We start from the raw sequence: 144,179 nt of genomic DNA, 5'->3' as shown, positions 1-144,179 counted from the left end.
ACTAGAAAACATAAGTTGCCTGCTTTTGGGCCTAGTTATTTGAGCCGCAGAAAAAGAGCTGATCTATAATTCTGCAGAAAGTCACGAGACGCCCATTCTGAATTAAAACGTTTATTGAAGCTGCATTCACAAAGCAAAAACTGATGAGCTGACATCATTCTGTCGGACATGGCCAAGGTCGAAAGTGAACTTTTTGTCAGTCCTTAACTTGGCATCTGCGGAAGTTGTACTGAAAGACTATGGAAGCTGCGAGGATGACTTAATACAAAGTTGCAATCGCAGGAAGCTTCTGGCTTCACGTGGAAGAGACAATGGTCTTTGTAAGACATGAATTTGTGGAACTTTTTAAGAATCGGGTGACATGTCACTTGTCACTCTTAGCCAATGGGACGTCGAGGATTTCTGAAAACTTTCCTTTGCTAGTTTGCGTAGAAAGGTATAAAAAGTCATGCCCTTAGGGTTGGGCTGGCTGCTGCTTTCTGACTTTCCGATGAGGGTGATGTGCTGCTGGACTTTGCGTGGAGCACGTAAGAATCCTCAAAGATCTTTACTTTAATTTCTGTCTATTTAGCTCAGTTAGGGAAATAGGTTTTAGAAATGCTAAACTTTATATAATTTCTTTAAAATTGATTCAAATTGCTTAAATTGTATTTTTCTCATATTTCTTACCATCATGCTTGCTTTATTGCAAATAAATTTCATTTATAAAACTTACAACATATATACCATAATTTAGAAAATAAAATCTTTTGACAAACAAGCTGGTCTTGATTATTTAGAAGTATAGGTTACCATTAGCTAGATCACGTCACCTATGGTGGTCGTTTAAATGGTTGGGTTTTATTCTAATGACAATATTCTTTTTGCAAATGTATAAATATGTATATAGTGTGTAGATAATGTGTATATAGATTTATTCTGACCACCTGATTCAGTAGGCCCAAAATATATCAGGTTCATAAATGGGTCCATATTTAGTATAGAATTTTGTTTATAGGTTATGAAGTTGGGTAGCGTAGTTTATGATATATTTTCTATAGCCCGCTGGATCAATTCTCTGGTAGCAGAAATTGATGGTTGCTAAGAGGTAACCAAGGTAATATGTTGGTTGCTAAGGGTTACGTCATGGTATGGAAATAGGATCGATGTTTTAACACATGTTAAGTTCGTTTTTCGTGCCTATCTGTAAGCTATACCGGTATAGATTGTGTGGCGAGAAATTAGTCACGCAAGCCATCTGTTCAGTTTGTAGTGATATCGCCGAGTATCACAAGAGGTATCGCCGTGTACCATAGTGTTGTCGCCGAGCAGCACAGTTTTAGGGCTAGGTCTGAATCTTGTATAGTGAGGATTTTCTAAGAAATCAAAGCAGCATGAGAATAGGGACAAAGCGCCTTCCATAAAACTCACTGTGATGAGAGTATTAGTTATATCCGAGCTTGAGTGAAGGGTAAAATTAACGTCGGTACATGATTATCTATAAACAGGTTAGAGTCCTGTACGGGTACATGTTTCATATCTATAAACAGGTGAGAGCCCTGTACGGATAACGTCGTTATTTTGCTAACGGTGCATGAATTCTATAAACAGGTGAGAGTCCTGTACGGATTTCATGTGTGTTTGAATTTAGGGAATTTTCCGTGTAAAAGTGCGAGTTTGAATTGTATTTTATGTTCAAGTGGAACTCTTAGAACTTTCACTTCGCGGTGGGTTCAGAGCAAAGCGAGTTCATAATTATACGTGTTAGAAGGGTGGGGTAAGGTTACTCTACTGACAATTGAATATTATCCTTAGTGTGAATAGCGCCGTCTATTCCGAAGTGTGGATACTTGAATGTATGTAAACTATCCTAATTAGTGAAACGAACAGATGTTGTCTTTATAGTCATTGTTAAGAATTAATTTACACTGAAAAGTGTCCTTAAAATGGCGCTGTGAAAAGATTTTGTGAAGGAGGGGTAAGCGCCAGGAGTGAGAAGCGAGAAACCGCAGCTGCTGTGTACGTCACAGAGCCGCGCTGGGATTGGGTGACTTACGTCACAAGCTGTATTCTGATTGGCTCCTGAGTCTCTGACGGCCTGTGAGCTGATTGGTCCTTCGGAAAATCTCCAAATTTATTGGTCGAGCTGAAAAGTGACGCAGCTCAACTGCCATTGGCCTGTTGGTGTGTTTCGCGCACGGATTGGTTGTTTTGCGGAACATCCCGGAAATATTTTACGAACGAATTTGTGAATTAAATTTAACTTTTAAAAATGAGTTATCATTTTAAACATGTTGAGAAAAAGACAACATTATTTCAGAAATTTAAGAATTTATTTTCACCTGACAAGAAAATCGAAACGCGAGGTGGTAAACTACTTCATAAGTATAAAACACCTGCAGCGTACATGGAAGGTGAATACGGATATCATACTGTCTTATGGTTCGACAGTTGGAAACGTTATACTAAAAACGACGGTGTTTTAGCTTGGCCTGATGATGGTTCATTTAATGTAAGAGTTTTAAGAAATTTACGAGAGAAAATGAATGCTCTTGTTCCAAAACCGAGACCAACTCAATTTGAAGCTTTAGTTGAGTGGGAAGACGAGATGTATCAGTTACAAAGAGAAGCTAGTGGAATTAAAAGACCTTCTAAAAATCCATCATGGAAAAGAGAAACTCATGAAGATAGATTGCGAATGTGGAGACAGGGAAACATGAGTGAAGGATTATATTTAATTCATGAAATGGTAATGGGTTCTCCTACAGGGAAATCTATGGAAAGTGAATCTGAGGATGCAGTTATGGAAGAAATATATACAACTGCTAGAAAGAAACAGCCTAATCAGCCTTTGAGACCTCCTAGATCATGGTCTACTCCGGTGGTTTCTACTGAAACTTCACCGAGTGCACCTCCAATTAGTGAAGCTCATAAACTTTATCCAAATAATAGTGAAATCACTGAAACTCCTAGAAGATCAGAATTCGAGAATGCTCGAAATGAAGGTAGACATTTTTCAATGACTCCAAGAGCAAGGGAACCTCCAAAAGATTATGCAAGAGAGACAAGAAATGTTGAGGATGTTGATTATAATGAATATTTAAGGTCTAAAGAAGAATTAATTAAAAGAATGACAAAAGGCATGGAAGCTGTCACAGTTCCAGTAACAATAGGTCCTGTTCAGCCTGTATTTGATCAAAGAGATACAAACAAAAATGGATTAACTATTCCTTTAAATACAGAAACTCAAAAGGCTACTGAAAAATTTTATTCAGACTTGACTGAATTAAACACTTCTAGATCGAGAATGCCTGATTTAACCTTTAATGAGGATTTATCTCCAAAAACACCAATGGGTGCTATGTCAGATGTAGGAAGTCCTGAAGTTAGGGTAACCACACCAAAACTTGATGTGGCCAAATTAAAAGCTAATATTGAAGAATTAATAATTGGAACAATTGGCCCAGATAGTTTAAATTACTATCGGGATGATGAACTACTATTCATTTGCAAAAGTATTCAGTGGAAAACGAAAAATAAATATGATCAATTAGAGGATCTAGCTGCAGAACTTGAAATCGATGTAAGTAAACAAAAGAATTTTGCAAAGCATTACAGATTAGATTTTTCAGAAAGTGACATTGAGAGTTTGAACTCAATGGGAAGAATAGTTCACATTAAAGATTTGATTGTCTATATCAAAAAGCTAGGAGAACTGAACAAATGGAGAGTGAAATGGACCAAAAGGAAGGAAGATGAAAGATTGGAAAAATTGTCAAAACAATTTCCAATGAGGGAAGTTGCAGGTGGAGGATATGTTCATGTCCCATGGTCAAGACAAGACATTCTGTTATTCACAAATGACTTTCCAAAATTGAGGGAGAAACCAGTTGAGTGGTACAGGCAAGTCGATAGATTTATCAAAGTGTCAAAAGTTCTGTGGATTGATTTAGATGGATTTTTTGACATTGTAGTTCCATCTGATCTTTGGACAGAATGTAAAATATCTATTAGTTGGCCAAAAGCAGAACCTGAACGAATCAAAGAAACAGGTGCCCCAAATCCACTTGTAATGGATTTCTATGAGAAAGTAATTGTTTGGATGAAAAACAAAATTCCACCCAAAGAAGTTGATTGGGTTAAAATAGAAAGAACAGAACAGGAAACAAAAGAATCAGTTCATTCTTTTTATGAAAGACTATTGTTAATCTTTAAACAATACAGTGGTTATGAAAAATTAGATGAAAAAGACATGAGTCATTTTATCTATAGATTTGTTTATGGACTAAAACCTGAAATTGGAGAAATGATCAGAACTAGTATTGTCGGATGGCAAGCACTATCTGTAGATGATATTCTAAGAAAAGCAAAATATTGTAGCGATGAATTAGAAGTAAAACAGAAGAAGCTGAAGGTGAAAGCCATGTGGGCTCAGGTAAAGGTGGCTGAGCAACAGATTGCCAGCATGGGAAATAAGAACACTAATTTTGTTCAAACTGGAAATACAAACCAGATACAAGGAAAGTTTAAAGGTAATAATTTCCCAAAGAAATTTAGCCCAAAGATAGAAGAGCTGAAACAAAGATTACCTTGTTTTAATTGTGGCGAAATTGGACATTGGAGGGACGAGTGTCCTCATCCTCCTAGAAACTCAAAGAATCCCTTATTGAATCCACAGATGCAGAATGGTGTTAACCTGCAGCAACAGCTACAGATGCAACAGGGGTTAAATGAATTTAATATTCAGCGACAGTTACAACAACAGCAACAACAACAGGTGAATAATCGTCAAGACCAGTTGCCACAACCACCTTTTCCGAATTGTGGGGGAGTTCAAAAATATAATCCAAACGTGGGATTTCAGGGATGTGAACAGGTAATAAAACCACAAAAACAGCAAAAGCAGCAAAAGGTTCAAATGCAAAATGCTTCACAACAATTTTTATTAACAGAAAGTCAAGACAGTGATTCTGATGATTATTGCTGACGGTGCCCGAGAGAGGAGGAAGAGTGTGTTGTTGGAGCCACTCTTGAGGTTGACCAGTCTGGTCCTTATGTAAACGGGAAAGTTAATGATGTAGACATCACTTTTCTAGTGGACACTGGTGCTACCCGTTCTACTGTTAGATCAGTGGAAATTGAAAACCTACCTCTCTCTGGGGATACCATCCAAGTTGTGGGAATAAGTAATCAGCAAATTAAAACAGACTTAACTGATCCAGTACCAGTTGAAATTGGAAATTACAGAGACAAACACAGATTTGTGGTTTGTAACAGTAGTCCAGTAAATCTATTAGGTAGAGACATCCTATGTAAAATGAATTGCAGAATATATTGTTCTCCTGAAGGAGTTGAATTACAAACAATGGAGGAAGATGGTTTGTACAGAATGACAATGATGATGATGGAAGCAGAAGAAACAAAATTGTTTCCTGCATTTGAAGAAAAGGATTTACCTGAAGAGCTAAAGGAAACAGTGAAATCTGAAATATGGGATTTTACTGGGAATGAGATGGGTCTGATGAAAAACGTAGATCCTGTAAAAATTGCATTGAAACAGGGAATAGAATTTCCAAACACTCCACAGTATAAAATGAAAACAGAGACAATTGAAGGTATTACACCTATAATTGAAAAGTTAATCAAGCAAGGTGTATTAAAGGAAATGAAGAGTAGTTCTTGTAATTCACCAATTATGGGAGTTAAAAAGTCTAACGGAACATTTAGGATCGTACAAGATTTGAGAAAGATTAATCAAATTGTCATTCCATGTTGTCCTGTGGTTCCAAATCCAGCAGTAATTCTATTTCAGATTCCACATGATGCTGAATGGTACACAGTTATTGACCTTTGCAATGCATTCTTTACTGTTCCCTTACACCCAGACAGTTATGAAATTTTTGCTTTCAGATTCCAAGGTAAGACCCTTGGATGGACAAGAATCCCTCAGGGCTATACAGAAAGTCCTTCAATCTTTAATGAATTGTTAAAAAGATCATTAGAAGATTTAGACTTACCAGGTAGGTCTACGCTGGTGCAGTATATTGATGATTTGTTAATAGCTGCAAAGACAAGAGAAAATTGTGTAACAGACACAATAATTCTGTTAAATCGCCTTGCAGAAGAAGGACATAAAGTGTCCCCAGCAAAACTACAGTTTTGCAAACAAGAAGTAAAATATCTTGGTCACAGAATTGCAAAAGGAAAAAGACAAGTAACAATAGAGAGAATAAAAATGATTCAAGCAATGTTACCGCCAAGAACACAAAGACAGGTCAGAATGTTCCTGGGAATGGTAGGTTACTGTCGACAATGGATAAGTGGATTTTCAGTAATTGCAAAACCACTACAAAGATTGACCAAATCAGATGTAAAAGATCCAATTATTCTCAATGATGCTGAGATGGAATCTTTTGAGAACCTGAAAAAGAGCTTATGCCAAGCTCCTGCTTTGGGTATGCCAAATTATGAGAAAGATTTTGAACTGTATTGCAGTGAGAGAGAAGGATGTGCATTATCTGTATTAATACAGAGACATGGAAATTTAAAGAAACCTATTGCATACTTCTCCGCAGTTCTTGATCCAATTGCAAAAGCATTACCAGGTTGTTTGAAAGCAGTTGCAGCTACTAGTATCAGCCTCGAACAAAGTGAAGGAATCATTATGGGATTTCCTGTGAAAGTTTTTGTGCCTCATTCAGTTGAAATATTACTGACAAGAGGTAAGACTCAACATTTAACAAGTAGCAGATTGACAAAGTATGAGAAAATAATACTGGGAGCAGATAATGTCTCGATTTCAAGATGTTTGAATCTGAATCCTTCTACATTGCTACCTGATTCTGAAATTGTTGATGATATTGAAACTGAACATGAATGTTTAGATGTCATGGAATTCTGCACAAAACCAAGAAAAGACATCAAAGACAGACCTTTGTCTGAATCGGATTTTGTCTACTTTGTAGATGGCTCATGCTTAAGATCCGAAGGAGGTGTCTTGAAAGCTTCATACTCAGTTTGTACAGTTGTAGATGTTGAAGAAGCATCATGTCTTGAAGGAGTTCGTTCAGCACAAGTGGCTGAATTGATTGCTTTAATTCGTGCATGTGAAATATCAAAAGATATAAGAGTTACCATCATTACTGATAGTCAGTATGGGTACGGAGTTGTGCATGATTATGGACAACTTTGGTCACAGAGAGGATACATGACATCAACAGGATCACCAATTAAAAATGCAGTTTTCATTAGAAGATTAATTGAAGCAATACAATTGCCAAAAGAAATTGCCATAGTCAAGTGTGCAGCGCACACTAGAGGAACTGATTATATTTCCAAGGGAAATGCCTTCGCAGACGAAACAGCAAAGTACTGCGCAAGGAAAAATTATTCATACAATCGGGAGAGGAGTAAAGAAACTGATTCAAATTCATTAATGCTAACAACTGTTGTAGAAACATGGCATGAGATTAGAGATTTACAAAACGAAGCAGATGATGAAGAAAAAGACCTATGGTTAAGATCAGATTGTAGACCACGTGAAGAAGATGGAGTGTGGGTTTACAAAGATGGCAGAATAGTCTTACCAAATTGCTTGATTGCTGACATGGCCAGATTATATCATGGTCCTGCACATTTAGGAAGAGATTCTATGGTCAGACTTTTTAGAGAAACATGGTTCAATACAAAATTTAGAACCATTGCAGAATCTTTTTGTCAAAGGTGTTTATCATGCCAACAAATGAATCCAAACAGAAAATCAGTGGTGGGGACAGGAATAATTGGTCGAGAAGGTGGTCCCTTTACCAGGTTACAAATAGATTTCATTGAAATGCCCTTACACAACTGTTTGAAATATGTACTTGTAATTGTATGCTTATTCTCAAGATGGGTAGAGGCTTTCCCTACACGACATTGTGATTCAATTACAGTAGCAAAACTAATGCTCAGAGAAATCATCCCAAGGTACGGTTTTCCAGTCACTATTGAGAGTGATGGAGGAAGCCATTTTGATAACAAACTGTTGAAGTTAATTTGTGAAGCTTTGAGCATTGAGCAGAAAATACACTGTGCATACAGACCAGAGGCATCAGGTGTAGTTGAACAAATAAATGGAACTATCAAAAACAGAATTGGAAAAATGTGTCTAGAGACAGGTGTTAAGTGGACTGATGCTCTTCCACTTGTTTTGATGTCATTAAGAAGTACACCAGATAAAAAGACAGGTCTGAGTCCTCATGAAATTTTAATGGGAAGAGTTATGAGGCAAGCTTTTGTACCTGTAGGTAAACTGTTGAGCATAAATGACAGTGCAATTTTGGATTACTGTAAAAGGTTATCTGATATGGTAACTTCTGTGTCTAATCAGGTGGGAACTGAAGCTCAATCAAATGAAAAAGTTTTGACTCATGATCTGAGACCTGGCGATTGGGTCAGAACGAAAGTACATCGGAGGAGGAATTGTCTATCTCCTAGATGGCAGAAACCTAGGCAGGTAATTTTGATCACTACTAATGCTGTAAAGTGCAGAGGATTGAAGCGCTGGATTCATCCAAGTCATACTATTCCAGTACCAACTCCTGAGAGTTCTGATGTTGAAAGTGATACCACAGATGATTCTGATTCTGAAGCAGAAGACAGAACAGAAGGTGAAGTAATTCCAAATTCTGAAGATCGACAAGAAAGTCGACATCTGGAAACTGTGCCAGTGAATGGAAATCTGACAAGAAAAGACTTAGAAATAATTGAAATAGATTCTGAAGGTGAAGAGAATCTGTTAAAAGGAAAGATAACTGAGGATTCAGTTGTCTCTATTGAAGACAAAGAAGCTGAACCAAAAGAAGTTTCAGACCAGGAGAGTACCGAAAGGCAGAGAACAAGCTCTGAAGTAAGGAACAGAAATCCGAAATCTGGGAAGCTAGAGGTAATTGAAGAAGAAGAGGAGAACGAATTACCGAGTACCAGTGATGGAAGACAAAGTGAAGTTCCTGAAGGAGTGAAATTGCCGAATAGAGAAGTTCCTGAGTCAATTGAAATTTCAGACTACGAAACTGAAGAAAGTGACGTGGAAGGTGGAAGTGAAAACGGAAAGAAAAGGACTTGGAAGTCAGAATCAAATAATTCTGAACCAAAGAAGAAGTACGTGAGAAAAGCAGACTACTGGCCTGGTGGAAGATTGAGAGTCAGATTGATCAAAAAGCCAATAGAACAAGTTGAAGAAATAAGTAGTGAAAAGAGTCCAGGAAAAGAAGTTGGAGTTGGAAGAAAAATTGAAGTGATATCGAGAAAAGGGAAGAGAATAATTAGACCAAACCAGAAATACAAGTCTCCTGAGTGGACTTACTTAGTAATTCCACCTGTTATTGACATATATGATAGTAGTGAAGAAGAAAACGAAATCCAAGAAATTAGTGACAATGATTGAAGTACAAAATTATTAATTTGGCAAAAGGCTGAAGAAATCCTGTTAGTTGACACAAGGTCGAAGAAAAACTGTTTAGTACAAGAAAACGTATGTATGACATAAGGTCGAAGAAATCTTGTTTAGGGTTATAAAAGAAAAATATATTTTAAAAGGAGGGTGTATATAAATTTTAAAATTTATTTTTATTTTTATTTTTGAGGCTAAAACTAACCTAAAAATGCCTTACGTTAAGGAGAGCACTTCAAAATGTTCTGTTTTTAAAAGATGCTGTAAGATGACTCTGGTATGTCTGCTCATTTTAGTTCTGCTCTGGTTGGTGCTAGCTGTGATTATACCTTTAGAAATGAATAGAGAATTACACAAAGTTAACTTAACAAGCAAAGCTCTGGTTAGCCAAACTAAACATAGTGCATCTGCAAAAGTAATTGATCATCAGCCTAACATTCATCAAGATAAATCAATAGGTGATTTTTCAAGCAATACATTCACAAAGCTTTTGAGTGAATATGTAAAGGTAATGGATGCAAAAGACTGTTATGTCTGTGTTAAGTTACCTGCTTCTGTTTCTGAGGGAGTAACTTATAATATGCTTCCTCTCACTTATGCTGTAACATGCAGTGTATTAACTAGTTTATTTTATCAAACTGGACGTTTAGAATATTACTATTCAAATTATGATGAGATTTTTGCTAATGTTAAGATTGATAATGCTTTAAATAAGCATAAGAAAGCAAAACAATTGAGAGAATATTTCCTTGTTACTAACGAACTCACTTATGAGTATGCTTATAAGAATAATCTAACATGTAAATTAAGTGCTGAAGGAAAGAAATTTTTGAATATGGTTGAGGAGAGAAGAGCAATTTATAAGAGAAATGAATTAGTCAAACAGACTAAGTCATCCTTCTGGCAAAAAGAGGATGAGAAATTAAATGGCAAAATGCTTGAAAATATTGCAATTCACATAGACAAACCTGTTAGTGGAAAGCTTTGCATTAGAAGAGATAATACACTTTTTGATAATTATTTTGTAGGTGCAAGCAACTGTGAAGATACTTATCAGATTATGGGAGGTTGGGGATTTAAAGGTGGAAAAGATCCTATCTTCCCTGGAATTTATTTTGTTTGTGGTGACAAAGCTTACTATAACCTTCCAGACCATTGGTATGGAACTTGTTATGTGGGAATTGTTTTTCCTAAAGTGTTTCATGTTGACAGAGATTCAGAAGGATTGTTTAAAATTCATAATTATGTAAATAGAGCTAAAAGAGAAACTTTTACTGAAGTTCTGGGAGATATTTTCCAAGCTGTAATACCTTTTGTTGGTATAACCCTAAATGCAGGGAGAATCAGAAAATTGTCCACTATAGTTGATAGATTATCAACTGACACTGCTGATGGGTTTCAATTAGTGAATGTTGAAGTTATTGCTATTAGATCCATGGTAATTCAAGATCGTCTTGCTTTAGACATACTCTTAGCAAAAGAGGGAGGAGTCTGTGGCATTTTACATGTCCAACATTGCTGTACATATATACCGGATGAAAGTAAGAATATTGAAATGTATATTAAGAATATTACACAAATGCATTCAGAGATAATTCCTTTAGAAGAAGAAGATTTTACAGGGAAACTTTCAAAAAGGTTTCAAGCAATTAAAAACTGGTTTCATAATATCGGAAGTTCAATTCTTGGCAAGATTCTGGCACCTTTGATTATAATAGTATTCATTTTTATTTTGACTAAAGTAGGTTGTTTGTTACATAAAAGAAAGAAACAGTTGAAGGAAAAGAAGAGAATCTATAAACTCAGAAAAGAAGAGGAAAGGGAGATCGAGTTACAGGAGTTACATAGAGAGCGTCATGTTAATTGCAAAGATTATGATGAAACAGACTTTTAGGTTTACTAATACAATTGAATTTGAATCGATTTCTTAAATTTTAATTTACCAAAATTTTGAGTGCTGGTGTGGTGATTTGTTAATCACCAGATGAGGGAGTTGATGGAGCGAGATAGAAAACAAAATTTTGTTTAAACTCGCAAAGTCACATTTCCATAACATGAATAAAATTATTAATGATTTGTGATATGTCGTACTAATACAACTTAGATTAAACTTTACAAGTGGGGGGACTAACATGTGTGCTCATAAACGTGCATATTTGTTGCATCTTTTTGTTAGTGCAAAATAATAAAATAATTTATTGTTTTCGTTTTTGTCATTACTAACTGCTGCAAACTTAAAAGAAGCATGTGCTTGTTTTGCTTTTCCTTGTCTGTGTGATGTCATTTCTACTATTCTAGGTGCTATGGGTCTCATAGAAAAACGGAGACTGGTAAATATAAACGCTGCTTTATTTGTTTGCATTAGCTAGGTAACATTTTGATTAATCGGGTGGGTTAATTAATTAGTAAACCATGGGGTGGATACAGAATATACTTTATTTCTTACATTAATACTTTTCTTGTGTTTGTTTTATACTAGAAAACATAAGTTGCCTGCTTTTGGGCCTAGTTATTTGAGCCGCAGAAAAAGAGCTGATCTATAATTCTGCAGAAAGTCACGAGACGCCCATTCTGAATTAAAACGTTTATTGAAGCTGCATTCACAAAGCAAAAACTGATGAGCTGACATCATTCTGTCGGACATGGCCAAGGTCGAAAGTGAACTTTTTGTCAGTCCTTAACTTGGCATCTGCGGAAGTTGTACTGAAAGACTATGGAAGCTGCGAGGATGACTTAATACAAAGTTGCAATCGCAGGAAGCTTCTGGCTTCACGTGGAAGAGACAATGGTCTTTGTAAGACATGAATTTGTGGAACTTTTTAAGAATCGGGTGACATGTCACTTGTCACTCTTAGCCAATGGGACGTCGAGGATTTCTGAAAACTTTCCTTTGCTAGTTTAGTTAGCGTAGAAAGGTATAAAAAGTCATGCCCTTAGGGTTGGGCTGGCTGCTGCTTTCTGACTTTCCGATGAGGGTGATGTGCTGCTGGACTTTGCGTGGAGCACGTAAGAATCCTCAAAGATCTTTACTTTAATTTCTGTCTATTTAGCTCAGTTAGGGAAATAGGTTTTAGAAATGCTAAACTTTATATAATTTCTTTAAAATTGATTCAAATTGCTTAAATTGTATTTTTCTCATATTTCTTACCATCATGCTTGCTTTATTGCAAATAAATTTCATTTATAAAACTTACAACATATATACCATAATTTAGAAAATAAAATCTTACTTTTGACAAACAAGCTGGTCTTGATTATTTAGAAGTATAGGTTACCATTAGCTAGATCACGTCACCTATGGTGGTCGTTTAAATGGTTGGGTTTTATTCTAATGACAATATTCTTTTTGCAAATGTATAAATATGTATATAGTGTGTAGATAATGTGTATATAGATTTATTCTGACCACCTGATTCAGTAGGCCCAAAATATATCAGGTTCATAAATGGGTCCATATTTAGTATAGAATTTTGTTTATAGGTTATGAAGTTGGGTAGCGTAGTTTATGATATATTTTCTATAGCCCGCTGGATCAACAGCGACATAGGACCACACTCGAAGAGATATGACTCATGGAAAGAGTAATTGGACTACTCTCCGAGCCATACTATCACTGGATAAGCTAGCAGCCATCTTGGAATGGCTAATTTCTCAACTTTTTACAACATAACCTGCGCCTGACTTCATCTTAAGTTTATTCAATCTACAAAAGCATTGGAAATAGCGCTTCATACTCTATTTAGACAACCCGTAGCTCCCGCTATCCCTATGGGTTTTGGATTCTGGGCCTCCGCACCCGATAATACAAATGGGGATAATATGCACTGATCATTGGATAGCCTTATTCTAATCTGATTTTTAACTCCAATTTAACTCCGTTTTGCATCCATCTCTCTGAGGTCCATTTAAGTCATAACACATCCTCTCAACACTTCCTCTGAGTTGACCTATTGCATCGTACAGACACACTGAGGTTGCTACCCCCATATTTCACTTACCCTAACAGACCTCCTGGGCAGGAGCTCTCCCCTAGCCATTTATCATGGCAATGCCCGGTCTGACCCCCACGGGCGACAACTACTACATCGTTGATTATCCTCCTAAGATCTCCAAAACCGCCAAGAAATCTCTCAAACACTCAATCCTAAAAAGGCACCCTGAGACCCTGGTCTCCAACCTGCGCTTCATCGCAGACAAGGGCACAGTCATCAATGATCTCATCTTCTACTCCAGAAAAACGTCCCTTTGGCATAAAGCCTTCTCGAGCCTCCTTAAGGTACTCGAAGCCAGAAACATTCCATACGGCAGCAAACTCACAACCATTCCATCCACAAACCTGCATGCCTACCTCACCATCACCCTCTACAAAAATGGCATCATCCTTATACAAGCTCCTCCTAGAGACCTCACTAAATTACTTTACCTGTCTTAAACAATACGTGCATGACCCTCCGTGGCCCACGCCCCCCCCCTGCAACACCCCTCGCCAAGGCGGCCAAGGGTGCCTAGCCTCTCTCTAACCCTCCACCACCACGCCACCAGCGCATACTAACAACTGTGTCCATCTTACACCCATCGCAGGCCTGCTAACTCCGCCCCTCCTCTGGCTCCCACCTCTCCCTTAACCACTCCTCCGCCCCCTACGACTCACGCCTCTAGCAATCTTAGTCCCACTACCATGCTACCAGCACATACCAACAGAAACATTCCTTATCCCACAACCTCCGGCCGGCAAAATCTTCCCCCTTTTGACTTTTGAAACCCCTGCCAGGACCCACAACACTGACGATCGTCTTATTCACACCTCTAAGCTACCCGCGCACCCCATCAGAATCACTCCTATCCCATCGGCACCCTGCCCACATGTGATTCCTTCCTATATGGATGTTGATACTCTCCAACGCAGAGCCACTAAACTAACCCTGAGCATCCACAACGCCATCCTGGATCTAAAGAAACTCTTGCACCTCACCGAACTCTCTTGCTCGAATCTCAAGCTCTTACAGAGCTCTATCCTCCCCCCTTACTCCTCCCCCCTCCTTCAACCATTACCGCTATCCCTAAGACACCTGCACCCCCACAAGCAGCCCTGCCACCTATCGGAGGACGAACACCCGGCCCTCCCCCTCTCCTACAATTCTACTCCTAGCGCGCCTAGCCCTCTAGACCTCACAGAGGACGAAGTTGCAGCCCTCCTCTCTAGCTACGAATCTGTCCTGCCAACGCCTCACCCCTTAGACCCTAATGACGAACTCCCCATCCGCACGGTTACAGCCAACCCCAACAGACCCTCTAGTATTTGCCTCAGAGGAGTGGTCAATAGCAACCTTGCGATAGTACCCATCTCTGCCCCTACCCATGACACACATTCTGACCCCCATCTATCTGGGCTCCTAATTAACTGCCGTTCTGCAGTAAAGCATGCCTCGGACGTCGCTGATCTCATCCTGAGCCATAACTCGGACTTAGCCATCTTGACAGAATCTCGGCTCACTGAATCCTCATCGCCCTGCTTAGACCTCTTAGTCCCAACCAATTATAAAATCATAAGACTAGACAGGCAAAAAAAAAAAGGAGTTGACATTGCCTGCATTTATCGCTCTTCACTCCTTGCCCAGGTCTTATGGGTGATCCCATTGACTCCTTTGAATACCTTGCACTCTCCATTAGCAACAACAACACCCAAATGTGTAGACTTCATATTTTTTACCACCCCCAGGCAAAAATGACACCTTCACTGACCATCTTATGGAAATCATCACAACCAAGGCTTCCCCCAACTTCAATGACATTTTCCTTGGAGACTTCAACTTGCACTGGAACGACCTAAAAGACCTGCAGGTCAATGCCATCAGAGACTTCCTGACCGTCCAAGCCCTTACCCAAGCCTGCACACTCCCTACTCACACAAAGGGCGTCACTCTAGACTGGATCATCGCCAAGGAATCAGCAGTCAAACTTATCTCTATTGACCCTTGTGACTGGTCCAACCACCAGGCTATTTCCTTCCTGCTGCCTGGCACCCACAAGACATGGACACCTCAACCCGTAATCCCCAAACGATGGGTTAGAGACACCAAAAACCTAGACCACGGACAATTGGCTGCGCGCTGTGTGACTGACCTCCCCCCCCCATCTCTCCTCGGTCCACAGCCTCACTGAACATTACTCCTCTACCATTGCCAGCATTCTCGATGACCTCGCTCCGCTAAAACTTAAAAGAACTCAGACCAAAGACCGGAATCCCTGGTTCGATGAATCCCTCAACAAGGAGAGGAGATCCCTTCAGCAGACGGAATATAACTGGAAACAACACCCGTCAGGAACCCACCTAAAGCTTCTCCGACAGGCCAGAAATGCCTACAATAGGAAAATACTAAATTCAAAAAAGAATTCTTCAGAACAGAACTAGATAACGCCAAAAATAGGCCTCAGAAGCTATTCGACTTGGTCAAACACCAATCCAACAAACAAATATCTTGCGAAGAATTCTCCTCCTACTTCTGCAACAAAATCTCTGCCTTAGGAATCGAATTTGAATCTGCAACTCTCTCCCTAACTCCGTTGGATCCCTCCACGTTGCCCTCCCAGACATCACCCAAAAACCATGCCCATTAATCCAGCTTCAAAATTTATGACGACCACTCCGTCTCGAAAATTCTTTCCTCCCTTAACCCGAACAATCACTTCAATGACCCTCTCCCCTCTAACTGCCTAGCTGCCAACTCTCAGGCTATCATCCCTTCCTGGAATGCAATAATCAATGCCTCCCTCCTACAGGGATCGATACCGGATTCTCTCAAAGCTGGCCAAGTCGCCCCCATTTTAAAAAAACCTACACTGGATCCCTCCTCCCTTGAAAACTATAGACCTATTTCCAACATCCCACTCCTAGCCAAAGTTCTTGAAAAATGTGTGCAACAGCAACTGAGCCTTCACATCACTTACTTCCACTTACTGGATGCCTAGCAATCTAGATTCAGACCTGGACACAGCACCGAAACCACCCACCTCCACATTGTGGATGACGCCCTTCAAGCCCTAGTCCAAGGCAGTACCTGTCTCCTTATCCTCCTAGATGTATCCTCGGCCTTCGATATGGTCACCCATGAAACACTCCTTGAACGCCTCAAACTGAGGATGGGTCTAGAGGGCACCGTTCTTGAATGGTTTAGGTCCTTCCTCAAGAATCGCTCACAGAGAATCCTAACTAACGGCAACCTGTCCGCCCCCTCCCCGATCATGGTGGGAGTCCCTCAAGGCTCAACCCTGTCCCCTACTCTTTTCAATCTTTACCTGGAACCTCTCGCAGAGATGCTACGCACCACCAATATCGCCTACCACATGTATGCTGACGACACACAGATTTATATAAAAATCTCTTCTACTAAGGACATTCTCGCACTGAATGAGGCCTTGAAACTGGCTGTCCACTGGATCACCTCTAACCAGCTCAAACTTAATGCAAAAAAAAAACGAGTTTCTTCTCATCTCTCCACCCAAAACCAATCCTGACATCCAAGAATGTATCAAGGCCGTCACAGCGCTCAACTGCTCTCCTACCATTGTGGACTCTGCAAAATTTCTGGGAATAACCCTAGACGGCAGTCTGAACATGCGTGGCCACATCAATTCGATGGTAAAAGCTGCCAGATTTAATCTGAATTACCTAAGAAACTTGAAACCCTTCCTCGACCCTCCCAACCTAAAGATGGCAACCCAGGCCCTAGTCATTACTAGACTTGAATACGGTTGCTCTACTCTTGCAGGTCTGCCCAAAAACCCCACTGAAAGCCTGCCTCAACACTGCCGCCAGACTCCTAACCGGTTCAAGGAAATTCAACCACATCTCTCCACACCTGCAATCCCTGAATTGGCTCCCTCTCGAGGCCAGAATCCAACTTAAGATGGCCTGCATCACTCACAAGGCTCTATACTCTAACTCCCCTGCCTTCCTTGCCCAGAAACTCGTACTATCCGGTGGAGCCAGAAACTCCTGGTCTGCCAGAGACCTCCTGCTCCAACCAGCTCATTTCCGGAAAAAGAAAACCTACAATCTGACCTTCTCTGGGGCCGCTCCAAGAATATGGAACTCTCTCCCGCCTACCATCAGAAGACTGTCTTCTTTTGCACGCTTCAAAAAGGAGACCAAAATGTTACTCATGGGCAAATTCCTTGCCTAATGACCACACTATAATCTCCTCTACGACCTTGTAACGCCCGCCATGATGGCTTTATCCTTGACTTTCCCGGATGATACCTCCCGGCCCGCTGGGCTTCCCAGCCGGGAGCTGGGACCTCCTATCCTCTTGTATATTAACTCTACCTGTTTTTTTTTCCTATATAATGTACAAAACCCTTGTTTCGCTTGATATCCTCCCTTCCTATGCCCTTTGTATTTCACCCCATCAATCATGTAAAGCGCTCTGATACCCTCACAGTTCTGGTTCGCGCTATATAAAACCTCAAAATAAATAAATAAATAAATACACTCACGAAATCATATACAACAAAGGACCTGTTCGATAGGTGAATCAACTGTTCAGTGATCCATCCCTCCATGCGTCGGAAGTCGCTCAACTTTGTGTGACGAAAACAGCGGTCCTATTTATACCGTCTATGTCTTGGGGAACCTGAATCACCTGGTTTTCTTAACAAAATTGATGTATCTGGGGGCTCTGTGTCCCCTAGTCTGTACCACCCAATAGTGTGAGTGACCAAACATGAAAAGGAAAAATAGTGAGGGAGGTAGGCAGTGCCTCACAGGAGTAACACCATGGGAGTATGCAGACTGGTTCTCACCAGCATCCCCAAGTTCTCGTCATCAGCGACTGTCAACCCAAAAGAAAAGTGTGGTAAAGTGAGAAAAAGAAAAAGAACAAAATGCTTAGTGTGGTATCACGTGTTGCCAGTGCACCAGGTAACTTATCCAGGCATGTGGCAGTGTCAACCCTGTAGGGAATAGCGGGGTCTGGACTGGGGTGCCGCTATCCCTAATCTAAAAACAAGCTAGCGATCCACTGGCTATATAACTTTATTCCGTGCTGTGGGTCTGCTCACTTAAAAACCAACATGTTTCATTGCCAGGGATAATTTACGACAATTTCATCAGGGTAAGGGTCAACTTTCCACACTGCACCAATTTGTATCTGTTTTTTATATCTGTGGGAAACAGAGACAACACGGTATGACAAATCAACCATTGGCATCAATCGTAACGTATACTTTCATTCATATGGGAGCCAGCTTAATTTTGTGAACATATTTACCTGGACATACCTGCAACCCCCCTTAGTAGTGAATGTGTGCTGGTCCACACTCACCCTGTCCGTCACTATTACTGATGTACGTCAGTCTGTGAAGAAATAAATGAAGTGTTAAAATTATGCTATCCCCATAAATGTTTTAAGAAATTAGGGCACACTTCTGTTTTTCAAGTTACACTTTTCAGAAATTTCACTTTGAAAACATGCTAATAAAGGAAGGGGGGTTTGGTGTAAGTTCCCTTTGAGCCTCACACACTTGAGCAGTAATAGTGGCGGACAGGGTGAGTGTGGACCATGAAGGGCAACTACCCGGTAAATATGTTCAGACCTGCTGGGGACCCTGCCCACCTTTAGCTGAGTCTCTTCCCCAAACGCTTTCTTTGGGACCCTGGTACTCACCCAGCGGTCCACCTCCATAGCAAGCTTCCGGGGGTCAGTCAACTTACTATCAACTAGGTGCTGGCGCAGATCTGCAAAACATAAAGAAGACAAGTGCTTCCATGCAATCAAATTGTAGAGCCCCTGAAAATCTGTCACATTACTGCCCTTCACTCAGCCATCCAGTGACCTGCAAAACGAATTTACACATTCCAAACAAGTGCTGGCATCAACTTCTTACTGGACACAATTTGATCTCTGTACTTTTCAGGGGTGAGACCATACTTAGTGAGCAGGTTCTCCTTCATATCAGCATAGGTGATGTTACCCCCCTTTACCCAAAGCTATCAAAGTATCCCTTGCTTCTTCTGGAAAAAGAGGCCACAATCCTGCGCCCCCAATTCTTCTCAGGGACCCCATTCATGTGTATTGCTGCCTCATAACCCTGAAACCACCTTTGTATGTCATCCCCTTTCTTGAATTCCTTGCCCACATTCTTAGGGAAGTGCACGATTCTGGTCCTGATGGGTTGCAGCCACCATCTGAGCCGGATCTACTCCTCTGATCCAGCTCCTTTATCCTGATCTCATGGTCTAACATCACCCTTTTCTCCTCTATGGCTAACTTAAGCTTCTCTAGCTCTACTGCAACTCTCCTTTCTTCCCACCTGTCCTCCAGCTCCTCTGGGGGCAAACTGCTGCTGTCTGGTTGGGAGGGTGCACCCCCTCCCAAAAGCACATCCACCCTTGGAATAGGCTCCTCTGCCTCCAGGTTAAGATCCCCAGACTGCCCACTGGCATGTCTGGCTGCTACCCAGGCCCTCAGCGCCTGTTGTAGCTCCTCTTAACTTATGAGGCCCCTGATTTGGACTTTGAGGCTTGTGCAGATAGCCTTCAATTCCTTCACATTGTAGGTTTCTAACCTCTCCTCCTCAGAGGCCACTTCTAAGGATGCAACAGATGATACAATTGATTAAGGCATGTTGTACTGGAAAGTTCAAGTTCTAAACCAATGGAAAGGCAAAAATAGACAAAGAAACAGTATGTGGTACGTAATGGTCTGTGATATGGTAGTAGCACACACCAATCACTGTAAGTCAAGTGCAAACACAAATCTATCCTCACCACTGACAACCAATGTTAGAAATGGGGTCTCTAGTTGGCAGAGGTAGGTACCTTTGCCCAAATAGGGACCCTTCTTCCTAGTCAGGATAAGGGAGTTACACTCCTAAAATAACCCCTGCTCACCCCCTTGGTTGCTTGTCATGAGAAGTCAGGCATATCTTAGAGGAATTGTGAAAAGCCTTTGCAGTTATACAGTGTAAGCTCTACAAAAGGACACCACACCAGTTTACAAAAATATCGAATATTTTTATATACTCAAGACGAGACGAAAAACTGTAAAAATCCACAATACATTACTTAGAAATCTTCAGTTATCAAAATAACCTTGAAAAACAGTTCCTTGAAGTCGATAGCTCCCTCTGGGGCTATCACTGCGCCATGAAAAAATAATTCCAAACAGTTCTGAGTGACAGCGGCGTCGCAGGCCAGCTGCGGTGTCGGGAAAGCCCGCAAAACAGTACCTTTAGAAATGCAGGATGTCGGCGACCTCTCGTTGTGCTTCTGAAAGCATGGTGTCAGCAGGAGTCGGTTCCACAGGTCGGTGCAGGAGTCGTTGGGGCCCTCGAAGTCAAATGTGTTGCAGATTGAACTCCCTGCGATTGAAGTCAGGAGCGCTGGCGTCAGCAAGTGTGGGGGGCTGCGGTGCGGAGTGCAGCGGTGTGGCATGCGATGCCCTCAGGTTGCGGTGCGAGCAGGGGCTCGGTGGCAGCACCAAATGACATTGTTGGTGAGACCAGGGTCACGGTGTGAAGTGATGTGGTGCTCGTCGCGGTGCTGGCAGGTCACGGTGCAGGCAGCGGCATCGTCATTGTTGAAGCTCTGTCATCGGCTGACGAACTGGAGTCGATGGCACCGGCGTCCGTAGGCCAAGGTTGCGGTGCAGGATGTTGGCGGTACATTGTGTAGCTTTACGAGCGTTGCCCTCGAACCATGGTGTAAGCAGCGGCATCGATTTTGGTATGGAGCAATGGCGGCGGGGATACCAAGGCGGCATCATGAAGTGAGGCGAAGCGGAGTGCGGTGCCCACAGGTCACAGTGCGAGCAGCAGCTCAGTGGCGGTATAAGCAGGCGTCATCGGTGTGACGAGGTTCACAGTGCTGCATTGCTGCGGTGCCTCTGCAGTACTTTCAGGACACGGAGTGGGCAGCGGCGTCGTAGACGGCATTGGGTTGATTTTTTTTCTGTTGCAGCACAAAACACACAGGCCCACTGCTGAGGGCAGACGAACTTGAAGTCTTTGCTGTTCCTGAGACTTCTTGAACACGGGGAAAGCTCTACCTCAAACCCCTGGAGAAACTCACAATAGTAGATTGCAGAAAGTTCAGTCCAGTCCTTTCACTGCCCAAGAGAGAAGCAGCCACTGCAGGCCAAAACATCAAAGCACTCAGCAAAGTGGTAGTTCCTCCTCACAGCGTCTACAGCTCTTCTTCTTGGCAGTCTTCTTGCTCCAAAAGAGTTCTAAAATTCAAGGGTTTGGACTCCACTTTTTATAGCCCAAAATCCTTTGTCCTCTCAGACAGAGAGTGCCTGTGCCCAGCTAGAACTAGCTCTGCCCTCTCTGGTGTGGCTTCGTGGTAGGAGGTGGAGGCGGCATTGTCAGAGGCAGACCAGGCCCATTCAGGTGCAAGGAAATCTCCTCCCCCTACTCGAAATGCAGCCCAGGTTTATTCAGCCCCATTCCGACCTACCTAGACTATCTGGAGCCTCTGCTGCTCCCCAGCCCCTGCCATCCAAAACCCAGACAGTCAATCCACAAATCCAGAAGAGGCCTGCTGAATGGCTGAGCAAGAAAGTACCTACTTTCTAAAAGTGATATTTTCAAACCCAGAATGTAAAAATCACCTTCGCTAAAGATTGCATCTTTAGATTCTTAGTTCAGGCATACTAAACTTTATTTTACTACCTAGTTCTCCGGGACAGTTATGTTTATAAGATGTTATAAACAAGCTCCCCATTCTTTCCTACGGGGAACAGGTAGCCTTGCAATAGTGAAAAACGAAATTGGCAGTAATTCCCTATTAGGACATGCCACCACCAGGGCATGTCCTTCCTTTCACATACACTGCACTCTGCCCACAGGGGTACCTTGGGCCTACCTTAGGGGTGACTGACATGTAAGAAAATGGAAGGTTTAGGGCCTGGCAAGTGGGTGCCCTTGCCAGGTCAACATGGCAGTTACAAACTGCGCGCAGACTTTGCAGTGGCAGGTCCGAGTTACCTTTTTATCGACTACTTCTGTGGATGGCACAGCCCGTGCTGCAAGCCCACAGTAGCATTGTATTTACAGGCCCTGGCCCTCTCAGTGCACTTTACTATGGACTTACTAGTAAATCCAATATGCCAATCATGGAAACACCAATCCATAACACAATTTAAAACAGGAGCCCTTGCACTTAAACTCTGAACAGCATTGAGAAAGTGCGCAGATACACTAAACCCGCAAAAACAGAGTCAAAACCAGGTCAGAAAGCACAAAGACAGGGGAAACACGCCAAAAAATGTCAAGTCTAACAATCTTTGTGACTGAAGTGGGCTCATCCAGTTGCTCCCGCTCCATAGGGGGTATAATTTGCTGCTGAGTCTGTCTATGTGTAGGTTGCGGTATATAACTCATCGTAGTAGGAGTCAAGTGCATGCAGTTTGTAGTCTTTGGTAATTTGTGTCTTCCCTATATCCCTTACTTCCCCAATATAGCTCTGTGGTTGCATCACTTGGTGCTTGTTTGTCAACAGATTGCCTTCCTTGTTGCCTCCTTTTTGTAAGCAAACTCCACCTCTAGCAAGAATGTAGTTGGCTTTATCATATTTAATGGAGCGTAGCTGTCTCCTTCTGGAAGTCAACTGTCTCCCACTTTTTTTAGAGGGTTCACTTTATATTTCTGTTCCAGGGTTATCAATTCTTCCCGAAGATAGACCAGTGTGGTTTCTCCCATGCAGAGATGATTAGCTCCTCAATAAGAATCACCCTCACAACTGCTTTTTGGGCATACGGGGAAGTTTTAACCATCATGGACAGTGTTGTAAGAGGTACGGAATATTTGGGTAAGAGGCGAGTGTTTTCGCATGTGTGTGTGCTTTGGAGTGTGTAGATCAGGTAGTAGTGTCAATTGCCCCACTCCTTCCCCAAATCAGCAACATCAACTTTAAGAATACAACTCTACAACAACATAGTAAGTGTGTAAATGGGATATATTGGCATGATTGAGATCCTGGGAACTATTCTTCCCTATTTCAACTCATACTCCCAAACCTGCAATGTGCTAAATCCCTAAGGGATGTAACAACCCCTAAAGATCACAGCAGACACAATAATCTTTTTCCCACCACAACACTTTAACTCTACATTTCATCAGCAATAGCTCATAGCACATATGTATATGGAGGTGGGTCCTACCATGTTAAGAATTGGACACATTGAATTATATTCTCGTATTCCTAAAGGTGCACTGTATGACATAATAACTATGTTGTTGGCATCCCATCGGAGAGATCTTAGATCTGAAGGTCTTTCACTATCACCTTGAAGGCTTCTTTGTTAATTCCAATCACAAGTAGTATCTGGGGAATCTGAATTGCCCAGATTCTTGTGAAGTGCTCTGCTATCCCATCATGTGTGTTATCATATGAAAATAACATAACATATGTATTTGTAAAGCCCAGTTACTGATGTGTCATGTTACCCAACTCAATTGTACTTATTTTATCGACTTTGTAGAATAAAAGGCTGAGTGGACTCTCCAGTATTCAAATCTGTGTCCATGAGGCTTTCACAGACCTGTGGAGTGGATGGATTAATCCACTGAACCACTAGACCTGCCTCAATGTGAGTGGTATGCATTGTATGTGCACTGTGATGCACCTTTGTAAACCTACCTTCCCGTTCAGGAGAGGCCGCGTATGGTGCTCCCGTAAAGTGAGCACAGACCGTCTCCAAGCTTACTGACCAATAGCAGTGCAGCAATATAAACTATAAGGTGGAATCGAAACAGGACACGTGTAAAACACAGTTCACTTTGCAATGTCAGATTTATCATTTTACAATGCGTTTAAATGTCTTCATACAGTTATATATGTAATTGCAGTATCAAATAATAACAACACAATGTGCCTTAGAAGAATAGTTAAAGCAGTATTTCAATATGCAAAATGATTAAGAACAAAGCCAATTTGTATCCCCCGAAAACATTAATGACGTCTACTATTTTTTACCTGCCACCTTAAGGAACCCCTTTTGTTTTAGCCCTAGTTAATGTTGCGCCACTTAAGGGGGGACCACAGAAAACTTTGCTCAGCTGATGAACAAAATCGTGCTTCGGATTTATGGGTGAATTAGGGGTGGTCTCCTCCTTTCCAACATACCAAGATTGTTAGGGAGGTGGCCATGGTCGGAAGGGATCCCAAAACGTTTGAGAGAGACAGCATTGTTGTAAGTTTTGAGCAGACCAACTTGGCAGGCCGACTGCAGTTACACTGGTAACCATGGCAATAGATTGTAGCCCTTGTGCATCATGATGATTGGCTGGATGCCATCCCTAAATCGAAACTAGTTTCTATTATGGATACTAATAAAATGAGGGCATTATCTACTAAATCGTTGGATACCGTGAGCTGGAAAATAGCGGGCAAGTAGAGCAGAGCAAGAAAGATGGCATTGGCGGGCTTAGATTTATGAAGATTTTTAAAATCGTTTGCCTACAAGAAACCTGGACTGGTTCAAAATGATTCTTTTTTGATGGTTACAGTTCAACCTTTGTCCCAACCATCCCTGTGGATTTTGGAAGAGCGAAGGGCGGTTTACTATCTTGGTGGCCCTTTGTCTGAATTGTAAAGTTAAAGAAATAGACACGAGTTCACTTAATTTCACTGCTGTGGGGGTATTGTTCGCCAATTCCAGTAGGTTGTTAATTATTCATTTTTATAGCTCTAACTGCTCGCCGCTGAATTCTGAACATGTGCACTCTGAGACTTCAGTTGGAAGGACACAGAGCACAGTACCACACATATATTCCTGCAGTGCTGATGAGCGATTTTAATTTACACCTTTGTACTATGCATTTTTCATAAATGACAGCTCCTTGGAGAGTGTTTCAGATAACGGATTACATTTTAAATATTCTGAACTAAAGAAAATGTTGATTACATTTTTGTATTAGCCTTACTTTCCCAGCCACTAACAGACTATAAGGTAGTTTGAAATGATCATAGTGACAACAACCCACTCACTGTCTCACTCTCCTGGGGTAATAAACCCAACTCTGTTATTCATCCATCAAAGGTGGAGACCCCTCACGATCAGGGACGTAGATTGAGGTGGTCTAAAGTGATCCTGGTTGTTTATTTATAGTACCATACTTACAAAATGTCTTTCTGATTTTATAGGTTGTTCGGATGAACTTTCAACGCTCGAGATGATCTTTGGTTCTTTTAGGTCAATCTGTGCAAATCTAAAGATAGTTTCCAACACTCCAGAGAAATGATCTCATATAACTTCTTTCAGGTGGGTTGACCATTCTTGCTCTAAGGACCACCATGAATTGATCATGGAGTTAAAAAATAATTCCAGGGGCAAGTCTGAAGTCGCTGCCTGCCGTGCAAGATTGAAGTTAGTGATCAAAAAATAGAAACAAGCCTTGCGAAATAACGCTTAAAATGTGCATGAAGTCTTAAAAAAGTGCAATCAGTATTTGGGAGATTGTGAATCTACAAGCACTGCTTTATGATGATAATACGGTTCTCCATGGAAGAATAGCATTAGGCCTCTAACGACTACTGGGCTCCTTTGTGACATTTATGGACTCTCTTGACTTTAGTACCAACCTCAGAAAGGTTTTGACTCTGTGTCTCAGAGTGGAACGATCTCTCCTGTGCACAGCTGAGCGGGGAGGCTTGACCAGCGTGCTTAAAGCACACTATCGACCCCGCAGCACAGGACGCTTTCACCTGCACAACTGAGTGCTTTTTATGACAGCTTCTGCATTTTAGATTCAGCAGTGTTTAGAATTTAGAATATGGTAATGGTAGTGACCGCCTTTAATGAACAAGCACACCCTTTTTGCATAACGATCCCGTTTCTATGTAAACAAATGGAGGCCCACTAGCAACCACCATAGAATAGTACTTCTTCACTTTCCATCATCCAGCCAATTAGTATGCAACGCGCCCGACCCGCGTTTCACTTCCTGGTTACGGGAGCTGCATTCGGCCGGAGCAACGAGCCCTCCTTAGAATCGAACAACCGTGTTTGAACGGGTAAGAAGCACTAGCGTTTCACGCTCAGCACATTATTTGCTCTTAAGTGCTCATATGAGTGCTGACTGGGTTCCCCTTATTATTCATTTTTTGCAGATCAGGTTAGCTGTAACAATCATTCTTCGGCATCCCCGCCTAAGTAACAGGTAACCACTGTGCATGTGGTGAGACTATCACTCATTTTGATGACGCGGGTGTACATGCCGCGCTACGAACTGACTCGCATGCAATTTTTGCATTTTCTTTCTCTCTCGCCCCCTCAGATTGCCCACGGGATAATGACTACATTTTTTGACGCATCAGGTACCTCCTGACCTACTAATTGTGGCAGGTAATATTTCCCTAATTTCAATTTTCCCTTTCTAGTCCTCAGTGTATTTTAACCCTTTCTAGCTTACCGAGTGGCTTATCCGCTTTGGATTGTTTGTATGTGGGACTCTATCTGAGACCACTTCGATTAAAAATAGTTCTTCTTCTTAACCCTAGGAGTTCTAGCCCTCCCCACACCCATCCCCTGCACGTCCTGATGAAGACCCGCGATTTAAGGGTTACTCATCCTACTTACCCCTGACCGTCATTTACCTTATCAACTCCTACCATTAGCATGATATGTACAGCCGTTAGGAGCTTGATTCATGAAATGTTTGGTGATTTATGCATAAATATATGTGGCCCTTCTCAGGTGGGGACCATTTGACAGTAGTACATATACATGAAGTTAAATGTATGTTGTTTATGTCACGAAGTAAAGAAGTGAATCACAACTATCTTTAATCTATACCCTGCACCCCCCTCCTCTTTCCTATATGGGCACATTGACTTGTGAAAATATGGAATGTTTCCTTTTTTATATATATCGTATAACCATAAAATGGTAAAACAAGTGTGGTGAAAATAAAAACACTACACTTTCTGGATTTGTTGTTTGAACTATATTGAATATCTGAATAATTGTACTTTTTGAAACTACTTTCTTTAGTCCGGGACCCCCTTGCTCTCAACGACTACTCACCCAGGTCCTTTGGATATATGGGTTCAACCCAGTTGTTTGTAACACACAACTGAGGGGGAGGCGTGCCAACACGCCTAAAGCCCAGCCTTGACTCCAAGGGACGCTCGCAGGCCAAGGGCGGGTCTGTCCATGCCCGTCAGAGCCTGATAGAGACTGGGCTGGGCCACCCCTCGAAGTTCTTCAAACCGGGACATCAAGGTATTGTTGAGACTCACAATTTTGTGATTAGTAGAAGGAGGCAGCCTCTCCCAGCCACATTGTGAATTGCATCTGACATAGTTTGTGTAAACCCTTTTGTTAACAACATAGGATGGGTAAAAGAAAAGTGGCAGAAGGCGGAGGGGCAACAAAGAAAGGGAAAAAAAGCCCCAAAAAAACCCTACCATGCTGGTAGCAACTGCATGTTTGATCCCATTGATAGTCTCTTGGTTGAATGCAAAGGCATCCTAGATTCTCAAACTGTGACCTCTCCCACTACTCCGAGTCGCTCTGTGTCTACAGAAATACAAGCCCTAGCACCACGCCAGTCATTCATAAAATGTAAAAAAAAATAAGTTGAGCAAGAGTCCTGTAACATGCGTCCATATAGCAGAAAAACAAAGGGAGGGGGTATTATCCTCACCATTCAAGCAAGGCTCCTTAAGTGCGCCCGATACAGTGCTTCCTTGTAGCAACAGATTTGCTCTCCTCCTTGATTTGACCTATACATTCCAGGATGCCTCCACGCCATCAATAATAGTGACCATAGGATCACCAACATTACATCCCCAGCCCCCGGAAACAATGCTTACCGGCTTATTAGAGACCTAAGCGCCGAAGTAGGGGCTCTGAGGTCTATGATAAGTGATCTCACAGGGATTATGAAACAGTTCTTGGCAAATAATTGTAGTCCCTGCACACATAGCGAGACCGTCCCAAACTTGGTCAGTCAATTAATTCAAGGGCCACATAATTCATTGACGCCCTCTAAATGCAGAAAGGTCTTCCCTACACACACAAGATCTGAGTTTCCCCTCACAAACAAGGGCCTGGCTCATTGGGAACTCGATAGGAGTATTCCCAAAGAAAACACCATATTGAACCTGAGGTCAAGTAGAGGCAATACTGTGGTGACTAGCTATAATCAGTGGAAGGGGGTCATGCCAAGAATCACAGATAGCCCTACCACAAGAGTCTTTAATGCCACCTCTCTCCAAGAAAATGTGTATGACAAATGTACCAAAATAAGCAACCCAGAGAGGGCTCAAGGGGAGGAATCACTAAAAAACAAAGCAACACACTGGATTCACCATGTTAGAGGGAGTCGTTCTCTCATAAGAGATGACGTTCTAAGAGTAAGGTATTATAAATATATTATTCTTCTCCTGACTGTATAGAATTATTGCTAAAAAGTGAAGACCTGGTTGAAAACCTGTTAGCCCTTGACATTAGAATTTGTCCACCTGATCCGTCTCATATAAAATTTAAGCACTGCATACCTACAGGCCAGACAAATGCAATTCCTTCAGACATACTAGATCGCCTAGGCCCAGCCAGATTCAACCCTACAGGCAACTGACTGACTACCAGATGTGGTTCCCCTAACATGCTCGGCTTATGCATTGCCTAGATCGAAGTGGTAAAACCAATTTGCAAACAAATGGGCACAGGTGATCCCCAGGTGGCTATGAAAGTTCTCAAATCAGACACAAGATCATGGTTCGCCTGTGCTGTCGCTAAGTGTCTCGGTCTTATGTGTCGCATCAGAAAAAGAGCCCAAGGCGGAAGGCTCTGAAGTTGTATTAACTCAGAAGATTTTATTGAAATCGACCCATCGAATTAGCTGTAATGCTGTTGTGCCAATGTATGATACATTTTATATCGTATTTTAAACATACAGATGCTCCCATTGCATATCATTTTAATGTTGCTATTTATTTAATCAGTGCGATTTTTAAAAAATCATCAATTTGTGATGATTGTGGAAACTTGTATGGCATGCAGCCAAAATAAAGTATTTGACTGACTGACTGACTTCAGAAAGTCCCTTAATATGTTTGTAGGACCAGAACTTCCAAAAAGAACAGCATCATTAGCAAGGTTGACTCATTTACCTATTTAGTGGTGCTGTTTTAGCCCTCTAATACTCAGGAGCCATTAGGATCACAGGCGGATTGCCACCGCCCACCTGCCACCCATTTCCCCTGCCATATTACAATGGCGGGGGGACCGCAGCGGACGGAAAAAACGTCCGCCGCTTTTCCGCCTGCTCAACGAGTTGACCGGGTGGAAAAGGGTTTAATATGGTGGCGGTGTCTGTTAGACACCGCCAGCCATATTAAGATGGGTGCGGAAAGATGCCTTTCTGGGGTGGCATTGCCACCACGGAAAGGCATGCGGGAATTGACCGCGGGGCCCGTTGCGGGTCCCTAGGTACTCTGGGGGGTTGGGGGAGGGGGGTGCACATGGGGGGTACCGATAGTCCTGAACAAAGTATCACTTTAAACAAAGAACCATTTGTCATTTTTGATATTAAAAGCAATGACAAAAGATTAATAATATTTGGAACTGCAACTGTCAGACCTCGTTCTAAATCTATCTCCTTGGTTTGTAAGGGTTTGGGTAGACTTGCTGCTCCCACCGTTTTAGCCCTTTGGAGCTGGCGGCAGCGTCTGGCCAAATCATGGTCATATTAGAATAGATGGTTCCTGGATGTTCCATTAGCGCAGTCAGTTAGCGCTCTAGCAGTTATCGGTAAACCGCCATTTTGCGTGCGCGAGAATTCTTCTCTGCGCACTTCAACTGTTGTTTTCCGGCGGCAGGTCGCGCTTCTCTGGCGTGCCTATAAGCCCGCGTTTCTGACAGGGTATTATTATGCCCTTTTGTTTCCTGAGCACCTCGGTCCTGTAAGAGGTAATTCCTCGTCTTTGAGGTTAAATTCTGTGATTTCAAGTCTCCGCTATTCGAATCTGTAGCGGCCTCTGGAAGTTACTCAGCAGCCGCTCCTTCATCGCTTCCAGTTCTGTTTCCTGAGTTGGAGGAAGAAATTCTTGTTTCCAGTGTCCAGAGGTCTAGTGGGATGCGGTAGGAAGGTTTCCTACTTTGACTGAGTTCCTGTATTCCCGAAGACCACTGGTAGGAGAATTCAGTATTATATGAGAGTTATTTCGTTTAACCAAGTCAGGTATCTATCTGCCAGATTCCATTCCCTCTGCTCTGTACATTCGCTGGAACCTTGAGAGACATTGTTTGGAACACTACTGTGTCCTGATTTACAGACTACAGAATACACTTTCCATGAACCTACTGAACCTTACAAGTCATAAGGATTGTGTAATCACCGAACTAAGTTATCATCCAGAGAGTGAGTCCATTCAGCAGAGTTCTTACCCAGGCTACTGGTCTACAAGTATATAGGGGTACTTAATGATATGCATATGATTGATACCAATGTATACCATCTTTAAAATCATCTATAAACTTCATTGACTACTTCCAAGGCTTATCAAGTCAGGGTCAAGCAGCTCACTCTTTCTCATTGGATACTATTTACAGAGAGCAGCTAAACCCACACAGTTTTCAGGTAGGATTCTGGATAGGAGGAATTAGTTCTGGGCCACAGTAATATTATGAACTGTATTAATGTTGTGCTCAATCTTGTAGGTGAGACCAGACCAGAAATACAGAAGAGTCTTGGTGACACCCGTGTGGCAGTCTCTCTTTTTCATTCCACTTCCCCTTTCCCTTACTCTTCTGGGCTTAGAGAAATCTGGGTCTAGGAGAGTGGGGGAGTTGGGAAACATTCAGGTGGGAACTTCTCCTTCACGCCATCTGCTTCTACGGAAATTCAAGGAATTCAGGTACACTTTGTGACAGATTGAAGTGCCCTGTAATTCTTCCGTCCGAGCAAGATGGCTGAAGGCCTTGATGTGAAGGCGTTAGCGTCTGTACTTGAGGGGTTACAGAAGCAATTGAGTGAAACCAGGGAAGAGGTTAGGAAATCCAATTTAGAGGCAGGCTATCTTCGTCAGAGATTAGATCAGCTGTCTGTGAGTCCCAGTCAGAATTTTGGGGGGTTAAAAGCTCCAACCTTTGATCCTTCCCCTACCTCATCCTCAAGATTAACTACACAGGTGGTACATGCCATGTCTCCGACCATTCCGTTGGCGGCCCCAGAGAGGTTCCAGGGAGATCCCCATAAGGCGCAGGTATTTATGACCCAGTGGTCTTTGCATTTCCTTTGCAAGCCAATTCTATTTAAGGAGGACCAGTCCAAGGTGGCTTTCGTACTTTCTTACCTGAGTGGTGACGCAGCTGCATGGTCCATGCCCTTGGTAACTTCGAACAGTCCAGTCTTGTATAAATTCGAAGACTTTAAAGCGAAATTTTTGCGAATCTTCGATAGAAGAACCATTTCCCAGACCACCGACAATGAACTCTTAGATTTGAAACAGGGGAGTAAAGAATTGGTGGCCTATCTGGCGCAGTTCAATAAATTAATTGTAGAGACTAATTGGCCAGCAGAAAAAAGGGCAGCAATCTTCTACAGAGGACTTAAGGATGAGCTGAAGGATGGTCTAGCTCAAATTCCCAAGAGACCTACGGATATTTCTGAACTCATAGATTTTGTGCTCCAGATCGACCAAAGGCAATCAGAGCGGCGGAGTGAGAAGCGCAAGGATTTCAAACCATTTCCTCCTCGTCTGGATCGGGTGCGAACAGAACCTGTCAAGATGGGGAAGGCATCACTGGAGAAGAGCCCATGCAAATAGGAACTGTGAGGGGCCCTCTCACGTTGGAGGAAAGAGAGAAACGCCGAATAGGAAAACTTTGCATGTATTTCGGTCAGTCTGGTCATTTTGTCAGGGAATGTCCAAAGAGATCAAAGTCTAAGCAATGGGTAAAAGACAAATCCCACCAGTAGATGGAGTTGCTCTGGTGGGAGTTTCGCAAGAGACAACTCCCAAATCTCAATCTTTAGCAAACACACTGCAGTCTGCGGCACCTCACTTGATTTTGTCCTGTAAGATCCAATTTGGGAATTCTTCGGAGGATGACGTCGCAATTATGTTGGACTCTGGGGCAACCGGAAACTTCTGTGATATCCGTTTTGCGAAATCTCTGGGAATCCAATTCGAGAAAAAACCCCGCCCAGAGCCGGTGCGGGCAGTCGATGGAACTAATCTATCTTCGGGACCCATCGTTTTTGACACAGAGAAGATCACCGTTTTGGGACCTGGAGAGCATCGAAGTTATGTTCATTTCAATTTAATTGACGCTCCACAGTTTCAGATGATTTTGGGATTACCGTGGCTCACCGAGCACAATCCTCACATTGATTGGGCGAGTCGCACGGTGGAAATGAATTCCCTTTTTTGTTCGGAGCATTGTTTTCATTCACCATCTGGAAAGATTCAGGCTTCCATGCCATTGGGATTCGTTGATCATGCTCAAATGATTTGTGCGGTAGAGATGCCTGAGATTCCCACCGAATACCAAGACTTAAGAGAGGTGTTCAATGAAAAGGAGGCGAATAAATTGCCACCCCATAGAGAATACGACTGTCGGATCGAGTTGGAGCCTGGAGCCTCCTTACCATGTAGTCGGATCTATGCTTTATCTGAACCAGAAAATCTCCATTTGAAAGAGTACATTGAGCAAAATTTGGCATGTGGTTTCATTCGACCATCTCAGTCACCAGTGTCTTCTCCGCTCTTCTTCATTCCAAAGAAGGATGGCTCTCTGAGGACTTGCATAGATTATAGAGCCTTGAATCTGGTTACTAAGAAGAACCGTTATCCATTGCCCCTCATCTCAGAACTTCTAGATCAAGTGAAGGATGCTCGCATCTACACCAAGTTGGATTTGAGGGGGGCTTACCACCTAGTTCGTATGGCCGAAGGAGAGGAGTGGAAGACGGCTTTCCGAACTCGGCTAGGGTTATTCGAATACCAAGTAATGCCATTTGGTTTATGCAATGCCCCCGCAGCCTTTCAACATTTTGTAAATGATATCCTGCGAGAATTCTTGGATCAATTTGCAGTGGTATACATTGATGATATCCTCATTTTTTCTGACAATCAAGAAGATCATGTGGGTCATGTTCGAGCAATTTTGGAACGACTACTGGAACACCATCTGTTTGTGAAATTGGAAAAATGTGTTTTTCATTCCACCAAGGTGGAATTTCTGGGGTTTATCCTTTCTCCAGAAGGTGTATACATGGATGATTCTAAGCTACAAGCAATTCGTTCCTGGCCAGCTCCTAAGACAGTAAAAGAAATCCAGAGTTTTTTGGGATTTGCAAATTTTTATCGAAGGTTTATTCAAAATTTTTCTGAAAAGGTGAGTCCCATTACTAAATTGTTAAAGAAAAATGCCAGTTTTGATTGGAAGGAGGACTCGGAAGAAGCTTTTCAATCCTTAAAAGCAGCCTTTGTCTCCGCACCAATTTTGCAACATCCCGATATAAAGGAACCTTTTCTCATTGAAGGCGATGCTTCCAATCTGGCCATTGGGGGAATTTTGTCTCAACGCCATAAACAGACAGGTCAGCTGCATCCAGTGGCATATTACTCAAGAAAATTATCTTCCGCAGAAATAAATTACTCAATTGCTGACAAGGAGCTGTTGGCCGTGAAGGATGCGTTTCAGGTCTGGAGACATTATCTATTGGGAGCAAAGCACGTTGTGACAGTTTTCACGGATCATCGAAATCTGCAATTTTTGAAATCGGCACGAACCCTTACACCCCGTCAGTTACGTTGGTCGCTTTTCTTTGCAGATTTTGATTTTGTGTTGACTTATAAACCTGGATCTGCTAATGGAAAAGCTGATGCTCTTTCTCGTCTCAGCACTGAAGGAGAGGCGGAAAGGACCACAGAGGGCTATATCATTCCTCAAGACAGAGTGGTGGCAATTTTGGAAATTGGAGATTTGATCAGAGAAGAATTCTGCAAAGAGGAATTTTCTAATTGGATCATGGAAGGTCAGGATCGGGAGGTACGAGATGGGAAGCCATTTGTACAAGGAAAAATGTTTGTTCCAAGTGAAACCCTGCAAAAGGAAGTCATTCAACAGCTCCATGATCATCCCCTGGCTGGACATAAGGGTGCAGACAAGACTTTGGAACTTGTAAAGAGGACCTTTTTTTGGCCAGGGATGGACACTCAGGTGAGACAGTACGTAGCCACTTGTGAGCAATGTGTTAAGGGAAAAAGTTCTAGACAGTCCTCTCAGGGTTTGCTTCTACCTTTACCTACAGCCCCATCTCCTTGGCATACCATCCTAATGGATTTTATTGTGGAATTACCTTCCAGCCAAGGGTACTCAGTCATTTGGTAGTGGTAGACCAATTCACCAAGATGAGTCACTTTATTCCCTTGAAGGCCTTACCCACTGCCCCACAATTGGTCTCGTTGTTTGTCCAACATATAGTTAGGCTACACGGTGTTCCAAAGGTAGTGATTTCGGACAGGGGACCACAATTTATTTCCCGATTCTGGAGGTCATTTTTGAAAGGGTTGGGAGTAGATTCTAATTTCTAATTTCTAATTTTCCCGTCTGTCTACCAGTTTCCACCCCGAGACTGATGGCCAGACAGAAAGAGTGAATCAGGATTTGGAGCAGTATCTTCGCTTGTACTTAATGGATCAGGAGGGAGAGTGGCCTGATTTGTTGAGCACTGCGGAGTTTGCCTATAATAATTCCGTTCATTCAGCTACAGGTTTCTCCCCATTCTTTTTGAACTCAGGTCGACATCCAAATATGTTCCTGGGTGGGGAGGAGGCAGAGGTCCCAGCAGCTGAGGAAGTGATTCAGAACCTACAGAAGACATTTCAGTTGGCTTCTCAGAATCTTTCCAAAGCAAAACTTGGATATAAGAAACAAGCAGACAAACGAAGAAGAGAGAGTCCAAAATTTAATGCTGGGGATTTGGTTTGGATTTCTACCCGACATATGAGACTAGTTGGAAATAGGAAGTTTCAACCTAGGTTTGTAGGTCCATTCCCAGTTGAGCGTATGATCAATCCAGTCTGTGTCAGGGTCACTTTACCTAAGTCCATGAAAATTCACCCTACATTCCATGTCTCTTTAATCAAACAGAGCCCCCCAATGCTGAGACAAACTCGCCCCCCGTTCCTGTGCAAGTTCATTCGGCTGAAGAATTTGAGGTGAAGAGAATCCTGGACTCTAAGAAGAGAAGAGGCAGTCTTTTCTATTTGGTGGATTGGAAAGGTTTTGGCCCAGAAGAGCGATCTTGGGAACCCAGTTCTAATGTCCATGCCTCCAAGTTGGTTGCTGAATTTCACAAGACTTATCCACAGAAACCCAGGGAGGGGTCTTTGGGCGGGGGTACTGTCAGACCTCGTTCTAAATCTATCTCCTTGGTTTGTAAGGGTTTGGGTAGACTTGCTGCTCCCACCATTTTAGCCCTTTGGAGCTGGCGGCAGCGTCTGGCCAAATCATGGTCATATTAGAATAGATGGTTCCTGGATGTTCCATTAGCGCCGTCAGTTAGCGCTCTAGCAGTTATCGGTAAACCGCCATTTTGCGTGCACGAGAATTCTTCTCTGCGCACTTCAACAGTTGTTTTCCGGCGGCAGGTCACGCTTCTCTGGCGTGCCTATAAGCCCGCGTTTCTGACAGGGTATTATTATGCCCTTTTGTTTCCTGAGCACCTCGGTCCTGTAAGAGGTAATTCCTCGTCTTTGAGGTTAAATTCTGTGATTTCAAGTCTCCGCTATTCGAATCTGTAGCGGCCTCTGGAAGTTACTCAGCAGCCGCTCCTTCATCGCTTCCAGTTCTGTTTCCTGAGTTGGAGGAAGAAATTCTTGTTTCCAGTGTCCAGAGGTCTAGTGGGATGCGGTAGGAAGGTTTCCTACTTTGACTGAGTTCCTGTATTCCCGAAGACCACTGGTAGGAGAATTCAGTATTATATGAGAGTTATTTCGTTTAACCAAGTCAGGTATCTATCTGCCAGATTCCATTCCCTCTGCTCTGTACATTCGCTGGAACCTTGAGAGACATTGTTTGGAACACTACTGTGTCCTGATTTACAGACTACAGAATACACTTTCCATGAACCTACTGAACCTTACAAGTCATAAGGATTGTGTAATCACCGAACTAAGTTATCATCCAGAGAGTGAGTCCATTCAGCAGAGTTCTTACCCAGGCTACTGGTCTACAAGTATATAGGGGTACTTAATGATATGCATATGATTGATACCAATGTATACCATCTTTAAAATCATCTATAAACTTCATTGACTACTTCCAAGGCTTATCAAGTCAGGGTCAAGCAGCTCACTCTTTCTCATTGGATACTATTTACAGAGAGCAGCTAAACCCACACAGTTTTCAGGTAGGATTCTGGATAGGAGGAATTAGTTCTGGGCCACAGTATTATTATGAACTGTATTAATGTTGTGCTCAATCTTGTAGGTGAGACCAGACCAGAAATACAGAAGAGTCTTGGTGACACCCGTGTGGCAGTCTCTCTTTTTCATTCCACTTCCCCTTTCCCTTACTCTTCTGGGCTTAGAGAAATCTGGGTCTAGGGGAGTGGGGGAGTTGGGAAACATTCAGCTGGGAACTTCTCCTTCACGCCATCTGCTTCTACGAAAATTCAAGGAATTCAGGTACACTTTGTGACAGCAACTAATCTCTTAAAAGTACAAGAATGTCAATATTGGATGATAGGTGGGACTTTTACTATATGTCCCAAGCCCTTTTTCTAACTGTATACAATACATGGGCTATATCAGAATTGCAGTATACCATTAATTTACACATTATTACCAAACAAACAGAACTCCACATACATGAAACTATTAAATACAATAAAACAAAAAACTAATGACTTTTCTCCACAAAAAATCATCCTAGATTCTGAAGAGCCAATGATTAATGCTATATTAAAAACATACCCCATACCTGCATCCAAGGCTGTTACTATCATTTTAATCAGTGCTTATGGAGACACATGCAAAAATCAGCACTTAGGGGCTGATTCCGATTTTGGCCGGAAGGGCTCCGAACCATGAGGCCCATTATGATATCGGGCAGATTGCCCCGCCAGGCTGGCGGTAGCCAGCCTGGCGGGGGCAATCCGCCCGACATCCACACTCGTTCCCCCCCCCCCATATTGGCGGACAGAAAGACCGTCTGCCGCTTTTTCACCCCGGTCGCCTGGCGGCCGGGGCAGAAAAGGAATAATATGGTGGTGTCTATCAGAAACCACCAGCCATATTATGATGGGCATTTTTCAATGCCTTTTTGCCGCCACGGAAAGGCATGCGGAGTCCCCCTGAGGGGGCCCGTTGCGGGCCCCCAGGGACTCCCGGAGGGTTGGGGGTGCACAAGGGGGGGTACCTATGGTACCCCCGTGCATTTCAAAGCACAACATGACAGACACCTCGCGGTGCCTGTCATGTTGTGCACCGCCCGCCGCAATGCTAAAAATGCGGGAAGCGCCCGCCACTGTGGTGGGTGCATCCTAATCTGTAGGACGGGACCCCGCCCTTATGGCGGGTGGTCCCATGCACGGGAAGGATGACGGGCGGAAAGTCCCCCCGTCATCCTAATGGACTCCCATGTTCGGAGCCCTTCCGACCGAATATCGGTCACTGCCGGCCAGATTCCTTTCCGACCGAGCCATTCTGATGGGCTCGGTCGGAAAGGAATCTGACTCAGATTTCCGCATTGTGGACGACATGCTCAGAGAACCTGTCCGCAATCCTCCAGTACTCCTCTGGTCGCCTCTGTACAACAGAGGGAGTACAATGGCAGGCTTTCACTGCCTTTTCTCGCCGGTCTGTCCGGCACGAAAAAGCAGTCAGAAGCTGTCTCTGGGGGCCCCCAACAGGGCCCCCATGGGTGTGAGGCCGACGGACGGCAGCCCGTTGATCCCTGCACCCGGTTGCAGGCACCTTGGGGTGCCGGCCACAGGGTGCAGGGATGAACTGCTCCCCTGCTTTCTACATTCCAAGCAAGCATTTCGGTCAGAAAGCATGCTTGCATTGTAAGGTATACGAATGCGACGAACCCTGTTCGATCACATCATACTAGCAGGGCTGTAACCGAGGACAGCAGGTCGGTCAGTTACAGCTCCTGCCCGATGTCTGACGGACTCAGGTCCGTCTGACATTGGAATAGGCCCCTAAGCATTGAATATGCAACTAATTATTTTGCATATCAAATAAAAAAATTAACATCACTGGCTTATGTGCCTGACACAGACGTCGCAGAACATTACAACATTTTAATAGACAGCACCTTCTACAAACAAAATGAAGCAAAACTAAGTCCACTATTGGAATATTTTTCAAGATACATGCTTCGGCAGACTACACAGATCTGGCCACAGAAGAAACCCTAAATTCTTAATTCTCTGGTGGAACGTATACAGAAGCACACTAAGGGGCCGATTCCGATCCGGGTCGGAAAGCACTCCAACCGAGCCGGATCCGGAGTGTTTTCCGACCGAGTCCTGCAGTCCGACAGAGCGAGTACGATGCGGCCGTATGCTGTTGGACTCGGTTCAGTCACATTCCCATAGAGGTCACCGGACATCGGGGGCCCCAAATAGGCGACAAGATCGCCAAAGGAGGTATGGGGGGGTTCCTCATGGGAGGTGGGCAGTTAGTTGTGGGGTAGGGAAAAGGGGAAAAAATAATCCTCATGTACCTTTGACGAAAGATAAAGTTATTGATGGGAGCAGGGCAGCGTTACACCCAAAAGGTCCATATGGCTAATACGACATGTAAAATAAAAATCATTAGCTGGAACGTCAACAGGCTGAGGGATAGAAGGAAAATGCATAGGGTAAATGAGTATCTGTATAAGTCAGGAGCCCATAGCTGCCTTCTTGAGGAAACACATCTAGAGAGGAGGGAGTGTAAGTCTGCATTTGAAAAGTGCAGGTGGATTCAAGAGACTATCTGTTCAGACCAAAGCGGCAATACAAGGGGGGTAGCAATATTGATTAGAGCCAATGCTGGGATAAGACTGATGACATTTGAGACAGACCACTCTGGGAGATGGCTGGCGGCTTTATTAACTATAGGTCAGACTTCATTCACATGCGCAGTATACTACGGGCCTAATCTAGATGCTCCAGGGTCACTTATGAAGCTTAAATCTATCTTAGTGGAGTCCGTAGTACCAGTAATATTGGGGGGTAATTTTAATATGATATTCAATGAAAAATTAGATCGACCCTCTAGGGTCAGATTTAGGCCCCCCCAAAAGTCCCGAATGGAGCTTAAAAACATTATGAAAGACCTTAACCTCATAGATATCTGGAGAATTAAAAATGTTGGGAAAATAGAGTATTCCTTTTATAGTAGTAAATACGGTCAGCATTCCAGAATCAATTTTTTTCTTTTGGATAAATCACTCTTCTCGGCGGTTGACTCTATATTTTATATTCCTGCCATTTTGTCTGACCACTTCAAATTGTTGAAGTTGTAATTACTTTTAATCGGAAGTTACAGCAGAGAAAGTGGACACTGGATAGAGCCCCACTACTTCAAGAAGGTGTTAGGCACGATTAAGCAACACAGACGGAGGATTTTTTCCAGCATAACAATGGCTCAACAAGTCAACAGGTGATCTGGGAGACATTTAAGGCTTTTGTTAGAGGTTCTCTTAGCTCCTTGATGTTTAGAAGAAAGAAGATGATTAGCGAGAAGAACTAAGAGCATCTCCTGAAGGTCAAATTAAAAGAACAGGAGCTTCAAAAGGCATCGGTGGAGCACTCAGACATTAGATCCCGCATACAAAAAGAGTTGAATACCTTACGGGCAGAATACCACGCAAGTATAGATAAGGTATTAAAAGATAGATGGGACACCAGTAAGCTCCAAGACTTTTCCTACGGGGAGAAATGGGGCCGCCTACTAGCATGGAAATCTCGAGCGGATAAGACCAGGAATCATATTAATAGCCTATTACTTTCTAGCTCAGGCGTTACCACCTTTGATGATGATCTGATTGGAGAAGAGGCTAAGTCTTATATGTATAAAGCCAATCCAGCAGATTGTATGCAGCGTGCGGAGGATTGGCTAAATAAGATCCAGCTCTCGACTTTGTCTGAGGCCGATAGAAGCTTTCTAGCCTCTGAGAACAGAGAGGGAGAGGTGAGAACCCAGGTCCTGAAAATGGCTAAAGGAAAAGCTGCCGGGCCCAATGGGCTTCCCGTGGAGCTATATAGGATAGTCCTAGACCAAATAATCTCTGCTTTAACAACATTCCTAAACGGAATTCTTATGAGGGGAGAGCAGGCCCCAAACTCATGGTCGGAAGAAACCGTTACGTTGATAATAAAACCAAATAAGGACCAGGCAAAGATAGAATCATATAGACCGATTTCTTTATTGAATTCGGACTATAAGATTTTTGCGGGCATATTGGTGGCTAAACTGGCTAGGGTAGTAAGGACCATCATCCATTGTGATCAGAGGGGCTTTATCCCTGATAGACAACTCAATGAGTTAACCTTCCAAGTAATAGCTGCAATTGATGTAGCAACTGAAAAAAAACTGCCCCTGACTTTGGTAGCGGTTGATTCCGCCAAGGGTTTCAAGCAAGCAGATTGGTCATATTTATGGATAGCACTGGGGGGGTTTGGATTTCCAAATAATTTTACGGCTGCCAAAAGATCTCTCTACTGTGCTCCGAATATTAAGATCTTAGTTAATGGGTCTCTTACAGATAGGATACCCATTGCTCGCGGAACTAGACAGGGCTGTCCCCTGTCTTCTCTTTTGTTTAACTTATATATAGAGCCTTTTATTTGTTTGCTTAGATCTGATTCACTGATTAAACCTTTTATGATTTCCAACTTGGAATAAAAATTTGCGTTATACGCGGATGATCTACTGATGTACACTTCAAATCCAGCAGAAGCACTGCCAAGATTAATAGAGTTAGCAGAAAGGTTTGGTGAGATCTCAGGATATACGATCAACAAAGATAAGACTGAGATTATGGAGTGGAACCAGGAAGTAGCGACTCCAGGGTCAAAGACTAGGATGAGATACCTGGGGATACATCTAACCAAAAAGATTGAAGATATTACCAAAATCAATCTAGATAGAGTATCTAAGGATGTTTGTGCCCTACTTCAGAGAATGTCATCTCTCCCTTTAAACATCTTCGGGATAGTTAATCAAATAAAGATGATCATTCTGCCAAAAATAACGTTTCTGTTCAATTCCATCCCATTATTCTTTTTTTCACCTGCCATAAAAAGATTACAAGGGAAGTTAGGATCCTTTATTTGGAACTCAAAATCTCCACGAATATCATGGAAAAAGCTCAGGAGAAGCCTAGGAACAGGAGGGTTGGCCCTGCCTGACTTATTCATGTATTGCCATGCATTTCATTTTAAAAATTTCAGACTATTACCTGGTAAAATTGATTTATCCTTTCAAGGCATACTCTTTTCAGCTTTATTGCAAGACATCCCACAGGGACAGGATTCTTTTCTTTTTAAATTTGGGGACCCCAAGTTTTATAAGAAAGTGAGGCTCAAGATTTTGGGGGCAGCCCTAAAAAAATGGGTTTTCATTAGGAAAAGGCTTGATATCCCTTATTACGCAACACAGGCCCCAATCTGGGACTCCCCTGGGACCCCTGCCTGTTTGGATGACCAATTGTCCCGACCCTTGAGGTTAGCAGGACTGGAAAGTTCGGGAGATCTACAGGATAGTGCACATCTTTTAAGCTGGGAAGCCCTCTCTAATCTGACTAAGGGTACTCTCACCAGATTTAAATATTACCAGCTATCTGGATGGTGGTCGACTAGAATGTGGGACTCTAATGATCCAAACCCAAAATTTGAATCAGTATCTAGGTGTGGAAAGTGGAAAAATCAAATCTCATTTTGGTACTCAGCTATGCTAGACCGTGAAATCGTTAATGAACCAGAGGTACAAAAACTTTGGGGTAATGTTTTAAACCCGAATAGTGGAAATATAAAGATCTGTGGTCTGACTCTTTTGCCATCTTGCAGACAGTAGTAAAGCCTGCCACATTACAAAGGAACCACCTGTACACTATGTATAGGGCTTACATTACCCCTAAAAAACTGGCTAAATTCTCTAACGTGGAGTACCACTATCCAAGATGTAAATATCCTGCAGCGGACGATGTCCATATGTTTGTAGACTGCATAGAGATTAGAGAGTACTGGATCAAGATTCAGGAATTTTTGGAAGAAGTCCTTCAGGTACCCCTGGAACTCAACACACAAACCATTCTTTTTGGGCTGTGCATGGACTATAGGGTAATTGAACCTCGTACGAGATTTGTCTTTTATGTTATGCTTTTGGCTAGGCGCGAAATCTGCAGAGCCTGGAAGGATCCAATTTCCCATACTTTTTCAACATGTTTAAAATACATTATTTTTACAAGTAAATCAGATATGGCATGTGACCCCACAAGTGCTGTTAAGACTTGGGCAGCCCTAGTGGCATGGAAAGACAAGTGAATGGTTTTTTTATGATTTAAATGGTTTCTTTTTTTTTCCTTCTTTTTTTCCTATGATTTATCTGGAGCCCTGATGGTTCCCGTGCCTTCAAAGTAACACAGGGTCCCAAAAAAATTACGGTGTGAAATGAAGCTGAATTGGGAAAGCAGTGGCTACTTGAGGAATCAGGCCTGCTATCATACCATTGGTCAACTAAATTAGGGCCGGACCAGGACGACTTACTGTATAGAGACGGCCAGTTTCCCATCAAGACTTCCAATAATGGTATATGAGGAAAAAAAAACATTCCCATAGAGTTCAATGCGAGCTGGTCGTACGACACGTACATGGGCTCCCATTGACTGAATGGGTCCGTCGTGGACAAGTGCACCCTACAGTGAGTACACGTCGGTGGCATCCACACCATACATGCCTGTGTTGGGGAGACCCATGGGTCTCCCCCTGTGTCCGAGTCGTAGAGTTGCGGGTGACAGGGGGTCCGACGCAGACCCCCAAAGCAAAGTGCCGACTCGGTCGGTGAATATCACGAAACTCGCATCGTACTTGCTCGCTCGTACAGCTGTACGAGTCGGGCGGAAAACATGCGTTCAGCTCATAGTTTTTCTGGCCGGATCGGGTTCGGTGCCCTTCCGACCCGGATCGGAATCGGCCCCAGAATGGGGAATCCAAAACTAACGCAGTCGAAGGATGACATAATTCCTTCCTTCAATCAACACGGTACAAAAGGGGGTGGTGATGGACGGAGCATCTGAACCAATCAAACACTCACACCCAGTCAAAAGATCTGGGTTTTATCCATCACCGTTCTTTAGCCCACTATGCCACCCCAGTTCAGACATGGCTATATGCAAATCAGTCTGACCCTGTGCCTCATGGGCACAGTCCAGCCCGAACTGCCAAGCCATGCCTTCCCTGGACCGGAAACAAGCTTCCGAGGACCGGTTTCTGGCATTACAGCAGCCGTCTTCAGCCCGGCTTGCTTGAATCCAGTGGCAAAGTGAGCAAGGGACTCACGTCTGAGCATACCCTGCCACACTTATGGCCGCAAAAAGCGGTACAAAAGGGGTTGGTGATGGACGGAGCATCTGAACCAATCAAACACTCACACCAGTCAAAAGATCTGGGTTTAATCCATCACCGTTCTTTAGCCCACTCTGCCACCCCAGTTCAGACATGGCTATATGCAAATCAGTCTGACCCTGTGCCTCATGGGAACAGTCCAGTCCGAACTGCCAAGCCATGCCTTCCCTGGACCGGAAACAAGCTTCCGAGGACTGGTTTCTGGCATTACAGCCGTCTTCAGCCCGGCTTGCTTGAATCCAGTGGCAAAGTGAGCAAGGGACTCACGTCTGAGCATACCCTGCCACACTTATGGCGGCCAAAAGCGGTACAAAAGGGGGTGGTGATGGACGGAGCATCTGAACCAATCAAACACTCACACCCAGTCAAAAGATCTGGGTTTAATCCATCACCGTTCTTTAGCCCACTCTGCCAACCCAGTTCAGACATGGCTGTATGCAAATCAGTCTGACCCTGTGCCTCATGGGAACAGTCCAGCCCGAACTGCCAAGCCATGCCTTCCCTGGACCGGAAATAAGCTTCCGAGGACCGGTTTCTGGCATTACAGCCGTCTTCAGCCCGTCTTGCTTGAATCCAGTGGCAAAGTGAGCAAGGGACTCACGTCTGAGCATACCCTGCCACACTTATGGCGGCCAAAGCGGTACAAAAGGGGGTGGTGATGGACGGAGCATCTGAACCAATCAATCACTCACACCCAGTCAAAAGATCTGGGTTTGATCCATCACCGTTCTTTAGCCCACTCTACCACCCCAGTTCAGACACGGCTATATGCAAATCAGTCTGACCCTGTGCCTCATGGGAACAGTCCAGCCCGAACCACCAAGCCATGCCTTCCCTGGACCGGAAACAAGCTTCCGAGGACCGGTTTCTGGCAATACAGCCATCTCCAGCCTGGCTTGCTTGAATCCAGTGGCAAAGTGAACAAGGGACTCACGTCTGAGCAAACCCTGCCACACTTATGGCGGCCAAAGCGGTACAAAAGGGGGTGGTGATGGACGGAGCATCTGAACCAATCAAACACACACACCCAGTCAAAAGACCTGGGTTTGATCCATCACCGTTCTTTAGCCCACTCTACCACCCCAGTTCAGACATGGCTATATGCAAATCAGTCTGACCCGGTCCTCGGAAGCTTGTTTCCGGTCCAGGTAAGGCATGGCTTGGCAGTTCGTGCTGGACTGTTCCCATGAGGCACAGGGTCAGACTGATTCCAGATCGGAATCGGCCCCAGAATGGGGAATCCAAAACTAACGCAGTCGAAGTATGACATAATGCCTTCCTTCAATCAACACGGTACAAAAGGAGGTGGTGATGGACGGAGCATCTGAACCAATCAAACACTCACACCCAGTCAAAAGATCTGGGTTTTATCCATCACCGTTCTTTAGCCCACTATGCCACCCCAGTTCAGACATGGCTATATGCAAATCAGTCTGACCCTGTGCCTCATGGGAACAGTCCAGCCCGAACTGCCAAGCCATGCCTTCCCTGGACCGGAAACAAGCTTCCGAGGACTGGTTTCTGGCATTACAGCCGTCTTCAGCCCGGCTTGCTTGAATCCAGTGGCAAAGTGAGCAAGGGACTCACGTCTGAGCATACCCTGCCACACTTATGGCGGCCAAAAGCGGTACAAAAGGGGGTGGTGATGGACGCAGCATCTGAACCAATCAAACACTCACACCCAGTCAAAAGATCTGGGTTTAATCCATCACCGTTCTTTAGCCCACTCTGCCACCCCAGTTCAGACATGGCTATATGCAAATCAGTCTGACCCTGTGCCTCATGGGAACAGTTCAGCCCGAACTGCCAAGCCATGCCTTCCCTGGACCGGAAACAAGCTTCCGAGGACCGTTTTCTGGCATTACAGCCGTCTTCAGCCCGGCTTGCTTGAATCCAGTGGCAACGTGAGCAAGGGACTCACGTCTAAGCATACCCTGCCACACTTATGGTGGCCAAAAGCGCTACAAAAGGGGGTGGTGATGGACAGAGCATCTGAACCAATCAAACACTCACACCCAGTCAAAAGATCTGGGTTTAATCCATCACCGTTCTTTAGCCCACTCTGCCAACCCAGTTCAGACATGGCTGTATGCAAATCAGTCTGACCCTGTGCCTCATGGGAACAGTCCAGCCCGAACTGCCAAGCCATGCCTTCCCTGGACCGGAAATAAGCTTCCGAGGACCGGTTTCTGGCATTACAGCCGTCTTCAGCCCGGCTTGCTTGAATCCAGTGGCAAAGTGAGCAAGGGACTCACGTCTGAGCATACCCTGCCACACTTATGGCGGCCAAAGCGGTACAAAAGGGGGTGGTGATGGACGGAGCATCTGAACCAATCAAACACTCACACCCAGTCAAAAGATCTGGGTTTGATCCATCACCGTTCTTTAGCCCACTCTACCACCCCAGTTCAGACATGGCTATATGCAAATCAGTCTGACCCTGTGCCTCATGGGAACAGTCCAGCCCGAACCACCAAGCCATGCCTTCCCTGGACCGGAAACAAGCTTCCGAGGACCGGTTTCTGGCAGTACAGCCATCTCCAGCCCGGCTTGCTTGAATCCAGTGGCAAAGTGAACAAGGGACTCACGTCTGAGCAAACCCTGCCACACTTATGGCGGCCAAAGCGGTACAAAAGGGGGTGGTGATGGACGGAGCATCTGAACCAATCAAACACACACACCCAGTCAAAAGATCTGGGTTTGATCCATCACCGTTCTTTAGCCCACTCTACCACCCCAGTTCAGACATGGCTATATGCAAATCAGTCTGACCCGGTCCTCGGAAGCTTGTTTACGGTCCAGGTAAGGCATGGCTTGGCAGTTCGTGCTGGACTGTTCCCATGAGGCACAGGGTCAGACTGATTCCAGATCGGAATCGGCCCCAGAATGGGGAATCCAAAACTAACGCAGTCGAAGTATGACATAATGCCTTCCTTCAATCAACACGGTACAAAAGGAGGTGGTGATGGACGGAGCATCTGAACCAATCAAACACTCACACCCAGTCAAAAGATCTGGGTTTTATCCATCACCGTTCTTTAGCCCACTATGCCACCCCAGTTCAGACATGGCTATATGCAAATCAGTCTGACCCTGTGCCTCATTGGAACAGTCCAGCCCGAACTGCCAAGCCATGCCTTCCCTGGACCGGAAACAAGCTTCCGAGGACTGGTTTCTGGCATTACAGCCGTCTTCAGCCCGGCTTGCTTGAATCCAGTGGCAAAGTGAGCAAGGGACTCACGTCTGACCATACCCTGCCACACTTATGGCGGCCAAAAGCGGTACAAAAGGGGGTGGTGATGGACGGAGCATCTGAACCAATCAAACACTCACACCCAGTCAAAAGATCTGGGTTTAATCCATCACCGTTCTTTATCCCACTCTGCCACCCCAGTTCAGACATGGCTATATGCAAATCAGTCTGACCCTGTGCCTCATGGGAACAGTTCAGCCCTACTGCCAAGCCATGCCTTCCCTGGACCGGAAACAAGCTTCCGAGGACCGGTTTCTGGCATTACAGCCGTCTTCAGCCCGGCTTGCTTGAATCCAGTGGCAAAGTGAGCAAGGGACTCACGTCTAAGCATACCCTGCCACACTTATGGCGGCCAAAAGCGCTACAAAAGGGGGTGGTGATGGACGGAGCATCTGAACCATTCAAACACTCACACCCAGTCAAAAGATCTGGGTTTAATCCATCACCGTTCTTTAGCCTACTCTGCCAACCCAGTTCAAACATGGCTGTATGCAAATCAGTCTGACCCTGTGCCTCATGGGAACAGTCCAGCCCGAACTGCCAAGCCATGCCTTCCCTGGACCGGAAATAAGCTTTCGAGGACCAGTTTCTGGCATTACAGCTGTCTTCAGCCCGGCTTGCTTGAATCCAGTGGCAAAGTGAGCAAGGGACTCACATCTGAGCATACCCTGCCACACTTATGGCGGCCAAAGCGGTACAAAAGGGGGTGGTGATGGACGGAGCATCTGAACCAATCAAACACTCACACCCAGTCAAAAGATCTGGGTTTTATCCATCACCGTTCTTTAGCCCACTATGCCACCCCAGTTCAGACATGGCTATATGCAAATCAGTCTGACCCTGTGCCTCATGGGAACAGTCCAGCCCGAACTGCCAAGCCATGCCTTCCCTGGACCGGAAACAAGCTTCCGAGGACTGGTTTCTGGCATTACAGCCGTCTTCAGCCCGGCTTGCTTGAATCCAGTGGCAAAGTGAGCAAGGGACTCACATCTGACCATACCCTGCCACACTTATGGCGGCCAAAAGCGGTACAAAAGGGGGTGGTGATGGACGGAGCATCTGAACCAATCAAACACTCACACCCAGTCAAAAGATCTGGGTTTAATCCATCACCGTTCTTTAGCCCACTCTGCCACCCCATTTCAGACATGGCTATATGCAAATCAGTCTGACCCTGTGCCTCATGGGAACAGTTCAGCCCGAACTGCCAAGCCATGCCTTCCCTGGACCGGAAACAAGCTTCAGAGGACCGGTTTCTGGCATTACAGCCGTCTTCAGCCCGGCTTGCTTGAATCCAGTGGCAAAGTGAGCAAGGGACTCACGTCTAAGCATACCCTGCCACACTTATGGCGGCCAAAAGCGCTACAAAAGGGGGTGGTGATGGACGGAGCATCTGAATCATTCAAACACTCACACCCAGTCAAAAGATCTGGGTTTAATCCATCACCGTTCTTTAGCCTACTCTGTCAACCCAGTTCAAACATGGCTGTATGCAAATCAGTCTGAACCTGTGCCTCATGGGAACAGTCCAGCCCGAACTGCCAAGCCATGCCTTCCCTGGACCAGAAATAAGCTTCCGAGGACCGGTTTCTGGCATTACAGCTGTCTTCAGCCCGGCTTGCTTGAATCCAGTGGCAAAGTGAGCAAGGGACTCACATCTGAGCATACCCTGCCACACTTATGGCGGCCAAAGCGGTACAAAAGGGGGTGGTGATGGACGGAGCATCTGAACCAATCAAACACTCACACCCAGTCAAAAGATCTGGGTTTGATCCATCACCGTTCTTTAGCCCACTCTACCACCCCAGTTCAGACATGGCTAAATGCAAATCAGTCTGACCCTGTGTCTCATGGGAACAGTCCAGCCCGAACCACCAAGCCATGCCTTCCCTGGACCGGAAACAAGCTTCCGAGGACCGGTTTCTGGCATTACAGCCATCTCCAGCCCGGCTTGCTTGAATCCAGTGGCAAAGTGAACAAGGGACTCACGTCTGAGCATACCCTGCCACAATTATGGCGGCCAAAGCGGTACAAAAAGAGGTGGTGATGGACGGAGCATCTGAACCAATCAAACACACACACCCAGTCAAAAGATCTGGGTTTGATCCATCACCGTTCTTTAGCCCACTCTACCACCCCAGTTCAGACATGGCTATATGCAAATCAGTCTGACCCGGTCCTCGGAAGCTTGTTTCCGGTCCAGGTAAGGCATGGCTTGGCAGTTCGGGCTGGACTGTTCCCATGAGGCACAGGGTCAGACTGATTTGCATATAGCCATGTCTGAACTGGGGTGGCAGAGTGGGCTAAAGAACGGAGATGGATTAAACCCAGATCTTTTGACTGGGTGTGAGAGTTTGATTGGTTCAGATGCTCCGTCCATCACCACCCCCTTTTGTACCGCTTTTGGCCGCCATAAGTGTGGCAGGGTATGCTCAGACGTGAGTCTCTTGCTCACTTTGCCACTGGATTCAAGCAAGCCGGGCTGAAGACGGCTGTAATGCCAGAAACCGGTCCTCGGAAGCTTGTTTCCGGTCCAGGGAAGGCATAGCTTGGCAGTTCGGGCTGGACTGTTCCCATGAGGCACAGGGTCAGACTGATTTGCATATAGCCATTTCTGAACTAGGGTGGCAGAGTGGGCTAAAGAACGGTGATGGATTAAACCCAGATCTTTTGACTGGGTGTGAGTGTTTGATTGGTTCAGATGCTCCGTCCATCACCACCCCCTTTTGTACCGCTTTTGGCCGCCATAAGTGTGGCAGGGTATGCTCAGACGTGAGTCCCTTGCTCACGTTGCCACTGGATTCAAGCAAGCCGGGCTGAAGACGGCTGTAATGCCAGAAACCGGTACAAAAAGAACAGAGTTATCAAGAGTTCCGAATGGAACAATCCATACCTCAATTAACTCCAAAAACATCAAATCAAACTAAATAAATGCATAAATATCTAGAACAACAAGTAAAATTGTGCCCTAGTACAAAGGGCCTAGAATACCTAAACATAATAACCAAAACTCTTCTTTAAAGCATTAATACAAATAAAATACAAATTACACATCTTTCAAACATACCGTAGAAGTAACATTTATTTATTTTATCACAAACATAATTAATGTGTGTAACATAGTTACATTTTTTAATAAAATATATTAACACACATTAATGATATTTGTAATAAAATTAAATTCAACAATAATAATAGAAAACATTACCCACCCACAAATAAATAATAGAAAATACCTTACCAAGTTTAGTCCAAATGCTGTAAAATCCATTTTCTGCTAACACAATCCAAACATAAAGATAACAGTTTCCTCACAAAAAATGGAAAAATACAACTGTGGCAAAAATTAATAATCCATGTAGCAAAGGTCCATAGGAAAACCATAAAAAACCGGACAATGTATAAAATAGTAAAAAACGCTCCAGGAAAACCGAAAAATGTAAAGAAGTGTAAGAAATATATTAGTCAATAAAACTAACATACACTTCTTTAAAAAAAACGAAAACGACTCCTTCAGATACGAAGAACTTCTGAAAATAAAAAGTGTCAAAACCAAATCACATACATTCCCACACACATAAAAAAACACATAAACACATAGGGGCACATTAGGATAACGGGCAAATTTCCCCCCTGCCACATTACCATGGCGGGGGGACCCCGGCGGACGGGAAGACCGTCTGCTGGTTTTCCGCCTTAAGGCAATCCTCCTGAATAGCAGTTTATATGGTGGCGGTGTCTGTTAGACACTGCCAGCCATATTACCATGAGGGCGGAAGCATGCCTTTCCATGGTGGCAGAAAGGCATGTGGGAATTGCTTGTGGGGGCCCGTTGCAGGCCCCCAGGGACTCTGGGGGGTTGGTGGTGCAACATGGGGGGTACCTATGGTACCCTCTGCAGTTCCATGCACAACATGGCAGGCACCGCGTGGTGCCTGCCATGTTGTGCATGGAAGTGCATGACATGCCTTCCTGGCATTGTGGCGGGTGGTGCTGAGCGCACCGCCCGCCACAATGTTAGGAATGTAGGATGCGCCCGCCACTGTGGCGGGTACATCCTAATGGTACCCATGGGACCCCCGGGTTTATGGTGGGCGGTCCCTTTTTATGACGGGATGGAGGGCGGACAAAGTCCGCCCGCCATTCTATTGTGCCTCTTACTAACAATACTACTAGCTTTAAATTTGAAGAAAATATACAATAAACACTGTAATCCTAACTCTCTAAACAAGCTTACACAATGTTAACAATACGTAAAAACACCACACGTAACTATAACATATAACATTTTCGATTATAAGTAATAAACATCTAACTACACTAAAGAGTATCTAACTAGGTTCAAAATTGATTTAAAACTTATTTAAAACAAAGAAAACAAACCTTACCTTTAGCGACATGAAGTGTCTCCCAACCGCGAGCTTCTCTTCAATCAAAATGACACAAAACGACATAACCCGGTTACAAAATAGAAGGCCCAAAACCTAATAAAAAGTTTGACCATAGAAAATTTAACTCATTTAATGCAGTAAAATATTACTTTACATAGAAAAAATGTACAACTATTTAAATAAAATAGAACTTTTCTTTTTATTTAATTAAAAATTGTTACATAGGGGTCGATTCCGATTCGGGAAACAAATCCGTACGACAATTCGTATTCGTAGCCGTTTCCATACGAATCGTACAAATCCATACGAATCGCGTAGTAGGATCGGTAGGAAAAGAATACTTACCAATGTGTGCGAACCGTACGAAAAGCAAGGGAAAATAAGTACAATACAGGACCCTCATGAATCGTAAACATGCTGTATGACCCGACAAGTACGATCCGGACCGGGGAACGAGAATGCGATTTGTACGGAAAACGTTGTATGAGAAATTCGTACGGAGAACCACACATTCACATACACACCGTACCCTGCCATCATGAGGGTACGTACCGTACCCCTCTGCTCTGTACCCATACGCACCATACACCTATGCACCGTACACCTATGCACCGTACACACATGCACCGTACCCTGATGCACTGTACCCCTACGCACCGTACCCTGATGCACCGTACCCCTACGCACATACCCCTATGCACCGTACCCATACGCACCGTACCCCTGCGCACCGTACCCCTGCAATCATGGGGTGCACTCGCGTACCAGCTGGTCCGTTTCGCACACGGTTCGAGACGAAATATGCTTTTACGGACGTTTTAAACTCTCCTAGAAAAAGAGTCGTACGGAGTGTTGTCGTAACGAATCGTACTTGCTGGTTCGTGAAAAGCTGCTTCAATCCGTACGGACGTCGCGTACTGTGTGTTCCGAATGCGATTTGTATATATTTTTAAGTCGTATGGTCTTTCATACGATTCGGAAGGAGATCTGCTTTGGGTTCTGATTGTACTTCTTCGTACGTACGGGGACGTTGAAGGTGTACAATTCCTACGGGAAAAATGCTCCGTACGGCGATTCGTAGGGGATTTTACCAAATCAGAATCGACCCCATAATGTACCTAATTTGTAAAATTATAAAAATACATATTATAATACATATATTTATTATTATAATTACAGAAAAAACAATAGAATAAAACAATGTATAAAAAATTGTTATACATGTTTTTCATGCATTATACAAATAATTTCCTGTTAAAAAATAGTTTTAAGTTGAAAACATTGTAACAATAATTAATATTAATAAAAACATTAATATCTATGTAACAAAAATATAAAAATGTTAAACATTTATATTATATCCAACAAAGAGTTTGGCATTAAGCTGCAGTGGCCTCTATCAGCGGCGGGCCGTGGACGGGATTGCCACTCCCTACATACCAGACACACACGTTCACGGTTCCCAAGAACGGAGTCCAGGCCAGCATTAGTTTTCAAAACCGGATTTATTCCAAAGCTTTCCAAAGCACGAGTCGTGAGAAAGGGAAGGCTATTCCCGAAACGCGTCGAGTGAAAGCTTTGGAATAAATCCGGTTTTGAAAACTAATGCTGGCCTGGACTCCGTTCTTGGGAACCGTGAACGTGTGTGTCTGGCATTTATATTATATGTAAACAGTTTGCACTTTCTTTGTATAAAAATGTACAATACCTATTACTGTATACTGTTTTGTTAATAAATAATATGTACCAAAAAAAAGTTGTAACAAATATTGTAAATGGACATAACATATTTTCTGAAATATTTGCACTAATATGTTTCTATTGAATTATAATGTAATACAATATTTTACTGTATTATACTACTCAAATCAATAAACAATAACAAATTATAACAACTACAATAAAAATGGTGTGGTTTTCTATTTTTTTAAATTTTGTTTATATTATCTATATTTTACATATATAAAATACTATGGGGCACATCCTGTCGGACAGAGGGACCGCCTGTCATAAGGGCGGGGGTCCCGTGCCTGCTATTAGGATGCGCCTGCCACAGTGGCGGGCGCATCAAGCATTCTTGATATTGTGGCGGGCGGTGCACACAGCACCGCCCGCCACAATGCCAGGAAGGCATGTTGTGCACTTCCATGCACAACATGGCAGGCACCGCGCGGTGCCTGCCATGTTGTGCATGGAAGTGCTGGGGGGTACATAGGTACCCCCCATGTGCACCCCCCACACCCCCGGAGTCCATAGGGTCCCGCAATGGGCCCCCAAAGCAGATTCCGCATGCCTTTCCGTGGCGGCAATGCCGCCACGGAAAGGCAATCACATTAGCACATTCTAATATGGCTGGCGGTGTCTGATAGACACCGCCACCATATAGAACCCTTTTCCGCCCGGTTGACATGTCGACCGGGTGGAAAAGCGGCGGACGGCCTTTCCATCCGTCGCGGACCCCCCAGCCACAATAATATGGAGGAGGGTCATTCTCGCACGGATGGTGGGCGGATCGCCCCGCCATCCTAATGGAGCCCTATGTATTTTTACAAACATTATAATGAAATAATATCTATATTTTACATATATAAAATACTATGGGGCACATCCCGTCGGACAGAGGGACCGCCCGTCATAAGGGCGGGGGTCCCGTGCCTGCTATTAGGATGCGCCTGCCACAGTGGCGGGCGCATCAAGCATTCCTGACATTGTGGCGGGCGGTGCACACAGCACCGCCCGCCACAATGCCAGGAAGGCATGTTGTGCACTTCCATGCACAACATGGCAGGCACCGCGCGGTGCCAGCCATGTTGTGCATGGAAGTGCTGGGGGTACATAGGTACCCCCATGTGCACCCCCCACACCCCCGGAGTCCATAGGGTCCCGCAATGGGCCCCCAAAGCAGATTCCGCATGCCTTTCCGTGGCGGCAATGCCGCCACGGAAAGGCAATCACATTAGCACATACTAATATGGCTGGCGGTGTCTGATAGACACCGCCACCATATAGAACCCTTTTCCGCCCGGTTGACATGTCGACCGGGTGGAAAAGCGGCGGACGGCCTTTCCATCCGCCGCGGACCCCCCAGCCACAATAATATGGAGGAGGGTCATTCTCGCACGGATGGTGGGCGGATCGCCCCGCCATCCTAATGGAGCCCTATGTATTTTTACAAACATTATAATGAAATAATATTGTCAAATTATGAACTACCATTACCCATTTTTAAAATGCTAAATTATCTAATACACATATTACATGAAAACTTTAATATTATTTATTATCCTACACTATACTTAATTAATAAACTATTACAACTCTAATATATATTAATTAAATACATTTACTGTACACTATCATATTTTATATACTATTCTTACACCAATGTAAATTAATTTGAGCAGAAACAGCACAGTGAACATAATTAATTTACTATAACCACTCCAATCCACATTAAATAAAATAGGTGCTGGACACTAAACATAAATAATTTGCTATTCCCACTCCAGTCTATATTAAATTGGGGTATGTGCTGGACAGTAACATAAATAATTTACCATTCCCACTCCAGTCTATAATAAATTGGGGTAGGTGCTGGACACTAACATAAATTATTTACTATTCCCACTGTAGTCTATAATAAATTGGGGTAGGTGCTGGACACTAAACATATATAATATTCTATTCCCACTCCAGGCTATATTTAATTGGGGTAGGTGCTGGACACTAACATAAATAAATTACTATTCCCACTCCAGTCTATAATAAATTGGTGTAGGTGCTGGACACTAAAATAAATAATTTACTATTCCCACTCCAGTCTATATTAAATTGGGGTAGGTGCTGGACAGTAAACATAAAAAATGTACTATTGCCACTCCAATCTTTATTAAATTGGGGTAGGCGATGGACACTAAACATACATAATTTACTATTCCCACTCCAGTCTATATTAAATAGGGGTAGGTGCTGAACACTAACATAAATAAATTACTATTCCCACTCCAGTCTATATTAAATTGGTGTAAGTGCTGGACACTAACATCAATAAATTACTATTCCCACTCCAGTCTATAATAAATCGGGGTAGGTGCTGCACAGTAAACATAAATAATGTTCTATTCCCACTCCAGTCTATATTAAATTGGGGTAGATGCTGGACACTAACATAAATCATTTACTATTCCCACTCCAGTCTATATGAAATTGGGGTAGGTGCTATACACTAACATAAATAATGTACTACTCCCACTCCAATATAAATTAAAATAAACTATGTACTGATCACTAAACATTATCAATGACATTCCCCCACAAATATTCTTTTATAATCACTCCCCGACCTTATTCCCTATAAACCCAAACACCCACTCCTAAAAATAAATTTATAGTTTAATAAAAATGATTTATTTATAAATAGAATTAAATTTTTTTAATTTCTTTAATAATATTTACTTTAAAATAGATATTTTTAAAACACTCCCCACCCATATCCAACTATAAACCCAACATCCCGCTCATAAAAATAATTTTAAATTTAGATTTCAATATATTATTTTGGGGGGGAATTCATTCTAAATATATTAAAACATTTCAAAATATTTAATTTTAAATCTATATTTTTAAAACAATCCCCACCATTATCCCTGATAAACCCAACATCCCGGTCCTAAAATTAATTTTAAAATTTAAATGTAGGGGAGGAGCTTGGCGGGCATCCGTGATGGCCGCGTGAGCACAGCGCTCCCCGGACCCCTGCCGCTCCCGGCATAATATCCTGCATGAATCCTGATTTTTCGCGAGGATTTGTATAGAGGACGTTGGGCTGATCTACCTTGACCTTTCAGAACTTTATTTTGACACCGGGTGCCTGAGTTATGGTGAATTGAACTTTTGGGCTCCGCCTTTGCGGTGCGCCCGGGACTGGGTGAGGTTCGGTGGCCGTCTTGGAGTTGAACAACAACGGCAGGGGGATTGGACTTGTGGGTCCCCTTCTTAAGTTTCGGTTTCGATTCTGCCTCTGACTGGGACATCGGTGAGAGGGTCGGGCCAGAGCTGGTTCCAGGACACGCGTCGGCTGTCGGGCCTTTGGCTGGACTATTCTTCTATTTGGCTGCCCCTCTCCTAGTGATACCCTTGTTGTGGTCCTTTGGTCCCGAGGCCTCCATTTCTGGTGCCCGGTCCGTTGACCCTGGTGAATCTCCTTGTGACGCATCTCCAACATGGCGGGCAGAGGGGACTGGGAGACGCGCAAGACGAAGACACCTCTGCGCGGGGGTCCGGTCCAATCTAATGTTATGGACCGTTATACCCATTCTAAGGGGTCCCCCGGAGCTGCCCTGCCCGGTCCCAGTGCGTCTGACCACGTCGTGGATGCGTCGACGGAGCCTTCCTTGCAGGACATCATGGGCGCCATTTCTGGCATGAAGGAGTCAATAGGCCAACAGTACGAAACCTTGGCCCACAAAATTGACACCGTGGCAATCGAGGTGCACCTAATTCGAGCCGATCTCTCCAAAACGAACGAAAAGGTGAAGTCGTTGGATATCAAATCATCCAGCCTCACGGCGGACGTCTCTGAGATACAGACGGAGATTGGCAATCTCCGTAGGGTGAACGATTTCATGACCCGGCGCTTGGAAGATTTTGAGAACAGGGCACGTCGCTGTAATGTTCGCGTGGTTGGTGTGCCGGAGAACCCAGAACCCCACTCGGTTGATCTCCTGGTTGAAGACCTGATCCAGAACCACCTTTCCCCATCTGGCCTTAGTAAATTTTTCACAGTGGAGCGTGCACATCGTGTTCCGGGGGGCCAGGGTAAGCCAGGCGCCCCGCCGAGACCTATTGTTGCAAAGCTTTTCCACTATAGAGATCGGGACGCTATCCTACAGGCGTCGCGGGTGAAGGGCCCGGTGGCCTTTGAGAATGCCACGGTGAACTTTTATCCGGACTTTTCCCAACAGGTCCAGAAGCAGCGGATGGGATTTCGTGGTGCCAAGAAGCGCCTTAGGGACATGGGGATGCGTTACGCTATGCTCTTTCCGACCAGGCTGCGGGTTGAGTATAATGACCGAACTTTCTTCTTTGATCGGCCGGACGCTGTGAATGACTGGCTGGACTCCTTGCCTAGCCGACCTCCTGAGACTGAGTCCGATGCCCACCCGGGCGGTGCTGAAGGTGGTGTAGAGAGCTAAACATTTCGTTTATGCCTGGAGTGTATGCCTATGTTCCTCTATTGCTTATGTGATTTGATGTATGTTCTTTTTCTCGTCATTGGTCTTGATCGGGGTGGCGGGTGGGACGGAGCCTTTCCTCCTCCGGGGTCTTTGTGTAGAATAGGGGTTCTTGGGCGACGGGCACACTGCAGGTTGGGGTGGCTTTTTAGCTTTTTGCAGGGGTGCAGGTTGGGGGGTGTTTTCTTGTTATTTGGGGGGTGGGTGGTTGAGGAGTTCGTTGTTTGTGTGTTATGTTTTCAAGGCGACTTTATCCTGTATTTGAAGATGTTTCTGGTGTCATGCTCATTGGTGGGGGGTTTTGGCTTTGTTGGGTGGGATGGGGGTAGCGGGTTGAGATTTGTTTCGTGGAACTTTAACGGTCTGGGAGATCGTATCAAACGAAGTGTGGTGTTGAAATGTATACGACGTTTATCTCCTGATATTGTTTTCCTGCAGGAGACTCATTTGGTAGGCAATGTTTGTCATGCAATGAATAGGTGGGGCTATCGCCTCGTAGCACATTCGGGGTTTACCTCGGGTTCTAGGGGTGTGGGTATCCTTGTTCGGGCTTCCCTCCCCCTAGCTATTGATGATGTGATTCAGGATGATCGGGGGCGATATGCGGTCCTTGTGGGTCGCTATGAGGGTCGTGCCCTCTCCTTATTTACTGTTTATGTGCCCCCCGGCTTGCAGACTTCTACCTTTTCAGATTTGGGCCGTGTCTTGTTGGACCTCCCTGATAGTACTCTCTTTCTGGCTGGTGATTTTAATTCGGTGTTCTCCGGTCTCCACGATCGCCACCCCCCTAGAGATACTCCTGCGGCCCAACAGTGGTTGGGTGGATTTTTGGATACCTTTGGCTTGGTGGATTGCTGGAGACTTTTGCATCCTACTCAGCTTCAATACACCTTTCATTCTGGGGCCCATGGGAGTCTGTCTAGGCTGGATTATTTCCTGATGCCTGCGGCTCAGTCGCCAGCGGTGCGTGAGATTGTACACCTCCCCAGGGGTATCTCTGATCACTCTCCGCTCTGGCTTCGTTTTGAGGTTGGAGTGGAGGCAGTGGGCCGGGTGGCTCCCATCAATCCGTGGTACCTTACCTCCCCCGAGACCCGCAGCCTTTTGCTTAAGTCTTTGGACGCGTATTTTCTGGATAACGAGGGGTCGGTTTCCTCAGCTGTGTCCCTATGGGAGGCCTTTAAGACGGTGATTCGTGGGCAGGCCCTCTCCCTTATTGTTGAAGCTAGGAGGGCGAGGAATAGGGAGGTGGTGGATCTTGAGGGAGAGATTTCTGCATTGGAGGATGCTTTGGAATCTGGTGTCACGTCTGCGAAACTCCACGCCCTGGGTCTGAAACAATTTGCCTATAAATCCATGGTCACGGATGCTGCTAAAGTGATGTTTCGGGAGCAACAGGGTCGTTTGTATGATGTGGGTGACAAAGCGGGTAAATTTTTGGCATGGCTGGATAAGAAGGAGGGAGCTAATCGTGTGGTACCCGTGATTCAGTCTTCGAGTGGTGAGAGTGTGACGGACCCGATTGGAATAGTTCACCGTTTTGCTGAGTACTTCCGTGTGGTGTATACCCCTGTGTCTGTGAGAGATGTGGCTGACTCTCGCCTTCTATTGCGTGATATAGCTCTGCCCATTGTTTCCGATTTGGATCGTGCAGCGTTGGATTCCCCCTTTACTGTTGATGAGATAGCTACTGCCATCCGTTCACTCCGTTCGGGCAAAGCATTGGGCCCGAACGGGTTGCCAATTGAACTGTACAAGTTGCGTCCCGACAGGGTGGCGCCATATCTTCGCGCCATGTTTCTGGAGTCCCGGGAACGGGGTATTCTCCCTTATGATCAGCGACTGGCCACGATAGTTGTCATCCCCAAGGATGGTAAACCGCGGGACCTTTGTTCATCCTATAGGCCCATATCCCTGCTAAATGTTGAACCCAAGGTATTGGCGAAACTCCTGGCGTCCCGCCTCCTGACGGTCATTGGTGGCTTGGTCCATCCAGATCAATCCGGATTTATCCCGCATCGCAACACGGCTCTGAACCTACGTTGTCTTCACGGCGCGATTGCGAGGGCGGGGCTTCTGACGGAGCCGGCCATTTTGGCATCGTTGGATGCCTCAATGGCTTTTGACACTGTGGAGTGGCCTTATCTTTGGGCGGCTCTTGAGAAATTTGGTTTCGGGCCTGAGTTTATTGGTTGGATCAAGTTATTATATGCGGCACCTCTGGCACAAGTAGTGGTAAATGGTAGAGTTTCGGCCCCTTTCACCCTTGGTAGGGGTACCCGTCAGGGATGCCCCTTGTCTCCGTTGCTTTTTGCACTCGCCTTGGAACCATTGGCTGCTTGGCTTCGGTGGGAACCTTCGCTCAAGGGGATTCGCTGGTCTCCGGACTTTGAGGACCGCGTTTCGCTTTACGCGGACGACATTCTTTTATATCTCACCTCCCCGCGTAAATCTCTGTCTGTTTTATTTGACGTTCTTACTTCATTTGGTGCCAACTCAGGCCTCGTGATTAACTGGGCCAAGTCCTGCGTGTATGTTCTTTCGGGTGTCTTACCCCCATTGCCGAGCAGACTTCCTATCCAGGTGGTCCAGTCTGGCTTCAAATATTTAGGGATTTTTATTACGTTGGACTCCTCTCTCCGATTTGAGCGTAATCTCCTCCCCCCGTTGCTTAGATTGCGACTGGACGTGGCCCGTTGGCGTAAGCTTCCTTTGTCTCCTCTGGGCAGGGCGGCCCTGTTTAAAATGATGTCCTTGCCGCGGTTCCTCTACGCGCTCCAGAACTCCTATGACACTATCCCCAAGACCTATTTCCGAGAGATCGAAAGTCTTCAAAGGCAATTGATTTGGGACGGGCGTCCACGTATTGCCCTCGTGAAACTCACCATCCCTTGGTACGACGGGGGCATGGCGCTCCCCGATATCAAGCGATATTATTGGGCTTCCCAGTTGTCTGCTATTAATCACGTGATGTTTTCACCGGGTCGAAATCCTGCATTCGAGATGGATAGACTCCAGCTGCCGGGTGGGGACTTTAATAGAGCGCTTTATTCTCGATCAGCCGGGCGCCATCTTGTGGGCCCGTCCAGGATTGCAGTAACTGTGTGGCGAGCCGCGAATGTGAGTTTGGGATGGGAGGATCGAATGACGCTGGCAACGCCGCTTTATGCCTCGGAACGTCTGGGGTGTCTCTGGTCTACTAAGGGCTTCGACCGCTGGGATATGATTGGGATATGTAAGGTGGGTGATGTATGTTCGAAAGGTAGTGTGAAGTCGTTCCAGGCCCTCCAGGCGGAATATGGTTTGAATGGTAGGGAATTTTTTCGTTATCTGCAGGTCCGGCACGCCCTCGCCTCAGTCTTGACTCCTGATGAGGCCCTGCCCGAGTCTTCCCTCCTCGAAGATCGTGTCCTTGATGGGCACCTGCCTGATAGCACTATTTCCCTGATCTATAAGAAGCTGATCAATAATCGGGCGGACTTATTGGTCCGACTTCGGGAGGCTTGGGTTGGCGATGGGTTGGAACTGGACGACGAGGATTGGCAATCGGCACTCTCTTCTCCCAAGGAGGTAGCCATTCCTGCCCGTCTCCATTTGGTTCAACTTAAAATCCTTCATCGAGTGTATGTCACTGGTCCGCGTCTGGTGACGATGGGCTTTTCCTTGGATGGGTTATGTAAGCGTGGTTGTGGGTCGAGTGCTATCTTTTTACACATTCTTTGGGAGTGCCCGGTTGTGGCGGCTTACTGGACTGCTGTGCTTGAGGTGATGACTGCTGTGACTGATGTAGCCCTGCGGCCGGAGCCTCGACGATGTTTGTTGAATGTGTGGGAGCCCACTGTCTATTCTGTGGCCCAGACCAGATGGGCTACCTTGGGTTACATGATTGCGAAACGGGATATTGCGCAACTCTGGGGCGCTTCCAGGCCCCCTGAGGTCTCGAAATGGGAGGACAACATGGACTGGTCCATGTTTCGTGAGAAGACTGTTTATGTGGCCAGGGGCAGACCCAGGGCGTGGACGAAGATTTGGGGCCAGTGGAATGAATATCGTGGGGATATCTGTACCCCTCCCCTTGTAGGCACTACTGATGTTGTCCTATCTCCCTAGGCGAGCGTTCCCGGAACCCTTTCATACTGTTTTTTTGAATTTCCGATTCTCCCCGCTGCTCCCCCCCCCCGACCTTGTTAGAGCCTCAGGGCTCTTGCTATGTTCTCCGGATTGTAGACCATTCCCTCCGTTCTTTGGGCTGACCTTGATTACCATGCATTCGCCTTTTTAGTGTTTGTTTTTCTTTTTGTATAAAATAAAAATTCAATATGCTCTGTGATATGTTGGGAGTAATGCTTTGTGCTGCATTTGTGCCTGACCACGGGGGTACATTTCTAATTCATGCCTTGTGCCTTATTATTAGCGGCCAGCCCGTGAGGTTGTAGGCCCATTCTTGTATTTTTCTATGCTTGCTCAAATAAAGGTTTTTGAAAAAAAAAAAAGAAAAAAAAATTCAATGTAAATATTAATCTTCTTTTTATTTTAAATAAATTCAACATTTAGATATTTTTTTAATAATAATTACTTTAAAATAAATATTCTTAAAACACTCCCCACCCTTATCCCTTATAAACCTAACATCCTGCTCCTAAAATTAATTTTCAAATTTAAATTAAATATAAATTTTCTTTTTTTAGAAATAAATTCAAAATGTAAATTACAAATTACAATATTTAATTTAAAATATATATTTTTAAAACACTCCCCATCCTTTTCCCCTATTAACCCAACAGCTCCTAAAATTATATATGATTTAAAAAAAAATACATTATTTAAAATATAAAAACATAATTTTAATACATTCCAAATAACATTTTAAAACACTTATACACAAAATTTTACAAAATATACAAAAAAACACACAATACTACACTTTATCGATATTTTCACACTACGATATTATGACATTCGATATTTGTACTTCGATATTTTACTACATAGACTACATAGTGTCCAGCACCTACCCCAATTTATTATAGACTGGAGTGGGAATGGTAAATTATTTATGTTACTGTGCAGCACATACCCCAATTTAATATAGACTGGAGTGGGAATAGCAAATTATTTATGTTTAGTGTCCAGCACCTATTTTATTTAATGTGGATTGGAGTGGTTATAGTAAATTAATTATGTCAAATGTCAAAATGTTTGACATCGATATACAAAACCGATATTTTGTACCATCGATATTTTACATTCGATATTTTGGTATATCGACATAACATTTTTTATATTTTGACTGCTCACCATCTGGGCATGGGGTGCGCACACGGTGCACCTCATTAGAACACCCACATATAAGTAGATATGGTACTGTTCTGCTCTCTCCTTTTCACACATGGCAATGCAGTACAGCAACTTTGTTTGCTGCGCTGTGCTGCGTAATAAGTTAGTAACTCTGCTCTGAAATATTCAGCAGGTTGGTATAACTTTGTATGGTATAGATTCAAGTGGTTTATCAAGCATGCTGCTTAAAGGAAGACATAAACTCATGGACAATCAAGGGCTTATCTGAATCGAAATCGAGGAGCCTTACCGGGACACGTGGGAGGGTTGTTGCTGTGGCGGATCCCGCCGTTTCTCTTGCCTTGCCGGCCACTGTGCCACCTCTCGTGGCCCCCGCTTTGCGGGTGCCGCTCGTGGGACATTGAATCTTCCTGTGGCTGTGGGACTCTGCCTGGACCCCAAGGACTGTGGAGCAGCCAGGAATCACCCGCCCTACAGTCAGGACAGAGGCGGGACTGCGAGGACCAGCCTGCTCAGCGGCGCTGATCGGCCGCAGCTGGTCCTCTTCCCGCCCCCTCCTGCATAAAAAAGACCTTGCAGAGAGTGTTCCTTGGAGGAGCCTTACCGGGACACGTGGGAGGGTTGTTGCTGTGGCGGATCCTGCCGTTTCTCTTGCCTTGCCGGCCACTGCGCCACCTCTCGCGGCCCCCGCTTCGCGGGGGCCGCTCGTGGGACATTGAATCTTCCTGTGGCTGTGGGACTCTGCCTGGACCCCAAGGACTGTTGAGCAGCAAGGAATCACCCGCCCTACAGTCAGGACAGAGGCGGGACTGCGAGGACCAGCCTGCTCAGCGGCGCTGATCGGCCGCAGCTGGTCCTCTTCCCGCCCCCTCCTGCATAAAAAAGACCTTGCAGAGAGTGTTCCTTGGAGGAGCCTTACCGGGACACGTGGGAGGGTTGTTGCTGTGGCGGATCCCGCCGTTTCTCTTGCCTTGCCGGCCACTGCGCCACCTCTCGCAGCCCCCGCTTCGCGGGAGCCGCTCGTGGGACATTGAATCTTCCTGTGGCTGTGGGACTCTGCCTGGACCCCAAGGACTGTGGAGCAGCCAGGAATCACCCGCCCTACAGTCAGGACAGAGGCGGGACTGCGAGGACCAGCCTGCTCAGCGGCGCTGATCGGCCGCAGCTGGTCCTCTTCCCGCCCCCTCCTGTGTCTCCTCCTTTAACTTTGGGTAACCCCAACGCGCACGCGGAACGCGCGCGTGACTCAGCGCGGGCAAAGCCCGGGCAAAGGGCGGGCCCTCTAAGGCCCTCAAAGGTCCGAGGAGGACGGGACGGGCCACCCCCCTTGGTGCAGCGACCTGTGGTAGTACTTTGTTTGATATATTCTCCAATTAATTATTGTTTAGTGTGACTGTTTTCTTCTCAGGTTGCACTATGTCATCTAAGCGGACTAATAAGAAATCATCCCATACACTAGATCCAGGACAGGGGACTCTAAATTTTACGGTGATAAATGGACCACTGCCCACTCTTTGTGAAGAAACTAATGAGCCGCTACCTTTGATAGACATTAGGCAATCTTCCCCACCGAATCTTGCTAGCTCACAGAATTTATCTTTTTGGGAGGAAATGAATTCTCTATGTGGTACTAAATATGCTCCAGTGGCATCCCCATTCCATGTTAAATCCACTAGCAGTTCTTCCCCAATTAGGAACCAAGGTGACCTACTACTACCATCTCTAATAGACAATACCCAAGGTGTTGCTTCGCCTCAGGGAACTAATGAGAAAAGGAACCACGATGTGATTACTGGAAGTGGGAATCATTTAAATACACCAAAATCGTGCAATGGTCCTTTAGCGCCAGTCTCCAACCCCCCCTTAACTACGGTAGAGCATGGGACTTATGTAGATCAAGTACTTTTACTGTCTCAGATAGAGTTATTATTTAAGTCTATCGTATCACCATTGGTAGGAAAAATCAACGCCCTGGGTGACAGGATTACCGGGATTGAGAGAATTGTTTTAGCCAATCTCAAACCATCTAATAACGATCCAACTAACGGGGAAAGACCCCTTATGGCTATCCCCAAAACAAAAGAGATAAATACTACTATTAACTCCCCTTTTACCCTCAAGAAGGCAACACCCAATGGCTCTGATTTCTCCACCCCAAATAAAGTTCCTCTGTCTATTAATCAAACTAAACACTCCCAAACTTCCCCACAGCTCCATAAAAAACCTACCATACCCAAAGCTGTCCCTAAACCAGGGTTTAATAGGCATATCACCGCCAGAGAGGACCCAACCTCAAGTAGTTTAGAATCGATACACTTGCCCCCTGAAGCTGCCCCATTTGTTCTCGTTTTATCAGGAACACCTGGACCCTGTCGTGGGAAATTTGAAAGCCGTCAGGAACTTTTAAATAAAGTCATATTTTGGCTCTCCAAAAACAGACCACTTGCACATGATCATGATGGAGGGATCCTGAATGTTTGAAGGATAGGCTGGCTAGGGTCTCAAACAAAAGATATAAATGGGGATCTGGTCCTAGTAAAATTTAGAGATAGGAACATAGTCCCCTTTTTACGAGCTTACCCACCCCAAAAAAGAGACGGCCCTATATCCGTTTGGGATTTACACGATTTTTATCCAAAGTAAACCATTTATAAATGTTTTTATCAACTTAAGGTTATTCTTAACGTACTGTAAATTTTAAATATGAACATATGTATTGTGGTATTATGATATTAATGTACACTTTTATGACTCCTCTGTGGAATCGAATAAAGTTATTTGATTTGAATCGAAATCACATTTGCCTTTATAGTTTGTTTTGTATTGATTTGTTTGCTGGAACAGAAAAGAGAACACTATCAATGTTTACTGCTTCTTAGTCCACTGGTGGATGCTTGTGGCCATCATATAACATATTGCCACCAGGCAAAAGAGTTTCACAGTGATTTGAGGACATATGAGGGGCATATGTGCAAGCCCTTATTGGCACCACAAGGTCACTTTTTCCGACGTTGTGGTGGCGATAAGGGCCCAGCCTTATTTACAAGGCAGCATTAAGCCACTTACAGTGGCTTAATGCTGCCTTGTAAATAAGACCCCCTTTCACACTATGCTTAGCGTGAAAGGGGTGGGCAGTGGGTGTTGTGTTGGGCATCCCACCACAACACCCATTGAGGTTGACCCTGCCCCGTATGTACAAGAGCAGCGTACATAGGAGGCAGCGCCAAAATTAAGACCAGGGAAAACATGGTTTTAACTTGGCAAAACGAGGAGAGATGCATTATTTCTCCTCGTTCTTGCTTTTTCTTGTGTGCTGCCTTGTGGACAAAGCAAAATGCCATGGATTGTTTATGTACAGAAAGGTCTCCTTTCCTGTACATAAACAATCTGAAAAGAAAATGCTATTTTGAGACTTTCATGTGTGCTGCATGAAGTAGCACGCATAAAAGTGACAAACTGGCATTTTAGGATTGTTTATGTGAAGGAAGGGACACCTTCCTACACATAAACAGTCCTCCCCTGCACGCAGACACCCTTGCACTATGGTAAATAGATATAAATATAAATATTGCAGTGTAGCGCCAGCACAGGGGGACACGCAAGGCTGCACCATATCCTTGTAAATATGGTGCAGCCTTGCATTTCAGAAGTGGCGGAGTGAGGCGTTAAGCCATGACGGCTAACGCCTCACCCCGCCACTTCCTCGTACATCTGCCCCACGAGAGTGCTCTTTTCTTGTAGAATATCTGAAGCTGGTTGCAAGCAGGCCTCAACAAAGGAAATAATGTGCAATATGTCCGACATGATAGAAAAGAGCACAGCAAGTTAAAGTGGGATCTACTGGTTCAGTTTAAAAATGTCAAAGATCAGGTAAGGAAAACCTTTGCTATTATTTTTGTTGATGCTCATCATGCACCTGGTCACCATAGGCCTCATTTATGAAAAGTGACGCATCGCTGCGTGAAAACAGCGATGCGTCACTTTTCATTGCACCCTCCTTGCGACACCAATGATGCGTCATATTTACAGTATGACGCATCATTGCGTAAGGAGTTACAGATACGTCAGTATTTCTGACGTATCTGTATGGCGCAAAAGTGACGAATTGCTTGAGTGTGTCACAAAAGTGACGCAACTCCAGCAATGTGTCCATGGGGCAAGCCCCATGTGAAAGGGCTTGCGTCAGTCTTACGCCTGCTGTGAGGCAGGCGTAAGAAATTGACGCATTTGCGTCCTAGAAGTGACGCAATGAAATCTCATAGATTTCACTGCGTCACTTCCATGACCCTTTCTTGCGTCAGAACGCCCCCCCTTGCATACATTATACCTGGCGCAGGTATAATGTGGCGCAGGGGTTTACAAAGTGACGCATCTACCTAGATGCGTCACTTTGTAAATATGGTGCAACAAGGCACATTTTTTACGCTGCTGGTACGTGACAAAAAGTGACGCACCGGCAGCGTAAAAGTGACGCACGGCCTCATAAATGAGGTCCCAGGTGCTTATGGTCATATGTAATGGAGCCTGTTTCTTCACCGCCAATTACACTAGTCAATAATGTGCCGGGTTCACACAGACTGAGCCTGCTTACAGGCAGAATAAAACCTGGCCATACCAGACAGGTATGCAATAACATACTGCACCTCTATCAATTGTAACTTTGCTAACTATAATTAACAAATACTGAGTAAGAAGGAGAATTATATAGAATAACATGTTGCCTCTATACATATCATTTAGATTACGTTCTTTCTTTATCACTGCAGGTATTGAGGTATTTGCTACCATAATTCTGCTTATATTCTGAATTAGGTTGTTATCTGAATAAAGCCTCGATATAAATACCAATCCAGAGATCCTTTGTGAATGCTCATCTCTTTTTCTTAACTTGGATATCTTTCAAGTTAATTTCGAGAGTGATTCATGGAACTCCTCTCCATGTTTCCTAATATACATTTAAAGTTGATATACCTGAACTGCCTGAGAGTTAAGAAAAGTCTACAGAGTGTGATCAGGACCGGTTTGGTATGCAACTTTCAGACAGCCTCTTTTCGTGAAACCACTGAATACAGAATCATGATCATGCGCTTAAGAAGAATGTGTGCCATGATACCTATCTATAGCCTAATAGAATGCCTGGTGCTTGACAATATTCTGATGTTTACTAATGGATTGAGGTATGTGGTGATCAAAGCTTATGCATCCCTACTTATGGAGTCACCTTGGTAGAGACATAGGGCCAGATGTATCATTATTCGATGAAGGGCAACACAGCAAGACAACTTGCTGTTTTGCATGAAATGGAGAAGGCAGGAATGGGCCATATTTTGTCATATATAGCGCATTCTTGCTCTATCTGCTCCGGTGCACTCAGGACAGCCTAGTGCCAACAGGGCACCCTTGCGTTGTGGTGCAAAAGGGTCGGCGTGACAGGCAGGATTGTTTTTGTGCAGAACAACACTTGCATAAGTCATTGTTGGCAGCAATTTAGGACCTATGACTGATAATAATGGATTTAAGGAGGGACCAACCAGCTTTTTTGCAAGTGCACAAAGCGCTTAGATCAGGGTATTTCCTTTCTTGGCGACGTACTGCTTATGCTCTGAACACAAAGGGGCACATTAGTAAAGTCCGCCCGCCATACCAGTGGGATATGGGACCTCTCGCTAAGGGTGCGGTGGTCCCGTACATCCCAATAAGATGCGCCCGCCACACTGGCGGGATCATCCCGCATTTTTAACATTGCGGCAGCACCGCCCGCCGCAATGCCAAAAATGCATGTTGTGCTTTTCAATGCGGTGCCTGCCACGTTGTACACTGAAATGCAGAGGGGGTACCATACATACACCCCAATTGCACCCCGCACCCCCCTCGGAGTCCCTGGGGGTCCGTAATGGGCCCTCCAAGCGACTTTGCATGCCTAAAGGCATTTCAAAACCCACATTCTAATATGGCTGGAGGTGTCTTTCAGACACCGCCACCATATTGAACCCTTTTCCGCCCGGTCGACATATCGACCAGGCGGAAAAGCGGCGGATGGTCTTTCCATCCGCCGTGGCCCCCCCTGCCATTGTAATATGGCGGGGGTCATTTCTGCAAAGATGGCGGGTGAATTGCCCCCGCCCGGCCAGCGGTGACTACCGCCGGCCCGGCTGGGACGTTCTGCCCGCCATCCTAATGGGGCCCAAATACTTCAAAGAAACTTAAGGGTATAACTATGAGCGCTGAAACCCCTGGACGTTGGACTGATCAAGACTGAAAAGGATTGAAACTACTTTGAGGTCAAGAGGAACCTCTGTCAAAGGAAGAACAGCTGAAGAGACTGAAGAGAAGCACTGACCCTTGCTGTGTGTTCTGTGGCTGGCCTGCAGTTTGCTGATTTAACAAAGGAGGGGCTAAGGGACTTTGCTGTGTGCTGTGTCCTCTAGCTTGATAGGACTTTGCTGTGTGCTGTCTCCTGAAGTAACATGTATCCAAGGGCCCGAGGAGCACTTGCTCCCTGTTGTGGAAACTCAGGAACATAAAAGTTTCCAAGTGTGTCTCAGCCATGCTGTTTTTGTGTGCTTTTTGCAGCCTGAGACCTTCGGAAGAACTGCCCTGTAATTGTGTGCACCTGGAGTCCAAGTGAGTCTCAGCAATGGTGTGTGTGTGCGTACTTTGTGCAGCCTGAGACCTTGGTGAGGATTGCCCTGTGATCTTGTTCACCCGGAGTCCAAGTTAGTCTCAGCGATGCTATGTGTGTGTGCTTCATGCAGCCTGAGACCTTCGTGAGGATTGAGTTGTGATCACGTGCACCCGGAGCTCAAGTGAGGCTCAGGGATGCTGTGTACGTGTGCCCTGTTGCAGCCTGCGACCTTTGTGAGAAATTGCCATGTGACTGTGTGTCCCGGAGCAGTCTTGTTCTCTGCTTTGATCAACAGCGTGTCCAGAAGTGCTGCGATTGTCATTGCCATCGGCCCGGGCCGGCATCCCCAGAGCCCGAGCCTGCCTTTGCCAAAAAGAGATTTCGAAACATCACCGTCGGAGGTCCGAGAACCACTGCCCAAGATCAATGAAGTTGCATCGGAGGCCCAAGCCGTGAGGAGAGGAGAGTGAGATCGTACCCCCAGGTAACGCTCAGCGAGCGTGCGTGTCACCCCCTGGGGCGGGGTGCGGGCTATGAGAGAAATGATCTCAGCCTTTCCCATCTTTGCAGCACGAGCCTCCTCTCAAGTCTGTATCGCGGGCAGTACTTGCAGAGGAGTGGCAGTACCGGGTCTGGAGTGTTCAAATGCACTTTGTTTTCCATCATAGCAGTGTTGGGGTCATATTTTGGCAGTAGCTGACTGCAAGTCAGTAAGAGTGGCATAGAGACCGTCCAGAGCACTGTGATCGGTGCCGAAGTACATTATTTTTCATTACGCACTGCCTGATTGTTGTATTACGAATTGCATTATTTTTACAAACTGCCTGATTGCTGCATTACGAATTGCATTATTTTTGCATTACGAACTGCATGATTGTTGCATTACAAATTGCATTATTTTTGCATTACGAACTGCCTGATTGTTGTATTACGAATTGCATTATTTTTGCATTACAAACTGCCTGATTGTTGCATTACGAATTGCATTATTTTTGCCTTACGAACTGCCTGATTGTTGCATTACGAAATGCATTATTTTGGCATTACAAACTGCCTGATTGTTGCATTATGAAATGCATTATTTTTACATTACGAAGTGCCTGATTCTTGCATTACAAACTGCATAGCATTGCATTGGGACTGCATTGGATCATCGAGAATTGCTCATTATTACTTCAAGAACCTACAAGGGCTTGCTGGCCTAATAACCGGCAAGGCGAACTATTACAAATACGGTTGCATTTTCATTGTGTGGTCTCATCGTATATCTTTTTTATAAACATATAATTGTTTTTTATGAAACTCGTGTGGAGTCCATTTGTGGTGTTATCATTGGGTTCCTGAGAGCGTGGTTGCAAATACTTTACACATTGGCCTTGAAGATAAGCCTGGCTGCTCGTGCCAAGCTACCAAGGGGGTGAGCAGGGGCTATCTGAGAAGGGGTCCTTCCTTTCCCTGACTTAGAAGCAAGGATACCTACCTCAGCCAACTAGAGACTTCCAGTTCTAACAATTGGCGATATCAATGGGCTACCCTGCCCTAACCTCACTTTCATTGTGTTGTTTGGTGCCCCCCCCCGTCTTAGGCTTCCTTGTAGATCTTTTTTTTGGTTGGATCATTTTTGCACAGCCCATTGTCTGACCATGCCTGATCTCATGTTACCAGTCTCCTTGATATGCTTGATTAATTGTTATATTTGGCTGGGGTGGAGCAGTCACTGATCTCACAAACCGCACCCTTTTGGGGCAGTCTCGGCGAGGCCAGGCTAAACCCAATGTGTCTGTACTAACGACCACCCAACCATGAACGGCTGCTAGGTACCGTTGCTAGATTCTCACGATAAGAGTTCACAATAAACATTGTATTAGGCCATGTACTCAGCTTTTAAGCATGCAAATAACCACTGCAATAACAAGCTCCTCAGGAGTCTTAAGTAAATGTATTCACTGCTATGGTGGAGGTAGAGCTCAGACAAGTAGGTGGCCAGGATCTGTGGGCCTTATATGCTCTCCCCCTGTAGTCATCCGGTGAAAGTACTGACCACTCTGTCAGTAATGCACCGCCTCACCCCTCTCATAAAGATGTGACCTTGGTTGAATGGGGGCATGAGCACACACACACCTCTTGGGGCTTCTTAGTCAGAAAGGGAAAGAGTGGCCGCGTATAGGCTGGGAGGGTGACGGGGGAGCATATAAGCGAAAAACACAAGAGTCACTGGCTACTCCAAGAACTGGCCCATGCACCTCCACACCTCACCTGCTACCTCGCACGTCTCTTGCCACTCAACTAGGTTTTTCCCACACGTCTTCACCTCACCTCGTCATGCACCTCGCAACATAATTTAGCAGAGTTAAACAGAATAAGATATTAGAAGCATAAAAGCTCAAAAATAAGGCAAAAAGTGAATTTAATTACAGCATTATCAAATAATATGTTACAGAGAAAAATACATGAAATACTATGAAGACTGAATTGCAGAATTACAAAAAATGCACAATCATAAAACTTAACAATTCATAATTAGCAGGAAACTAAGCAAGAATTCTAAGGGCCTCATTTTTCACTTTTTGTGACGTTTGTGACGCAGGAGCCTGCTCAATATTTACGAGGCAGCCTACGCCACTTTTTGGGCCTGATGCTGCCTCGTAAATATTGTCCCCTTTAATGGTGTTTTCTGAGTTAAAAGGGCATGCAATGGGTGTTGCTAGGGGAGTTCCCAGCACCATCCATGGATTTTTACCACTACCCCAGATGAAATTGTAAATCTGAGGCACTGCCAACAAAGTACACCTCCCCAGAGGAGGCATAAGGGAGGCACAGCTAGGAGAAATATCTTTATTTCTCCTCGTTTTTCGTTTTTCTATGTGTGCTGCAATGTGCAGCACACATAGAAAGAGGAAAAAGCCCCTTGTGATTGTTTTTGTGCGGGAAGGTTTGCCTTTCTTCACAAAAACAATAATCCCCGCAATGCAGGCACCCTTCTACCATGGTGCAAAGGTGCCTGCATTAGTGCATTCCTGCCCTTTTCTTTTACTGTAGGGCAGCGCGGCAGGAAGGCCTGCGGCACTGCCCCAAGTCAAAACCTCATAAATAAAGCCCTAAGTGTCAAACTCATTAAGACTACTGACACATCCCATGAAAGAATCTAAGCCAAATGAACATAGAAAATAAAGTCTCACAGTGACTTCAGTCCTAGCATCATCTGTAAAATCCAAAAAGAAGCCACCTACGATTAAAAAACCAAAGCGTTTTTATATACAAATCACACTTTCTATTAATAGATTCTGGAAATTCAGCATAATCATGGCTAGGCTTACAGTGGCAAATCAGAAACAACAACACACTATTCTGAAACTGTAGTACTAACCCATTTTTTAAGTAAATAAATGTCCAGGAATATTGTATTCTACCCAAGTGGACGATCGATTTGCTGTTTTTGGTGCCATTTCCACAGTTACACAGATCCCACTTGTGCAGAATACAATATCCCTGTGTATTTGTTTGTGAGGCAATAGGATATCATGAGTACTGCAATCAATTTGGACGAATGGATATAACAACCCTAATGAAGTCCGTTATTGGACGAAATGCGTTGGCTGGGTTAGAATATGATATCAAGAAAACTAATAAAGATCAATTGTGATATCACTAAATGGCTCCTCGTTGGATAATCGGAAGATGAACTGGATGACTTTTCATCCAAGACTGGATCAACTTTTTTCTCTGAATTATTATTACTCGCTTGAGAGGACTTTGTTTATATGTTCAAGAGCTCTTCTTCATTGTGTAGGACTATGTTTGAAAGTAGGTGATTCCTGAGCAGTGGATTCATAAGGAGTAGAGTGCTGAAAATGTAACTTGGATTAGACTCACACTGGTGCAATCACCAGTGGCCTACAATACTTGTGATATTTGTGGTATACATTTTGCATATTTAAAAAAACCCTACGACAGGTCTGTGCTTCATGACCTGGCACAGCTGGCTATTGTTCACACTGCCACACTGTTTCTAGAATCCATTCACTCTGTATCCCGGGTTCACACTCTTTTTCACTTTTTTTCTGGGCTCCTTATGTCCAACCTACCCAAAAATGTCCCTTTCTATTCTACCCATCATCTCCTACCCAGATGACAACTATGCACACCCTTATTGACAATACATTGGCCGCAAATCAATCAATCAAACAGGTCATATGTGTATTGTGCTGCATATCACCCCGGAGGGTCTCGAGGCGCTTGCTGCTGGTCTCAGTCGAACAGTCAGGTCTTGAGTCCCTTCCTGAACCGGGTCAGTTAAGGTGCAGAGCAGAGGTGGTGGGGTAGGGTATTCCTTGTTCTGGCGGTGAAGTGGGAAAAGGAGAGTCCTGCGGCTGAGACGAATGCGCTAAGTTTCTGTGAGGGCAAGGTGTGCTGAGCCTAGGTTCCTGTGTGGCTGTTGGAAGTGTAGTCAGTGGTTAATGTAGGCAGGTACTTGGTTATGGAGGTCTTTGTAGGGGTGGGTCAGGAACCTGAAATGGCATCTTTTCTGAACAGGGAGCCAGAGGAGGTCCTTAAAGTGCTGGTTAATGTAAGTCCTTTTGGGCAGTTTGAGGATCACTCTGTCTGTCCCCTTTAGGATCAACTGCAGTATTTGCATTAGTTTGGTGGTGGTGCTGGCATAGAGTGCATTACAGTAGACCAACAAGCTGATGATGAGGGCCTGTGTTCCCGTTTTCCTGGTGGTGATGTGAAGCAACTTATAGATCTTGCAAAGAATGCATAGAGAGTGGAAGTAGACTGAGGAGACAGCATTGACGTTTCATGGATAGTTTGCTGTCGAGGATGATGCAGAGGTTTCAGGCATGGTCCTTTGGAGTGGGGGTGGGTCTGAGTTCTGATGGCCACCAGGAGTCAATCCATAGGATGGTGTGCTTGCCAAAGATGAGGACTTCCGTCTTGTCTGTGTTGAGCTTAAGGCAGTTGTCCCTCATCCAGGCTGAGACGTCCTTCATACAGTTGTGGAAGTTGGTTATTGCCGAGGTGGGGTCTGTTGAGAGCTATAGGACGAGCTGGTTGTCGTCGACATAGGAGATGATCTTGATGTGGTGAGATCTGACGATGTCTGCGAGTGGTGTCATATAGATGTTGAAGAGGGTAGAACTGAGCGATAAACCTTGTGGTTCACTGTAAATGCTGTGTTTGGAATGGGATCTGAAAGGAGGAAGTCTCACTTTTTGGGTGCGTCCCACGAGGAAGGATGCCATCCATTTGCGAGCATCATCTGTGATGCCAATATGTAGGAGGCAATTGGTGAGAGTGTGATGGGAGGCCATGTCGAAGGCTGCGGAGAGGTTGAGCAGGATAAGGGTGACTGATTCTCCTCTGTCCATTAGGGTATGAATATCGTCCATTGTGGTGATCAGGATTGTGTCTGTGCTGTGGTTGGTTCTGAAGCCTGACTGAGAAGGGTCAAAAAAGTTGTTTTTCTACAGGTGCTCGATGAGTTGGAGGTTGATGGCCTTCTCCAGGACTTTGGCGGGGAAGGGGAGCAGCGAGATGGGTTGGTAGTTCTAGAGCTGTTTGGTGTCTTGAGGTGTGGCCTGACCATGGCGTATTTCCAGAAGTCGGGGACAGTGGCCGTGGTTAACGAGGTGTTGATGATGGTGGTGTGCTGGCTACTTATCTCGTCTCTAATGAGGATGAAGAGCTGGAGGGAGCAGGGGTCGGTGGCTTCTCCTGAGTGGATTATGTTCATTAGCTTGAATGCGTCTGATGTACTGAGTTGTTTCAATGCAGCGAGTTGGTGGTCGGCAGTGGTGGTTGGTGGATGGCTGAGGAGGCTGGTGGTTTGGGGGGGTCAAAGTTTTTATTGATGGTTGCTGTCTTGTTGTGGAAATGGCCAGTTAGGGCGTTGCATACTTCCTGTGATGCTGGGATGGAGTTTAGAAGCCATGCATGCAAGCAATAACTTTGGTTTAGTTTGCTTGTTCATATTTTAGCCAAATGGCAGGTCAGGCCCTGGGCCACTATCCATCCAGGTTAGCCCCCCCCACCAGAAACTTCTCCTCTGCCTCTGGCACCATTTTTCATTGTATCAATCTTGGTACAGTGCTCTCCCGCTTTCTCCTTTTATTGAAGCAATTCCCATTGCCACGTGCTCCATCTGGCCTGAAGTCCAGCTAGAGTTTAATGCAAAACATCATGCAGCAAAGATAAAGATCAAAGACAATTGTCATTTCAACTGACCAAGAGTCTCATCAGAAAATGGTCTAGAGCTAAAATTTATAGAAAAGCATCCTATTACATATGTTTTTTCTTAATACAAATCAACGAAGTTTAACAATCTGACAGAAGCGTGTTTCTCTAAGCGACAAGTGATCTATTGTGCAGGTGGCATGATCATCGCACAAGGAAGCATGAAATGGCCTCAGGGAGAAGATATAATTTATATGTACACTACTCACCTGCCTCGTACCACATTATTTTCAAAAAATCCTGTTTCCACTTGCCATGTGTGAAAAAAAGGTTACACTTCTAGGTAGTGTGCAAGCTGCAATGCTGAGCCCTACAACTTCTGGGTGTAGTGGAGCACAACATGTTGGAAGCAACTATTATAAAACAACATACATGTTTGGTTAAAAAGGGTTGATACATGTTGAGTTATGTACGTGATAGTGATCACTACATTATGTGAGAATATCTGAAAAGGATACAGGTAAGATTTAATTTTTCACAGGCTATCTGTTAGGTGAAAGGAGAACAGGATCACTACCTGCTCTACTTACTCCACGCTTCAAGTGCTGAATTTCCTGCCTGTTCCATTCACAAGGAAGGCCCAATAAACCATGCACAGCATGGGTCCTAGCAGTAGATAGCAGGGACGTGTGATCATTATCTTTGTTCCCTAAGGAACTGGTATACAGAAATACAGGGAGGGATTCAAGTCTAGAAGAAGCTCTAATGCAGAGAGACTTCTGGCTCTGTGTTGGATATTTGAAGTTGAGAGGTTTTCATGTTGTAGAGATGGAAGCTGTTTTTGGTATGGAAAGTTTTATCATTTTTCTCATCTGGGACTGATTAGTACATTTTAAATATCCCTACCGGGCTAATGTTTGCTATTTCATTATTTATTTTGTATTCATCTGCACATGTGCGCTGAAAATTCTTGGCTTCATTGAATAAAAAAGAAGGTTGATAAAATTGATATCTAACATATAAAAAGAAATATGGCTTAAAACTATGAGTCTTAAGATGGTTATGAAAGGCAAGCAATGAAGAGAGCAGATGTAATTCTGGATGGAGTCTGTTCCATTCTTACCTGCAGCAATTTAACCCTGCTACTCAGAATCATCTTGGAACCTTGAAGGAGAAGTAAGCATCCAATACCAAGAACTAACTGACTGCCAGTGAGCAGAAATTCAGTGTCCTGTTGAAAGCAGTCTTACCTGACTCGAGTAACAAGACATCCGTGGGGCCTATGGAATTCACAAACCACAAGAGCAATTCTGTCCTACGTAGTTTCATTTCCAGCTTTTCTAAGGGTGTTTGAGAGAGCTTACCAGACTGAGTGTAGCAAGAAGCTCCTTTTAAACTGTTTAACAAAGGAGATTGAGCTGAAGGCAGGGGCGGCTCCTCTGTAATGGCGGAGAAGGGTTGTTCCACAGCCCGCACCAGCAGATGAGAAATAAAATGATAATAAGACAATGTTATTATCATTTTATATGCTCTCTGTCTGAGCCCCGCAATAAGTATAGGGCAGGGCCAGGCATGTCAGGGAGGAGTAGTGAGCACTTATGAGTGTACATGTATGTTTGGCCAGCCATTCTAGGCCGACCAAACACACATGAGCACTTATGTTTCGCCAACTCAGCTGTGCTAAAACCCGCATTGAAAAAAAGCCACATACCCCAATTCACTGTCTGAGTGACAAACTAGACCTCTCACCAATCCTGGTGCTGATCTGCAGGGCCGGAATTGGATGTGGAGCCTGTACCCTGAGGGACCATCCCCTTCCGGCCCAACGAGAGAAGCAGCAAGGCAGCCACCAGTGGGACTGGAGCACCAGGTAAGTCTTTAATTGTTTTTACTTTTTGATATTATTTTCCCCCCTTTCTGAACTCCCCGCTCTCACCCCACGACCGCCCTACCACTCTACCACTCTAAATAGGGGGTGACCACCACTGGCAGAAAGCTTGATAAAATTAAAAAAAACAAATTGGACAATATTTTTGCTCTTCAAACCAGTTAATTACTTTTCGATGGCTTTTTTACCTGATTGGAACAGACACATTGAATTAGGGTCCGTAATGGGCCCTCCAAGCGACTTTGCATGCCTAAAGGCATTTCAAAACCCACATTCTAATATGGCTGGAGGTGTCTTTCAGACACCGCCACCATATTGAACCCTTTTCCGCCCGGTCGACATATCGACCAGGCGGAAAAGCGGCGGATGGTCTTTCCATCCGCCGTGGCCCCCCCTGCCATTGTAATATGGCGGGGGTCATTTCTGCAAAGATGGCGGGTGAATTGCCCCCGCCCGGCCAGCGGTGACTACCGCCGGCCCGGCTGGGACGTTCTGCCCGCCATCCTAATGGGGCCCAAATACTTCAAAGAAACTTAAGGGTATAACTATGAGCGCTGAAACCCCTGGACGTTGGACTGATCAAGACTGAAAAGGATTGAAACTACTTTGAGGTCAAGAGGAACCTCTGTCAAAGGAAGAACAGCTGAAGAGACTGAAGAGAAGCACTGACCCTTGCTGTGTGTTCTGTGGCTGGCCTGCAGTTTGCTGATTTAACAAAGGAGGGGCTAAGGGACTTTGCTGTGTGCTGTGTCCTCTAGCTTGATAGGACTTTGCTGTGTGCTGTCTCCTGAAGTAACATGTATCCAAGGGCCCGAGGAGCACTTGCTCCCTGTTGTGGAAACTCAGGAACATAAAAGTTTCCAAGTGTGTCTCAGCCATGCTGTTTTTGTGTGCTTTTTGCAGCCTGAGACCTTCGGAAGAACTGCCCTGTAATTGTGTGCACCTGGAGTCCAAGTGAGTCTCAGCAATGGTGTGTGTGTGCGTACTTTGTGCAGCCTGAGACCTTGGTGAGGATTGCCCTGTGATCTTGTTCACCCGGAGTCCAAGTTAGTCTCAGCGATGCTATGTGTGTGTGCTTCATGCAGCCTGAGACCTTCGTGAGGATTGAGTTGTGATCACGTGCACCCGGAGCTCAAGTGAGGCTCAGGGATGCTGTGTACGTGTGCCCTGTTGCAGCCTGCGACCTTTGTGAGAAATTGCCATGTGACTGTGTGTCCCGGAGCAGTCTTGTTCTCTGCTTTGATCAACAGCGTGTCCAGAAGTGCTGCGATTGTCATTGCCATCGGCCCGGGCCGGCATCCCCAGAGCCCGAGCCTGCCTTTGCCAAAAAGAGATTTCGAAACATCACCGTCGGAGGTCCGAGAACCACTGCCCAAGATCAATGAAGTTGCATCGGAGGCCCAAGCCGTGAGGAGAGGAGAGTGAGATCGTACCCCCAGGTAACGCTCAGCGAGCGTGCGTGTCACCCCCTGGGGCGGGGTGCGGGCTATGAGAGAAATGATCTCAGCCTTTCCCATCTTTGCAGCACGAGCCTCCTCTCAAGTCTGTATCGCGGGCAGTACTTGCAGAGGAGTGGCAGTACCGGGTCTGGAGTGTTCAAATGCACTTTGTTTTCCATCATAGCAGTGTTGGGGTCATATTTTGGCAGTAGCTGACTGCAAGTCAGTAAGAGTGGCATAGAGACCGTCCAGAGCACTGTGATCGGTGCCGAAGTACATTATTTTTCATTACGCACTGCCTGATTGTTGTATTACGAATTGCATTATTTTTACAAACTGCCTGATTGCTGCATTACGAATTGCATTATTTTTGCATTACGAACTGCATGATTGTTGCATTACAAATTGCATTATTTTTGCATTACGAACTGCCTGATTGTTGTATTACGAATTGCATTATTTTTGCATTACAAACTGCCTGATTGTTGCATTACGAATTGCATTATTTTTGCCTTACGAACTGCCTGATTGTTGCATTACGAAATGCATTATTTTGGCATTACAAACTGCCTGATTGTTGCATTATGAAATGCATTATTTTTACATTACGAAGTGCCTGATTCTTGCATTACAAACTGCATAGCATTGCATTGGGACTGCATTGGATCATCGAGAATTGCTCATTATTACTTCAAGAACCTACAAGGGCTTGCTGGCCTAATAACCGGCAAGGCGAACTATTACAAATACGGTTGCATTTTCATTGTGTGGTCTCATCGTATATCTTTTTTATAAACATATAATTGTTTTTTATGAAACTCGTGTGGAGTCCATTTGTGGTGTTATCATTGGGTTCCTGAGAGCGTGGTTGCAAATACTTTACACATTGGCCTTGAAGATAAGCCTGGCTGCTCGTGCCAAGCTACCAAGGGGGTGAGCAGGGGCTATCTGAGAAGGGGTCCTTCCTTTCCCTGACTTAGAAGCAAGGATACCTACCTCAGCCAACTAGAGACTTCCAGTTCTAACAATTGGCGATATCAATGGGCTACCCTGCCCTAACCTCACTTTCATTGTGTTGTTTGGTGCCCCCCCCCGTCTTAGGCTTCCTTGTAGATCTTTTTTTTGGTTGGATCATTTTTGCACAGCCCATTGTCTGACCATGCCTGATCTCATGTTACCAGTCTCCTTGATATGCTTGATTAATTGTTATATTTGGCTGGGGTGGAGCAGTCACTGATCTCACAAACCGCACCCTTTTGGGGCAGTCTCGGCGAGGCCAGGCTAAACCCAATGTGTCTGTACTAACGACCACCCAACCATGAACGGCTGCTAGGTACCGTTGCTAGATTCTCACGATAAGAGTTCACAATAAACATTGTATTAGGCCATGTACTCAGCTTTTAAGCATGCAAATAACCACTGCAATAACAAGCTCCTCAGGAGTCTTAAGTAAATGTATTCACTGCTATGGTGGAGGTAGAGCTCAGACAAGTAGGTGGCCAGGATCTGTGGGCCTTATATGCTCTCCCCCTGTAGTCATCCGGTGAAAGTACTGACCACTCTGTCAGTAATGCACCGCCTCACCCCTCTCATAAAGATGTGACCTTGGTTGAATGGGGGCATGAGCACACACACACCTCTTGGGGCTTCTTAGTCAGAAAGGGAAAGAGTGGCCGCGTATAGGCTGGGAGGGTGACGGGGGAGCATATAAGCGAAAAACACAAGAGTCACTGGCTACTCCAAGAACTGGCCCATGCACCTCCACACCTCACCTGCTACCTCGCACGTCTCTTGCCACTCAACTAGGTTTTTCCCACACGTCTTCACCTCACCTCGTCATGCACCTCGCAACATAATTTAGCAGAGTTAAACAGAATAAGATATTAGAAGCATAAAAGCTCAAAAATAAGGCAAAAAGTGAATTTAATTACAGCATTATCAAATAATATGTTACAGAGAAAAATACATGAAATACTATGAAGACTGAATTGCAGAATTACAAAAAATGCACAATCATAAAACTTAACAATTCATAATTAGCAGGAAACTAAGCAAGAATTCTAAGGGCCTCATTTTTCACTTTTTGTGACGTTTGTGACGCAGGAGCCTGCTCAATATTTACGAGGCAGCCTACGCCACTTTTTGGGCCTGATGCTGCCTCGTAAATATTGTCCCCTTTAATGGTGTTTTCTGAGTTAAAAGGGCATGCAATGGGTGTTGCTAGGGGAGTTCCCAGCACCATCCATGGATTTTTACCACTACCCCAGATGAAATTGTAAATCTGAGGCACTGCCAACAAAGTACACCTCCCCAGAGGAGGCATAAGGGAGGCACAGCTAGGAGAAATATCTTTATTTCTCCTCGTTTTTCGTTTTTCTATGTGTGCTGCAATGTGCAGCACACATAGAAAGAGGAAAAAGCCCCTTGTGATTGTTTTTGTGCGGGAAGGTTTGCCTTTCTTCACAAAAACAATAATCCCCGCAATGCAGGCACCCTTCTACCATGGTGCAAAGGTGCCTGCATTAGTGCATTCCTGCCCTTTTCTTTTACTGTAGGGCAGCGCGGCAGGAAGGCCTGCGGCACTGCCCCAAGTCAAAACCTCATAAATAAAGCCCTAAGTGTCAAACTCATTAAGACTACTGACACATCCCATGAAAGAATCTAAGCCAAATGAACATAGAAAATAAAGTCTCACAGTGACTTCAGTCCTAGCATCATCTGTAAAATCCAAAAAGAAGCCACCTACGATTAAAAAACCAAAGCGTTTTTATATACAAATCACACTTTCTATTAATAGATTCTGGAAATTCAGCATAATCATGGCTAGGCTTACAGTGGCAAATCAGAAACAACAACACACTATTCTGAAACTGTAGTACTAACCCATTTTTTAAGTAAATAAATGTCCAGGAATATTGTATTCTACCCAAGTGGACGATCGATTTGCTGTTTTTGGTGCCATTTCCACAGTTACACAGATCCCACTTGTGCAGAATACAATATCCCTGTGTATTTGTTTGTGAGGCAATAGGATATCATGAGTACTGCAATCAATTTGGACGAATGGATATAACAACCCTAATGAAGTCCGTTATTGGACGAAATGCGTTGGCTGGGTTAGAATATGATATCAAGAAAACTAATAAAGATCAATTGTGATATCACTAAATGGCTCCTCGTTGGATAATCGGAAGATGAACTGGATGACTTTTCATCCAAGACTGGATCAACTTTTTTCTCTGAATTATTATTACTCGCTTGAGAGGACTTTGTTTATATGTTCAAGAGCTCTTCTTCATTGTGTAGGACTATGTTTGAAAGTAGGTGATTCCTGAGCAGTGGATTCATAAGGAGTAGAGTGCTGAAAATGTAACTTGGATTAGACTCACACTGGTGCAATCACCAGTGGCCTACAATACTTGTGATATTTGTGGTATACATTTTGCATATTTAAAAAAACCCTACGACAGGTCTGTGCTTCATGACCTGGCACAGCTGGCTATTGTTCACACTGCCACACTGTTTCTAGAATCCATTCACTCTGTATCCCGGGTTCACACTCTTTTTCACTTTTTTTCTGGGCTCCTTATGTCCAACCTACCCAAAAATGTCCCTTTCTATTCTACCCATCATCTCCTACCCAGATGACAACTATGCACACCCTTATTGACAATACATTGGCCGCAAATCAATCAATCAAACAGGTCATATGTGTATTGTGCTGCATATCACCCCGGAGGGTCTCGAGGCGCTTGCTGCTGGTCTCAGTCGAACAGTCAGGTCTTGAGTCCCTTCCTGAACCGGGTCAGTTAAGGTGCAGAGCAGAGGTGGTGGGGTAGGGTATTCCTTGTTCTGGCGGTGAAGTGGGAAAAGGAGAGTCCTGCGGCTGAGACGAATGCGCTAAGTTTCTGTGAGGGCAAGGTGTGCTGAGCCTAGGTTCCTGTGTGGCTGTTGGAAGTGTAGTCAGTGGTTAATGTAGGCAGGTACTTGGTTATGGAGGTCTTTGTAGGGGTGGGTCAGGAACCTGAAATGGCATCTTTTCTGAACAGGGAGCCAGAGGAGGTCCTTAAAGTGCTGGTTAATGTAAGTCCTTTTGGGCAGTTTGAGGATCACTCTGTCTGTCCCCTTTAGGATCAACTGCAGTATTTGCATTAGTTTGGTGGTGGTGCTGGCATAGAGTGCATTACAGTAGACCAACAAGCTGATGATGAGGGCCTGTGTTCCCGTTTTCCTGGTGGTGATGTGAAGCAACTTATAGATCTTGCAAAGAATGCATAGAGAGTGGAAGTAGACTGAGGAGACAGCATTGACGTTTCATGGATAGTTTGCTGTCGAGGATGATGCAGAGGTTTCAGGCATGGTCCTTTGGAGTGGGGGTGGGTCTGAGTTCTGATGGCCACCAGGAGTCAATCCATAGGATGGTGTGCTTGCCAAAGATGAGGACTTCCGTCTTGTCTGTGTTGAGCTTAAGGCAGTTGTCCCTCATCCAGGCTGAGACGTCCTTCATACAGTTGTGGAAGTTGGTTATTGCCGAGGTGGGGTCTGTTGAGAGCTATAGGACGAGCTGGTTGTCGTCGACATAGGAGATGATCTTGATGTGGTGAGATCTGACGATGTCTGCGAGTGGTGTCATATAGATGTTGAAGAGGGTAGAACTGAGCGATAAACCTTGTGGTTCACTGTAAATGCTGTGTTTGGAATGGGATCTGAAAGGAGGAAGTCTCACTTTTTGGGTGCGTCCCACGAGGAAGGATGCCATCCATTTGCGAGCATCATCTGTGATGCCAATATGTAGGAGGCAATTGGTGAGAGTGTGATGGGAGGCCATGTCGAAGGCTGCGGAGAGGTTGAGCAGGATAAGGGTGACTGATTCTCCTCTGTCCATTAGGGTATGAATATCGTCCATTGTGGTGATCAGGATTGTGTCTGTGCTGTGGTTGGTTCTGAAGCCTGACTGAGAAGGGTCAAAAAAGTTGTTTTTCTACAGGTGCTCGATGAGTTGGAGGTTGATGGCCTTCTCCAGGACTTTGGCGGGGAAGGGGAGCAGCGAGATGGGTTGGTAGTTCTAGAGCTGTTTGGTGTCTTGAGGTGTGGCCTGACCATGGCGTATTTCCAGAAGTCGGGGACAGTGGCCGTGGTTAACGAGGTGTTGATGATGGTGGTGTGCTGGCTACTTATCTCGTCTCTAATGAGGATGAAGAGCTGGAGGGAGCAGGGGTCGGTGGCTTCTCCTGAGTGGATTATGTTCATTAGCTTGAATGCGTCTGATGTACTGAGTTGTTTCAATGCAGCGAGTTGGTGGTCGGCAGTGGTGGTTGGTGGATGGCTGAGGAGGCTGGTGGTTTGGGGGGGTCAAAGTTTTTATTGATGGTTGCTGTCTTGTTGTGGAAATGGCCAGTTAGGGCGTTGCATACTTCCTGTGATGCTGGGATGGAGTTTAGAAGCCATGCATGCAAGCAATAACTTTGGTTTAGTTTGCTTGTTCATATTTTAGCCAAATGGCAGGTCAGGCCCTGGGCCACTATCCATCCAGGTTAGCCCCCCCCACCAGAAACTTCTCCTCTGCCTCTGGCACCATTTTTCATTGTATCAATCTTGGTACAGTGCTCTCCCGCTTTCTCCTTTTATTGAAGCAATTCCCATTGCCACGTGCTCCATCTGGCCTGAAGTCCAGCTAGAGTTTAATGCAAAACATCATGCAGCAAAGATAAAGATCAAAGACAATTGTCATTTCAACTGACCAAGAGTCTCATCAGAAAATGGTCTAGAGCTAAAATTTATAGAAAAGCATCCTATTACATATGTTTTTTCTTAATACAAATCAACGAAGTTTAACAATCTGACAGAAGCGTGTTTCTCTAAGCGACAAGTGATCTATTGTGCAGGTGGCATGATCATCGCACAAGGAAGCATGAAATGGCCTCAGGGAGAAGATATAATTTATATGTACACTACTCACCTGCCTCGTACCACATTATTTTCAAAAAATCCTGTTTCCACTTGCCATGTGTGAAAAAAAGGTTACACTTCTAGGTAGTGTGCAAGCTGCAATGCTGAGCCCTACAACTTCTGGGTGTAGTGGAGCACAACATGTTGGAAGCAACTATTATAAAACAACATACATGTTTGGTTAAAAAGGGTTGATACATGTTGAGTTATGTACGTGATAGTGATCACTACATTATGTGAGAATATCTGAAAAGGATACAGGTAAGATTTAATTTTTCACAGGCTATCTGTTAGGTGAAAGGAGAACAGGATCACTACCTGCTCTACTTACTCCACGCTTCAAGTGCTGAATTTCCTGCCTGTTCCATTCACAAGGAAGGCCCAATAAACCATGCACAGCATGGGTCCTAGCAGTAGATAGCAGGGACGTGTGATCATTATCTTTGTTCCCTAAGGAACTGGTATACAGAAATACAGGGAGGGATTCAAGTCTAGAAGAAGCTCTAATGCAGAGAGACTTCTGGCTCTGTGTTGGATATTTGAAGTTGAGAGGTTTTCATGTTGTAGAGATGGAAGCTGTTTTTGGTATGGAAAGTTTTATCATATTTTTCTCATCTGGGACTGATTAGTACATTTTAAATATCCCTACCGGGCTAATGTTTGCTATTTCATTATTTATTTTGTATTCATCTGCACATGTGCGCTGAAAATTCTTGGCTTCATTGAATAAAAAAGAAGGTTGATAAAATTGATATCTAACATATAAAAAGAAATATGGCTTAAAACTATGAGTCTTAAGATGGTTATGAAAGGCAAGCAATGAAGAGAGCAGATGTAATTCTGGATGGAGTCTGTTCCATTCTTACCTGCAGCAATTTAACCCTGCTACTCAGAATCATCTTGGAACCTTGAAGGAGAAGTAAGCATCCAATACCAAGAACTAACTGACTGCCAGTGAGCAGAAATTCAGTGTCCTGTTGAAAGCAGTCTTACCTGACTCGAGTAACAAGACATCCGTGGGGCCTATGGAATTCACAAACCACAAGAGCAATTCTGTCCTACGTAGTTTCATTTCCAGCTTTTCTAAGGGTGTTTGAGAGAGCTTACCAGACTGAGTGTAGCAAGAAGCTCCTTTTAAACTGTTTAACAAAGGAGATTGAGCTGAAGGCAGGGGCGGCTCCTCTGTAATGGCGGAGAAGGGTTGTTCCACAGCCCGCACCAGCAGATGAGAAATAAAATGATAATAAGACAATGTTATTATCATTTTATATGCTCTCTGTCTGAGCCCCGCAATAAGTATAGGGCAGGGCCAGGCATGTCAGGGAGGAGTAGTGAGCACTTATGAGTGTACATGTATGTTTGGCCAGCCATTCTAGGCCGACCAAACACACATGAGCACTTATGTTTCGCCAACTCAGCTGTGCTAAAACCCGCATTGAAAAAAAGCCACATACCCCAATTCACTGTCTGAGTGACAAACTAGACCTCTCACCAATCCTGGTGCTGATCTGCAGGGCCGGAATTGGATGTGGAGCCTGTACCCTGAGGGACCATCCCCTTCCGGCCCAACGAGAGAAGCAGCAAGGCAGCCACCAGTGGGACTGGAGCACCAGGTAAGTCTTTAATTGTTTTTACTTTTTGATATTATTTTCCCCCCTTTCTGAACTCCCCGCTCTCACCCCACGACCGCCCTACCACTCTACCACTCTAAATAGGGGGTGACCACCACTGGCAGAAAGCTTGATAAAATTAAAAAAAACAAATTGGACAATATTTTTGCTCTTCAAACCAGTTAATTACTTTTCAATGGCTTTTTTACCTGATTGGAACAGACACATTGAATTAGATTCTTGAAGATTTGAATCTTAGTCGCCCAGATCAAGCACGGCTAACCAGGTATGATATGGATTCCTATGTGGGTTTGACAAAGCTTTGAGGTGACTCCATTTAAAGTTTATTATCCAATTGTCTTTACTCATGTCTAAAGAACTCTTGACTAGCTCTGCCTTCTATTTCTATTGGGAAAGAGTTTGATGTTTAATAACTTGTGATCGACTGATTTAAATATTATTGTTATCAATCATAAAGTTTGTAAAAGTCTATCTTTTTACCTAAACTACTTTCATCCCTGTGGCCATATCTCGATAGACTAACCTGGCTCAGAACAGAGTCAGGCTCCTGTTTTTATGCACCTGCAGTGTTTAAAGTAAATTCATTTAGCCTGATATTTCTCAGACTTGGAGATCGATTGCGATGTCGTTCGGAAAGCATTCAGACTGAATGGGTTTCAGAATGGTTTCCGACCGGCGCGACCACGAGCTTTCCGAACAACAGATTCCGATACATTGCATGTAAAACCCCGACCAAGTTGGTCGGAAAGCAATCCGTATGACCGAATCATCTGGAAATATGTCCAATCCGACCAACTAATTCGGAAACGCTGAAGAATAGCATTCCTGTTACGAATCCGACTTGTTTACCCCACAACCAGATTATGATGCATAGGACGCGGTTCCGGAACTGTGTTGGTTTGTATTACAAATGGCAAGTTGAAACTGAAAATAAACAGTCACAACAAGCATTGGCACCGCCAAATTATTAAAAAATCGAATATTAGCCATGCCCACCAATCCACCTATATTAAGGGCCAAAAACATGATCACGATCCTTTGCTCTAACACAACTGCTGTTAGGTCTCAGGAGTCTCTCCACATTCCCTGCTCTCTGCCTCTCTGCCACCACACAACTTGCACAGATTTAATTTTAAAAAAATTCTGACAAACACACACTGTTTTTTATATTCAAATTCACCCTCACCTTCACACTCACTCTCCTCATGCCCCAGAGGAAGCAGACACATTTACAGAGAAGGAGTTGTAAGTGCTTGTGGCTGAAATAGTCAGAGTAGAGCCACAGTTATTTTGGGAACCTAGTCCAACAAGAGAAATAGGATGTGGGACAATATAGTCAACAAGGTAAATGCTGAAGCACATGTCCTGCGCACAATGGATGATATCAAGAGTAGGCATTATGATGTGAGAAGGTGGGTAAAACAACTGTTACCCAGAGCACATGCTGAAAGCCAACGGACTGGCGGTGGCCCTCCCATACCACCTGTGCATTTCACTTTCTGGGAGGAGAAGGTGCATGCCATCCTTCCACAGGAGAGCATCTCTGGACTACCAGAAGCACCAGAGTCTGGTAAGTACCTACTCCACATTCCAAAAAAGTTACCAATTACACCTCTATAGACATCACTGTAAAGGATACAGTCATACAAATGATTGATTTTACATAAAAAACTAGTGTCAATGAGCATGTGATGTGTATGTCGTATTGATAAACAACATTCCTGCAATGAAAATAAAAATGCATCAAACTCTTACCATGTCCATACCTCGTACAAATTCACAGCACGGCTTTGTGCTCCAAACAGCAGTCAACAGTGTCAGCCATCTTGCCAGCACATTTCCACTCAGTCTCAGGCAAGCTGAGTCACAGGTAGGCTGTTTGGGGTGGCTGGGAAGGTGGGTGTAGACACAGGCCTGCTTACCTGACAGTGAGTGACAATGTACTGAAAAGATTGCTGACACTGGGGACTGCTGTGCAAACCACAAGGCCCTGTGGGGAGTTGTGGAAAAATAGGACACCAGTGTCATACATCTTGAAATTACATTTCAAATCACTGTCAGGAAAGCAGAGTCCCAGAGAGGCTAGTTGGGATGGGTTGGAAGGTTTGGTGAGGACAGAGCCCGATGAGAGATGTAGTCTGGGCAAACATTCCCCCTCCTAAACAGCACAAACAGCACCCATGGAACTCTGCTTACCTGACAGTGAGTGGAAATGCACCGGCAAGATAGATGACACCGGGAACTGGTGTGTGGAGCACAAGGCCCTGTTGGGATTCATGGCCAACTCAGACACCATGCACAAGTGTCACACATCTTGATAATCCATTTCCAATCACTGTCAAGAAACCATTCTTCCATGTGGTCAGTTTTCTCTGGGTTGGAAGAGTGTGTGTAGGACAGAGCCTGATTGGAGTTGGAGTAATGGCAAACACTTCTCCCCCCACACAGCCCAACCACTTCATCTGGGCTTATGGCTACCTGAAATTCAATGGAAGTGCACTAGCAAGATGGTTGACACTGTTGCATGGTGTTTGGTGCACAAGGCCTTGTTGGGAATGTGGATTCAGGTTTAACACTATGCAGCAGTGTCAGCCTCCTTGCTAATACACTTCCCCTCACTGCCAGTTAGCCATAGGCACAGAGGAGTCATCAGAGCTGGATAGGAGGATGAGTATTTGTAATGGCTACAGCTCACATCAGGGCCTGTCCAACATACACCTTCCCACCCAGCACAAACAGCCCAACAGGAGCTACGCTTACCCACAGTGTTTCAAAATGTACCAGCAGGATGCATGACACTGGGCACTGATGTCTGACTTTTCCACAACTACCAACAGTGCCTTGTGCTCCAAACACCAGGCACCAGTGTCAGTCATCTTTGTCAGTACATATCCACTCACTCTCAGGAAAGCATAGCTCCAGGGGTGCTATTTTTGCACAGTGGAAAGAGCGTGTGTAGTACAGTGGGGCCTGATGTGAGATTTGGACATTGCAAACACTCCTCCTCCCACCCGGCCCTACAAGCCCGCAATGAACCATGCTTTCCTGACAGTGAGCGGAAATGTACTGCCAAAATGGCTAAGACTGGGGACTGGTGTTTGGAACACAAGGCCACAAGGAAAGTTGTTGTAAAGTCAAACACCAGTGACCAATGTCAAGCATCCTGCAGGTACATTCTGACACACTGTGATGTAAGCTTAAGTCCTGTTGGGCTGTTTGTGCTTGGCGGGAAGGTGTATATAGGACAGGGCCTGAGGGGAGATGGAGTCAGTGCAAACACTTCTCTTCCCACCCAAACCAAACAGCTCATCTGCGGCTATGACTACCTGACAGCGAGGGGATGTGTACTAGCAAGATAGCTCATAGCGATCCCTGTTGTCTGAATTGAGCACTACTACACTCATGGCTTCTTGCTTTCAAACATCAGTCCCCAGTCTCTGACAGCTTGCTAGTCCATTCTCCACTCACTGTCAGTTAGCCCTAATCCCAGATGAAGTGGGTGGGGGAAGTAGTGGCTGCCATCAATCCAAATCTCATCAGGCAATGCCTTACACACACTCATCCTATCAAACACAAACAGCAGCTCTAGGATCCAGTTTAAATTAGAGTGAGTGGAAATGTACCAGCAAATTGTCTGACACTGGTGCTTGGTGTTTGGAGCACAAGGCCCTGATGGGAGTGGCTTTCAACTTCAACACCATGCAGCAGTGTCAGCTAACTTGCTAGTCCACTCCCCCTCACTGTGAGGTATGCATAGGTACAGAGGAGTTAGCGGGGCTGTGTGTGAAGATGAATATTTGTTGTCAATAAAACAACCACCAGGCCTGGGCCCACACACACTTTCCCAACCATCCCAAACAGCCCACCAGGGACTCCACTTTCCTAAGAGGGAGTGTAATTGTACTGGCAAGATGTCTAATACTGGGGAGTGGTGTGAGGAGTACAAGGCCCTGATGGGAGGTGGTCTCAAGGCTGACACTTGTCCCCATTGTCAGACATCTTGCAAGTACATTGACACTCTCTGTAAGTAAAGCATATTTCCAGGTTCGTTGGTTGGGTTGGGTGGGAAGGTGTATGTAGGATCAGGCCTGCTGGAAGTCGGAATAACAGCAAACACTCCACACACACAGCACAACCACTTCATTGGGCCTATGTCTACCTGAGAGTGAGTTGATGTGTAATAGCAAGATGGCTGACACTGGGGACTGCTGTCTGAACCTATCACAACTACCAAATTTGCATTTGTGCTGCAAACACCAGCCACCGGTGACAACCATCTTGCAAGTACGCTTCCCAGTGTTGTCTGGACAACACTCTTCCTGGTGGCCTGGTTGGGCTGGGTGGGAGGAGGAGTGGAAGTTTCACAAATACAGCATAAACACTCAAACCTCAGTTCATTAAATTAGTTTGCCACAAAATGGCAGAAAGCAGAGTTTGTGATCTCATCTGACTATAGAGTAAATGTTTAAAATACATTATCAAGTCGGCACAAAACTAAGCAGTCACACATTTGGCTCTTCACAACCATTCACTTATGTATAATGAGATGAGAACAATAAGCACCTCACTCACACCATTACCACAACTTTCAGGGTAAATAAACAGATTGTAGGCAGCCACACCTATGTGACTGCTAAAGATATGGACTGCCCAGTTCACAGGCCTGAGAAATAACAACATTGGGAGCTAAAGAGTACATATGTCACAGTGAAAGTACAGATGTGGACAACACCAAACCACCTGTGTCACAAACCAGACAATGGCTTTGAACATATAATGTGAACTAAACACAACATGCCCATTTATGCGCATAGCTGGACATGTTCAACAATCCTCATCTTGTCTGAATTACATTGTTCTCCAAAAACATAGGCCAGCTTCATGGATGAAGGAGGCCAAACTATGCACATTAACTCATCATTAGGTTCAGTAACCTATGTAATGTGTATAATTTGATGGGCAGTGGACATTCACATCAATCATTGTATCATTTCTATACCCACAGGGCGAGCTGGAAACAGCCCCGCAACTAACTAGGACAGCCAGACCCAGACTTTGGTTGACCAGGAGCTCTCCGATATTCCTTGGGTGTCGATGAACAACCAGGCCCATTAGGTTTCGGTCGGCCCACAGCACCAGCAGCGTCTACAGCATGATCCTCTGCGACCACTCCCGCCGCAACTGACAACACCCAGCTGACCCCTACCCTGATGGACACAGCAGCCTGAGGCACCACCGACAGCACAGCAACACAGGACACTCTGATGTTGATGGACAATAGCACCCCTGTCAACGAGGAAGGAGGCTCAGTGTTGACTGTTCCATGACCAACTGGGCCTGCTTGGGTGGGTAGGGGTGGTGGGAGGGGCCATGGGGATCGATGCCATCAGGCAGCTGGTGCTGCTGATGAGGATCACTCAAACCTCTCCTGGATAATCAATGCTTATGAGGGTTAACAGGGAGAATTTGGCCAGTTCGTAGGGATCCTCAGGAACATTGAACAACTGCAGGCAGCCCAGAAACAATGCCTGGGCACTTTCATGACAAAAATAGATTAAATAACTGTGGTGCACCGGGATATTAACACTTGCCTCTGTCAGATCACAAACAACCTGTCCAAACCTCCCTGTGTGCCCACAACATCTGGTGCCTCAACATCTGGCCAAGCCACAGGGAGGGATGTGGAGTATGGTTCAGAGTCCCCACTACCCCAGTTGCCTGCAGCTGAGGGTCCTCCCAAAAAACGTGGGAAGGGTCGTCCGAGGAAGAATCCCTTAGAGACAGATGGCAATGCATCACCCCCAGGAAATGACAATGTGCTCCTGATATCCTTCATTGTGTGCCAAGAGTTCACCTTGTTGACTGTCATCAAACTGTCCCACATTGGATGGAGGGTCTAAGTTAGACTTTGAACTCAAATAACTGTGGATTTACATTTGAATACTTCATCTACAAACACTTTCAACTCCTATCTACACTTTTCTATTTTTTTCTTGTGAGCACACCACCATTGTGTGGAATTATCACCTACCTTAATGCCCAAAAAGAAAACACTTTTCATGAAATAATTGCTCATGTCGTGACTTTGAATCCCAAATGTACAGATTGAAATGACACGCAAAATCACAAAGAAGAAAGTGTCAAAAACATTGGTAACAAATCACTTCCAAAATGGTAACTAAAGGCTTGTGAGTAAACATACTGTGTCACAGCATGATAGATAGACACTACAACCTTATCACAAAACCCGTTGTACATGGTACTGATTCAATGGAAGTCTGTTGTCTACAAAACAATCAAGATTTGCCAGCTCAATCAACACTCATTGTTAGCAAACCAGCTCATCATGGTCCATATTTGTTTGTAAAAATCTTTGGATGTGTGATAACATACAAGGCACACCTCAATATAGAACATAGGTTTAGTCTCCAGATACAATCTGGCGCCTTAACACAAAATCAGAACACATCACACAATAACAAAATGCTCTCAAGTAGAAAGAAATGACCAACAGGTCAGAAGGAACTGTGTGCCAAGGATTTCAGCAATGGTTCAATGTTGGAGTATGTCACAACATCATGGGTCTGGTGAGGTCACAACGCTGCTGTTGACATGGCAAAGTACCCTGGTAAGGAGAAACATAGAACAGAGTCAGGAACCCAGGAATAAGGTAGCTCAATTGTGCAAACTATGTCATCTAAAGCACAAGAATGTCAGTGTGAACACTAGCTAGGATTCACGTTTGCACTGTAGATGTTAACCTGCAAATGTAATTGAACCATTTCAGTAAGACCCTCAGGACAATTATCATACACTCACAGCCATACATACACATTCTACACCAGCAACACACAAACAAACAAATGGGGTTATTCCCCTTCTCTTATTGCATACTTACACTCATGTGAAAATGTTGTGGATAAGCTGTAATTCAAGCCCTCCTCCTCATCACCACTGTCCTCATGTCCCATTCCTGGATCCTCCCTCGCTGGTGGCTGCTGGTCTCCGTCATCCTGTAGGAGAGATATCGCCTTCCCTATTGCCAGGTTGTGGAGCAAGCAGCAAGCTGGGATGATCTGGCACACTTTCAACGGAGCTTATTGGTGGGCTCCTCCTGTGCAATCCAGACAGCGGAATCTGGTACTCAGTAGACCAAAAGTCCGCTCCATGACTCACTGGGTCCTATCATGGGCCCCATTAAGCCATACTTCTGCAGGGGTGACAGGGTTACGGAGTGGTATTAGTAAACAAGGCTGGTTAGGGTATCCAGAGTCTCCTACATTGAACACAAAAAAACTTCAGTTGTATGACAACAGAGCACTACTTGACATACAATCACAATACCCCACAACATACACATACAACATCACCTACCAAAGAGCCGGGCATGATCACGTTGCAGCTGAGACCTCAAATGGGGATGACACTGTTTCTCAGGATATAAGCATCCTGGGCCAAGTCAGGGAAACCTGCGCAGACGTGGGAGATGGACATGTCAGCCAAACATACCACCTGGACATTGATGGAGTGGTAAAGTTTTCTGTTGCGACACACCTGCTCATTGGCCTGTGATGGGATCAATGCAACGGGAGTGCCATTAATAGAGCCAATGACATAGGGAATCCGTCCCAAGGCATAGAATTCCCCCTTGATGTCTGACAACTCTCCAGGTGTCGGGAATTGTATGTACCAGTCCAGGTAATGGAGCAATGCCTCCAACACATCCAGAAGTACATGGCTTAACTTTGCTTGGGACATTCCACCAGATGTTGCCACTGTGCACTGGAATGTACCCGTGACAAAGAAATGTAATGCTGTCATCACCTTCACCTCTAGGGTCAGTGCAGTTGGATACATGCGACCAGGCTGCAAATGAGGTGACAACTGTTCAGACAACTGTTCAATTATTGGCCTTGTGAAACGGTATTTCCATATGGTATCCCGTTCTTCCATGGTCAGTAGGTCTGGAAAGGGCCTGTACACTGGAGGTCGTCTACGATACCTATGTGTAGAGTGTAAACAGACTTGGTGTTAGTTCACAGTGTACAACACAACATGCATTTTGACAAACATAACATGAAATCTGAACACATCTAAAACAACATAACAATGGAAATACACATTTCAAAGAATAAGATTGACCTTTGATACATATCACAGCATTATGACCCTGCCAGATATGTTACCAAGGTATGGCGACACAGCAATTAGAGTGCCGTAGTGAAAAATTCACTAGTGCCTGTCACCATTCATGTGCTCAAGCATCACATACTCAACAACTCCCCAACAAATAAGCAGAGATATAAGTTTTAGAGAACAATCACATGGTTAAAATGTACCCACAATAGGATCATGTAATGCCAGATATGTGGGACACCAAATACACACATCGTCTCACAATGTAAATTATGCACACTACTGTCACAGGGTGGAGGGACACTGTCATGCTGTCATGTCTGCAATGTGAAACATCCTTTACAAAGCAACCATTGCATTGCACTACACTTACAACGCAGTCATTACATCGCAACATCATTTACAATGCATGTCACTACAACGCAGGCATTACAATGCATGACACTACATCGCATGACACTATATCGCATGTCACTACAACGCAGGAATTACAACACATACCATTACAACACATAGTACCCCTATACTATCCAAAACTTACCCTACACTAACCAAAACCTACCCTACTGTTGCAGAGTTAGAATAGTAATTTTTACCCCTACACTATCCAACACTTACCCTACTGTTGCACCCCCTGGAGTTAGAATAGAAATTTTTAACCCTACACTATCCAACACTTACCCTACTGTTGAATTCCTTGAAATTTGAATAGTAATTTTTACCCCTATGCTATCCAATACTTACCTTACATGCAATGTAATGGTATGCGTTGTAATGGTATGCGTTGTAAAGGTATAATGCGATGTAATGGAATACGTTGTAAAGGTAGTTTCTAAAAATGCATTGTAGTGTCATGCAATGTAATGGAGTGCATTGTAAAGGATGTTACGATGTAAAAACTGAGTTGGAAAGGCATGCATTGTAAATGTATGCATTGTAACATCATACATTCATCTGCAATACACATAAACTCACATACACAAGCCATTAACTATGTAGGAGTTGCATATATAACGCCATCATCCACTGAAGTCTGGGACACAAAGATACACTAGTAAATCACATAACAAACACAAGCTGATGTGGCTGCTTAATGTCACGGTCTACTCACTCAAAGGTAACTGCATTATCCATGACTTTGACAAAAAACCTTTTATAGTAAGAAATCACACGGATTGCACACTGGGTCACACAGTCCCCAAATGCGGTGAATATGTCAAGAATGCACTTGTATATCCCAAAAAACTCATTGGCACTGTGACCAAGCCTAAGAGGCTAAATGGAGTAGTTTTGTTTCATGTTGGTATTAGCCTCACAATCAGTGTGCCATGTGCCCCTCAGGTTAGCTCCTCATGGGAGTGTGATCTATTCATTTAGAGGTCCATTTCATCATGAAAAATATGTTTCCACACATGTAATGCATAAAAATACATCAATCATAGAAGTGTCTGCCCTGCAGACCAAATAATCAAAGGATGTGATAGGCGCATCCTAACTGAGCCATAGGCTGCAAGTTGTTATGGTAGCAGACGCAGGTGTATATTCAAAGGATGCGGTAGCCACATCCTAACCGATTTGGACAGAGCCATTGGCTGTCAGTTGTCATGGTGACTGACACGGGTTTCTATTTAAAGGACGCTCTTTGCATGGAAACCAACTCGGTAACCTCCCATTGTCAATGTATCAAAGTCACTCGTGGTACGATGATATCTATTCTTTCTGACCGCGCGGTAGAGTGTCGTCTGCAAGCAATGTAATGCATGGGACCGTTTCGGGAAATGTGACTGACATGAACCTATCAATTCGGCTGCACGGAATGAGGATCGCCTCTGCATTTTAAATATGTCTGTTCCCTAGAGACTTCACTTGCCGGCACTACCTGCATCATTCCTGCCCCTCATCATCTCTCTGCTGCTGTGTCCACATTCTCTGGGAGCAACAATGGCACGTACAGATGGCAGGGCCCCAGCTTTTGCCCTGGAAGAGCACTAGGTCTTGCTGGTCATCCTCCTGCCTCTGTACAGCCAGCTCTATGGCAAACCAGAGGAGCAGGTGAGTGATGATTACACTGTATTTACATTGGACATGTGCAATTAGCATGCTCTATTAGCATTATGAATCTCATAGGCAAGCATGCAAACTGTGTTTTGTAAGTTTAATAGTGTGTAGCTAACTGTTCTGGGCAGGTACAGTGCTGTACAAGTGTATGCAGTGGGGTAAACATCGTATCACTGTTCTCATGGGATGGAGCAATCATTGAAAACAAGACAACTGCACATAATGCCACTTGCCTACCCCTTAGACATTGTTGCCAATCTGACCATGACCTACGTGCACAAGTGTTTGACTCTGAAACATGTTGCATGTGAACTAAGGGTCTGTCACCATGTCATCCTTAAAGGTCAACTCTCATTAGAAGGCGAAGCTGTGAAGGACCATCGCCAGGAAGGTGCGCTCTGTGGGGGTTGCAAGTTGGGGATTCCGTCATTGTCACAAACGCTGGCAGGACCTTCGTGGCAGGAGCAATAAGATTGCAGAAGTCCAGATGGGACAGCCAGCTCCAGGAAAGCGTGGTGGGCACCAAACACTGACCCCCCACATACTCCAGATCTTAGCGGTGGTCTTCCCTGATCTGGATGAGAAGTTGAAAACCACACAGCAGCAAGGAGGGGATGAGTATGTGCCTTGTTATACATCTTTTCTAATGGTGCATGTTGTAGTATCTTAGCCTGCTGGCCCTATTACGGTTTGTAAGACACCTAAAACCACTATTCATTTTTAAAAGATGCATATGCACAAGGATTATAAGATGCATGGTTATGCCCCTTCCATCAGGGACATGTGAGGAAATAATTTTCAGGGTAGTGACAGTATTGCGGTGCTCATGTGATCAGCACAAATTACAACAACATGTGCATGGAGAGAACCTTCAGGAGCAATGTGATTGCTCGATATGTGTCAGCACATTGACAAACCTGTGAGGTATGTTGTTCTTGGAGCACTCAAGTGTGAAAAGTGCATGCTATACATCCCGGCAGCAGGTGACGTCTATATTGAGGCCTTGGTGAGGTTTGCTTAGGCAGTGTACCAATGTTAGGTCCCAGCCGTGGTGCTCAGTATATTCAAATGTATCCCATGGGCCACTTACAAGTTTGCTAACTCAGGTCACTTGTCACACTGGCTTTTCACATGATTGGGTGTAGGATTCAATTCTCTCCATTCAAAACAGTGAGTCCATGTGTCTGACTCTGTAACTGTGACAACACATGCCATTCAGTGTCAAACACAGGTGGTCTCTGGAAAATGGCTGCAATTTTAAGTTATGAAGTTAGATACGCATTCACAACTGTTGACATGTTTGTAAATGCTCTTTACTCTTCATACTTGATGGCTTTGTAAACCATGTTTTTGATGCATCAGTGTCAGCTTCAGAGATGTGAAATGAGCATCATTGTGGTGTAAGTTAACAAAATGAGATGGTAAACAAGAGCAATGTAAGCTGTACAATGTGTGCATTATGTTTAAAAGAAGTGAGGGACTTCCAGACTTGGCCCCTACAAATGGGGACTTCTGCAATTCATTACTAGTAGTCTATACTGACAATGCACCTAGACGGACCACTGGCATAGTGTTCCACCTGAAGCATTGTGGAGATGCAGTCATTAGACTTGGAAGTGTGTTGACCGTTGTTCACTTCTGAAACTGGAGAGCTGTCTCCAATGTGCACAACATTCTGAATCATCTACATAACACTGTGCATAGATGACACATAACTGTGGGCCACAGAACTCTTTAGCCTAGCTATGCCTTATGCCTTGGTGTCTCCACAATAAGAGTCAGATGTGCAACCTGACAGTAAAGGACCAAAGTTACAGGATGAATGAGCACAATCATTGTAATCTGTGTCATACGACTGACACAATGACTATGCCAGCTTGATTTATGACTATAAAGTCATATGACCTGTAACATCAGAGCCAGTGCTTCCGAATTCGATGACTTGGGATTGCAGAATGGATACCATGTTTCAATTCAATTGTGTGAATCCAATTTCCGTTGTGAGGTCTAAACTCCCTTGCATGAGATGAGACAGGAATCTCCTGACACAACATCGTCAGGATCAAAAGACGATACATCACCTGCTACATAGTGAAGTACTTGACATTGTGGAATTTGATATTGATACACACAATGTTGCAGATAACATCATATTTGAGGGAGCAATGGTTAACTGGCATACTGACTGGTGCCATGTAGGGAACTACATTTAAATGTAAAGGCACCATTCCAAATTATGTATTTGTTTAATCTGTGAAGATTTGTGATGATACCTATGTGTCAAGTACATGTAGATGACTTATGTGAATCTTTTTCATACTTTTTCACAGCATCAGCACCGACCAGTGGAGTAGGCAGTGCCATTGATGATGGAGAAGCAGCTCGCTAGGCTTGGCCCAGTGCTGAGTCTGAGGTGGAGGGAGCCAGTCGCACTGAGAGTGAGGGGAGACACACTGAGGACAGGTCTGATAACATCCGTTTGGATCTCAAGACAACTCAAGCTCCAGTGATGACTATCTTGTGGTGGTGGATGACCCAGGGACTGACTCCTCTACATCTGAGGCCACCACCACCCCTAACGTCTCCACCTTCCCAGTTGCTCCCAGGACCAGCATCCGTGTCTGCTCTTCTAGAAATGGAGGCATCTCCTTTGCGCCAGGCACCGCACCCCCTGGCCCTGTCTCCCCTGCTGCCCTCAGTGTGGAGGCCATCGACATCCTGAGGCAGATCTCTGTGGGACAGACAGCAGTGCTTATCAATCATTTAACACCAATGGTAACATTCCTGGAGGGTATTCACTCTGACATGTCTGCCCTAAAGAGATCCAATGAGGCTCTGGCATCCACACTGACGGCAGCAGTGTCCTGACATCAGCTGTCCTTCCCCCTTCATGCCTCTTCCACATCCACAGTCCCAACTGCGCTCCCTGACCCAAGCATACGCAAACGTACGCATGCATCCACCTAAACAGACACAAGTAGCACACAAACACAAGGAAAACCTCCCACACACGCACACGCAGAAGACATACAGCGCACTCACCACCACAGACATATCCTCAGACAAGCAATACAAAACATAGGTGGAGGGTCTAGGGGAAGGTTTAAAGACCAGTGCGGATTGATTCCCCACAACCAATACTATATCACACAAATAATCTGCGGGTCTACCGAGCTTAGAACAGCTTTAGAGCGCAAAGAGTACAAGTAAACGACTCCTACTCAAACATGGGCGGAGTCCTTTAAAGATGACGGAATCCCATCACCCACCGAGGTGGCATGCTTCATTTTAATTTTTTTTTTTTTACATTTCTTTTATTTTTATTGATAAAGTTTTATATAGCGCGAACAAGATCCCGAAGGGTATCAGAGCGCTTTACAATAGGTTGGAAGAGGGGACAAAAATGAAATGTACACAGCAATTGTGAAAATACAATAAACAGTAAACAGTGGTACACGTATGGAGTATAATATGATGCAGAAGAGACGATCCGTGACTGTTAGTTGTGCCATGGAGATAGAAACCAAGAACAGCCGCCTTATGAGTGCCTCCACCCATTATTGTAAGAATTTGCTCATTAGGAATCTTTTGGCTTCCAGTTTGAAAGCCGTTGCGAGGAGAGTCTGCATACATCCGGAGGAAGAGAGTTCCATATTTTAGGGGCAGCACCAGAGACGGCTCGGTGACAAGTTCTATTCTTGCTAAGGATGACCGGTTTCAGGAGGAGCGTAGAGGCACTTCTTGATGCCCTCTCCCCACAAGATAGTTCAAGTTTTTGCGCCAGATACGTTGGAGTATTGTAGTGAAGGGCTTTGTGCGCCATGATTGCAATCTTTAGCTGGATTTGTGATTCAAAAGGTAGCCAGTTGAGAGATTTAAGGACTGGGGATACGTGCTCATTTCATTTGGAGCCTGTAGTCAGTCTTGCTGCGGAGCTTAAAGAAGCCCTAAGTGGAGCCGAGGCGTATTTGGGAAGGCCACAGAGAGTTGCACTGCCATACTCTAACCTTGGTAAGACAAGCGTTTGTACCACCTGCTTGAAATCATTTTGTGCTGCAGCAAACAAATGACGGACGGAATGCTGACAATGCAAACATTCTCCCCCAGTCAAAAGATCTGAGTTAAATCCATTGTTCTTTTGCCCACTGCGCCCCCCTAGTTTGGACCCAGCCATATGCAAATCAGTCTTGACCATGTGCCCCATGGGAACAGTCCAGACCCAACTGCCAGGCCAGGTCCTCCCTGGACCGGTAACAAGCATCCTGGGACCGGTTTCAGGGTATGTCACTCATCTTCAGCCAGGCTAGCTTGAATCCAGTGGCACAGTGAGCAAGGGACCTACGTCTGGGCATACCCATCCCATTTAGGGTGAAAAGTGCTACAGCAAACAAATGACGGACGGAATGCTAACAATGCAAACATTGTACCACAGTCAAAAGATCTGGGTTAAATCCATTGTTCTTTTGCCCACTCCGCCACCCTAGTTTGTACCCAGCCATATGTAAATGAGCCTTGACCATGTGCCCCATGGGAACAGTCCAGACCCAACTGCCAGGCCAGGACCTCCCTGGACCGGTAGCAAGCATCCTGGGACTGGTTTCAGGGTATGTCACCCTTCTTCAGCCAGACTAGCTTGAATACAGTGAGCAAGGGACCCACATCTGGGCATACAAATACCACTTAGAGCGAAAAGTGCTACAGCAAACAAATGACGACGGAATGCTGACAATACAAACATTCTCTCCTAGTCAAATGATCTGGGTTAAATCCATTGTTATTTTGCCCACTACGCCACCCTAGTTCGGACCCAGCCATATGCAAATGAGTCTTGACCATGTGCCCCATGGGAACAGTCCAGCCCAACTGCCAGGCCAGGTCTTCCCTGGACCAGTAACAAGCATCCTGGGACCGGTTTCAGGGTATGTCACTCTTCTTCAGCCAGGCTAGCTTGAATCCAGTGGCACAGTGAGCAAGGGACCCACGTCTGGGCATATCCATCCCACCTAGTGCGAAAAGTGCTACAGCAAACAAATGACGGACGGAATGCTGACAATGCAATCATTTCCCCCCAGTCAAAAGATCTGGGTTAAATCCATTGTTCTTTTGCCCACTACGCCACCCTAGTTTGGACCCAGCCATATGCAAATCAGTCTTGACCATGTACTCCATGGGAACAGTGCAGACCCAACTGCCAGGCCAGGTCCCCCTGGACCGGTAACAAGCATCCGGGGACTGGTTTCAGGGTATGTCACCCTTCTTCGGCCAGGCTAGCTGGAATCCAGTGGCACAGTGAGCAAGGGACCCACGTCTGGGCATACGCATCCCACTTTGGTCGAAAAGTGCTACAGCAAACAAATGACATCCGAAATGCTGACAATGCAAACATTCTCCCCCGGTCAAAAGATCTGGGTTAAATCCATCGCTCTTTTGCCCACTACGCCACTCTAGTTTGGACCCAGTCATATGCAAATCAGTCTTGATCATGTACCCCATGGGAACAGTCCCTCCAGACCCTACTACCAGGCCAGATCCTCCATGGACTGGTAATAAGCATCCTGGGACCAGTTTCAGGGTATGTCACCCTTCTTAAGCCAGGCTAGCTTGAATCCAGTGGCACAGTGAGCCAGGGACCCACGTCTGGGCAAACCCATCCCACTTTGGGCGAAAAGTGCTACAGCAAACAAATGACAGCTGGAATGCAGACAATGCAAACATTCTCCCCAGTCAAAAGATCTGGGTTAAATCCATTGCTCTTTTGCCCACTAAGCCACCCTAGTTTGGACCCAGCCATATGCAAATCAGTCTTGACCATGTGCCCCATGGGAACAGTCCAGACCCAACTGCCAGGCCAGGTCCTCCCTGGACCGGTAACAAGCATCCTGGGACCGGTTTCAGGGTATGTCACCCTTCTTCAGGCAGGCTAGCTTGAATCCAGTGGCACAGTAAGCAAGGGGCCCACGTTCTGGGCATACCCATCCCACTTCTGTCCATCAACTGTTGTTTTTGCATTTGTCACCCCAAGTGGGACGGGTATGCTCAGACATGAGTCCTGTGCTCTCCATGCCACTGGAATCAAGCTATCCTGGTTGATGAGGGCTGAAAGCCCGAAACCGGTCCTAGGATGCTTGTTTCCAGGCCAGGGAGGACCTGGCTTGGCAGTTCGGGCTGAACTGTTCCCCATGGGGCACAGGGTCAAAACTATGGGTGGGCAAGTTCGCGAAGTAGCGCTACGCGTAGCTACGCAAGTGCACTTTGCACTACACGAGCTACGCGTAGCACTTCGTGAACTGCGTAGTAGCATGTTCGCACTGTGCAAGATGTCGTTTTCAATGATTGCACAGTGCGGACGAGCATCCGGCACTGTGCAAACATTGAAAACGGCATCTTGCACAGTGCGAACTGTACTTTTCTGCCGCTCAAGTAGATTTTTTCTCGAGCTGCAGCTTTCTCAGCGCGACTGGTAGTTTCTCATCACGAGCGGTCAGGAGCATGCACGACCACTCGCAATGAGAAACCTGACCTCCCCGCCTTGAGAAGCTCGCCGGGAGGTTTATTTTCCATGCTCGCGATCGCGAACAAGGAAAAAGTCTCGCGAGGATGTCATTTTGCTTGCTCGCGGTTGCCAACTTGACGTTGAGGACCACGAGCAAGCAAAAAATGACCGCTGCACTATGCTATGCTACGCATGTTTGCACTGTGCTACATGCAGTTCGCGTAGTGCGAAGTTGCACAAACTTCGCAAACTATGTGAGTGTAGCGTAGTGCTTTTCTCCGGGTTAGTCAAAACTGATTTGCATATGGCTCTGTTCAAACTAGAATGGCATGGTGAGCAAAAAGACGATAGTTTTAGGCCCAGCTCTCTGAACTGAGGTGAATGTATGACATTGTTCTGCATTTTGTCCATCAACTTGTTTTTGAATTTGTCACCCCGAGTGGGACAGGTATGCTCAGATGTGAGTCCCGTGCTTTCCATGCCACTGGAATCAAGCTATCCTGCCTGATGAGGACTGAAAGCCCAAAACCTGTCCTAGGATGCTTGTTTCCAGTCCAGGAAGGACCTGGCTTGGCAGTTCGGGCTGGACTGTTCCCATGGGGCACAGGGTCAAGACTGATTTGCATATGGTTAGGTTCAACTGGAATGGCATGGTGAGCAAAAAATGATGGATTTAGGCCCAGATCTCTGAATTGAGGTGAATGTATGACATTGTTCTACCTTCTTTCCCTCAACTGTTGTTTTTGCATTTGTCACCCTGAGTGGGACGGGTGTGCTCAGACGTTAGTACAGTGCTCTCCATGCCACTGGAATCAAGCTATCCTGGCTGATGAGGGCTGAAAGCCCGAAACCAGTCCTAGGATGCTTGTTTCCAGTCCAGGGAGGACCTGGCTTGGCAGTTCGGGCTGGACTGTTCCCATGGGGCACAGGGTCAAGACTGATTTGCATATGGCTGGGTTCAAACTGGGATGGCATGGTGAGTAAATAAACAATGGATTTATGCCCAGATCTCTGTACTGGGGTGAATGTATGACATTGTTCTGCATTCTGTCCATCAACTGTTGTTTTTGGATGAAATCATTTTGTGGCAGGAAGGATTTGATATTTCTGAGTGTCCTCATGAAGTGGTTTGCTCCCTTACAAACATTGCTGATATGAGTCTTCATACTAAGGTGCTTGTCCACGGTGACTCCGAGCTATTTGGCTGAGTCTATGGTGATTGGAGTGCAGTTGAGAGCAGTGAGGTGAGACATCCAAAGATCGCTCTTGGGGGTGTGGTTCGACGGGGAGATGAGCAGGAACTCCGTTTTAGAGGCGTTGAGCAGGAGATGGTTCTCCGTTAACCAGTTTTGAGTAGACATGAGGATAGCGTTTAGTGAGATGATGTTTTCCGGGGATGAAATTTTCAAATAGAGTTGTGTGTCGTCAACATATATGTGGAATAGAATGTTTATGGAGTTAAGTGAGTTAGCAAGAGGTTCCAAGAAATGGTTGAAGAGGATAGGAGAAAGGACAGATCCTTGGGGGACCCCCATGAGTACTGGAGTGGGCTGGGAGAAAGCCGGTTTCCTTGACTCTGAAATCTGTGATTAAGGAAGGATTAGAACAAGTGGAGCACCTGATCAGAGAAACCCATTCTGTTTTGTAGGATGGATAGGAGAATGTCATGATTAACTGTATCGAATGCAGAGGAAAGTTCAAGGAGGATCAAAAGGCAGGATTTATTTTTGTCAAGCATTTTCATGATGTCATCAATAATGTGTATGAGTGCCGATTCGGTGCTGTGACCCCTCCTAAAACCGGATTCATGATGGTCTAGGAGTTAGTAATTCTCAATGTGAGCACAGAGCTGGGATTGGACACATTTTTCAAGGAGTTTCACTAGGGTGGGGATGTTGGAGATAGGACAGAAGTTAATGAGATCTGATTTGTCAGCATTGATTCTTTTTAGAATAGGTGAGACTGGGCTACTTTTAGGCAGTTGGGGATAGAGCCTTGAGATAAGGAGGCATTTACAATCCTGGTCCAGGTGGGAATGAGAGCACTCTTGATCTCTTTGAAGATGGCCGGAAGCAACGGGTCACCAGAGTGGTTGGATAAGTTGATAGTCTGGAACATTTTTTCAATGCCTTTTTCACTAAACGGGGGAAAGGTGCCCCATGACAAATTGTTCTTAGCGTCGAAGACTGTTGGGATACACTTTTCAGGGAAGTCAGAGGGCGAGGCAGCTATAGAGGGGGGCATTAGGGCCTTCTTAGAGGCGAGGTCAATGGAGATGAATTGTGATTTCTCCGTGAAGAAAGCATTACATTCCTCGCAAGAGGGTGGGTTGCCACCCGAATCATAGAGGCTTGCACCAGTAACAGATTGCTGTTTGACCAATTCGAAGAGTTTCTTGGGGCGATTTGCCGCTTGGTCTAGTTGTAGTCTGAAATAGTCAACCTTCGCTTTCTTGATCTGTTTATTGTTGAGGCTTCTGACATCTCTCAGAAGTTTTAGTTGATCTGAGGAGGGATTGGATCGCCAGGAACGTTCAGCTGCACTAAGGTTGCGACGTTCCAAGTTTAAGTTTTCGTTGTACCACGGTTTGAAATTTTTTATTTTTTATTTTCATCATCTGGGATCTCCTTTTGGTTGCAATTCCTAGTGCAACCAACGGCTACAACCCCCTCACTGTGAGGGAGGTGCTCAGGGATGTTTTATAGAACACTTGATTGGATCTCCTAAAATCCGCTAGGTGCAAAGCACTTGAAATATTTAGGGTGATGGTTGCAGTGCAAAGAATGGTGATGTGAAAAGTGATCTAAATTTGGCACCCAAGAGAAAAAAGAGTGTATTAGTTAACTCTTGGAGTCAAGGTTAGAAAACAGTGCATGTGCAGTTCAAGAAATAACAACTGCACTAGTCCGACAAACAGGTCTACATGTTTCAGCCATAATGATCAAGTTGAATGGCCTTCCTCAGGACCTAGGTATTAAGCGCCACTGTAAAAAAGTGAAGAATAGTGTCAAGTAGGTGACAAACATCTGGTTGGAATAAATACAACCTACGAAAACCAATGGTCTCGATTGCGAAAATTTCACAACTGTATTGGTGTCACCTGTGAAAGACAAGAACAACGTGATTTTATAAACATGAAGAGTGGAGACAGATATACACAAAGGTTTTTACTGATTGGAATGAACAACGTCTAGGTCAATGTCCATCGTTTAGTATCTTATCGCATACACAAAAATAGTATGAAAAAGTATGCTTACCCATGCGTTTACGGGTGAACACCCCACCTCACCTGGCACCATCTCAGGGCGTGAGGCACAGCTCTATTTGAAAGGAAAACTACAGTTTACAGATACAGACACCACCGACATAATTTAAACTTGTAATCCACAAGGTTTAAGTCAATATTATCACATGATACACGTTATGGTTCTAAAACCAATAGTAAACCCAGCTGTTTAACCAGTAGCATTTATGGTGGAGTCGCTATGGGGTGTAGGTTAATGTAATACAGGGTGAGAATGTTCCTAGAAGCCTCAATCTCGTAAGATGTGGTGTTATGTAGCTTTAATGAATACACAGGAGTTATAAACACAAAGGCAGTCCTCTGTGTGGTTCAGACAGCAGTCATTATGAAAAGACCTTAAGTAAATCTTCAATAGTAGTTAAGTATGGCCTATGTTGTGTCGCCTTAATGCCTAAACGCACTTATAGGCCATTATACAACACAGTGTTTAATGAGAGCAACAGTGTAAGTGCATAAATGTACATGGTTTGCCACATTAATATATCCTTTCTAAGTAGTCCAGAAAGCATTTGCGCGGCTAAAGTGTAACGTTTAAGGTCCGGATCGGCTGTACTACATATTTTGTCATTATGTGTAATGCCACAAATCGATAGCATGCCTCAGAAGGGGACGCCAAAACTGACAAGCGCAGCGATCGAACGTTATCGCTTGCAAGGGGCGTATTGGAGAACAGCACGTTAAATAGAGAGAGCAATGGAATCAATGGGTAAATTAATTAAAACAAATACCCATGACATTACTGACAGCACAATGCAAAGTTGCAAGTGCCTAGATAAAGCGCAATACGCAGGCCTCGTCTCTCACTTACCTCTCTGTCGGTACCCTGGATTTCTCACGCTCTGTAACCGGAGGTAACTGACAGCGAGGAAGAGGTGCCTATATATACCTCTGGAGAATATTCCCTAGATTCAGGTGTTACAAATGAGCCATAAGGAAACGTCGCATGAAGATGACGTCATTAATGATAGGACTACAAAAGGGTCTTGAAAACATGTGAAATGTAGTTTAATGCAGTGAAACTACAAAAAGTGCTAAAAAACATGGGAAATGTAGTATGTGCAAGTTATGCATTGGTATAGAAAAAGATAGAAAGAAGTACTTGAACATGCGTTTAGGGGTTAAAAAATGGTAGTTCACACATGTCGTGGGTGGTTGATCGAACTTGGGCATACACCCCAATGACATTGTATCTTTTTAGTGGCGTTCATGAAAGATAACTGGTCATCATTATGTCATTAATACATCCTTTAGACAACCGTATATGCTGAGCAGGCAAACGCTGTGCCGGCAATCTACCCCTGTAAGCATTTTAATAAAAAAACAGTAATATGTGCGTTGGGTGTAATAGGTCTCCCAGCATACCTGTGGGTTGCGAGAAGAGATGATTGTGTTATACGCTCTGTGGTAGCGAGGACAGGAATCCCATGCAACACTATCAACAGAGAGATGTAATTATGGCCGCAAGAGGACATGTGGTCGCCGTGGAGAAGTTGCATTCCCCTACCCTGATCTCAGATGTAGGGGTACAGGGACCTTACATGTGCACAATTATGTGCAACAAACAAACTACTAGACTCACTAACCACTTCATATCACTTAAGCATAAAGCAGAAGAATTGAAGTGGACGGTCCTCAAACAATTTTTTATTCCTCCTCATGTTACGGATGTCGCTTAGTTTCTGTTTCAGAAAGAACAAAGATGGGTCCTTAAGCTAACGAGTGACACTCTGGGCCTGAATGATGATATTCCGTGGACCTTGTTATAGTCTCACATGACAATTCCTGTTCTAGTTGTCTTTATATGGCTCAATGAGGCTAAATGATCTCTCACATTTAGCAAATGTAAGGTCCCTGTCCACCTACATCAGGGTAGGGGAATGCTACTTCTCCACATGGCGACCACGTGTCCTCTCGAAGACAATTGGTCTGTCACTGTAGCAAGTATGAGGTTCCCTGTCCTCTTTCTGGAAACACATCTGAACTTAAGGAATGGCAGAAAACCCTTATCATACTAGCTAGCCCCCGCTAGACGCCATAACAACATCACTACTTCAGGAGTACTGCATACAAAAGACTCTCTAACCTCCTTTTATTACACGTCTGAATCCAAGACAGAGCACAACACCTCTGTCATACAAACTGGCCCCGCTAGGTGCCATAATTACATCTCTCTGTTGATAGTGGTGCATGGGATTCCTGTCCTTTCCACCACAGAGCTTATAACCCAATCATCTCTTCTCGCAACCCACGGGTATGCTGGGAGACCAATTACAGCTAACGCACATATTGCTGTGAGTATAATCTGTCTTTTTCTTAAAATGCTTACAGTGGTAGTTTGCCTGCTCAGCGTGTACGGTTGTTTAAAGGATGTATTAATGACATAATGATGACCCTTTATCTTTCATGAACGTCACTGAAAAGATATGATCTCATTGGGGTGTATGCCCAAGTTCGATCAATCACCCACGACTTGCGTGAACTACCATTTTTTAACACATGTTCAAGTACTTCTCTCTATACCAACGCATAACTTGCACATACTACATTTCCCGTGTTTCTTAGCGCTTTTTGTAGTTTCACTGCATTAAACTACATTTCCCATGTTTTCAAGGCCGTTTTGTAGTCCTATCATTAATGACGTCATCTTCATGCGACTTTCCCATATGACTAATTTGTACCACCTGATTCCAGGAAGTATCCTCCAGAAGGTATATATAGGCACCTCTTCCTCGCCGTTAGTTACCTCCGGTTACAGCTCGTGAGAAACCTGGGGTACAGACAGAGAGGTAAATGAGAGACGTGACCTGTGTAATGCGCTTTATCTAGGCACTTGCAACTTTGCATTGTGCTGCCAGTAATGTTGTGGCTATTTGTTTTTAATTCATTTACCCATTAATTCTGGTGCTCGCTCTTTTTAAAGCGCTTTTCTCCAATATGCCCTTGCAAGCGGTAAGGTTCGATCTCTGCGCTTGTCAGTTTAGGTGTCCCCTTTTAAGGTACGCTATCGATCTGTGGCATTACACATAATGTCAAAATATGTAGTACAGCGGATCCGGACTTTAAACGTTACACTGTAGCCGCGCAAATGCTTTCCAGAGTACTTATAAAGCATTAGTTAATGTGGCAAACCATGTGCATTTATGCACTTACACTGCTGCCCTCATTAACCACTGTGTTGTAAAATGGCCTATGAGTGCGTTTAGGCATTAAGGCGACACAAACAGAGGCCATACTTAACTACTATTAGAGACTTACTTAAGACATAAGAATGCCTTTGTCTGTATAACTCCTGTGTATTCATTAAAGCTGCATAATACAACGTCTTATCCAGAATGAGGCTTCTAGGAACATTCTCGCCCTGTGTTATATTAATCTACACCCCATAGCGACTCCACCATAAATGCTACTGTTTAAACACCTGGTTTGACTAATTGTTTTAGAACCAGAGCATATATGATATGATAATATTGACTTAAACCTTGTGGATTACAAGTTTACAGAATGTCGGTGGTGTCTTTATCTGTAAAGTGTAGTTTTCCTTTTAAATAGAGCGGTGCCTCATGCCCTGAGCTGGTGCCAGGTGAGGTGGGGTGTTCACCCCTAAACTCACGGGTAAGCATACATTTTAATAATATTTTTGGGTATGCGATAAGATACTAAACGATGGGCATGCCATTGACCTAGACGTTGTTCATTCCATTCAGTACAAGCCTTTGTGTATATCTGTCTCCACTCTTCATGTTTGTAAAATCACATTGTTCTGGTCTTTTACAGGTGACACCAACAACGTTGTGAAATTTTCACAATCTAGACTATTGGTTTCTGTAGGTTGTATTTATTCCAACCAGATGTTTGTCACCTACTTGATACTATTTTTCACTTGTTTGCAGTAGCACTTAATACCTAGGTCCTGAGGAAGGCCCTGATTAGAACTTGATAATTATGGCTGAAATATGTAGACCTGTTTGTTGGAGTAATGCAGTCATTATTTCTTAAACTGCACATGCACTGTTTTTTAACCTTAACACCAAGAGTTAACTAATACATTCTTTTTTCTCTTGATAGCCAATTTTAGATCACTTTTCACATCCCCATTCTTTGCACTGCAACCATCTCCCTAAATATTTCAAGTGCTTCGCACCCAGCGGATTCTAGGAGAACCAATCACATATTCTATAAAACATACCTGAGCTCCTCCCTCACAGTGAGGGTGTTGTAGGCCTTGGCTGCACTAGGAATTTCACCCAAGAGGATATCCCAGATGATGATGCATGCCACCTCGGTGGGTGATGGGATTCCGTCCTCCTTAAGGGACTCCCCCCATGTTTGATTAGGAGCTGTTTGCTTGTACTATTTGCGCTCTAGAGCTGTTCTAAGCTCGGTAGACCCGCAGATTATTTGTGTGTTATAATATCACGAGACAAGACACATGCATCCATCGACTCTCCGCAGACCTCAGAACCCTCTGCCTCCACAATCCCCTTCTCTTGCCTCTCCTGTTCCCCCCTCAGCCCATGCACCCACCTCATTCTCATTGAATTCTTCCTTACCAAATCCTACCCACCCAATCCCAGGAAGCGTAAAATCACCCCCCTCCTGACATTTACATCTGCCCTCCTGGGAAGAAACAAAGCCCCAAATCAGCCCTCACCAGAAAATACCCCGGTCTTACAAAAGCAAATCCCCTCCAGTAACCCCTACTTCCCCAGCCCAGCCCAGTGCCTCCGGTACCCAAGTACCCCCTCCTAAAAAGTAAGTCCAAACCCCTCCCTATTACTGGCCACACCATCAAGGAATTTAAATACCCAAATTAGTCAAGCCCAGCACATCCCACCGTTCCAATCTAGCGCTCCCAATACAGCTTCCCCCCTCAATCTGAGCCAACCACTGCAGTGGACCCACCACCCCCTCAATTTAACCCAACCACTACAGTGGAACCCCCCTCCTGATTCCATCACTCATAAAACCCAAACCAGTCTCCCCTACTTTTGGCCCTTTGGTGCCTGGCCTGCCCCCTAGATGCCCCTCCAGTGAGAGGTATCCCTTTGCAGGAGAAGTACAGGCATGCAGTGAACGCCATAACATTTGTGGCCCTCAAAGCCATTAACTTTTATTGGACTGGCCATTGGCCATTTTCTCATCACTGTTCACAGAATATTTTGCTGAATAAAGCATTTTCTATTTATTTTTCCATATTTCTGTGTCCTCAAAATGGATTTCTGGTTAGCTGTTATTCATTTTTAATATGTGATGTAAGTATACAATGATTTAGTATGGTGTGGGTTGCATATGGTTTGTAGAGTACAAGCACTTGGTCAGAATATATCCTAGACTTTTGAGGCTACTATGGCTAGATGTCAATGTGAACATTGGTTTTGCCTATGAGTGTGACACGAAGTCACAAAGCTTTTTTTTAGGAAAACACAGTTCCACATGGTTCATGCTTTCAGATGGTAACATTGTGCAAGGTTGGTAAAGTATACAACAGTTTGGGAGAAGCATGCTGCAAATGTTTGTGATGTGCAGAAAGACACCCATCTCAGCAATACACCTGGATACATATGGAGTGTGACTAAATGGTAGTGACTTTAGACACACCCATGTACACATAGTAATGGCACAAATATTTCAGGTGACTTGATAGTGGTGGACCCATGTCTTTGTGTTTTTTATAGTTCAGAGACAGTTCTTGTTTAGGAGATGTGAATATTCCTCATTGTCCCAAAGTGGATGGTTTGAAATGTGGGGGTGGGAGTCAAAGTGTGCAAGCTTATAGGACTGGTTAAATCCTGTGCAAGGTATGCTAGGACTTGGTAGATGTGATGGGGTGGAACCAGCTAGACAAGGTTGGAGTCTGGCAGGAGATGAGAGCTGTAGTTTGTGGCACTACGGTGAGAGATGACTGTAAGAGATTAGTGTCATTGAGTAAGGATAGTTGTTAATGTGCAGAAGTCAATGGAGGTATGGAGCATGGGACTCAGATATGGATGTGACAGGGCCACAGTGAGACAAGGTTAAACTTGTAATTTGTAACAAAGTGGATAAATGCATGTCAAGGGTCTACAACAGTTGTGAAATTTAGTGTGCTGTATGCTGAAATGTGAGTTGTTGTCCAGTTGATGTATGTTGTGAATGAATCTGTGAATGCATTTGTTTTTTAAATGACTATCTGCAGAACTTAAGCAGAGTAGGGTGGCTGAATGGTGATATGCGAATGACTGAGGACATATTCATTGAGCAATGATGTCTTATTGAGAGATGTGGTGATTTGTTAAGTGTACATGTCTGTGTGGGATGTGATGGTGCACATTGGGATATGAGTGCAGTCCAAGACATTACTGAGGGTGCAACTAGTGATGAGAGTGGTCTATTTGACATGCTACGTTTAACGTCTGCTGAGGAAGTGATGAGTACAGTACATTGTGTACATGTCATGTATGTGAGAGGTGTTGTGTACATAGTGATGAAGAGTGGTGCTGTGAATGTAGGTGTGGATATAAGAAGGGCAGCACCAGTGTGGGATTGTGATATTCGGTTTGGAAGAGTTTGAGTACAAGGCTGGAGCTTGTGGGGCAGATATGCTTTTTACATAGAGCTGCACCAGAGGGGGCTTATGACGTGCTTGTGTATGTATGATAATTTTGAGAGATGAGCATGTATTTTGAGGTGGATGTGAGAGGGGCAGTACCCACACAAGTAGAGATTATGCAGGCCAAGAGGTAATGTTGAAATGTAAATATGTGTAGATTATGTGTATGTAAGTAGGCAAAACAGTTGGCAGATGAAATCTGAGGCTATAGTATGTGTTTGCTGCAGCTTGATGTCTGCAACTGAATGTTTATGACTGATTGTTGGAATGGCAGCTTTGACTACACTGGAATATACAAAACCTATTGGCATCACAGGACAAGTTGCCTCCACCTAACCTTGCCTTGTCTGAATGGTGTGTGGGCATGAGTGGTGAGGTATCCTTTGTAGGTAGATGTCACTGATTGATCATTCTTTCCCTTGGATACTGCCCTGAGATGGAGGTGCTGATTGCTTACATTGGGGTCAGACTACTCCAGAAACACATCCTCACACTTCCCTGTAGACTACACACACATTGTTACTAAAGGCATTCTGACTTCGATTGTTAGAGGTATGGGGATACCAAGGGAGATGAACTCATTGTAATGATATCTCTGGTTGTGCTGTTGAAAAGACAGTGCACTGTCACAAAACACACATGACACTGAAACATTACACCCCGTTCCATAAGTGTTTGCATTGTCAGTATCTTTTTCTGCCTCTAATCTGGTTTGGCAAGGGTAGCCCTTGTGTGGGTCCATATGAGGTCCCATTTACCACATTGAAAAGTGCCACAGAGCCTGAGGGCAATATGTCTTTGTAGAGGGTCTCCTTGATGTTTAAAAATATTAGGGTGCAGTGTTTCATTACCAAATGTGGACAAAGCAAGCTTCCTTCTGCACATAGTCCTCATCCTCACAAGGTGTACCCATATCCCCTGACTTGAGGATGGCTATGTTAATTGTGTCCGAGAGCCACAGGTTAAGCCCCCCTCGCCCACCCTCCCAGGCATCCTCTCCAATGGTGGAAGCTCAGCTTACACAATCTGCTGTGCACTGGCCACTCCCACACTGATGTAGGATGTCAGTGGATCCTACATCCTGAGACTCATGAGTACTCCTACTGCTCTGCAGTACTCAATCTGCACATGCAATTATGTGTTAGTAGCACACATTACAGCCTGGGGAGCTATATGCTTAATTGGTGTGAATGACATTCTCAGAAGATGACCCAAGACTCATTCACATTGGGTGTTGTGTGCAGTACCCCCAGTCCACACATGGTGACTGTATCCTACATTGTTGTTGGCCCATGCATTTTTCTCATTCATGATGGATTTTGTCTACAAATATTTCACTGATGACAGGGGCACAACAACTTCTAGGTTGTTGGAGTGGGAATCACTGAAATCGTTACTGAGTACCTGAGTCGGGGGACTTGTATGATGTCTGGGCCAATATCCTCAGGGCTTTGATGTAAACAGAGGCATCACTATGTCATCAATAGACTGCGGTTCAGTTGCAGGCTGTGATGTTTGCAATGCTGACAGATGCTCAAACACACCATACCCATCTGATTGAGTAACTGGGTTGCTTTTACTTTGCAACATGACAAGCTGTGATGAACACAGAGTGGGATTGTCCTGCCTCCTCTGTTGCTTAACAGCAACCCAGCAGATGTTGCTGATTATGGATCACCTGCCACATATGCAAACTAGTCAGGCAACCATCCAAGAATCCTTCACAGTGTATTGTTGTGGCCTATACATTCACTCATACTCTGAATGTATGGTAGACGTTTCCCGATTCGTAACTGGATTGAATCTATCTGAAGTTGATCTGGCAGCGCATGCAGTCATCAACATCCCATTGGCTGGTACAAGATATGCTCAGAGTGATTCTGCGCACTGCCACGTTGACCACTCATGAATTGAACAGCCTCCTGCCAGTCTCAATGATGCCAATGAGCTTGTACTTGAACACAGGGGACTGTATCTCTCTTGGGCCACCTTGAGTGATTGAAGAGACCCACAATCCATGTGACAATTTCTTCAGTGTACATTGTTAAAACACAACAGTAACCTACCTAGCTGAGCCTATGGCCACACACTCCTTTGACCCTGAATTGTTATTCTTTAGTATAGTAGTGGTGCCTCACCTGCTGGTACATCAACGGCATCTAGTGCACGGTGTTCATAACGATTCCATCGCTGAGCGATCCACGATGATTAACATTCCTATGCCTAATAGTGTGCTGTGGCTCATCCATGGGAGGTGTCCCTATGTAGCCTGCTTGGTGCTAGATTTGATCAAAGCATACAATACCGTTGATTATGTGTACCTGTTTGCCACTCTGTCAAACGTGTGGTACAAAAGGGGGTGGTGATGGACTGTTCCCATGAGGCAGAGGGTCAGACTGATTTGCATATGGCCATGTCTGAAATGGGGTGGCAGAGTGGGCTAAAGAACGGTGATGGATTAAACCCAGATCTGTTGACTGGGTGTGAGTGTTTGATTGGTTCAGATGCTCCGTTCATCACCACCCCCTTTTGTACCACTTTGTTCGCCATAAGTTGGCAGGGTATGGTCAGACGTGAGTCCCTTGCTCACTTTGCCACTGGATTCAAGCAAGCCGGGCTGAAGACGGCTGAAATGCCAGAAACCGGTCCTCGGAAGCTTGTTTCCGGTTTAGGGAAGGCATGGCTTGGCAGTACGGGCTGGACTGTTCCCCTGAGGCACAGGGTCAGACTGATTTGCTTATGGCCATGTCTGAACTGGGGTGGCAGAGTGGGCTAAAGTACGGTGATGGATTAAACCCAGATCTGTTGACTGGGTGTGAGTGTTTGATTGGTTCAGATGCTCCATCCATCACCACCCCCTTTTGTACCACTTTGTTCGCCATAAGTTGGCAGGGTATGCTCAGACGTGAGTCCCTTGCTCACTTTGCCACTGAATTCAAGCAAGCCGGGCTTAAGACGGCTGAAATGCCAGCAAACCGGTCCTCGGAAGCTTGTTTCCGGCCCAGGGAAGGTATGGCTTGGCAGTTCGGGCTGGACTGTTCCCATGAGGCACAGGGTTAGACTGATTTGCATATGGCCATGTCTGAACTGGGGTGGCAGAGTGGGCTAAAGAACGGTGATGGATTAAACCCAGATCTGTTGACTGGGTCTGAGTGTTTGATTGGTTCAGATGCTCTGTCCATCACCACCCCCTTTTGTACCGCTCTGTCAAACGTGGGCATAGCAGGATGGCTGCAACAACACACATGTGTTTTTGATGCCAAATCAACTGTTCAAGTCATGTGACCCTCTTTTAGGTTGTGCAGGGGAAGTTGTCAGGGCTTTCCCCTTTCTCTACTTCTCTCAGCCCCGACAATGTAGCCAGTAGCACAGCAACTTTATCTAGGGTGTCAATTTTATTTATTTCACAGAGTTTTATATAGCACGAACTTGACCCGAATCGGGTATCAGAGCGCTATTAATAGCACCAGTTGCATTACATGAGGACACATTCATTTTTGTTAGGCCACGGGGAGATTAAGTGATTTGCCCGGAATCACAGGATGTTCAGCGTCATTGCCGAGGCTCGAACCCAGTTCCCCAGATTCGAGGTCGACCGCCCTAGCCGTTAGGCCAACTCCTCTGGTACATGCAGTATCCATAGACGCAGTTGGGATGCTGCTCTATAGTCAGTCTTTCTGGAGGGTCATTCCAGATATTTATGTGAGACAATCAGATTTGCAGGGTGTGTTGAGTTTTTGTGTTAACTGGGCCAAGTGTTGAGTTTTTGACTTTAATGTTGATTATCCTCCACAAGAGCTGATGGTGTATGAGCTGAGTGTGATGCGTGACCTTGATGTTTCTTGGTACATATGTATCTGTAATTGTAATGAAGCAAAGTATTTCATTGTGTAAATCTTAGCAGGGCCATTTCCTCATTACGTCCACAGATGGTTTTTATAAACAATCTTATAGTTACATGGCATGTCTATGTTTCACTTCCTGGGGAAATAATGCTCCCCTGCATCTTGTGTTTTTGCCATCACCTAGCAGTGGCTGTGCCTGGTGCCAACTCCAAGGACTTTGACACCATGATGCGAGTATTGATCTGCAATAGTGTAATGATAAGTGTGGTTCAGTGTAGGCTGCATCACCTAAAGCAAAAGCTGTCAAGGCTGTGCATTTTTAAATGAATGCTATGTGGCTGGGTCACTGCAATGGCAACTGTTAAGTTGGTTTGGTAGGCAGTTGTACAAAGTGAGCATGTTCTCAAAATGCAGTGCACATGATATTGCAGGGTCAATGTTGCTCCCTGAGGCACAGCTCTCCTGAGGAGCTGACAGCCTGGTGAAAGTGTGTATTTTTTGGTATTGGGCCTGTGGTTACTTACTGAGGAACATAATCCCTTACTCTCCGTCTCTTATTCAGCACATCTTGGCTCATTTCCAAAGAAGAATTGTTGTGTAGAACTGACTGCATGGAGAGACACAGGATTGAGCTCAGTGTGGGACCCAATCAGGGTCAGGGAGCACATTACCTTTGTCCATTTGCAATGAGATCTAGACGTTGCAGGGGTCCATTTCTTGGCAGAAGGCACACTGATGGCTGAGATGGGACACGTGGATAGGGACAGACACTGATTCAGCGCATCAGCCTGTAACCCATGGCCTACACATCATGGGTGGATTTTGGAGACTGGGGGCCAGATGTCATACTGTGTCGCTAAACACTATTTGTACATGGCCCATAGTGATTTGGCATGCGCAAACGGGTCGCAAACCCGTTTGCTCATGCAAAATCACGTCGTACATCTGGCCCTGGTAATCTTATTTATTGATGTGTTTGGAGACATGAAGAATGTCCCCCTGTCACCTGCTTGTTAGCTTTGGGACATATATATGTCATGAGTCCTACACAGACAAGGAGTCTGAATAGACCAGGCACAAGTGATGAACATTGTGTCATGATGCCAAACTATATTCCATTAAATTTGACATGTGGCACAGTGCATGTCTCACCTCAACTGTCCAACCATGTAAGTTTGTGTCCTGCCATCTGTGCACACAACGTACTGCACTCATTTTGTAATTGACCAATTATCGCCCTATCTCGCTCCTCCCCTGGATCAGCAAATTGCTGGAAAAACATATTAATGCCTCTGTTACCCAATACCTGGAACATAACCTCCTGCTCCACGACTCCCAAGCAGGCTTCCGCCCTAAATTAGGCACAGAAACGGCCCTGCTGACTGTGACGGAGCTGGCTAGGAAACAGATGGATCAAGGCGGCACTGTAGCAATTATGTTGCTAGATCTCAGTGCCGCCTTCGATACCGTCAATACTAGCATCCTCCTTGACCGCTTGCGTCATATAGGAATTTCAGGGAAGGCCATAATATGGCTTCAATCTTTTTTGGAGGAACGTTCCTTCGAGGTAGTCGAGAACGACGCCCGCTCAAAAACTTGGCCCCTTGAGCAAGGTGTACCACAGGGCTCGTCTCTGAGCCCTACCCTATTTAATGTATACCTTCAACCTCTGGCGGACATCGTGCGTTCGTTCGGCCTAGATATAGTAACCTATGCCGACGACACACAACTTGTGGTATCCATGAACCAGCTAAACACCTCTCCCCCTAATCTTATGAATTGTCTGGCAGCAATAAGTCACTGGATGACCCTCTCACACCTAAAGCTCAACGGTGAGAAGACGGAGCTTATGTTTCTGGGTAACTCACCAACCCCGAGCTCCTCGCTAGAGTGGCCCCCTAATATGGGGACCCCACCCCAACCCAAAACCCAAATAAAGAGCTTAGGTATGTGGTTGGACACAAAGTTGGATTTTAAGCAACAAGCCACCACTCTATCTGCCATCTGTTTTGGCCTAATGCGTATGCTCAGGAAGGTGTTGCCTCTTCTTCCCTTCCAGGCACGAAGGATTATGGTGCAGGCCATTATCCTGTCCCGTCTGGACTATGGAAACTCATTGTACCTAGGAGCCCCTAGTTCCACTACCAGAAGACTGCAGATTACCCAGAATGCAGCGGCTCGCCTTCTTCTCAACCTGGGCCGGCGAGACTCAGGCACAGCCGCACTCAGGAAACTGCATTGGCTGCCCATCAAAGCCAGAGTCGTGTTTAAATCTATGTGCATTATGCACAAAGCTATGTGGAAAACTGGCCCAGCCATGGTTTGCTCCTTTGCAAACCCTTACCTCCCTAAACGTAGCTTGAGATCCAGCTCAGCCTTCCTGGCTACCGTTAATAGAATTAATCGGGCAAGATGGGGAGGACGCTCCTTCTCTTGGAATGCCGCTAAGGCCTGGAACTCCCTGCCTGACACTCTCCGGGGCGAGCCTAATCTACTGAAGTTCCGTAAGGAACTGAAAACGCTCCTCTTCACCTAATCTGGCTCTGTGATCTTCCTGACTCAAACAATATAGCGCTACGAGGCCTCCGGGTAGAATGCGCTCAACAAAACCCTATTAATAATAATAATAATAATAAAATAATAATTGATACATATTTTCAGGACATGGTAGAATGCTGCAAACCAGTGTTTCTGTGTTACAGATGTATTTGAACCAGTGAGGGGTTTGTTCAACCTCTTTGCATTGGAGGGGATGAAGAGAGGGATATTCCTGGTAATGCAGTTTTATACATCATCCATTAAAGGATGGATTTGTAAAAGATAATCAGACGCCAGGCCATTTTCATGTATTGGTAGGCCACTGCAGTCCCAAGACAGCAAGACTTATGCACAGCAACTGGCTAATGGTGTAGGGCCTGGGCAACTGTGCAAGGCAGATAGTGAGTTGTGTGTCTACCGAGGATTGCATTAGCTAAGCTATGGGTCAATGTGTTACTTTTTGGGTGTAGAACTTTGTAGGGTGTGGGTCAGAGACACATGTCACTGGACCTATGAGAGGTGTTCCAGACATGGCTAGATGAGGCAGCTGCTCTGTCATGTGAGGTAGACTGCCTGCATGACGTTTCCTCTTTTGTTCACGTGTAGGTGTGTCTTTTGGAGTTCACATATGCCTCAATGTCAAATGTTGTCAATTGCTTTTGTCGTAGAGGCCCCAGTCCCACCCTTCATGGGTGGCCTTTGAGGTATGTGTATTGCTGAACTTCTAAACACACATGATCCCTCTGTGCTAATCTATCTTGTTATGTTTATCGTGTTGTCTGATTTAGTTCCATATGCTCCTGTTGTGGTATGCTTGATTCCTGGCTGAATTTTTGCTCTTCCCATCTGACCAGATCTGCATTTCTTGATATTTACTATGCATCCTAAATTATGTCCCGGACATGATAATGAGCTGATAGTGAGGTTTTGATGTTGAGATGTCTTGTGACTTATGTGCCGGGACATTCATTGTACCATATGCCAGCAAACGCATTTCCCTGTGTGTCTTTTGTATGTTATAATGTGTCTTAGTTTGGAGATGTGTGTCTTCCTTCATCCAAGGTTTTGGATGATGAACCACCCTTTGTCTACCTGCAGATTTGAGGTCTGCGCCATGTGGACTGTTATCACTTTATCTATGTTTTGGGTATAGTGACTCAAAGAGGGACATTTAGCTACCCTGTCCTGACTGTACAGGTAGGTATCCTATCCCATGCACTGCCGGCTGGCCTGAGTGAACAGTGGTGGTTAAATGGCACAGGTCCACCAAGGGCATGTCAACCCGGCCTGGCAAAGCATAGTGTGACCCAAGATAATTGTGTCCTTTATGTATTTGTGTGCAGTGTGTGTGCTATCAGATGTGTGTGCATGGTAGTCATTGTATGTAAGGGATTCATCTGTCTGAGTCCTGCTCTGGATCTGTGCTTGGCCCTTCCCATGTTGTCATTCCTGACACATCCAGCATCCGATTCAGGTTGTGTCTCCCTATAATAAACTGTTCTAACATTGCTGTACTCATCATGACACAGGGACTGTTGAACTGTGTGATTGGTCTGATGGGGGAGTGGAGGTCCAGGTTGGACTGTAGTAGTCAATTTGATGTTTTAGACATGTATGGATCTGTCAACAATTTGTGCATCCAGTAAAGTAAGGTGTGAGTTAGTAAATAAGCTAGGCCTAGGTTATCCATCTGATTGGGTGGATGCATTGTCTTGCAACTTTCAAGATTAGCTACTTGATTTTGACTTCACTTTCCTGTGAGAATTATATGCGCTGTATTTTCTTTGGGAGTCAGAGTAAACCATTTACTTTTTCTAGACTGTTTGGGAAATGGCAAGGTAATATGGATAAATGATGTAACTTCCTTCAATGTGACTTTCTATGACATTTATGTTGTGGTCTTTGTATGCGTTTCAGATCTTTGAATCTAGCCTGTGTAACAAATGCATGTAGGTGCGGGTATGGTGCCAATGAATATGTCTCTGTGGACATACTCTTGTGAGTACATTGGAGTTCTGTTGCCCTGCAATGTTTCGTTGTGTGTTGTGATGGACTCATCCATTCTCTTTGTGGTACATACATAAATGTGGCCATGGGCATTCCTTTTCCAACGTTAAATGTGTGTTTTTCCTTGTATTAGTGGTCTGACCGTACTTACCTGATGATGACATTCCCTCATTTGACAGACACAACATGCTATGGAACCAGGTTCGGATTGAGATCACAATGATGTTCAGGCACTCTAAAAGTAATTGCACACATTCCGTGATCATCCCTTTCATTGTAGCCTCTGTGCATTTACCTGGCAAGCAATGTTTCAAAATAACACACTGCTGCTGATCAAAGGGGTGGAGGGTAGGTTAGAATGGCCAAATTAAACTTTCCTCCCTGCGAGGCCCCTACATACAACACAACCTCCCAGCGCCTGCCATGACCTGACACACACAGCTGGGGACTGGCACCACATTGGAGTGGCCTGGTGGTGACTGGGGAAGTAAGTAAATCTCTTGGTGTTGTTTACCTAGGCCGCAAAAAGACCTGCCCGCATGTGAACCTGGTGTACAGCATTCCGCCCATCATTTGTTTGCGTTGCACTTTTCACCCTAAGTGTGATGGGTATGCGCAGATGTGGGTCCCTTGCTCACTGTGCCAGTGGATTCAAGCTAGCCTAGCTGATGAAGGATAATACCCAGAAACCGGTCCCAGGATGCTTGTTTCCGGTCCAGGAAGGACCTGGTTTGGCAGTTCGGTCTGGACTGTTCCCATGAGGCACAGGGTCAAGACTAATTTGCACATGGCTGGGTCTAAACTGGGGTGGCTTGGTGAACAAAAGAACAATGGATTTAAACCAGATTTCTTGACTCGGGTGAATGTATGATTCATTCAGCATTCCGTCCCTCATTTGTTTGCGTAACACTTTACCCTAAGTGGGATGGGTATGCCCAGACGTGGGTCCCTTGCTCACTGTGCCACTGGATTCAAGCTAGCCTGGCTGATGAAGGGTAATACCTAGAAAACGGTCCCAGGATGCTTGTTTCCGGTCCAGGGAGGACCTTACTTTGCAGTTCGGTCTGGACTGTTCCCATGAGGCACAGGGTCAAGACTGATTTGCATATGGCTGGGTCTAAACTGTGGTGGCATGGTGAGCAAAAGAACAATGGTTTTAACCCAGGTCTCTTGACTGGGGTGAATGTATGATTCGATTTAACCCAGATCTCTTGACTGGAGGTGAATGTATGATTCATTCAGCATTCCGTCCATCATTTGTTTGCGAAACACTTTACCCTGAGTGGGATGGGTATGCCCAGACGTGGGTCCCTTGCTCACTGTGCCACTGGATTCAAGCTAGCCTGGTTGATGATGGGTAATACCCAGAAACCGGTCCCAGGATGCTTGTTTCTGGTCCAGGGACGACCTGGCTTGGCTGTTCGGTCTGCACTGTTCCCATGAGGCACATTGTCAAGACTATTTGCAGATGGCTGGGTCTAAACTGGGGTGGCATGGTGAGCAAAAGAACAATGGATTTCACCTAGATCTCTTGCTTGGGGGTGAATGTATGATTCATTCAGCATTCCGTTCATCATTTGTTTGCGTAGCACATATTATGATGAAGGGCATGTTAAATTAAAAAAACAAGATTTGTTTACCTACTGTTAGAGAGTGTGTTTTCTCACTAAGGGCCTAATGTAGGTGGCCAAATACCGGTTGGTAACGGACGATTTCTGCCGTTACTGAAAGGTATTTGTAGTTTCATCTGTGCATGTACACCTGGCTTGTGTGCAGGCACACAAGCCAGAATCAGGGTTTCAACAGGGTGTCAAAGTGACACCCTGTCCCCCTTGACAAATCGGTAATTTTACCGAATCGGTATTTACCGATTCGGTAATTGCCGGCCCATAGGAATCAATGGCAATTACCGAATCTGTAAATACTGATTTGGTAATTACCGAATCTTAACAATTCGCTAATTGTTACCGAATAATTACCTACATGGCATTTACCGATTTGTAAATACCGAATCAGTAAAATTCGGTGTTTACGATTCGGTAAATGCCATTTACCTACATATGGCCCTAAATATGTATGGATATGGGCCTGAAAATTTGCCATTTCACCCATGTTTTTCTGCATCTACATTGTGGATGAACGGTCAACCCAAAACACCACAGGGGAGGTTCAGACAATTTTTTTACACCCTAAAAGTATAGGGATATTTTAATGGGTTCCCCTGCTCGTCATTCAGTGGAATATGGTTATTATTCCAGGGCTCTTTTGTTTACTACAAAAGTACCGCAATGTTAACATATTTTAATGCAGATTTTACTCTTAAAGTAGTAGTCTTCCATAAGAGAATTGTATGCATTAATTTCAAATTATCTGGAGTGCACCAGTATCTGCTCCTTTCACGTCTCTTTCCTTGGTTACTATTTTAATCTGACATGTCTTTGTTTGCTTAATCTCTTGTAGCGGCTAGGATTTGAGAAACTTGATCTTTCACTTACTCACATTTTGACTTATCAGACCGAGACAATTAAGGTTTCATGGGCCTTAGTGGGAGGTATTTTTAGTACGGTTAAGACTATTATGTTTAGAGAAGTATAAATCGCTGTGCTAAGAATATTTCCTGCTGTCACAAGTGAAACACTTAAAGGATATTCTAAGAATGGAACTTTATAAATCCATAATCTCTTTTGCATCTTTAATTACTCAGAGAAGCAGTGTGAAATTGAAAACCAAATAATATTTCCTTTCATTAGATTTTAATACATGATAATGGTGGTAATTCCTGCTAACTTGTTGTGGGCTTCCAAAGACTGTGGATGCAAAAAATAATCTAATAAAATGATAGTGAGCTGTAATAAAATGATATCTTTGCGAAATGTACATTGAAATCTTCTCTGTGAGGTCAAATGGGCGTCATGTGTGTGTGTGTGTGTGTGCGCGGCGCGTGCGTGCGTGCGTGTGTGTGTGTGTGTGTGTGTGCGCGCGCATATAATGGGCAGAGGTAGTGCTCTTTGGGACAGTAACTCGCCAGGTAGCTTTTCCCAAGTGCACTCCATCACACCGACAAAATTACACTTTCATGGCATTTTTCATTATCAGAATTGCAAATCCATTTCCAAACAGCAACGAGACACAAGCTTGCAAACTGACTAAGCCTCCGCAAACCTCACAGATATCACAGAGGATTTAAATAGCTCTAGGACGTGGGCAAGAATCTTGCGTGGGGGATTTCCGCTGGCAACAGGGCTCATTACTTAAAGCCTGGCCACTAGGAGCCCCTAATCTAAATAATAGTGTTAACTCAAACCCAGCAGTGTAGATTGAAGGTGAAACCAAAGTCACTAAGCACGTGGGATGGTGGGGGGGGGGGGGGGGGGGGCTACAATAGGAATAATTCGCAAACATCTATAAGTGAATAGTGAATTTAACTCTATATCAGCAGCATGCTCAGAATGAGGCTTCCGGCGGAACAGCATGATGCTCTGTGGGAATATTGTATTGCACGCTTTGAATAGGGGAATGTGTCATTCAAAAACCAATTACGAACTTCAATATTCTTTGCAGTTTTGACAGTAATATATGGGAAACCTAGTGGAAAGCAATGTATGGAGTTTAATAAGTTTCTTCGATAGTCTACATGTAGTGATAATTCATTTCAGCACTGGGTTCCATGCTGGGGTAGACTCTGGGAGAGAAATGAAACTAATTAAACGTTCAAAGCAATAAAATGCTATTACAATATTTGATTTCATGTTCAGCTTCTAAATATAGTCCCTTAATTTTTTTCAATCAATTAACCAAAACGTACTGTTTTGTAGCAATCACGAAAATCCTATTGGCGAAGCACCTACATCTCTATCATTATCTTCACCTCAGGTACCACTCTCATCATACGTTTCATGGCCTGGAATAGGGAATAACAGGCGGAACTTGGAATTACCAAGCCCCTTGCTGTATGTGGTCACCCAATTTTAGGTCAGTGTCCATATACATTTCCCCTTACTTTCTACAGGTGGAAAACGTGAGTGAAAAAATATTTGGTTTTAATCAAAAATGTTATTTGTGCTCTAGGCCAAATCATGAACCAGTAGGAATTCCACCAGGTTAATGTTGCACTTAAATTGCAAACCTAGTTTTTCTTTCTTTCCCCATGCTTACTCTGCTGTCTTGGCACTAAATGAGCTATTGAGACCCTCACCTATAAACTGGGGTAAAACAAATCTTTCTGACACAAATTATATTCCTACTGGGCGTCCTCTGTTTTTTGTTCTCAAGTATAGATCTGTGCACAAAATGCAAATAAAGCATGCAGTCAGTATTAATCTCCAGTTTGCACACATTGGGTCTGATTCACAAACTGCACTTTTGAATAGGTTTTGAATAGGTTTACAGTTTTGAGTAACTTTACTATTTTTGGGTATTCATATATTGTATTCTATTCTATTGTAGTACATTACTTTTGCAGTGAGTCCATCACTGGACATAGCCATTCACTGATACCCCAAAACCCTTCCATAGAAAATAATAGGGGTAGGAACCTACTATAAATGCCCGTGGGAAATCATTGAAATAATGTTAAATTAAATAATTAAACATATAAATAAATATAACGCAATGTTGAACAATATTTTAAAATAGTACGTATTTCCTATTTAGTTCTAAAATGTCTAATAACCTTTTGAATTTAAAAAGTAATACAACACTCAATAATAAATATGTTACATTTTTATAATTGATTTATATTTATTTATGTTTTTAAATATATTAAATTATTTGATTTAACATAATTTCCTAACTTGTGTTATTTAAAGTCCCTACCTTCATTATCCTACCTTCATTCTGTTGTATGGGAGGGGTTCCAGTGCCAATGGTTGGCCATGTGTAGTTCTGCACTGCAAAAGTATAAGTGTATGAGCATTTGCAGAGAAGAGGGTGGGGAGGAAGAGTTTTGGGGTGGAGTCTAAAATGAGGTCAAGAAGAGTTAAACAAGTAAAGACAGATTACAGGCTATCCAATGTCACTTTGCATTGTATAGAGAGCACAATAGGCACTTTAGCAGGGGGAGCTACCTCTCCAGTTTAGTTCTAAACCTTTTCTGGAGGCATACTCCAATGGTTCTTTTTCGCAGCATGAAAGTGCAAAGGGGAGAAAGTCGTTAATACACAGTTAATTAGCCAATAACTCTCCTGGATTCATAATTATTCACAGACAACTATATAAGGTTAGTTCATTTATTACAAAGCCAAAAATAAATGGGCAGAAAGACACCTCAACACGAGGGTATAGAAATACAAAGGAATTATCACGGAGCCAAAAATAAGCATCCAATTTAAATGGTGTAGCATGATCAAAACAAACAATTCAAGAAGAAGGATACAGAGAATCAGACAGCATGAGTTCAAATTTCCCTGCATCGAGGTTGATGAATGAAAAGCATTAAATCTATCCATACTCTAGCAGTAAGGTGAAATCCCTACATAAGCCCTTTTAGTGATAAGGAAATGTGTCAGTACATGGGAGTCTTCTGAAGAAGTTTCCCCACCATCAACGGGTCAAATAGCATAAAGCCACTATAGCAAAGAAAGAGCTCGTTCTGAGATGCTCTCTCAGAAGACAAGAAAGAAGTGGGCACTTTCCTTATTTTTAACAATCAGTTATCCACACGTAGCTTTCCGTAATGCACAGAGTGCGCACAGTTCATAAAGGGTACAGTCATGCAAGTACTTTCCCACAATGTTCTCCATGTACATTCCTTTTTTCCCCCCAAAAAGCAACAATCGTTTATTTATCAGATTACTCAATTAAAACACAATCATTTGTGAATCGATAAATCACATTTTAAAATAGAATTACATTTTAGTGTGAAACAGATCAGATCTCCAGAGAAGCTCATGTCGCCTATTCATATTGACTTCCTATGTTTCACATTAACATTTTGTTTTGTATATATTTGATTAAGTATTTCAAAAAGTTTACAACCAAGCGCGAAATGGAGCTAGACAGTGATCCATACTGACAGAGCCAGCAGTCACCAGAATGCTGAATAGAGACATCTCAATACAGACGATACCAAACAAAAAATAGAACAAACTAATGCAAAGGAGCAGATTTTCCATCCTAATCAAGTAAAAAGGAAATAGTAAATACAAAGCAGCAAGCACGCAAAGTAAAATCAAAGCAATATTACTGTTACAGAGGTACATTCTTTACCCTCACAAAGAATATTTTGGGTTATGGACAGTTCTTAGCCTATATGCAGAAAGCTCAGTCAGCAATGTAAGGGTGTAGGTCGTTCCCTCAGGGGTCAGTAGTATGGGACTGTAGGTAATCTTTCAGCGGTTGCCAAATGTCACGGTGATGTGATGTGGCAGGTAAAAGTGTGGCATACGTATCACACAAAGTGTCACAATATGTAAAGTCTCCAATCCATGTCCTTACTAGCGGAGATTGTTGTCTGCTGCACAGCAATAACACCTGGGGGGTCATTAGGATGGCGGGCGGACTTTGCCCGCCCACCATCCTCCCGGGGATTGGGACCGCCCGCCATAAGGGCGGGGGTCCCGTGGGGGGTATTAGGATGCGCCCACCACAGTGGCCCATACTTTTTTTAAGGGCCCATACTTATATGGCTGGCGGTGTCAAACAGACACCGCCACCATATTAAACCTTTTCCACTTGCGACCGGGGCGGAAAAGCAGCGGACGGTCTTAACGTCCGCCGTGGACCCCCAGCCATCCTAATGTGGCGGGGGTCATTTCAGTGAGGATGGCGGGAGGATTGCCCCCGCCAGGCTGGCGGTGGCTACCGCCAGCCTGTCGGGGGCAATCCGCCCACCATCCTAATGGGCCCCCTGGTGTTTAGCTATCAGTAAGGCCATCGCTGAGAACCTTCTAATGCTCCTCTTCAATTGTTTCACATATCCCAGAAGGGCCATCAAGGGTGAGTCAGACATGGAATGTTCTATCATATTGGACAGTTGTTGGAAAACACCTTCGCAATATACGTATACTGACGTGCACTGCCGTGTCAAATGCATAAAGTCTTCTCCAGGGGCACTACATCGTACACTAGTGTTGGAAATTGTAGGGTTTACCCTTGCCATCAGCTTGGAAGTCACATAAGCCCTATGGAGATACTTAAAATGTAATATGTTATGCCTGTAGTTACCTGAGACATAGCGCATCTGGGAACAGCAGTATTTCCAAATATCATCAGTAAGAGCAGTACCCAGAGCATGCTCCCAAGATGCACGCACTTTAGAGACCACAGGTGGTGGAAGCTTAAGCGATAAATGATATAGGCCTGACACCAAATGTGTACTATTAGGGGAAGTAATGAGGAGCGTGAGCTGGAGAAACTGGACTGGTTCAGCTGTGGGGTCCGGTAGAACTCTCAATAGTGAGCTGTGTGTTCTATGGAGCAAGAAACTATCCATGTGCGTCGCAGGTCCCCTTATGGTCAGGACAAAAAGTCTCCCAATTTGAATAGCCTATGTGATGTTAGCGTCTTTTTAGTGAGCGCTTCGGCCGCTGAGAGTATCCACGGGTTATCAGCCAGTGGCAAGTATGGGGAATATAAAGATGTGTACTTTAAGTATTTACGCAATTTTGTCCATGTCCAGCATGTCATGGAGACGGTTTATTTCTGTCGGGCAGCGAGAAAGGCCCCTGGCCAGTAATGTAGAAAGGGACTGGGGATGCACCTGGGAGCCGTCAGGTTTAAGCTATTGAAGTCGGGCATCAGGGTGAAACCAGTGATAAGTGAAATGTACCTGGGCCACAAGGTAATACAAATAGAAGTCCGTGACTCCAAATCCCCCTCGTTCAAATGGCATAGTCAAAGTGGCTCAACTCACTTGCAGCTGTCTACCCGCCCAAACTAACCTTATCAAAAGCGACCGAAGCGTGGTAAAAAAATGCATCGTTAATGAAATTGGAATGTTTAAAAAAAGGTTTAAAAAAGGGGTAACACTACCATTTTAATGATTTTAATTCTACCCGCCATGGAGAGTGGGAATTTCATCCATTTGTTGATTTGTATCTCGAGGCTGTCGATCGCTGGGCCATAATTTAGGCGGATGACTTCCGTTGCTTTACAATGCAAATAAACACCAAGATATTTAGGAGGATCAGTGCACCACTTCAGGGGAAATTCCATGTCACTCAGGGCTGTGCTAGGGGTCAATGGGAATATTTCGGACTTGGCCCAGTTAATAACCAGCCCCGAGTAGACTCCCCAGCGGACCACTTCCCTTAGCAGAGGAGGTACATTTTCAGCAGGTGTACGTACAAACATCACATCATCCGCATAGAACGAGGCAATGAGTGGTCCTGTGTGTAGTTGTAAACCGCGGTGCAGATGTCGTTCCTGAATGTGTCGGGCCAATGGGTCCATGGCTATTATAAAAAGCAGTGGTGAGAGTGGTCACCCCTGCCTAGTGCCCCTAGTCAGAGGAAGAGATGGTGTGAGTGTACCATTAATCTTCAGCCACGCCGTTGGTTCGGAATATAACAATTGGACAAGTTTCAAATACCCAAAGGGGATACCCAGCTTTAGCATGACCGCGTAAGCGAAGGACTACCTCAGAGAATTAAAAGCCTTCTCCGCGTCTAGCATGACTGCTGTCACTGGTAAGGTAGGCTCCATTTGGTTAAGAACCGAGAAGACCGACCCAAGGTCTTGAGTGGTTGATCTCCCAAGATTGAATCCTGCCTGAAAGGGGCATAGGGTGGTGTTGACAAGTAATATCAGTCTGATAGCAAGACCCATAGCTAGAATCTTATAGTCATGGTTACTTAGAGACAATGGCCTATAAGATTAACATTTATTGGTGGGTTTGTCTGATTTGAGCAGGAGTGTGATAATGGCTTCACGCATTGTGGGTGAGAAAGAGCCACTTTGCAGGGCTTCATCGTAAACCTCAAGGAGGTACGGAGTAAGTTTGTGTTGGTAGGCTTAATAAAAAGTCCCCAGAAAGACCGTCGGATCCTGGAGCGCGGCTGCTAGCCAAATCCCTAATGTCCTGTTTTACCTAATCCGCATCTATTGGGGAGGCAAGGAACTCCTGTTGTCCCTTTTCCAACCAGAACATGGCAATTTCTTGTAAACAGCCAGCTAGGGCTGGGCCCACAGGCGGGTGACACGCTTGATTTACTTTTAGAGCATACTTATGGGTGTATTAACTTTAATATAACTTAGACTCTTTCTCACTTTAGTTTGAGCTAACATCAAGTCGTTACCTTCGCGCCTTTTTCTATTTCGTTAGACTGAGTGAGACCAAGATTGGGTAATATGGGTGTTTTGTTCAATCCTTGGACAAACGCTTTGCTTTTTGTATAAATAAAGCAAGTGTTCATCTGTAACTATCTTTAGTACTATAATGGATCACTCAAGAAGGATGTTATGCAGATATATTTTATTCTATGAAGTCTATTGTGAGGGTCCTTTTTGTTTCCTTTATTATGAGAATCCACTTGGGATAATTTTCAAGTAACTATTCATTGATTTCTTGCACTAGAACTGCTGCTCATCACTAAAAGACAGTCTATACTTGCATTTTTAGTGACGCAGCGCTGAACTTTGGCAGATACAGTTTCGTATTGTATGGATGATTTTGGAATAGAATAATATCTCTGAACCCCTTTTAAACTAAAGTTAAGGGTGTTCACACTTGAAAGCGTTTTCTTTACTTGGATACTGATTTTGAGGTAAATTTTGAAAGTATTTTTTCTCTTTCCGCCTCTTCTTTTTCTTCTTTTTTCTAGCACATTTCTTGTATTTTTGTTTTCTCTTGGTCTTTGGTGTCCTTGCTTCATCAAACATAAATTTGGTCAAAAGATTTGGCGGTACTTTCACTGCTTTTTATACTAACTTTGGTACTGATTGTTTAGAGCATGTATTTTATGGCTATAAATGGGGTCAGGTCTCTATCATGCACCTTCTCTTATTTTAATTGGATTTTACTGCACATGAACCATGTTGACTCTCTTTCAAGTTACTTTGAGTTACATATTAAGGATAAACACTGGGAAATCTGAACAATATTTCCCTTTTCGTGTTAATTAATTTCAGCTATACACCATATGTTTTTGTTAACAGCCTTGAGAAAGTCGTCTAACGACGAAAAATGCAGTCACCCTACCTGGAAGTTAAGAATGGTCTCAAGTCAGCATCTTGGTGTCCGCACCGCTTTTTTTATAGTTAACGCACTTACTCCTGTGGGGTGTGCATTTTAATCCACTTCAGGGTGCTATCGGTGGTGCCTGCCCCAGACGGCAGATTTCTCTTAGTATAGGGCTCCGCGGGTGGGACACAGTTGCGATTGGTCAATGTCTTATTTATTTATTTTATTTTTTACACTTGTATGGCGCACAGCTACCCAAAAAGGGTTTCCCGGCGCCGTCTATGCTCTGAATGTCTATGCTCTGAATGTTGTTGTTGACTCTTCTGATTTCTTGTCCATGATAGCTTCACATATACATCAATTAAAAGCGAACACTATACTACTTGGGGGGACTTTAACCTCACATTGGATCCCACTACTGACACTGCTGGCTCCGGTCGGGTAACGAAACCATAGGCTACTAGGGACCTCCTCTCTCTTCTGCAGGCTACAGTACTCGCCGACCCTGGTGCATTAATTACCTCGGCTTTCGCAACTATTCATTCTATTCGTCTCCACATGGCACCTGATCTAGGATTGACCATTAGTACCTTACACCGCAGCTTCTCTTGACTGTACAGAACTGGAATACTTACCCCGTACCATATCTGACCATTCCCCAGTCTTGGTGGACGTGGAGCTCCCCTCTATCCCCACGCAACAGTCTCTATGGTGGTTTCCAGTGCTCCGCCCTGTTCAGCCTGGTGTCCTGAGTGTCCAAGCGGCTAGTGATGTCATCGAGTCGGCTATTCAGGGTGTCCAATCAGGCATTGATAGACTGAAAGCCCACTCTCAGCTCTGACATGATGGCCGCAGCATCCTTCATCTGGGTCTGTTTTTGTTCGGCGACCCCCTCATTATCATCCCGATGCGGCGACTTGCCTGTTGAAATTCAGCTGCCGCTGCTTGGGGTCGGAAAGGCCCTGAAGGGCAGTCCAATGCAGTAAGCAAAGGCGCGTATGCGTGCACGCATCCAGAGGGCCCAGGCAGAGAGAAAAATCTGGGGGGGGGGGGCAATGTTACATGTCCCGGTTTCCAGGCAACCCAGCCGCGAGCAGAAGGGGCATATCCCAAGGGCCCTTGCCGCGCATAATTAGCAGAACATCGGGATCGGAGCCGGGTGATCACCCCCTTGCGGCATGGAATCTTACCATGTTGGTTTTCCAGTGCATTGTGCCGGCACTCCACTGCTGTGGTGCTAGCAGTCATGAGTCAGCCCAGGTAAAAGCTCCGGAGCAGGCAGCAGAGCAGCTGGTAAGGCAGCGAGGTCTGCGAGCTGGACTGGATGGTCTGCCAGGGCAAGCGTTGTGGCGTGCTAGTGCACGCCGGGCCTCGCCCTCAGGCTCACCCGAGTCCCCTGTCGACTTGGGGCCTCAGAGGGCCATGTCAGGCCCGGCGGTGCAGCGCAACGATCCCAGTCTCCTGGGCATATCTAGCCTTGATTGTTTGAGAGATCACTGGGCGCAGGAGTCAGGGCATCCACCATGTGATTTATAGCGCTGTACGTCCCATATGAGAGCAGTTGGATGAATTAAACACTGTGATGGCTCCGGAGGTCTCGAGTTAGGCGGCCATCATAGTCGCCTGCTCGGCCACCCCCCATATGTACATTCCTCTTAACAATTCCTCCTTAGTTCCCATGGTTTCTCCGGTGTGAATTGGTCTCTGTCTTTATCACCTCCAAGCAACTTCTTTTCTCCTTGCCTAGCCACTAAAGCAAAGACATTACTTTTCCCTAAAGAATGCTTTTCCACCTGCAATGCAAACATGAGAAAGAACAGATTCCACAGTGCACTTGAAATTCAGCAATGAATTCTGAACTAAGAGTTGTCAGGGACTTGCATTTCCTGCCTACGACTTTAGCTAACGTAAGAACATATCATTTTAAGCTTGACAGAATTGCATAATTCTATTGCTTTCTAGCTATCACATTTACCAAATTATAGAATGATCATTGTTTAACACATTTGCAGGCACATGCATCAAGCGATTAAGAATTCGCAAAAATTACTGTGTGGCAATGCATCAACCTTATTTTTGCGAGAATCTGTATTTTTTCACAAAAATAAGGAATCGCAAAATTATTCTGAGAAAACATTTGCGATTCTTTATTTGCGATTCTCAAATACAGAATCGCAAATAAAGAATCGCAAATGAAACGCATAAAACATCACAAATAGCGAATTTCCTAGAAATCGCAAAATTGCAATAGCAAATTAAGAAGGGACACAACCAGGTGGTAATCATGAGTGCAAATCTCACACAGCTGCAAATCAACTGAAACTGATTTAAACACACCCACAATGAGCTACCAAAAGTCAAAATGGCAGGGCTGTACCTGATGGCGAGGAGGGTGAGGCTGCAGGCTGCTCGACAGAGAGGGAGACAAATCAGTGAGCGCATCTTCAGAGTCTGCATAACTTTGATAGGAAAGCAGGAGGACGAGATATACGATAAGTATAGGCTTAATCCAGCAATGATACATGATCTCATCAATGAATTGGACCCCATCCTGCAACGACAGACTCTTAGGACCAATGCAATCCGAACGCATGCACAGGTTTTATGTTGCCTACATCTACTGGCATCAGACAGTTTTCAGAGTGTAATTGCAGTAGCAGGAGGTGTGTCGCAAAGCGCATTATCAAGAATATTCAAAGCATTCCTTGATGCCATGATGGTCAGGATAGGCTCACATATAAGTTTCCCTACCGCAGCCCATGACATTGCTAAGACTAAGCAGGAGTTTTACCAGATTGCAGGCTTCCCACAAGTTCTGGGTTGTATTGATTGCACCCATGTGGCAATATGTCCCCCTGCAGCACAGGAATATTTGTATAGGAATAGGAAATGTTATCATCCCCTCAATATTCAGGTTGCGTGTAATGCCAAAAACATCATAACGGACATTGTGGCGCAATTTCCCCGCAGTGCACATGATTCATATATCTTCAGGCAAAGTGGCATTCACACCCGTCTTGCAAGGGGATAATTTGGAGAGGGACATTTGCTAGGTAAATATGTGCAATACAGTAATACATTCATTGTACGTATGTCAATGTCAAACACCCACTGACACCCTTTGCTTCCTCACATGTAGGTGACAGCGCATACGCCTTGCGGAATTACCTCATGACACCTTATCTCAATCCTACAACTGCCACCCAAAAGAGATACAATGCAGCACATATATCAACAAGGAACGTCATAGAGCGCACATTTGGGCTGCTGAAGAGCCGATTCAGACGCCTTCATAAGACCGGTGGAGCACTGAAATACAACCCTGAACAATGCTGCAATATAGTGGCAGCATGTGCGATGCTGCACAACATTGCGACACAAGGAGGTTTGGAAATGGAGCTGTCTGAAAGTGACTTGGAGGATGGGAACCAGCAAGTGCAACACCACCGTGCCCTACAAGGATCAGGCGCAGCAGAAGGGCACAGGAGAAGATTGGAGATCGCACAAAATTACTTCTAAGGTGAGTAATGATGGCACAAACACAGTATATTAAATGAAAAGTAAGCTTTATGTAAGTAAATTATGACCAGGGTGTTGAAGCACACTTTCAAAGTGAGTAGTGGCACAAGAGTCTTGTGAAGAAACATGTAAAGATGAAAAGGAACAATTACTTGAAAGTCAGTAATAAGGTCATATTGTAACAATGGTTACGTCACCATCTTAGAAAAACATTGTACACGGGAGCCTAGCGCTTTCTCCCACGAACCCCCAGACGCCTGTCTGTGGCAGCATCTTCATGACTCACGTTGCGAGTGGAGGGGGTGCCGCTGCGTGTATTGCGTCTCACTGCAGTGGCAACTGGCATTATTGTAATGCCCATGCTTGAGGCACACTCACTACTCTCTTCCTGTGCAGACATGTTGCCTCCACTAGTGGATGCATTCATCATCTCAACAGCATTGGTTACCTGGTCTAGTGCTTTGGCTACATCTCCGCTCCAATGACATATTTGGGTTTGCATGGTCACAGACCTATGTGCCAGCTGTGCAGTTGTAGTGGCCAACCTATTGTTTGACTTTACATGCAGTTTGAGCTGCTGCATGAGTTGCCGATGCTGTCTATTGTGTGATGCATGCCCCTCCTGCATGACCTTGGTCAGTTCCTGCACACTACTGGACAGTACTGCTATGTTTTCTGCCATCTTTGCAATTTCCATCTTGACTAATCGAGTGTTCTTGCTCTGCAGGCGATGTGTACGAAGCATCTGTCCCTCCAGGCCACCCCAGACCTCATTTGTCTGCTCCACCTGCTGTGTTCTGCGTGCTCTGCGTCTTCTCCGTTGCACTCTGAGATTGCCTCTATGGATCTGTGTTGGTGTAGTTGTGGTGCTAGTACTTTGCCGAAGGCTGACCTCAGGTGCTGCATTGGCCTCATCATCTGACGCCATGGGAACCAGTGTTGGGACAGGTGCCCTACGGGAGTTTGGTACACGTGACTGTGTAGTTGGCAGAGCTGGTATGTCCTCATGTTCAGATGCGCTGGTGTGCTGCATTTCCAGGACCTCACTATCCCCGGCCTCACCACGTTCTGCATCTATAAGGTTAAGCAGTGCAAAACAGCATTAATGTATGCTTGTGAGGTCATGTCACAGTTGACAATTATTAAATTTTCATTTCGTTTGAACATCTGCTACACTATTTGTATTAATTTTTTCCATATGTGTGTGTTTGTCATTGTAACTGCTTGCCCTGCCTACATCTTCCATGATGCACTTCCCTTTTTGATAAAAAATGTAGTAAATGCTTTACAGTGTGCACTTACGCTGTGCTGAGTTCAAGTTCCGACTTAAGTAATTGGGACATTGGCAACATACATTCCTCTTACCTTCAGATGTGTGTGCAGCTCCTGAGGTGTCCAGCTGCATCACACCAACAACAGCTTCAGGCTGGATTGTGGATTCCACCAAGTCCTCCAGGGGAGTGTTTCCAGTGTCTGTTGGTGTTCCCCCTCCTGTTTTATGTACCTCCTTCAACCGGTCTGCAATGCGCACCTTAGCCCGACTGCGTAGATCGTACCATCGCTTTTTTAGCTCTTCATTGGTGGGTGTGTCACCCCAATTGCATTAACTCTGCTCTGGATCGGATCCATATTTTCCTTTTCTCCTGCTCTGGTACTTTCAATGAAGCTTTGCCAAACAGCTTATCATGGCTGTGCACTACTCCCTCAATCAGTGTTTCAATTTCTTTTTCAGAAAATTTCACTTTTCTTTTCCTGCCTGTTTGGCTGTCCTCTGCTGTTTGTGCAGCTTCCATTTTCAGTTGGTTGTCAGGTGTGTGCAATCTCTCTCTCCAACTCCTCATCTGCTCCCAGAGCCAGCTCCCTCCTCTCCCTGAGCCTCTGCACTGAAAATGAGAGTGCAGACTTCCTGGTTCTGATGTCATCAAAATGCATCAATGTGCGACTCCGGAAATTGCGAATTCGCAAATTGCGATTTCGTAAAAACCAGAAATTGCAAAAAATTCTGCGATTTGTAGCGATTCCTTAATTTTTCGCAAACTTTATAATGCATCGCGTTTTGCGATTCCTTATTTGCGATTCCTTAAAAATCACAAATAAGGAATCGCAAACTCATAGCTTGATGCATGTGCCTGAAAGTATACGAATGGTGTCAGTTTCCACAACACCAGTTCTTCACATTACCGTTTTTAATTTCCTATGTTAATTTCTCCATGCTACTTGTCAGTGACCTAAAATATGTCATGAAATTGCATTGATACATTTCACAGTTCCAACACCCATGTTAAAAAATAATTGCAAGATTACATGCAGATAAGGTCTACATGTGATTATGATCCACCCCTACAAATAAAATGAGACTTCTGCTACATCACAGTGATGGTTTGCTTGAGAGTGTTATTTGTGCAGGTTTGTCAACTGAAACTAAGCACATGAAGCACTTTTGCATTGCGATGCATTTTAAGGCATACTTAAGCACTTTAAAGGGAGGGAGGTCGATAGCAAAGTAGGCACTTTAGAAGGGAGAGGTACCTTTATTGTTATGAGTTATTTGAATGCGTTATTTATACAAGTTTGTTGACCGCCACTAATCACATGTAGCACTTTAGAATTTTTAATCACGTTAAGGCTTTTTTAAGCACTTTAGGGGTGATGGGGAGTTTGGATTAAATGATGATTGCAATATTTGTACTGGAAAATGTGAAATAGAGGCAGCTAATCAGAACTTGCACATGTTTTTAAAGCAACCATTTAATAAAAAATGGTGCAGAGCTTCTGTTTGGGGCTTTTGAATGGTGGCTCTGAAGGGATATCGGACAATATTTAAATGGAATACGGCTTCAAAATAGATGTAAAAGTGATTGGGTCAGGAACCCAAAGAACATTTGTACATTATTTCATTCAATCCTAGCGGGATAAACAACAAAAGAAATTGTATGATATTAAAGCTTGGACTGCCAAGCATAATCCATCCATAGTATTGTTACAGGAAACCCAAATTGCATTGACTAAGCTGGTGAAGTTTTCAATGTTTAAGAAATTGTCTGTTTATTTCAGCTGCCACGGAGGCACTTCAAAGTGTCTCCCTGTTTATACCTAGAATTTTGAATGCAGAGATCTTTGGTTGGCCAAGTGATATGTAGGGCAGCTGGTGCTGGGATAATTGTTCTGTCTCTTCAGCGCAGTTTAACTTACTCAGTTTCTATGTCCCAGTCGAGTATAATACTAGATAGTACGATGAGTTATGTTAGTCCTTATTGCAAATTCTGCATAAAATTATTGTAGTTTAAGATTTCATTTTTTTACCGGACCCAGGGGTGGATTCTTCCTTCTGCATTAAAAGGCAGCAGAAGCCCATGGTAGCTAAAGTTATACAGAGTTATCAATGAGTTTGACTTCTCTTAGGCACATGTAGGGAAACATTCCCAGAAAAGAGTGAGTATACTTGCTTTTCGAGTAGATTTAAAACTGCTTCCTGGATGATTTTTTTTCTAGTTTTGAATAGCCTGGGTTATTTTTACCTCTGTGGTTTGGTCCTGCCATTGTGTCCTCCGCTGGGGTGATTCATGAGTGATATCACATTAAAATAACATAACAACAAATCACTGTGCTTCATTACTCTGCACTGGTAAGCTGTTCCATGGGCTTTACATGTGGAACACCCATTACAACGAAAGTATTGCATCGCGCTACCATCGCAACGCGACTAGGATATCGCGGCAGGCTTCACAACGCATGCAATTACGACGCATGCTATAACATCGCATGGCCCATTACGTCGCTAGCGATTACATAGCATCTACATCTGGAGGCTGTTTGGAGGCTGATTTGGACTTCAACATAGCATCTAAATGACTTCAACATAGCATCTACATTTACCAGGGAACACCCGCAATATTTAAATGGCAAAAGCGACTTCAACATTCAACATTCGCCAACATTGATTACCGGAGTATAAAGAGCAGAATAAATGGCAGCAGCCAACAAACATTGATTACCGGAGTATAAACATTGATTACCGGAGTATGAAGAGCAGAATAGCCGCAATATTTAAATGTCAGCAATAATGGTGCTAAGGATACTGCACCGACAGCTCTTAGACCGGTGAATAAGTGAAAGACGTGCAAAATACAGGCCCGGCACAAAGGGAAAGGATGTGGCCATACAGATAGCGCTGTTGACTTTGGTGCTGGGAAACAAGGTTCGAGCCTCGCATCGCCCACAAAAGAAATGGACACTTACAAGTGCTTATTTTTTATGTTGCTGATTTATGATTTATGTTTATGATTTCTGATGTTATGTTTATTAGGAGTGTACCCCATAATGCCTGGATGCTCACAATATCAAAATATTCCAATAATTTTCACAATGTTGTCAGGACAGCGTGAACATTCAGACACATAACATGCGTTCTTGCACATACCCACACAAACAACAAACACATACATGTGCGCGTGCGGGTGGATGGATGGATGGGTGGATGGGTGGATGGGGGTGCATGAATGATGGGCGGGTCGGTGGGTGGGTGGTGGGTGGATGCATGGATCGCATTTGGTGATGCAGTGCACGCAACAAAATTAGTTTTATTTATTTAAATGTTTACTTACCTGTAAAACTCCGTAATCCATACATTACTACCCCCCACCCTGCCCCTCCCACTGCCCACATCACCGCCCTGCAGTAACTCCTACTGCCGACCGCTACTGAGTTTTCCCTTATAATGCCTGGATGCTCACAATATCAAAATATTCCAATAATTTGCACAATGTTGGGCAATGGAGTCCTTACAATCTCCTGGGGGTTTGAGAGGTACCCCTGAAGTCCCTCCTACTTTACAAAATCTACCTCGGCCTGCTTATAATGCTCATGTACAGGCTAAAGGTTATCCATAATCAAGCTGCCCGCATAATTTTCAGTCATCCATGAGGCACTCGTGCCAGCCCTGTCTTGAAATCCTTCCATTGGCTCCGTATAGAGCACTGTGCCAAATTCATAGCTTTTTGTATTATTTTTAAGGACATCAAAGGTCTGCGTCCACAATTCATAGCTGATAGACTGAAGCGATATGCCTTCCTTTCGGAATTGCATTCTTCATCCACCGTTTTCCTAAGCATTCAGAGATTTAAGAAACCGCGTATTGGAGGACATAGATTCGCATTTCTAGCACCCACTCTTTGGGATTCCCTGGCTTCAAATCTAAACTTGGAACCAACTGTTATGATTTTTAGAAAAAAATCTAAAGACTTGACGCCTTAAAAAAGCTTTCTCCTATCTGTCTGCCTTGTCTGGAATTTCCAGAGCGCCAAGAAACTAGTTGATATATGTGGGCCCTATAAGAGCAATTAATATTAACATTAACCTGACTCCAGGGACCAGTCTAGACAAATCAGTCAGTCCTCTTGTATCTATGTAGAGCCCAGAGTGACCCCCAACAGCTCATGGCTCTTTCTTTAAACAAGTGTCTGTCCTTAAATAGTGGCTAATCCAGTGAACTCTGTTGCACAAATACAAAAAACCGCATTGTTTTGCCCTGCGACGTAATGTTCTGCGGGGTGATGTTCGGCCCAATGGGAAGCAACACAGTCGCGTTGCAAAAGTCGGCGATGTGATTGTCCACGAAGTAATGGACGGGGCAATGTCATAGACGCGATGTTAAAGCACGCGATCTGTTTGACTGCGATGTAACGTCATACATCCAGGGGATGTGCCCAAATCATACACCTTCCCAGAGAAGGCATAACGGGAAGAAATATCTCAATTTCTCCTTGTTTCTTCCTCTTTGTAGCACACACAGAAAGAGTAATATGCCTCCCAGGAATGTTTTTGTGCAGGAAGGTTCCTCTTAGTGCACAAAAACAATCCTGCATGCAAAACAGGCACTCCTACACCTTGGTGAAAGGGTTCATGCGTTGGTGCTAGGCTGCCAAAGTGCACAAGCACAAGGGAAATGACAGAAAGGACCCTTTTTGCCTTAAATATGGCTCCTTCCTGCCCTTTTCCAGCCACGCACTGCCGCAGGGTGACTTACTGCACTGCACTGTGTGATTTACAAAAGTGACAAAACTTGCAACAAATGTAAGTTACATCTACGTTAGTTTTTAAGTTACACTTCATCCTGAAGTTCACTAAACTACACATGGCAATGCGAAGAAACTTAATAATGTCTCAATTTTTAAACATTGGTAGATGGTAGTCACAAAAGAGAGGCTCTTAAGTAACGCCAGTGGATGAAAAGTAGCGTAACTTTAGCCATTCGTCACTTATGTCATTGGGGTAAATAACAATCATTATATTGAAAACGATTAAAACAAATAAGAATTGTTCTCTGACCCCCTCCAAAAAAAGACATTTCAACAACACACCTTCTCTCCTCTACACCCAGGCTCTGCAAATGAGGCTGACTGGAACCCACACCTATTCCAATAATTCTCACTTTTACAGTTTGGACAGGATCATAAGGCTGTAAAGCTATTAGACTGAGTACACTGGACCGGCAGGCTAAGGTCAGCTATCTAGACAAATCTGGGACTGCACTTCTTGGAAGAGGCATGGAATGTGAGCTTGGAGGGAACAAGTCAGGAAGGATCAGGCAGGCACAGACACACACACCGTAGGTCATCTCCAGGATCTATAAGCGTGATTTAGTGGGCTTCATCATTGTAATAGTGAGGGATAATTAAATAAAAGATAATCAAGCCATCCTGCTGGGTCCTCAAGTTATTTGTGCATCTGTGTGACTACGTGAAGATGAGGCTGCTAACACAACAATGTATTGTAAAATGTCTGTGAATTTCCTTCGAGTTTAGAGCTGCGGGCATGTTCTAATATTTAAAAAACACCAGCTACCCAACTCCCATAAAATAATTATAATCCAACCAGCACCTTTCATTAATAGTTGGTGTGCATACTTGAAGATTTTCTCCATGTAAGACCACCCCAATTGCTAGGTTTTATACATATTGACAATGCTGTTTCAATAAAGGTTAGCTGCACATTTTAGGTTTGCATATTTTACATACAGATACATCACATATAACCTTGTATTATAGGTGCCAGTGCCAGACTACTCACAGCATCACACATACTTGCCTCCTCGCGTGTCTTTGCTAGATACTGAATGAATTTTTTAGGTTTTATAGAGAATGGGCCACACATTTATGAATGACTGCTTTTGCGTAGGTTGATGCATATGATTAGCATGCACTTTTGGAAAGATGATGTGGTATGTGTGTTGGAGTTAGGTGTGGTCCCAGATGGTGCCGCTGACTGGAAAATGTTGGTTTCAAAACCCATGTCAAGTGGGATAGTGCATTATTCATTGTTTTGTCCTGTCTGTTTTATAATGAATTATTTTGTGTAGTATGGATTTCCAAAGGTGTAATCTGTACAAATGTGCATAAAGTAGGCATGTTCAATGTGCATTTTTTAAGACTTTTAAAACAATCATACAAGGCTTTGAGAATTGCAAACATTAGGAACAGGAGTGAGTTAACAGCTTTTTTTTTATTAAAGAAGCATGTGAGTCTCCATTTTTATCTGTAAATCTGCTCCTAATAAAGAGTGACTAGCTCGGGAAATGTTTTTAAATACCCAAAAACGAAGTATGTTTGTGAGTCAGCACAAACTTTCAGGGCAAGCCAGCCCCGGAATACCCACTCATTCCACTCAGCTTAGATTCACACACACAAAAATATTTTGGTGTGTAAGTCTATTCATAAGTATAACAACACCTTTTCTGCATTCCAAAAGTCGTTATCACTAATAAAAAATGATATATGTATGTATAAGTCAAATTAATACACAGAAATATGCACTGTAGCAGTCACGCAAGTGTGCCTAACAAGATGGACACCTCCCGCTGATTTTCCATGGCGCCTGTGTTATCGATTAGTATTTAAACGCTTCTGGCTAGTATGTCTTACTGTTTTCCACATTAGGTAGCTTATTATGACCAGTGCCGCCTATAAATACCTTTGCTGGGACTCGTCTTGCAGTTTTGGTGGAGCTTCTTTCCTTGAGCCTCTCACCAGTCTCTTTAACAAAGTACTGCCGAATTTCATGTAAGGAGGGTGGAGTTACTCTAAGGAAAGGGAATGTCTGAGGCCTAAACCACTCCCACAGCGGGGTTTAGCTGCTGCACAGTTTACTATTGCAGTATCTTACATTTTTACTTGCCTATATTTTCAATTCACATTGCGCTTGTCTTTAATACTGTTCATTTATCAAAATGGAAGGAAAGAATATTCCTGTAATGATTAACAAACGCAAACAAACCCATTCTCCTCCACCAGTCAAGTAAAAATTTCGGACTCTAATGAGCCTTCTTTATCCACATTACTGGAAGAATTGCAAGCAGTACATTCTAATACAGATAATATTGCATCTGAAATGTAAAATATGCGCAAAGATATGGCTCATCTTTTTATGAAAGTATCTGACAATACAATAAAAATTCACACACAGTCTTTTAAGCGTGCACAATGTAAATACTGTGCCACCAATAATGTTACTCAATCTAAGGAGAAAACTTACTCCAAAACCTCAAAATAGAAAATTCAACAACAGAACATAGAACAATAAACAGTTACAGATGACTATTATGTCAGTAGACAATTTAATCTCACAGTTAATGATCAAAGGACAAACAATAGGGCACAGTCTTGACCGTAGGTGAATAATTTCTTGATAAGTTGACA

At 44.5% G+C, this 144,179-nt stretch overlaps 1 long non-coding RNA gene across 1 annotated transcript; it reads left to right on the top strand.

The window, feature by feature from the left end:
- The first annotated feature begins 26,508 nt into the window (after positions 1-26,508).
- LOC144771601 (uncharacterized) lies at positions 26,509-137,859 on the top strand. Its single transcript, XR_013599382.1, has 4 exons — positions 26,509-26,572; positions 26,690-26,757; positions 135,107-135,487; positions 136,214-137,859. It is a non-coding gene; the product is annotated as an uncharacterized LOC144771601 (long non-coding RNA).
- The last annotated feature ends 6,320 nt before the right edge of the window (positions 137,860-144,179 follow it).

Source organism: Lissotriton helveticus, chromosome 8, assembly GCF_964261635.1.
Source record: "Lissotriton helveticus chromosome 8, aLisHel1.1, whole genome shotgun sequence".
Taxonomy (NCBI): Eukaryota; Metazoa; Chordata; class Amphibia; order Caudata; family Salamandridae; genus Lissotriton; species Lissotriton helveticus.
Note: the sequence above shows the minus strand (reverse complement) of the source record. Positions and strands in the feature narration are given on the sequence as shown.